Source organism: Erithacus rubecula (assembly GCF_903797595.1).
Source record: "Erithacus rubecula genome assembly, chromosome: 2".
Classification (NCBI taxonomy): domain Eukaryota; kingdom Metazoa; phylum Chordata; class Aves; order Passeriformes; family Muscicapidae; genus Erithacus; species Erithacus rubecula.
Window position 1 is genome coordinate 61,253,795 of NC_136685.1, and position 121,000 is coordinate 61,374,794.

The 121,000-nt window shown below is 40.0% G+C and overlaps 2 protein-coding genes and 1 long non-coding RNA gene across 5 annotated transcripts; 1 reads left to right on the plus strand and 2 right to left on the minus strand.

Moving 5' to 3' along the window:
- Positions 1-1,906: 1,906 nt before the first annotated feature.
- Positions 1,907-9,116, minus strand: SMIM28 (small integral membrane protein 28). Its single transcript, XM_079298451.1, has 2 exons — positions 8,916-9,116; positions 1,907-3,134 (listed from the first exon to the last, which is right to left on the minus strand). Exons 1-2 carry the CDS (start codon positions 9,024-9,026, stop codon positions 2,745-2,747), a joined length of 501 nt encoding a protein of 166 aa, XP_079154577.1. The 5' UTR covers positions 9,027-9,116; the 3' UTR covers positions 1,907-2,744.
- A 14,156-nt stretch (positions 9,117-23,272) lies between these two features.
- On the minus strand, positions 23,273-103,654 carry ARFGEF3 (ARFGEF family member 3). Its single transcript, XM_079299234.1, has 34 exons — positions 103,169-103,654; positions 102,086-102,137; positions 90,176-90,257; positions 87,007-87,138; positions 74,074-74,142; positions 69,395-69,517; positions 67,891-67,933; positions 66,834-66,912; positions 64,885-64,989; positions 61,905-62,229; positions 60,415-60,527; positions 58,778-59,688; positions 54,452-54,618; positions 52,316-52,481; positions 50,859-50,966; positions 50,403-50,618; positions 50,039-50,149; positions 48,513-48,663; positions 47,743-48,057; positions 46,038-46,171; positions 44,404-44,549; positions 43,513-43,692; positions 42,997-43,141; positions 41,917-42,039; positions 40,228-40,331; positions 38,742-38,886; positions 36,085-36,213; positions 35,386-35,562; positions 34,743-34,857; positions 33,905-34,007; positions 33,233-33,364; positions 30,934-31,064; positions 26,968-28,198; positions 23,273-26,243 (listed from the first exon to the last, which is right to left on the minus strand). Exons 1-34 carry the CDS (start codon positions 103,251-103,253, stop codon positions 26,052-26,054), a joined length of 6,540 nt encoding a protein of 2,179 aa, XP_079155360.1. The 5' UTR covers positions 103,254-103,654; the 3' UTR covers positions 23,273-26,051.
- Positions 103,655-103,896: 242 nt separating this feature from the next.
- On the plus strand, positions 103,897-116,882 carry LOC306798874. Of its 3 annotated transcripts, XR_013773490.1 has the most exons (5): positions 103,897-104,305; positions 111,913-112,004; positions 116,103-116,270; positions 116,373-116,621; positions 116,700-116,882. It is a non-coding gene; the product is annotated as an uncharacterized lncRNA (long non-coding RNA). The 3 variants fall into 3 exon arrangements; XR_013773489.1 differs by having other exon boundaries at positions 116,373-116,882; XR_013773491.1 differs by having other exon boundaries at positions 103,897-104,131; positions 116,373-116,882.
- Positions 116,883-121,000: the final 4,118 nt, after the last annotated feature.

A 121,000-nucleotide genomic window follows, 5' to 3' on the forward strand; every position in this document is an offset into this window, starting at 1 on the left:
GTCCCAATTCCAACACCTTTCTTTTAAATGAGGTGCTCTAAACCTTCACCTTTCAGATTACTGCAGCTAAAACAATGGAAAATATTCCCATTGCACTTATGGTTGCTTCTATTGCCAGGCAGGAGTTCCTTTCAGGTCATGAGCTGTCTGCTTTGATGCACAAAGTGTTTGCCCAGAGGACCTGACAGCTGCTCCACAACCAGCAGCACTAACATCAGTGGCATGGTGGCTGCTGAGATGTGTCACCACAGCCAGATGGGATCACAGGCAGCTTCTAGGCAATGGAGAGTTAATTCAGTATGTTTGCATGAGAAACATTGTCTTTCTTTTTGGTGAGTGGAGATTTAGGAGCAGAGATGCCAGTTACGTTGAAACTTACTAGGGACAATTAACATACAAGACTAGATAAATCCATTTTGGAATGAGATAAGGGATACCAGTTCCAGATGGAATAAAAAGCAGTTTACTAGAAAGAAGAATTTAAGTCATGGCAGTATTTCTGTTAACATGGATTTGAGCAAGTGTCTGTTTTTAATTGTCTTTAGCAATGCTAACAGTCAGAAGCTATTTGTCTAAAGCAGGATTTGAGAGTTGTCCAATAAATACTGCATGAAACACAATTACTCTTTGTATTCTTGCAGAGAATGACAATTCTCAACTAGTTATAGAAGTATGTCAATCTTGGTCACAAGAAATACCAATCAAAATTTTTATTAACTGTAACTAAGGTATCTGGAGAGCAGTTTAGAGCAATGAATCTGGAGTCTGAGTATCAGGGCTCCTCCCAAGTTAAGGGTAAACAAGAGGTGGTACTGAAGAACGGTACCATTCATTTAATTCATTTCAGAACACAGCAGATCCCTTAAGGCAAAATACATTCAACTTGCTATGGCAGTGTCTGAGTTTTCAAGCACATCCATACAATTCCACTGAAGTTAGCAGAATATGCAAACCAGAGCAGAAGTGGTTTATCTTTGAACCTCAAACCTTTGCACCTTTCCAAATTGTTGTTAGAGGCCCTTGTATTTTTTCAACTTTCCTTAGAAACGACTGCATGTCCCAAATATTAAGGAAGCAAAGAAAATGTGAGGAGGCAGTAGAATATGGTACTTTCAAACACATCAGAAATACTGGGAACTGTTCCCAGATATGGTCTGAAAAGAAAAATGGTTGATTGAATTTGGAGTTTTCCAAAACATCTGCTGCTTCAGTTTGATGACCCAAATGGAACATTAGAAAAAGAATGATCTCAATTTTATAGTTCAAGAAAATAACCCTTTTTTTCTAAATAAAAAAAGCATATTTTCTCCTTGTTCTAAGAGAAATGCATGAGTGGGAACATTAGTTTTGATATGGACTCTTTGGTCACTGTGATTTTGTCATTGTTGACATAACACGGAATTCAACCACCTTGCAGCTCTAAAGTGACCTTTCTTCTGGTGTATAGTGAGGATTTTTTCTACTGCTATTGTGTTGTTTTTGTTGGTTTTTTTTAAGGAATGTGCTAAGTTTGTAAAGCAGGACTGGCTGTTATTGATACCCCCTGACAGCTGCTGGAATCACCAAGGGCAAGCCTTTGGTTTTGTAAGTTACACCAAGGCTGCTATGACAGTTTCTCCCTTGCAGGTGTCAGCTATTCCACACACTGCATTTGTCAGTGGCTTGCCAACATAACTTTTGAGGCTGTCAGGTTCTGTAGTAACCACCTTCTGTAACAAGAGCATCTATCAGCTTAGTGACAATGCTATCCTGTAAGAAAGTATTAAAGATAACATACATCATTTTCTGAAGGCATATGCACATGCAAACCCTCTGAATCACTGCCACCAACACATTGGATTAGCCTCACCCTGCCCTAGTGATGAAGGGGAAGGGATTATAATGCTGTTTCGAAATAGAGTAGGGCTTTTTTGGTGCTCTTGATTTTATTATTTTTTTCTCGACTGCTTTACACACTGCACCAAGTAAGTCACATGGTTTATTATTTTAGACTTGGAAAAGAAGTCAACTGAGTAGTCTGGAATGCTGGGATCTTGCAGACCTTGGCAAGCAGCTTGTAGCAACCGAGTGAATGTGCTCTTGCATGGAGTCTTCCTCACCCAGAACAATCTGGGCTTCTCTGGTTGTTCTCATTGTTCAACTCTGAGAAAAGACAGTCTATATTCACAGTGCACATTTGAACCTTTGGGGACAGTTACTGGAAATTTTGGAGAGGTTGTATATTTATTTTCTTTCCTGAGAGCTTTTGTGATCCTTCCAGAGCACTGCAGAATTATGTGATGCAAACACACACAGACTGACTCAGCTTGTCAAAAACTCATTTAAATATAAATGCATAAAATAGAAAAAAAAAACCCAAACTGGAATATATATGTACTAAAAGCCCTTTTTGTGATTGCTGAATCTATAACGTTATTGACATTTTGTTGTGGCTGAGGGATTACAGAGGAAGTGCTTCCCAGCTTTCCTTAAACTTAATCCTTGCATGACATGTTCATTAACTAGAATCCCCATGTTACCAGTCTGGGTTGGATTTGGTGCCACACCATGTGTACGCTCGTCACAAATGGAAGGTAGAGAATCCTAGGATGAGGTGAAGAGATGCATTCCCTGTTACTTCAAGTTTCTTCCTTCAAAAATTCATTGGTTTCACGCCTCATTTGGAATATTTTCACAAATTTTAAAGGCCATAGCAGTTCCACCTTTGTGCTGCATGCTTCGGATAAGGTGCTTCCGTAGGAAGTTTATTTGGTCTGCAGCGTGCTCTCTTCGTAAGGAGGCACTGGGTCTGGAGAGAGCTCAATGTGAGCCTCTCCCATGGGAATCTTCTTGGTGGCCTCCTCGTAGGAGGGAGGCAAGCACACGGAGAGGAAGGTGGCGTCGGGGAGCAGCGTGGAGTAGTGGAAACTCTGCTCGCTGCTCCAGGGCAGCGCGGAAAGGAAACTGGAGACGTCGTGCTCGGGCAGCGCCTCGGGAAGGTCGATGCTGAAGATCTGCCCCTGCTGAGCGGGGCGCTGGCAGCGGCGGTACAGGAAGAGCAGCAGGAATGCCAGGAAGAGCATCATGGTGGCAGGCAGTATGATACACAGAAATGGCTCTATGTCATCTTTGGTTGAGCTCGTCTGCTGTCTGCTCTGTAACCAAAGCAAAGAGGAAGGTGTTGGATTCCCGCAGATCTCTTAATCAGGCAGCAAAGCCACATTCCTCATCTCCCTTATGACATAGCAGTTGCTTTTCCAACTTTCTTTCTCTCTGCACTAGTATCATTCAAGCAGTATGTTTTGCAGGCTCATGAATTCTATTTGCTGGACAATTACAGCAAATTGCAACCAGAGACAAAAAAACCCAGAGAAATTGCAAGGAGTATTGTTTTTTTAGAAAACTCTGTCTCCAAAAGGGAAAAACCCCAAAAGTCTGGAAGTATGTGCAATTTTGTATGGTATTTTGTTGCTCTTGGATTACAGCAGGACCAATCAACTTTTCAGGAGATTGGTTGATCTTTTAAAATTTGGGCACTGAATTGCAGATGAATAAGGCAATGAATGGATGGTGATCCACCATCTGCTGTTGTTTCTTTGTGTTTGGAAAACTGTTTAAAGAACAGCTATTATGATAACTAGCACTTTCAAACAGGGCCCATTGCCTACAATACCTGCTCTTTGGGTTGTTCTAACCTCACAGACCAGTTCTGAATAAAACACAGTGTTTTTATTGGTCAGGCCAGCTTGGACTGGACTTCTTGATATTCTGCCAGCTATCCAAGAATAATTTTTCCCTGTTTTGAACTATGGAAAAATAACTTCTGATGTAAGAGAAATAACAGTTTTGACCTCTGTGTCAGCTTTGTTTTCTGCAAAATGTAGCACAAAAGACCTCTGTCCCAAGGTTTTGAATTGTGATGCAATGTTAACCAGAGTCATAAGCTATAAGAAAAACCAACAAAGCCATTTGTGTTCTTGTGTTGTATCAGCTTTAGTTTTAAAACTTAGTATATCTTGTTTCTAGTCTGACTCCATCTTCTAATAATTGAGTCTCACTGAGCCTAGTCTAGAGCACAAAGAAAACCCAAACTCTTTGATGCTGTTTATCAAGTCATTCCCTTTCCAAGCTCTTGATGAATGCTATGAGGTGACTTTTCACATTTGCATGGTGAGACTAAACAGGTCAATAGACCAGATTTCCTTTATTTTGTGTGAAGGTGCCCATTCAGGCTAGGAGAACTTGAGTGATTCTTTCCCCAAGGGGTTTGGAAGCAGAGATGCAAACTGGCCATTTGTGGCAATGGCTTTGTGAAAAGGACAGTAACTCCAGTGTCTCCTTCTTAGTCTATAAATAGTTTCAGGAATCAGAGTCATTCTTCTAGCTACAAAATCTACATTCAACTGATTTATCTACCAGGCATTTGTAACCTCTTTGCTTTGTTGTCATTTTATGAAATTATTATTATGTGGTCATTCCTAAGAAAAATAAACTAAATAGGCATTGATTCCTAATGAATAATGTAGGGGTGATTACTCCTTTTCTATTTTTCCCCCTAAAATATTGTGGGTACAAAGCTAAATGCATTTAAGTAATTTTAAAATAGACTGAAACCTTTGCAGATTAGCTATAAAGCTATTTCCCCCCAATGTTCTTTTGTCCAAAAAGATGAATATTAAAGAACTAAATTATATTTATTGATAATTTTTATTAAAGAATTTCTGGCTGTACAAACTGTTGTTTTACCTGACCATTTAATGAGTGACAGGAAAGAGCAGAACTGAAAGAACTTGTTCCAGCTATTCTTCCAATGCAGATATTAAATAACTTCTTAAAAATGAGGGGATTTTTTTTCTAAGTTTGTTAATGCTTTTTTAGTGTGTCTGGTGAGGTGCATAAAACATTTCAAGAGAAAATGAGAAAAAAACCATTCAGTATTATGTTAATGCACAATGTATGTGGAGACTCGCTGATACTGATATGTTACCAATATTCTTACAGTAAATATTGAGAAGAGCTGAGCTTATAATGGACAGCATTATTCATGATCAGTGAAGAGCTTGTTTTTAAAATCCAAGTCTAAGTTTTGGGTTTAATTTGTAGGGAGCAGGCTTTCATCCAGGTTAAGTGCTGGATCTGTGAGTTGTACAGTATTCTGGTGGTTTGTGAAGACAGAGAGTGAGATTGCTAGAGTTTCCTGCATGGGATTAGTAAAAAGTATATAAAGCCCCAATTATAATTTCAACTCAGTGCAGCTTCCCTATAAATTTCACTGAATCTATATTTGTGTGTTAAATAGTGGCCAAGGACAGTGAATCCTTCATGTGCTGGTAGAAGCACAGACAAGAGTCAGGGCTGTAAGACATGGCCTCATACAAAGACTGGACTTCAGAAGGGAAGGAAAGGTGATGGAAGGAATTAACAAATGCTTGCTGAAAGGAATTAATAAATGTTCTTGGGTCTCAGGGAAATGCACTTTGCTCCAAAGCCTTGGTTGGAGCCCAGAGGTCTTGGGACTTGCAATGAAGTACTTGTTAAGAGAAATGTGCAAGATATATTATTGTTGGACAGGAAAGTTTGCATCTAATGGTAAAAAAGAATGGAAGAAGTTCAACTATATGTGGTATGAGCTAACTCAGATGGCCAAAGTCTGTGAAGCAGCTACAAAAGGACACCTTAGAGTGTCAGTGGCCTGAAAACCCTTCTTGTTTAAAGGCCCTCCAAGGGTAACCTTATTACAGAGCAGCCCATATTGTCTTGCACTCCCTAAAGTGGTTGGGTGGTTGGACCACCTGATTTTCATTGCAAGCCCCTTCCAACTGAACTACTCCTATTTTATCCTGCTCTATTTTAAAATAACCACAATAACCAATGCCTGGTGTTTATCTATTTAGTGATGTGTGCAAAAGAAGGCATAATAAATCTGTTTAGTTTGTTCTTTTGTTTCATGATGACTAGTAAAAGTCATAGTTGTCAAGTGTATGAAGTTAAGTGTGTTTTATTATGATCTGCAAATTAGTGATGTGAAGCAGATAGGATTAAGAACTAGGCAATTTTATAGAATTATAAAATGTGCTGAGTTAGAGGGGACTCATCAGGATCATTGACCCCAACTCCAGCCCTGTGCAGGAAGCCCAAGAGTCACAACATGTACCTTTGAGCATTGTCCAAATGATTTTTTAACTCTGTCAGGTTTGGTGCTGTGACCACTGTCCCGGGGAGTCTGTTCCAGTGCCAAACCGCCCTCTGATTACAAAATTTTTTCCTCATATCTAACTTAAACCTCCCCTGACTCAGCTTCTTCTGTATGCTAACAGGTGACAATAAAGACCAGGTTTTCTCAGTCTGTGTTTCAGAGTGATCATAGCTGTTTAAACATAGCTAATGTTAAAACTTTCCTATCTGGGTGAAGTAATTTGTAGGCTACTTAGTGTATTATTTGAGCTGAAATAGTTTTTTCATAGGTTAATACTGCCCCACAGATGCCCTGAACAGGGAGTTATATATCCATTTTGATGCTGCCTCCTGCCAGACATTACGTGGACTTATTTTACTCTGAGATGTAGTTCCAAAAGCTGATGGACTTCTTGTATGTATATCCATATAAATGTATCAAATCTTTTAGCAGACAATTGATCAATATTATCCCCTTTTTTTCCATTGTGGTTTTGGGCCCATTTCTGCAATGACTGCCTAAAGGGTTACTGAAGAATGTTGCAAAGATCTTGACATAATGACTTGGAAAATCTAACAGGCATTTCAAAAATTACACTAAAAATATGAATAATTTTAATACAAGGAATCAAGGGTCACTTAAAAATAATTCTGAAATTCTAAACTAAAACTAGATCTAAACTAACCTAAAACTAACTTCTGCAGCTGAAGCTCTAAAACGAGAAAAGTAATCACTGTGAATAGGTATCAGGAATAGCTGCCAGAATTGGAAAATAAAATTTTCTAGAAATCAAACTGAATCTTCATTAATTGAACGTAATACAACTGCAGAACATATTTAAGGTAAAACCCTCTACTGTTTTATGTCTGAAAGTTTCCACACCAAGCATAGGAAGTGACTGAGGGAATTATTGATTGACTGGTTTTGTTTGATGCTGCTTCATTGGAGATCAGCATGCTCTGCCTCTGTCATCACAAATATCTATTGTCAAGTTTGTAAGTGACAAAAAAAAAGATCTGGCTTCCAGCAATTAATCAGTTACAGACACAAAAATATGGGAAAATATCTTTTTTAAATTAGAGAAAAGGCAGAAAAGAGTATGGAAATAAAAGGGATTGTATTTCTAAGAAGTCCTATTTTCCCATAACTGATTCTTAGTAGGATAGTTTGGATGTTGTTTATTCTCCCCCTTTTGTTTTTACGTTTGTAGGGACTTCCCCCAGCCACTGAGCACATACTAGAAGTAGTAAAGCCTTTCATTAGTAATCTGTCTGCCTATGTTTTTTCAACATGCTGAGCATGTACAGTTGCCAGCTTACAGATTATGTGACCCATATCAGTTAAGATGAGCTTTCACTCGTGCCTGTTGGTAAAGGAATGAAATGCAGAGTGTGGCTGAGTTGTGTGGTATATCCATGATGAGTAATGGAATGGGTTTGGAGCTGAGCTATGTGTCTGGACAAATGAGGGGCAGTACCTGAGGAATGACCTCATAAGGCAAAACATGAGCTTAAGGAAAGCTTTTGTGTGAGGATAGAAAAATGAAAGTTTATTTTGCTTATTGAAATTCGCATTGAAGTGGTTGAGCTGTACTAAGATTTATTATGTTGTTAATGATTTGCTAGCATGCTTAGAACTCCATTAAAATTATTTTTGCTAATATAGCCCATATTTATACTAATACATTTTTATGTTAGAACAGGAGAACGATACTTTTGAAATGTTTTAAGTGGATTTGGAACAAAGTCTGCTTTGAAGTCATTAGGGTGTGGTCCCCCCATTGGCTCTTTTCCAAGCTCTATCCTGCTTCCTGAAGCTGATCCATTATTGCTTGTAGAAAGCAAAAACATGTAACTCTGGCACACAGAAAAACATTTTTATGTGGTTTTTTGTCCATTAGTAATGACACATAATTTAGAAGTGAGCCTGGATTTACACAGAATTTTCAAACAATTGTTGGAATGTGACTCTAGTGATGCTGTTTGTTTCTCACTGTCAGATAAAAGCAGTCTCGAGGTGTGAAGACATTGCCATTGCTACTCTGGCAATGTTAGGTCTGTGAGGCAGACGTTGTTAAAATTGTGGTGATATTTAAATACTACTTTTTGTCCTGTTTTGACACTCACACCCACTCCTACCTCCATTTATTTTGCAACAGTACACCTCATACATATCAGCTGAGTAGTGTGGCCAGTTCCCTTGCTAACGCAACGTGCTTCGGACATTTACTGAGCATGCACGAGCACCTTAAATTATTATTTGTGATCAGAGAAATTATTTTTGATCAGATTCTGCTGTATCCCAGACAAAGCCAGAAAGCAGGCTGTGTTTTCATCTCTGGGGGCTGTTCCCTCCCCCCACATGTGATCCTCTCTGGCAGAAGTAATCAGCGCTCAGCTTAGGGAACAAGAGTTCATTGCTGCCTGCTCCTGACTCACAACATCTGCAGAAAGGCTTCACGGGACCAATCCACAGCGTAAACACACGTTTAACAGCAAGGAAATCAAGGATTGCTTTGCTTAGAAGAAGTAATTAAACTTCCTTACCTGCCACCCCAGCAAAATTGTTTCATCTAATGTTTTTCTCTTCCACAAATGCGTTTAAAAAGACTTGACAGCAATAAAGAAATGCTCCGACTCTATGTAATTGAGCAGTACAGCTTTGATATGTCCCAATAGCCAGGGATTTACTCTGCACTGTACACTGAGGCACTACACAGACACACACACACATGCCACAGAGATGAGCAGGGGGTACAGACCTGAAGCTCTGTTTCCAGGAGTGGCCCGCCTGGTTCACTGTTTAGCCAGTCATAGCTTCCCCTGTCAGCGTGTCCAAAATTTTTCCAGCTGCTGCCCAAGAGCCACCTCATGCTTTCATTAACCTGGTCTTCTGTCTTCGTGCCTCCACCTTGCTCTGCTGCTGGCAGCTGGGTCTCCGCCTCCCAGCCTTGACCCAGCCGGGCTGCTGCAGCTGATGATCCTCTTCAACGAGATCCCCTCGCAGAGGAAAAGAAACAGAGAAGTTAGACACCCCCTCGGCGCCAGGAAGCCAAGCAAATAGAGCTCAGAGCCTCTCTCCACTTCCAACTCAATCTCTCTGGATTTGCTTCAGTGGCCTACATTACCAGCAAAGCTGGCATCAGGTATCTGGGAGCTGGGGCTGATAGCGCTCTGATTGGAGCACTCCCTGCATTAGGATTATTAAAAGGGGAATTTGCATGTGAATCTGAGCCCACATGGCCACGACTCCGTGTGGATAAATAACGCTCTATATTTAGTTATCTAATAAACACTATTTCCAACAAAATAAAAGAAATAACCCCCCATGCTTTTAGGTTGAGAGTGAAAGGGTAAGTGAGGTTCCCCCCTCAGTTACATAGCACAAGGTGGAGCCACAATCCAGGCAGGTTTTTGTTCCCTGTTGCTGAAACATACAGAAAAGAGAGTGGTTTCTGAGTAGAGAGGCAAGGACACAAGGCTAAATGCTGTACTGAATTATTTAGCAGTGTTAGGATGTAGATGTTAATGATAAATCCAGAGAGAGAGCTCTGCCAGGAAAGCTTTGGTCACTGTGGGCGTGTATGATTGCTTCTGGTAAGGAGGAATTGTCAGTTCAGTTAAATCAGGTTAACAGCTTTCCAGGATACTCGTTAAATGGCAATTGTTTCCAGTGAGAAGACTCTGCTTATCCACAAAAAGTAACATGAACTTATTTCACTGATGTGTGGTAACTTCTGAAGGGAGTACTTTTTAACCTGAGTTAAACTTTGATTCAACTTGCAGGTTGTGCTGAAAAGCTGGAGGTGTCTTTGGCTGCCTTGCTGTGAGCAGAGGGAAAGGCTATTGCTAAATATCCCTTTCAACTGTGGTGTGCTTTTTATGATTTCCCAAGGCTTATCTGCCCAAGCAGAAGTTGTGTTTAGGGCTGATGATAGAAACTTGGGGTTAGAATCTTAACCTCTTATTTCTTGCTTGGACTTTTTTCATCAACTCTTCTTTTAGTCCATGGCTCTCAGAAAACTGCAGGTGTAGTTGGCAGTGGCAGGCTCTACCCCTGCAGCTCCAACAGTGGCAGCCAGCAGTGCCAGCACTCACTTCTTCTAATGGGAGGACCCTGGAAGAACCTGTTCCCAAACTGGCTGTGATCCCTGGGTCTGCAGTTTGCAGGAAGGATTCACCTGCAGGTGAATCATGGCAGTGGGAGAGGCAGTAGCTTGATTAATCTATCCCATTTTGTTACTGAATTTGCCAGGTGAGCAGTGGACAGGGAACAGCAATATTGCATGAAGGGCTCGTTTTGCTGCTGAAGCAGCCGCACCATTTGTTGGAAACTGAGCTCTTGCCTCTGCTGAGGCAGTCCTGTGTGAAGCCAGAAACCTTATCTCAGCAAAGCCTTTACACGCCTGTGAGAAGACTCCTTCTTTCCTCAATGCCTCCCTTGTTGGAAAGCACTCTCAAAGCTGGTGAGTGTGTCCAAACACCAGATAGTTACACTGTGACTTACCATGTCCAGAAGCCAGGTCCCAAACATGGATTTACAGGTCACAGGTCAAAACAGTAAAATATTTCTCTTGATGTCTCAGCACCTTGTATAAAAGCAAGAACAATAATAATCTTTTCCAAACCAATGTTAAGAAAATAAATTCCTTAAGGAGCCTTGAGACTGCGTAGCTTAAATCTATAATCTCACATGCAAGCAGGAAACATTCATATACCATCTTAATTAGGGTCTTAGTGCAGCCCCTAAGATTATTAATGCTATTTTTAAAAGCTTGCTATAAATTCGCCATGGGACTGTGCATGAATAATGAGAAGTAAAAAAATACATCTCCTTACAGTATAAACACCTGTTTGGCATCCTTAGATTCTAGTTGATGAATTTTAGCCAAGAAAAATAAGGTGTGCACTTTTAAGGCTCACTGATCTGATTTGTCAAATGCTACTTTGAATATTTGACCTCTGGAAAATGTATAAGAATGATTTAACTTTGTAGAGCTGAGGCCAAATGGGAATTTGGGAAAACACAGTGCCTTTTGTCAGGCAGGAAATTAGAATATAGAATAATGATTGTCCCTCTGGCTTTTTATATCATCAGTGGACCCAGCAGCAAGATTAGTGAGAATGATTGGGATACCCTCTTTCTGCTGCCAGGGGTCAGGTGCCCATTTGCTGCACTGCCTTTGCAGAGCAGATCTTCTCTTGTGCAGAATTGAAACAGAGCCATTCAGACAGGATTTTTTGATGGCAAATCTGCTGCAGATTTCTGCCAGCCCTGTGGGGCTCACAGATATTTTCCCTTCTCACATGGAGTTCATAAATACCATTGTAGCTTGGGGCATGCTGTAATGTGAAAGCTGAGGCAAAGAGGCACATCCTTAATTCCAAACCCTTGGCCACATATCATGTTTGACACTGAAGTGTGGGCTGGGTTCAGAGATCATCGGATCTTTACATGGACAAAATGATCTGTTCTCCCACTCTACTTTGTTCTTTGCAGTAGTTGGATCTAGAAGTTGCCTGGTCAAACAATCTGGAGAAAATAGCTGATGTGGAATGGTACCACTGACTTTGATTAAAGTTTGGTAAAGGTTTGTGGAACAATGCCAACATGATGTTTTTAACTGAGGCAGTGTTGGTATTATCACTTCCAATGCCCTAGCAGAGAAGCAGGGAGAGATTTTCTGAGGAAGCCACTGCAGAAAACAGGAGCTTCCACTGTCCTGTTTGAAGCTCAAACTGCCTGTCATAAATTATTAATATCTCTCATTTGTTGAGATGTTTGAGGCTTGCAGTGTAATTCTAGGCTATATTGCCACTAATATTGGTAGGAACACAATATCCACAGTGCCTTAGACAACCTTTCAAGTTTCTTGATACTTCCTCCTTCTTTTGCTGCTGCCCACAGGTGGTGGTAAAACTTTCCTGATTGAATAACTGTGGTGCTGTGAGGGATGGTATGAGGGTTAATTTGAGTAATAAAAGCTAGAATTTTTGTGGGTGAGGTGTTCCACAGTTAGCAGTCCTGTGTTGGCAGGTGTAGATTCACCAGGAGAAATGGAGGGACATGATGACTTTTGCCTAAAACCTGTTGGCAGGTGCTTCTGTGTCCTTCAGGTGGGAGTGGTGCTGGCTCCTGTCCATTCTGGGTTGCATTAGCTTTTAGAAGTTTGCCATAAGCTTAGTGAGAAATTAAGCATTTTAAAGGATGCTTATCCTTAGTAGATAGGTATGCTTAAAGCTACTTTATAAGGATGGTATTCTAAAAAGAAAAAAATTTGGATGGTGTGGTTGCTGTCAGGTCGAGCTCCACACTCTCTCTTTTGTACACTTTCATTATCAATGTTGTTCATTTTCTTATCTCAACCCATGATCTTTGCCTTGTGTGGCTCCAATTCTCTTCTCAAATCCTCTGAGAGGGAAGGAGGGGAAAAGGGGGTGGATGAGAAAGTGGTATATAGTTTGGAGTTTCAGTGGGAAACACTAAACTAGGGAGTACCATTCCTAAGCCATGACACCAATATAGGGAAATAAACTTCTAAGGAGAAATGTGAAAGTGTGGTTAACCTTCAGGTGAGCTTTTGAAAGTAAATTTTTAAGATTTACTTTATTATATTTGATGTTGCATACCCTGGTGGTTGACCTTGTGTAGTGCTGGGCAGGCTTTAGACACGAACTCTCAACATATATTCAGTTGCGTGTTCAAGTTTTTGCTCAAACAGATGCAATTTTCTGCTAGAATATTGTGAATCCATGAATTAATTTCTTGAGACTGTATCCAAGTACACCAGTCTCTGTGTTGCTAACACAGTAGATTTTATACAAAAGAATGGTCATATCTTCATATAACTTGATTTGGTTTGTATCATCTGCTGCCAAAAATCTATTATCTCTAATTTCCAAAGGAATTATTCTTTCTGACATGGTTGCTTAGAACTAGTGTCAGGAGAGCACTGTTGGAGAAGCAATATCTCTTCTCACTTCTAAAGCTAAATTCTTCATCAGAGTGGAAAAAATGCAAAATTACTTATAGGCACTTTTTCATCCCTTTAAAGCCAGGTATGCTCCACAGCAGAACTGTAGTTATTAAGACACCCTCTTACAGGTTATTGTCTCTGATTACAGACTTAGAGAGGCCCTGATAATGCCCACCATTAACAATGAGTCTGTAACTCTTCATTTGCCATTATTTAAATGCTTGAAACATTTGAAAAATCAGGATACACTTGTTCAGTGTTGTACTCAGTTGTCAAGGAAATCTTTGTCCTTCTGGATAGGAGGCAAACTGTCTGTGTACTTCTGATTCCATATGAATGTATTATTTAACAAAACATCTACTGAGAGGCTTTGAGTAATTTTGTACTGTTTTGCTTGAAATAAAACACATTTTACATGCAGTCCTCACATCCTGAAGTTTAATCTGATTTGAATCTAAAGATTTCTACTTCAAATTTATAGAGAAGATGCACAGCCTTCTGCAACCTGTAAAGTTTGTTATGGAAATGAAATTTATTAGGAAAATCGTGTATATAAAAAAGGCCTCAAATCTGCAGATGTGACAACTTTATTTTCTCAAGTGCACTTGTTAATTGTTCAACTGAAAGTTGCAGCCAAGCCTAGGTTTTAGTGTATGAGCCTTGTTACATGAAGGCAGGTCAGTTAGCCTTAAATGATAATAAATGTTAATAAATGTTAATAAAGCAGAGCTGATGGCATGCACAGAGTGCAGTGGTACCTGAAGGGGCAGAGAAAAGGAAAAACTTCTCCCTACCACTCAGGTGGGAAGTGAGAGGTGCCCTCCTCCTTGGGGTGTCCTGTTGGTGCAGCAGGTGACTCTGCTGAGTGTGACTCTGGGAGCTGCTCAAAGTCCCCTCTGGTTCCTGCTTTATGATGGTTTGCATCATCTGTCACACCCCATGGGGTGATGCAATTGTCCTGACTGGCTGCCCTGCCCTGTGCTTGTGTGCTAGTGAGCAGTGTCTGCTGGATAAGTAAAAAAGCATTATCCTGTGGGTGCTGAAGTTACCTGCTAAAAACTGTGAGGGGAAGGCTGAAGAGCTCTGACAACGGAGCTGTAGACTGGAAAATAAAACATCAGGAGGCAGAGGGCGAAAGGGATGAGTTAAACACAACAGGCAAATGTTTCCAATGTAAAAACATTTCAGAATTGACCAGTGCAAGGCCATAAGGATAAGAACACTTGGGACAATGGGGTAAAGGCACTGCCACTCTTTCGTAGGTCTGGGGACATTAGAGCCTACACAGATGCAAGTGTAAACTATGCCATGGAATTGGAAATGAAAGGGTCTTGGTATTAGAAAAGGCAAGGTGCCATGCAATACCCTCCATAGAAAACCATGGGTACAAAGGCAAATGCTTTAAATGTGGTTTCTCAAAACAAGAGGCTTAGCCTGGCAGCAGAGATTGGCATGGCAAACCCATCATGAAAGAAATGTGTGTCTGAGAGAAGTGTGAATGTTTAGGGGGAAATAATTACACATTAGAAATACCAGGACAGTTGAGCTGCTGAGAATCACTGGTCAGCACAGTCAGCTTTATAACTAACAGGCCAGGTTTTCAGTTAGGAAATGTAAACTGCAGCCCAAGATTGATGTGCTGATGTTAAGGTGTATAGAGGTATGTGATCGTGCCTTGTGCAGTAAGCTGATGTTGAGGTGAGGAATTGTATGTCAAAACAGTAGCTAAATGTAAAGAAGGTTCTGCTCTGGGGCTTGGTGGTTGAATGGATGATTTGAACAGTTCTTCCACATGTGCAGTCCTTGATTCAGGAGACTGTATTGTCATTTGAGAGATTATTGAGAAAATATCCACTGCAGTGACCCACTTCAGGACAGGGAATGGGAAGAGGGCGTTTTTCCCATGGTGCTTTCCAGTTCAGCTGCATGGGCTGCATTGATGCTGCTGTGCAAAATTTTATTCCTGTGTGAAGCTTCAGGGTCACTCAGAATTGTACAGAGGGAAAAGCCTAAGGCCAGGCTGACCAAATATGGATTTTCTCTTTGAGGAAAAAGTTGATTTTGCTTGAGGGAGTGGTGGACAGAGGGAATCAGTTGTGAAAAGAACACTTGAGGCAGTTATTTTGTTCTGCTACAGGATGGGGATCCTCTCACCCTTTTCCAGGCATATCCTCCTCACACTCTGTGGCAAGTGCCTTGGTGTGCTAACAGCAGGAGGAACCAGGTGGCTGCTGAGGGGCAATGGGGTCTGTAGGGATGAGCATTTACAGTGTGCCCGGGTTGTAGGGGCAGCTCTAGGCCTGACTGATTAGAGGCCTTTATATTCTGATATTGCTCTGCAGGGTTTAGGGCGATTTTTAAACTTCACTTGACTCCAACCATTACTTCCTGCTATGTGCAGGGTGTAGCCTTCTTGAGAGAGTGCTTGTCCAGCCAGACTGGCTTGGTTTGATGGCTCAGGCTCTAAAAGAGACTCTCAAAGTGATGTAGTTGGGCATTTGTGCCCTGCCCCAGACTCCTCTTTCTCATCCTGTTGCTCTTCTGCAGACACTGCAGATCTGTGATGTCTAGAACAACACAGCATACCCTATCTACTCCACAATCCAACAGATCCTCAGTAGTGGTCATCCTTCTTGCCCTACTCTCAGCACAGCTCTACCTAAAAATTGAAAAAGTGTGAGAAAAAATTAGGAAACTACATTAAAATATATTCCCTTCTTTTAACCTTCGTGCCTGGCTTTGCAAACAAATCCTCTTTATTCTCTTGGGTTTGGGGCTGGTTACAAGAGCCTGCATTGAGATATTCAATTATTTAGTGTCCTTTTAAAAGGAAAGGTAATGTATGCAAGAGAGACGTTAAGATCTGCTCTGTTGACCATTCCCGCAGCTGGGATTTTAAAAGAACATTTTTGTCAGGGCCCTTTGCTCCTGGTGCCACTGTTGAAATTCTACCCAGAAACTGACTCCTCAGTTTTCTCAAGGGACAATGATTTGTTTTTGCAAACAACAAATTGTTTAAGAAAACCAGCCAAGAGCCTTGTCACCTTCCTGTCCTCGCATGAGTTACTGCAATACCTTTTCAAAACCATTTTTCACTTTCTCATTATGTTTGACATTATTGTTTCTCTAGTTTGTCTTTTTTGACCTCCTAGACAAAATTACTTAGTGGGATAGATTTCAGTATAGCATCTTACTCAGTTTTATTTTGGTCTCTTCCTCTCCCTGTAATCTCTGGCACAAAGAACCTGATTTGAAGTACAAAGCAGTCTGCTGGGAATATAATGTAACATTAAAAAAACATAGTAAATAATTTATAAATCCTATGCAGAAAAGTATTCCACATTATTTTAAGTAATTTTGTTTGACTGTGGTAGGGGGTGAAAATGATAAGGGATCAGAAGTGGTCACACTAACCACAGTGAGCAAAAATAATTCAGGTTGGGCATATTTTCTCAGAGCTGGCAAATCAAAAGTATTGTCTTTCCTTTGTGGATACAGATTTCCCAGCAATTATGGTGTAGATAAAGGCACAAATCCCTTGTAAAAACAAAACAAAAAATCAACCAAATTTATTACTATGGTTTTCTGTCAGGAGTCAGAAAATCGCACATGCAACCTGGTTAATATATTGAGGTTTAGTTTTTATTTTTCTCTCTTTTTTTTTCCTTCAGTATAAGAGTAGGACCTAGCTGACCCATGCTTACATCTAAATTGTTCTGACTTCTTTTGAATTCTGTTGAGTTTTGAAATCTGGATACTGACTGCAGTCTTCTAGGACACTGTGTCACGCATTTGGATAAAGACTTCAATTTGTGTTTGTTTACAGTGATATTAGATGCTAAGAGGTTTATCCTGATGCTAGCTTCTTTGCCAAAAGCTCCAAAATCAGAGATGACCTTGCATTTCACATAGCTCTCTGGACAGAATTCTGGCCTCATTCTACTTCTTTCAACTTCTGCCATAGGTTTGCTCAGTGAAGCAAAAAGTTTCTTCATCTGGAAAAACATCAATAGGAAATATCTGTCCTGGAGATAGCATGCTTCCAGCAGGCTTCCTGAAAATACTCTCTCATTTTTACCTGAGTGCTTGGGGATATGGATGTGATAGTGGTCTCTTATGCAACCCTACTCTGCATTAACTCTTACACCTAAAGTGTGTTTCCCTTTTGTCATGCACCTGAAGTACCCACTGGTATCTCTAGTTTGCCTTTCTCTATTCCTCCTATCAACTGTCTTTGCTATTGTTGTTTTGGTTTGGGTTTTTTTTCCCTCTCTTGCTAGATTACCTCACAGATCTACAACTTTGGGATAAGCAAGAGGCCAGAGCATGTGTTTAGAGACACTGGGTCATTTTGAGGTCAAGGACAAGTTTTTTACTTGCTCGGTTGTTCATCTCCCCTGTAAAATGGTAGTAGTGACATTGGGCATTCCTTTGGTGCCCTGCCAAAAACAACAATCAGAAAACAATTAGTCTGGCTTGGAATCAGGGAGATTTTAACATTTATTTTAACACCGATTAACACAGTGTAGCCAGTGATAAATCTACATTGTGAAAAAATGAATGAGTTTAGTGAATCCACTGAAGCAAAGCTGATGTTTGAGATTCAATGGTGTGTCTGTATAGCCCCTTTTAAAATTTTCTATATTGTTTTTTAAAGTATTTGTTGACAGCTGTTTTCTCTGGCAAGTGTTAACACTCTGCTCTTAAGTAGAAGAACAAGACCAAGAGTCTTCTAGGTAGATTCAGTGGCAGCAGAAGCCATGCTAGCCTAACCCCAGCATTAGTGGGAAGGTAACTGGGAATTTGTACATGTAAAGAATGAGTGGAATAGTGGAGCATTGCTTTCTGGTTTTGCTCTGTTGCTGTTTCACATTACTGAATGCTGTTTAGGAGGAAATGAAAATCTTTCTAATGGGATCTAGATGAGATGTGTGGAGCAGCAGAAGGTAGTTCCCTGGAATGAAATTAGATCTGATGGCTGGGATTTAACACACTCTCTTTTGCCAGAAATGTGTAAGATTATTAAAGCATCACAACCTCATTTGGTCGCTTTGTAATCTGTTCTTAACCTCCATGCTGATGAGGCTGTTATGTAACAACCAGTGAAGGCCAGACCTTATGTTGCTTCAGTGTATGGGAGCCCATGCCCAGAGACCCCAGTAAACCAGGCAGAAAGCTGGCTGCATATTCTCTCTCCAGATTATGTGGAAAACTTTCTTTAGGGCTGTGTGTAGCATCCCTGACCACAGAGGTGTATCTTAAGGTTTACTGTATGATGCTATGTCTTGTCACTGAAATATTCCTGCTTTCAGGAAGCCCACGGCAATTCTCTTGACAGGGACACTGGCAAACCCTTTGTCCTTCAGTACCTAAATTTTGGCTTCATACAGAAGCAGGGATGAGTGCTGTAAATAAGGTGTTCATTATTTTTATTAAATTAAAGGTTTGTATTCAACAGGAGCAATCTTTGGTTCAACTTTAATCAAAAGAGGGATGTAGGTGAGGGGGAGCCCTTGCTCAGAGCCCTTGCTGAGCTCTCATTTTAGGAGAATGAAACATTGCAGCATCCATGCACCTGTTTACTGGGAACACCTGAGGAGTGCTATCTAAACTCTCTGTGGTCAGGGAGTCCTTAACCCAATAAAAGTCTGGCTGTGGATGAGAGGTCTGAGACAGAGCCAATAGTATTCTCCTCATTTAAATGGAGGGAGAAATGTTTCACCTGTCTAGATGTTTCAAAATTCTCCACGTCATCTACTTGAACCTTTAACTATCTCAGTAGCTTCATCCTTCTCCACCCCACAAACACAAACTCTGGCTAGAAGTGCTGTAAGAGTCAGTGTTTAGATCTCAGTTCCCATGAGAAAGACATAGAGTTTTTTTAGAATTTCTTTTAGAGTGACTAAATTCCCAAGGTCATCCATGAAAACTGCAGTTCCTGCTAGTACATACCAAGCATTTCAGGCCCTTTCCCTGCTCTGTTCCTCTGCTTCATCAGGAACCATACAATAACTTTCATTAGACAAAACCAAAGCATAATTTATTTTGCATTTGCATCTTTATTCTACAACACAAGCAACATAAATAGTTTATACTTTTTGTTTTAAAATATTTCCATTTCAGAATTCAGTCAGAATAAAATATACACAAAATACAATTTGCAAGCCAGCTGACAGTGACTGCCCAACCACTGGACACCCAAGGACCATACAAAGCTAGCGGCACAACAGGACACGGTGGACATGGGGAAGTGTTCTTCTAAAGAAGAGCAGAAAGGTAGAGGGAGGAAACATGGATGAGACCAAGGAATTGCAGAAAGGTTTGAACTCAGCAGAAGGTAAACCCAATAAAAGCACTTGTTTGACAAGGTAATTTATAGTCTCTCTTAAGAAGTACTATTGGCTCCTCCTGAATATACAGCTAGAGAGATTAAGTCCTGGGAATAATGTTTTGTGGTAAAATGTTTCCTCTGGCAGCCATCATCATGGAAATAAAATTTGACTTTTAATATTTTTTTAAATTTTCAAACAGACAAGACTTAAATCTTTGGCGAAATGGAGTGTCCACTCCCTTTGGCTTGCTTTCAGTTCTGGTTGAAGGGCCCAAAGAAGTATGTTTGCAGTCTCACAAAAATGACTAAAGGGGTGGGGGAGGGGAAAAGAGCCAGAGAAGAGAAAGTAGGGGGAACTGAAAGAAGGCTCTTGTTGTTGTCATTGCACACCTTCAACCTCTTGCTCCTATCTGCTCTAGCAAACAGCATGTGCTACAGGGCTCTGTCACCACCATGCTCTGCCCTTCCTGGCTGGTCTCCCTTTGATATTCAGCCCTGTCTTCCCCTGCAGAGTGGGGGGCTCAGGAGTCACAGCCTGATTGTGGAGGAGATATTTGTCCCTTGTTTGAGCCTGTGCCTGTCTGCCAGCTCAGCTCTCTGGCTTCAGTTTGCTGCTTGTGGAAGTGTGACACTTCATCACAGCCCAGATGGACCAAATGCATGGACAGGGAACAGGGCCCTGATGCTCCATGGGAGTCAGACAAAATTTATCCAAGTACATAAGCTATCTTTTGAAAAGTGGGATGTTGGAGTAAAAAGATTTAATAGATCCTGTTGCCATGTTTCTTAACCAAAAATGCATTCCATAAACTCAGCCCCCTGATTCAATGTGGCAAGTGTAGATTATGCAAACCTCAACTTGTGATTTTGCCAAAAATTGGAATTTGAGGGATCTGGTTCCACAGGCAAGCTCATTATTGCATTAATCCAGGATCATACAGCGTAGCTCCACTAATATCCACAGAATTAGGGCATTTCTTCTTCCCTCTGCTTTTAGTTTTCAGCGTGGAGATTTCTGAGTACTAAGTGAAAAGACTAATGCACACTTAGGCCACCCACGTGTGTTTTTGTATTTTCTTTTAAAAAAGCCAGAACTGCATGTTTGGCCAGAACTGTTTGTTTAGTATCATATTAGTTAGTCACATATAAAATATGTATTCTGAGGGAAATTAGTGGAAATTATTTCTTCCTTGCAGTTGTACAACTTCTGGAGTCCCAGGCATGTTGCTGGTGAGGGCTGCTGAGACCCTTTGGTGATTTCCCTATAGAAACTCCACTCAAATTAGGGAGGCTCAGTGAAGAGGGATCACTAGCTGCCACATGCTTTTATCTACATTGCATAAAATCCAACATTTGTGCTTCTGTGCAATGGTAAATTGGTCCTTCACACTAAAAGAAGAGAAACTTCTTTTGGTAAATTGATGGTATCATCTTACTTCTTTAACACTTGAGGAATGATCAGCACTGAAAAAGCCCTGTTTCATGCCATATACCACAATGAGCCCTGTACACAGGTCTTCCCATACATTACTATGACTGGAGTACTGAGTAAACAGCATGCTTAGACACCTTAGACATAGTTTAGTATAAAAAGCGGGAGAGGAAGCACTTTACTTTTTTTTGTGAATTAAAAACAATTTAGCACTGAGAAATGGCATTTCTAGAATGGATTGGTGATGGTGACAATAGCCAAACCACATGCACAGTTTCCCAACAGGCTTCTATACAGATAAGCTGGTTTAAAAATAAATCACTCTGGCTTGCTGGATCTGTGCAAAATTGAGGGTTCTAGTTTTGCAGTACGGGATTGCATGGGAGTGCGTGCTGGTTCCCGTGGATTTTTCAAGCAGGAGGTGTATGGAGGGCAGCTGCAGAGAGGGTGACACAAAGAACTTCACAGGACTCCTCCTTTCCTGAGAACTTGTGAACCCATATGTAGGGGTTGAAGGATTCAAGGACTGAGTCCTGAGTATTAAAGATCTCTAGCTACTTAACTTCCATTGATTTCAACAGCTTCAGTACTTTGAGTGTGGGCCCAAGCTGTGAAAAAAGGTACAAAGGGCAGGCAGCAAATGGAGCTGGACTCTGCTTTCTAACTTGTTTGTCACTCAGTTTCATGCCAGTGCTGTGCTGGGCTCTGCAGTGTTGATACCAACACTGAGATGCTGCTATATGAAGTACAGGTGAAGATTGCACATGGTACTTTGAGGTGGGGATTTCATCTTTGGCAAGTGAGGATTTATCAATGAATTTTACATAAAGGTTTAAGTTTTAAACAAAATTTGAAGCTCAAAGTTAAAGGGAAAACACTTTACATGTGTTTGGCCTTGACCTGAGGAAGCCACAGTGCAGAGGACATAAACTTTTCATCTGTGATGAGGCAAAAGCTGTGCTGCTTGTGCTGGGAGTTGTACAAGGAAAGTATTGCCTAGGTCTGTGTAAATCTTTTTCTACTAATTATTTCTATATGGTAAATTAAAATCAGTTATTCTCAAATAAGTGTTTATCCCTAGGAAAGTATTAAAACTGTGTTTTAACCTCATAAAGACATGAAGGCATGTTAACCAAGAGATAGTGGCTGCTGAATGCTCAGAAAAGGTACCAGAACAACTGTGTTAACCATTGCTGGTGTAACACAAAACCATAACACAGCAGATAAGCATATTACTGATGTGGATAGCTCTTTGAAAATATGCTGAATGCCCAGAACATGGCAGTGATTGGAGCTACAGGTGTCTGTACATACACACGTCAATCATCTCATATGACTGCATATGTTCACAGTGCAGAATGAAGTGCAAACATATGCAATGACCTGAGACCATGTAAGCTGGGGTCAAACCCTGCTCCTGTTCTGTAGGAAAAGGATTGCTTTCCTGATGAGTGCTTTGCTTTTCTCAGCTTTACATATTTGCACAGTGATGAGCTGTTTCATGTGCTTAAAGATAGTTGATGCTGTGCAGCAGCAACTTTCTCTGTTAGCAACTGCCTACCAGATTTTAAAATAAGATGTCCTTGTCTCTGCTGACTACAGTGGCCCTGAGGAGGGCAGTGTGAATTAGGCAAAGGCAGCAGAGGTGCAGCTCTGGTACCTGAGAAGGATGTCAAGCTACCACATCTTCTTTTTTGAAGCATTTCAGTTGAGTAAAATTTACTGGGCAATTATTTTTAAAAACAACTTACCAGTTAAAAAAAAAAAAAATCAAACCCAACTCCTATAGAAATTTATGTGACAAAAAAAGTAAAGGCAAGGAAAAAGAAGAATGTGGTCATTAACTGAGGCAAAGAGCAAGCTCAGGCTGCAATGCAGACTGGTTTGCTCAAGATTTGAATGTTTGGTTCAACAGTAAAGCTGCCAATATGCTGCCATGCATGAGGCTGTAGAGCTAACAGCAAGGATTTGAACAGGATACTCGTGTCAATACACATGTGGACACAAGGACTACTACTGCTATTGACTGAGGTGCTTCCCCACTCACAGGTAGAAAGCAGAAAAGCCACTGTAGCATGGGCATGTACCTGGACACGACTAGGGTGTGCAGTGCTGGGAATTCCCCTTCTGAAGCTTAGGACAGGCTGATGCCAGTCCCCTGTTCCTGGGACTGCTCTGGCAGACTTCTCCTTTGGGTAAAAGCTTGCTTTATGAGGTCTGAAGGTATTGTGCTGGCAGCCATAGCCATGAAACAGGCCACACAGGACCTATGAAATGGTGACTTCACACATTCATTACTCTACTTCTTTGGGGCTTCCTGATGTATATAGCTAAACTAGCAGAAAAATTGCTGAGAATCTGATGAACCAACTACTAAAAATTTGTTTATGTTTTGAAGGTGCATCAGAATGCTTCAGCTTCTACATCTCATGGTTGTGGTTACTGAAGTGGCCATGGGCTGCTCCCCTCACCTGGTTAGCATTTTGTACACACAAGGAAAAGGAAGCTGAACTTTGCTCTGGAAAGTCTGCTGCTTCAAATATTCCTTCTTCCCTCCTTCTAAATTACATTTCTGGAATTACTCAAAGTTACTTATGGCCTTTAAGGGAGGGGTATGAATGAGCAGAGGCACTGAGGGTGACAATGGGCACTTAGTGCACAATTTGAAGGACAAAGTTTAAAACAGGCCAACAGCAACATAGCAAATGTACTTGTCCTTGTTTTCCAATGTGGTATTTGTAGTGTAAATAGTTAGAATGAAATTACATGTTAGGCCAAGATGGCTAACCAGGCAACACTAGGTTATATTGTGTTCATGGGCTTGAGGGAAGTGGTGGTAATGGTATTGTCACTCCTTAAGCTTTTTTTTCTGATTTACACAAGGATTTTGTATTACAGTCACAATGCAACCATGGTGTTTTCTAGATTCTCGGACCTCTTTTGTAGTCCTGAGTGTTTTCACTAGTGCTGCTATCAGTTTAATTTTCCCTACATAATTTAGGGATTTGCTTTAGTTTTAGATCAGTATAGCAAGGATCTGCATCCATTCAATACATTTATAATGAAAGCCATCAGAGCTGGCTGCTTTGAATGTAATTTATTATTCTGATTTCTGTTGTTGCCTAATTATTGTACTGCTTTAAAAGCAGTTCTGTATAGATAGATGCAAAGTAAAACTTTAATGAAAAATGTAACCACACTTTTACTCTACCTAAAGATGTATAAGAAAGACATGGCAACAGAAAACAAACTGTGCTACTACTCTCTCAGATACCAAAGCCTAATCTAACCTGTCCCTGAGGAAGTATTAAAACTGTTGGGGAAAAATTGGCAATTGATAACATTGTTAAATTACTAATTCATAAAGTCAGTTGACGTGGTAGAAAAGAGTTGTTTTTACAGAATTTTTATGTCCTTTAAACAATTTAGCAAAGGGAACTTTTTAAAGAAAGGAAAACAGCATGACTGGCACTACAGAAAGTCATGGGACAAATATTCCCTGCACAAGACCAGCAGGTGAAAAATGGGAAGAAGACAATGGAGGGAAAAGGCAGGAGGATAGTGTCAGACTCTGTAAACAAAGCAGCTTGGGAGATGGCTGATCAGTGGAGCTACTTGGCTCCCTCTGTTTTTTTCCAGGTTTAAGGTATTAAAAGCAGTTAGCTGTGCAAAATCCAGGCCTTATATAAAGAGATGACATTTTTAGGATGCTTTGGAGCAGGGACTGAAGCTGTATATTTAGTTGGCATGCACATTTTAAAAGTCTTGGGAGAACAGCATTAAGGGGTCACCCAAAATTAAAATCAACTCATTTTCTACAAGTTATCAACAAATAATATAGCATGGGAGTATGAGATGAAATGTCCCCAGAGCTGTGACATGACTTGTGCAGCAAGGTAACCCTTTGCTTTGTAGAGTGTGAAAAGCATCACATATGCATTTGACAACACAATAGTCAATCCTGCCCCTTCTCCTCCCTCTTACTAATAACAGCAAATTACAATAGTCCCAATAGAAGTGCTGCATGGAGGGGGGGTGTACCTCCATGAGGATCTGTCTTTTTCTATTTACAGCAGCACACAAGAAATGAGAGAGAAACAGGAAATATATCTCCCTTTCATACCATCATACCAACTTTCTATCTTGCTTCAGCTCCAAGTGGAGTGATAGGCTACATTTAACTAAGGTGATAAGGGTGTTCCTGGCTATAGCAGCTCCACACAAGCAAACATAAATTAATTACCAGTAGAATAATATCTGCAGTGGTGCTTAAACTGGAACACTTTGCTCTGTTGAATGCTGGGTACTGGCACATGCTGGTATTTGCTGTGGTGTGTCTTCCCCACAGCTTCACAGGATAGAGCAAAACAAACTTCCCTTTGCCCTTAGAGGGAATTAGACATGTGGCAAAATGCTCAGCTGTAGGCATAGGTGAAGAGGCAGCCAGGGTGGTGTTGCAGAGAGGGCAGTTTGACAGTGCCATTTCTCTTGGAGCAATACTCCACAAGAGCAGTGAAAAGATCAATAGTCTGTGCTTGGTTTTAGACCTGGGATTCTTTACCTACTCCAAATGTGACTTCAAAGGCTTTTCTTGGAGCAAAATAAATTTCCACTTTCTCTAGTGAGTGACACATTTAGTTTCTACAATAATCTTTAGTTGGCTATCCTCTCACATACCAATTTTTGAAGGGAAGATGTTACCCTAAAAAATGTCACCTTCTCACTAGTCCTATATTTTCACTGACTTGTATTTATTTATTTATTTTCTAAGTTAAATAGGCTTACTGACCTGGTTTGACATTCTCATGACAGCTGCACTTACAGCTAATTTCAAGTGTGGAAGTTCTGCCGCAGTTTCTGGTGGCTCCCACTGCTGTAAATTTGAATTAGAATGAAGGCTATAAATTGTATCACCTCTTTTGGTAGGAGTCTGCCTTACAGACAGGTTCTGGGGCCATGCTGGATCCTCTGAACAGACTCGTGCTTTGCCTCCTTTGCTAGTGTGAGTGAGGGACACACAGGTGAATAGACAATATAAATTTACATGCTCGTTGTTTCTTAATTTATCACCAACAAATAGGCAATTAATGAACCCCAAGTATTTCTTTGCTGTATACCTTGAATGTCTGCTGCCCTTTGCAACAGAGCAGAGGTTGGTTTAAATGATGATATCATAGACTCGGCCCACTCTTCCCAGCCATTCCCGCACTGCCTGGCGGACACGGATATCTGTCACGTGGCAAGTCAGCTGGCTGATACAGGGAAACACTGCTGGCTGCAGGGCTGTGAAAGTTTGGTCTGGCAGAGCCTGAATCTGGTTGAGAACTGTCAGCACCATGTTGGTCCATGCCTACAAAGAAATGGGATTTAAAAAAAACTCTTTAGAAGACCTTTCTAAATAGGTGAGCCCAGCGGCTGAGGCAGAAAATAAGGTATCTGGTGGTTGCAGCCTCATGAAGCAGACTGAATAATGCCAGCATATTCACTTAAATATTCACTGTGTCTTCCTAAATTCAGTACTAAGTCATTATTTGACTTTGTATTGCAGGTATCATGCTCACTCTTTCCTTTTTTCTGTGCCACAGTGAACAAAATCTATCAAGTTTGATGCTTTCACTGATTTGTTCACTTGGACATGCAAACAGCAAGCTTCTGTTTAGCAAAAGAAAAAAAATATATTCTTTTCTGGAATGAAAAAGCTCTCCATTCTTAAGTACTAAAGCCATGTGACAAGCTGCATGGCATTTACAAAAGCCTTCAGTGGGCTACAGCTCATAGCAATAGGCAATGAGTTTGCTGTAGGTCATCAGTTTTCAGGATTAAGGGCAGCTTTGGCCCCAGCCATAGAATCACTATTGAAGGCTGAACTAGTATACGCCTGATGAAACTTCCCTGAAGACTTTCTTTTAGTAGGACAGAATCAGGTTTTTATTAATTCCAGCTCCTGAAAGATTCATGAGGACTTCATTATATAATAACAATATTTAACAAAAAGATTACAGTAACATTAAAAAATGTATAGGTACCTTTTTATTTATTGCTACTATTATTAGTCTTCTACAATAATGTCCTACCTGTATCTGGGCCTCTGCATCCCTAATAGATATATTCAGGGAGCTGACTGTGGACCCTGAACGGGGTCTCTTCTCTTGTCTCAGGATCTCTGGACCAGCACTGAATGAATGCCTCATTTGACCTTGATCTAGAAGATGTTGTGGCCGCTGGAGTACAGGCGAGTCTGGCCCTCTTGAACCCAGGAGTTCTCCTTTCTTTTCCACTTTGACCTCTTTGGTGAAGGATGTCATGGCCTGTTGCTGCTTTCTCTTCTTGTATTCTGTCATAAACTTGGAGATGGTTTTGTCAGTGGCTATGGTGTAGATTTTGTTACCAGCACTTTCCCACCATTCTTTTTTCTTGGTTTGCTCTTTTTTCTCTGGTTTAGGACTCAGGGGTGGGGGTAGCAGCAGTATTTCTCCACTCCCTCCTCGAGGTGTCAAGCTGTCTCCCAGCTGGTCCCTGATTTGACTTCGGTCATCTTCTGATGGTGTGTCCTTTCCAGACAGCCCTCCAGTTGAAGGGGTGGAGGTCTCTGAGTGAAAAGATGGTAAAATGAAGAAAGAGTCACCTTTGAACACTGGAGGCTCCTCTACATTATTCTCCAGGTCCAGGTGCATTTGGATGTAGTTGTTGCACAGTTCCATGCAGAGCTTGTGAAGCCTCTTGATCAGCCATCCCCAGTCTGCATTGCTGACAGGCTGGACGCTCAAGGATGGGATTCGAGCCCTCCACTGCCTCTTCTCCTTCCCTCGTGGGGGACTGACCTGGGCAGTTTCTTCAAAAATGTCTTCATCTTCTGAAGAACACTGCTGGGATGAGTCTGTGCTTCTCTCATCATCTTCAAAGAGGATCTTTTTCACTTGCTCTGCAGTGATGTTCTCCTGGTTTGTCAGGATTGCACAAACCAAGGCATGGAAGTAGATGTTGAAGCTCATTGCTGACTGGCGATATAAGTTGGCAGCTCCACTAATGCCAGACACTTTTTTCAACAAACACTTCAGCCCAGGTCTGGTGTCAAACTCTCTGGCTGTTCTGTAGGAGTCCAGGAGTAAGTCAAAGATGACAGCCAGATTTTGCATGGAGATGTACCTGAGAAAACCAGCCAACTTGTTTTCTGGTACTTGTATCGCCATTTTCTCCTCCAAGTTAGAAGGGCCTTTCACAAATTCTTCCAGTAAGATGTCATATAAATTCTGGAGCAGTACTTGGTGGGACAGCAAGCTCACTACTATCGTCCTGAAAGGAATGCTTGGTAAACCAAGCATGGGAAGGAAAAAAAAATCATAGAATATTAAATGGTGGATTGTGCTTGCACTAGGAATAAAAGCACACTAATATTTCTACCTGCTATAGCTGAGGAATTTATTGACACACAAATTATTCCTCCACCAACATGTCAGACAACCTTTATCTTGCCATGACAAATTGAGACCAAAACTAGTTTACTACTCAGTTTCCATTTCCAGTAATGCCCAGGAGTTCTTAAAAATAAGCCATGAAGAGGTATCCAAACAATAAAGAAACACGTATAGAAACATCAGCAGTGCAATGCAGCATGCAAAGAAGCTGAAGGCACATTCCACTGCTTGCTCTTAAGACTTCAACTTGAACACTGAAAGCCTAGCATGGAAGTATTTATTCCTAACCCTGTTCCTCACATATGGTACTGAGTGATTCTTAGCTGTGCTCCTGTTAGAGAGATGCTTGTTTAGCCCTCACTGATTTTTCATTTGCACAGGGCACACAGGAATGGCAAATGCCTCCGACCAAAGTTTTCAAGTTTTTCAGCAGTAAATAACACTGAGAGGCTTACAGGCAAGCAAGGCTTGGAGGAAAGACAGGATTGTTGTTTAGTATCTCATGGACTTCAAATTATAAACCATTAAAACTATCTTAAGGTCTTTTCAAAAGGTCTTAATGTATGATTACAGGGCAATAGAGCTGATGGACATAATAACACTTGATTTGATGTGATGGATCAAATAAGGAAAAGATTTTTCAGTTTGCTTGCAATACAAGTTTTAGGTCTAAGTCAAAGCAAATCTTCCTGTAACATGAGAAGCTCAGTTGTGGACCTTTGACATTTTTTGTTGCAAAAATTATTCCGCTTTCATTAAACAACTTTCAAAAGTGTTTGGGAATATCAAGACAAAAAGCCCAATATTAATGTTGTTTTTAAGAAATTCTATCAAAATCCAATTTTGAGAATACAACATAAAAAAAAAAGTTCAGGCAAAACTATTCTTTGGTTACATTCCCCATATTAGTTTGCCTACCATGACACAACTAACAGTGCTGAAACATCAGCAAAATTTAGTACTTTTATTATTTGACAGCGACAAAATGTTGATGCTTAGCACATACAGTTGAGCTCTTTATGTTTTCTGCTGCAAAAAATCATTAGAGACTCTGACTCAGAAAAGCTCTTAAGAGCATGTATGAAGTTAAATGAGAGCTTGCAGTGATAAGCAACTAATCCTGTTCCAAAAGCAGGGTCAGGAATGAAGGAGATCTGCTTTCCTTGTAATTGCCAAAAAAGCAATTTACAAGGACAGTGTAAAGTACTGCTCAATCCCAAAAGAAACTGGTAGAGAACTACAGGTGAAAACACAGTATCAAAGCTGGTTAAGGATAGTATTTTCTTATTCTGCCCAAAGTTTCAAACTGAAATATATGATTACTTTTTAGGAAGAAGAAAAGCTCCCTTACCCCAGCTTCCTGTGAAACGATGCAGCATTAAGGAAACAAAACCAAAAGGGAGAAGTGAAACCCTGCTAAGGTTAAAGTAAAACTTTGGAAAGGCCACATTTACTATCATGCATGCTTGCCATACTACTGCACTGCTGTAGCAAATAATATGAAAACAGTGGCACAGTCAACTTGTGAGCTGCATTTTGATGAAAAAATGAGCATTGCTGGAATAACACTTGGCTATGGGTATATACACCTTTAGCAGTTGGTTGGACAAAGCACAGTGTGAGAGCATTCAGAGTTTGTATTAATTGCAAGCTTTATTTATTTGCTTAAAGATAAGCAAGACCCTTTGCTACCCTAACAAACACAGCCTGTTAGTTGGCTTGGCCTTATGTGCTGTGAGAGGTGAATATTCCTGTCTTTTGCTTTGCATCCATAGCAACAAGAAGAATGACCTGCTAGCCTTTGGAAAAAATAGGTATTTTCCCTTAAAAAGTAATGGTTTAACCTGTAATCTCAACCTTGCTTTGTCTCTGTGCAGGGCACTATCCTCTGATGGTGAGGCAACCGAGCACCTGCTCCTGGGGGAAAACTTCATTGCAGCAGTGCAAGAATAGAGACATCTTGCATGGCCTTCCTTCCTGTCCATCCAAAGAAGGACCATCACATTCTGGCTCCTTATTGCAAGCAATAGTTTAGATTTGAATGGCATAAAACCATGTTTGGCATCTTGTAAAAGACAATTTCATGCCATTAGACACCTTGCAATACAAATACAAACCCTGAATGCAGAATTCTGATTCTTGGCCCAAATGATGGTACAGCAGTTGTTTAAACAACCAAGTGCAAGCAAAAGGAAATATTCTTTCACAGGATCAGACTGTAGTGCAAATAGATGAGTTTCTCAGGTGGAAATGTAACAAAAAGACTTCCACAAAAATAATGTGCCAAGCAAAACCAATGTTCCCTAGCTCAATGTTGACAGCTTTGCAGTTTTGGATGGGGTCTCTTCAGTTTATAATGCCCCACTTTATCCATTACCTTTTTCTACCTTCTTAACCAAGTAATAGCAAATTTAAAAGACTCTTAGTGAAGCAGACATTACATATGCTAGGTATCACTAAAAACACAACAGTGTCACAAAACCTAATTTGATCAGTGTATTCATTTTTGTTGATGAGCCCTATGGAGAGGTATCATTTACCAGGCTCAGTTCACATCTCTTCCTGTCCAGCAATATTTTTATCTTACTTTTAGTGACACAGTGTCTTCCTTGGAAGACATTTTACCTTCTCTGGTTATGCCCATTTGGTTTTTTATCTGGTGGCAGGTCAATGATGAGCACACACGATTGGGCGTGTTCAAACCCTTCCTTGTTGCTAGGGGTTTTTGGGGAGCACTGAGTCTCCAGCATGAAGACCTAGAAAACAATGAGTTACATAAAGCAATCAGTTCAGCACTCACAGTGGGTCTGGGGGGGAAGGGGTTGGGAATAGGATTCCCTGCAGTGTGAGACATCTGTCATACTGAATAATTTTACAGCAATAGAGAATGCAAGGTATCCCCACAGGCAGACCTTTTCTGGAGTATGCTGCTGTGGTCAAACAGCAATGGGCTACCTCCAGACATCCAGTGGGGTGCAGGGCAAAGGACAGACATACTTTTTTCAAACCTGTATAAGGCATAACACCAAATGCCAAACCAAGCTTTCTGCTGTCTGTATGCTTTTATCTGAAAGGATCACAAACAGTGGAGACAAGGACCTGTCTGCACAGTAAGACAGTTTCACCTAGAAAGGTTGGTTGTCAGAAGAACTATTCTCAGCCATGAAGATAAAACAGACACCTAATGTGCAATCCTTTGGGGATGTGCTGTGGTTTAAGCACAGACATCAACTAAAAGTACCAAGCAGTCACGAATTTACCACACTCCACATCCCATCCCTCTCAAGGATGGGGAGGGGAATCAGGGAAAAAAGATAAACCCCATGGGTTTATATAAGAATGGTTTAATAATTTAAATAAAATACATTAATTTCAACCAACACCACAAAAAGGGAGAAAAAAAAACAAACAGAAATAAAACTTGCACAGTACATTTGCTCATCACTCAATGACTTATGTCCAGCCAGTTCCTGAGCAGCCCCTGCCAGACAACTCCCCTCATTTGCATACTGAACTCAATATTCTATGGTATGGGATATCCCTCTGGCCAGTCTCCATCAGCTGTCCTGGCCATGCTCCCCACCAGGCTTCTCATGCACCTCTTTACTGGCAGAGGATGGAGAACCAAATGGTCCTTAATATAATGTGAGCACTATTCAGCAACAACTACAACATTAGTGTGTTATCAACATTATTCCCACACCAAATTGAAACCACAGCACTGTAACAAGTACTAGAAAGAAAGTTAATTCCATCCCAACCAAAATAATTTCAGTGGGAAACAGGGAAACAGCTCTCAATTACTGTAGCTTTGTTTTGTAGCTTCATAGTTGTGGCAAATCCTCACTGAGGACGACTCAGGGAGCCACTGATTGTGGCTACAAAAAAAGTATTAATGTTACATTCCCTACTTTCTTGAGCTCTGAATCTTTAAAATTTAATTTAAAACACATTTTCTATTCAAACAATGTCTGTCACTACCACATTATTTGTGATCACCAATCCTGGTCTGTGTGTCTCAGATTTTCAAGCAGCATCAGAGTATGATTTATCAAGACACAAATTGACACCAGACATCTGCTGGCTGCTTCAATCTATCTGTTTTCCCATGCTGAAACTGTCATATGGTATTTACAGGTTTATGGTAAACCTGCAGGTCATTAAGTTCAGTCTGCTATATTTCAAAGAACTTGTTTCATACAACCACTTTCACAGAATGAATAACTTTCATTGTAGTCCTAATGACCCTCAGAAGGTTGTTTCCACATTTGCTCTGCTGATTCTGATTAGGAGTTAGTGAATCATTTGTTAAATGTCAGGATTATCCTCTAGTTTCCAGCAACCTTTTTCCTCTTCTTTGCAATCTATACCTAGGGATTTATAGAGAAAAATGCTTTGATAGTGATATGAAAATAGGAAAACAAGATTTGATTAACCTATCTCTCTTCTAGTGCAATTTTTGCCCTTTGAATTTATCATTCTCTAACAGAGTATTCAGAAACCTATGTAACATTCTTGATGAGGATTCACAATGACACTACTACTTCCCCTTCTGCATCAGAAACATCTCCATTGATGTATGCTAACCTGGCAATTTTAAAAATTACATTACACAGTAGGCTCATTGTCAGTCCTTTTTAGATACCCATGCATTTTTTCCACCCTAGACATTCCTCTTTTAGGAATATTGAGGGTTTGGGTGTTTTGTTTTGTCTTTTGTTTGGGTTTTTTAGTTTTGTTTTGGTTTTTTTTAAGTTTCTGTCAATTTTTCTGAAGACCACTACTAGACAATTGATGTTAGGCTGGTGATGAGGAAGTCTTTGTCTGTAGAGTTTGTGAGGAAAATGGTGGAAAAGTACACCTTCCTTCAGAAAAGCTCCAAGTTTAAAAGGTTTCTGATTTTCCCTGAAACATCTGTCAGTACCTGCTGTGCCATGGCTCTGATTCTCCAGTACTCAGCTTCAGCACTTGGTGAGAGGGATGGGGCTGCCACCTTCACTTCACAGGCATCTCCACTAAAGCTTTCAGCACCACTGTGGAAATAGCCCAACAGGTTCTATAGAGAGACACAACATCAGAATTTCACTGTGTGTTAAGCAAATTACTGTAGCCATGTCCAGCCTGTTTGTGTGAAATACAAGATTCAGTGACCTTTCCCATTCCCACCAGCTGGTCACCTGCCACCTAGAAATTAATATATTCAAAGTAAAGCAGGTTCTTATGTATGCTGGTCTGCAAAGACTTCACAGGATGTTTTGTTTACAAAACAGACAGTGAATTGAAAACTAGTTTCCATGGAGCATGCAGCTATAGCAAAGCAACATTGTCTGCTACCTAGATTTTGTAAATCCAGAGGAAGAAATGGATCAAAAGGTAAATTTTCACCTATTGAACTCTTCTGATTTCATACTGGCAAGGCAATTTAAAATAAGTCTGAACTGTAAGCTACTAATGCTGTCTGTATAAGTTTAGAAAAACTGATTTCAACCTCCACTGTTGATCTGACATCTTTATTTGTGAACTGACAAATTATGTCAAAAGTTAGTGCATCCACTGTGTGATTACATTTTGACTGACAGCAAAACAGCAGTTTTACCTTTACTGGCTCCAGAGTGGCAGAAAATGCATCCTGCAAGGCACAACATGCAAGTCTCCACATCTCTTCAGTAAAAACAGGCCCTGCTGTCACCAACACATACCTGTAAGGACACAGGAAAATGTTACCATGTTCAAGAAGGAACTGGACAATTCTTACTTATAAAGGGAGAAGGTTGAAAATCCCCATCTCTGGTAGTGTCCAAGGCCAAGCTGGATGGGGCTTTGAGCAACTTGGTCTAGTGGAAAGCGTCTCTGCCAATGGCAGGGGAATTGAAAGCTAAGTGATCTTAAGGTCCCTTTCAACCCAAACCATTCTATCATTCTATGGCAACAGAATAAAAGGCTTACTCAGTAGCTAGCTAATGTTATCCAATCTCCTCAGTTGTTACCCTGACCTATTTTTGTAATTACACTTCTCTTTCTCCTTTGCTTTTCCTCTATAAGTAGACATCTTTCCACAGAACCACACACTGTGTAACTGTATAATGCAGTGATTATGACTCTACTAACCTGAAGACTGTGAAAGGTGCTAAAGACCTGTGAATGCCAGGAGAAAACCTTTCTTCTTAAGGATCAATTAGTGACTAACTATATATAAGTAATGTGCAAGTGCTTTTTCAGAGAATCATACATAGTAATGACTCAAATCACAGGTTCTGAAGCACACTGAAAACAGCAAGAAAAGGTTAATAAGTCTAAAATTCGTTATTCCACTACAAAGGGTTAAGATGTATTGTAGACTTCTTTTGAGATGTTAGCCAACTTATTACTCTACAAGTTCTTCAAAGACATAGACATCTTTTTTGAATATGCTAAGAGTGAACAGATTGGGTTACCTGATACAGGAGCAGCCAACTCTGGAAATAATTTCTGTTGGTTCTGCTACACAGGCTACCAGCAACTTGAAAAGATCTTTCAACATAGTATTGATCGTATTTTCATAACCAATATCTATAAGGAAAAAACACAGACTACCTTTACTATCATTGCCTTTTCATTACAATTAGACATAAACAGTCCTGCTACACTTACTGCTATACAGAGAATTTGCAAGCAAAATTATTTTTATGCAACTATTGAAACATGTATTGCATCAAGCTGAAATGAGAACAGTCCTTTTAAAGTTAATGTAAAATTTCTGGACTGAAGTGGTACAGGAGAAATTATCTTAGATTCCGTTTCTGATATTCTAGTTCCTTACGATCAAATTTGGGAAGTATAGTAAAGATGATAATCTTTTAATTTTGAAGAGTCCTGCTCTGAGAAGGAGCCTGGTATAAATAACTTCCCTAAGTGTCTTACAATTTTTCCCCCATAATTTTAACCCTATAAAGAAAAAAAAAAAAGCCAATCAGAATTTTTTAAACTTTCCTCCGATTTTATGCCTGAGCAACCAAAAAAGCCATGAAACCACCTTCCCAAATTGCTATTCAGTAACATGTCAATGATGACAGTAGATGTGACACTACAATGACATACCTGAGTGTATGAAATTTTGAATGTGCTCCACTACAAGTTCACTGGAAAGGCCAATGGCATGCTTGAAATTAGATGATGCCACATCCCAGTAAGAATGGTCACCATGGCTGCGATGGAGCCAAAGAGACATCGTGGGAAGAAGCAGATGTACAACTGCATAAATGCCAAATCCTGGTCCTTAAAATAAACACAATAATGGTTGTATATACTTGCTTACAAAGCCTACATGCTCAGTAAATTTGCTAACTTGTTCCAAGCTGAAGCCTGAAGGAAAGAGGTTCTGAAATTTTTTAGTGGGATGAGAGAGGTAAAGCCTTCTGGATGTAGTTATGAGGTACATTTAGCAACTGTTTACTTGCAGTCTTTTCCAGCAGATCTGCAGGATTATGTAATTTTCTCATTCCATTTCCTAGACATGAAGCAAACATTTTCTGTGGCTAGGACATCGATAGAATACCACACCTCTTTATTGTGCAATTAATTTAAACATATGTACAATATACTCTTACAAGATGCCTTTTGTCAACAGAATGATGGACTAACTGGAACAACTTACCAGCTCTGAGAAAATCCCTTTCTAGTAGAGAATGTCTCTGTGCAGCTTTAATACAAGTAACATACTTTATAGAAATGGCTTAGGAGTCTAAAAGGTTTGGTTAGGACCCCACTAGCTCACATTTTATCAAGCCTTTTCATTACCAGGTGTCTTGGCAACGTCCCTCAGCAACTCAAAGAGCAGATCCAAAGTAGGAGGCTGGTGCTGACGGGGACAGTTGGATATAGCAGTTGTTAATTCTTCCAGTAGAATAATCCAGACATTGATAAGACCTACAAATAAAGAAAGAAAGATTAAAAACCATGCGTAAGATACTGCTTGACACAGGTAAAACTTGCCCTCAGAAATGATGGAAATTAATAAATTAAGTAACTTAAAGATCATGGTTCTTGCATGTTTACTGTTGTCATGTAATGATTGTGGGCAATAGCGATTTTTGAAATTATGGTTTCCTTTTCCCTCCCTTTTTATCTAGTTTGTGCTTTGTCCCATCCTTCCTCATCAATATACACCTTGGTCTGGTAATACTTTACTACTCCTACTATCTCAGTCTCTTTAACCTTGTGTAAAACATCCCATAAAAATATATATGTAAATAAAACCTCATCTCATTACCATTGCAAATGCTGCCCAGAATAGATTGTACTCCTTTAGGTTATGCTTTAAAGTAAGATTCCTAAGGAGACTAACCATAATTTAACTGGGTCTATTTGGTATTCAGAATTGGACAGTGAAAATGCCTCATGAGGTATTATCAGGCTGCCTCACATGTCATGTTTAGATCTTGAAGAGGTCACAGTGCTGGACAGCTGCCAGAACAGCAGATAAGATACAGGTGAGCTCTTGTCTACACTGGCAAACAGGTATCCCCTAAAAGACTGTGGGATATAACTAGTATTCAATACAATTTTGAAGATGGTTAGGAAGTGCTTCCCTTTAATTTTTCACAGATCCCTTAAGTATTTGCTAGTTCCCCATGATAACATGAACAACTAGAAGGATCTTGCAGATTCCACTCTTGAGTTAAGGCTGTGGGTTTATTAGGCTAAAATGGATTTTACTTTGGTTCACTAATAAATTCATGTTCTCTGCCAGTTGCAGCTATGCTGATGTAATCTGTATCTTAATGATACTTGCTGGCTAATTATGTTCTAAAAGCAATGCAAGAGGGAACTTTGTTTAAGATTCACTAATCTTAAGCTTGCTGACTGCAAGAATCTTCCTGAAAAACAAGGAAAAATCAGTGAAATCATTGCTTCTTAACTAGGTAGAGGATTTATTTATTCACACCACTTTCAGAGGGCAGTATGTGTGGTGACACTGTTTCGAGTCAGTTGACTTTAATGATATTTCTGGATAAGGAAACAGCACAAATAACTCAGAACAAAATATGGACATTTTCTAATCTCAGTATCTCTAAAACACCCTCATGAAGAGTCCAGCATGAAATCAAATACAGTATGAAAATATACTGCAAATATGGCAAAGTAGGTTAAAACATTTTGCCTCATGCTGCTACTGACTGAGCACTAGAGTGACAGGTGAAGACTGCCTTGTGTCTTTGTAAAATCAATTTGCCTAGCAATGTTCTAACACCATTGCCATGTAAATAACAAGCTGGGTGACAGCCTCAGGCCTTAGCTCTGACAAGAACCAAAATAAGGTTTATTTGCTGCAGGGTGTTTACAGCAAGAGATTGACAGCAGAGTCACTTCAGAACAGAGGCAATTGAGGTGGGGAAACCCTAGATCAAATTCCAAGTCTGATTCAAAGCAGAGGCTTCAGTGACTTGGGTCTCCTACATCCCAGGTGAATATCCTAAAATACCCTGAGAGAGAAACCAAGCCAAACCCAGCATAGAAAGAAGTAAAAGATTGCTTTGTGAAAAGCTAGGACTTGTGACTTTCTGGTTTCAGAGAACAGCTTTTCTCTCCTTTATCCAGGGCAGCAGGAGCAGGACAATACATGTGGTGGAAGAGTCTAGATAAAAGCAGGTACTAAAGGCCAGTCTGGTGAGGCACATGAATCAAATGCATTGGAGTCAGCCTGCCAGATTGCAGCTGACTCTTCACAGAGGCAGCCTGGTTGGAACAGCTCAGTAGTTCACATATTCAAAAGTGACTGTACTGCTGGGAAGGTCTCCTGAGCCCAGAAATCATAAGGCTGCCTTCCTCCACTGCTTGGCTCTAGCTCACCCAATACCTGATTAATCCACAGCCCATATAAACCACACAAATAATCAGGAGACAAATGCTGCTTGTTTTTTCTGGAGGTCATAGTGCTTTTTAAGACTTCAGAAATTCACTGTTTATTTCAACAGACCACAGGACCTAAGTTTGGAAACATTAAAACAATTATTCTTTATCTTTCTAGACTGTAACTCAATACTGGTATTTTCTTTCTGTTAAAGACAGGCTTGCCAATACCAACTTTAAAAGATTTTCACTCCTTTACTTCAGTTGTGGTCTAGAAAGTATTTTTGCATTAGCTCTCAGAAATACACAATGGTTACATTATGAATATTAGGACAATCAAAATACTTGTTAATCAAAATACTGTTATCTTGCCCTATGAGAGGGGTTGTATTTTTCTTATAGACAAACTGCATCTTTTACATAAAGAAGGTGACAGGACCTGAACTTCCAAGCTCTGTGTGCGCATGTGAGTGTGTGTAGACTCACATAAACAATAAACTACGAATTTTTCCCTCCTTTTTGCTTTCAGCAATTGATAAAATTTGCAGCAACACACAGAAGAAGTAATTGATTAGTCCTGTATTTAGTACTTTCAGTGCACTTACCAGTGTCATCATCAAAGTCAGAAAGGATGCACTCAATCCCATCCTCGCTGCTGGCTGACTGTTCCTGTGCTCTTCGGGGCAAGTTAACCAGCCGGCCACTGAGGAAGATGGGTTTCAGGGGCATTTTATAGATTTTGGCTAACAACTTGGGAGGGAAAAGCGAAGAGAGAGAAAAAAAGAGAAGATAAATATCCATTGGAAAGTTTGTAAAAGCCATCACATACAACACAGCTATGGAAAATAAAATATATGCAAACACAATTAGAGGCCAGAAGTCTTTGGTTCACTGACAAGTAAAAGTTGTGGGTAAAGAGAGGGAAAGCAGCAATTTAAGTAACACATTTCTGAGATGGGAGTGTGCTCTCTTCTCACTTGTGAAGGGCAAACATTACAACTCACTGATGGCATCCAAGACCTATGAAGCTCCTTTAGCTGTACCATTGCAGGGATACTACCAATCCAGTAGTATCTGGTCTTTATAAGAGCAAATAATGTACTTGCAAATATTTTTTTAGTTATTCTGTTCTTCTTTTACTGGCAAGTTAAAAGGTATAACAAGATATAAATGGCTGTTTCTTTTAAAGAGGAGAAAATACTTCCCCCTCCCTGTGAACTGGAGTTTCTAATGATGACAAATAGCAATGTGGTACAAATAGTGTATAGACAGAACATTAGATATATACACAGATATATACATTAGATATATACACAGATATTTACTGATATTTTTAGATTAACAAGACAGCAAGTTGAATTTGGTATGTCTGCTGTTTATTATTCTGAGTTGCCTTATTCTTCACTTCTTTTCTCAGTCTGCATACTGAATCCAACCATTATGTCTGATTTTAGACATTAAGTACTTTCAGCAATGATAGTATCCTTTGTTATGCTTTTGTACTGTACCCAGAAAAACATGGCCTGGGTGCAACAAAAAGACCAGGTGCTACAGAAATACAAACAACATTATAAAATCAGACAAAATTTGTCCAGATAATCCTGATATGATGTGTGCAAGGAGATTACAAGAAACATGCCAGCATTCTAATTACTAGAGATTTGTCCTGAGCTTCAGATATGTTTGCATGGTACAAATAAACCACTTCTGCATTTCAGAGAGTATAAGAAAATATAAGAATTCTCAATTTCTTGTTTTGATTTTTTTTCTCTCATTCCAACCCTGTTTATGGTAACTGCTTAAATAAGAATGGATTTAGTTTTGAAATATGTTACTCTCAGGTTTTGAACATTCACATTTTCCCACATGCTCCCTAGGTGTGAGTGTTTTCATCTCCTCTGCTAACTGGCCTGGAAGGTATGACATTCCCTCAGATTACCACTGTCCATTTGGCAGAGCAGGATATTGCCATCAGGTGTCACCACAGACTCTGTTGGACTCGTGCAAATCATCCAATGACTGATGCAAAGCCTGCAGGTTAGAATTGTTTCCCAGGCCAGGCTAGTGCCTGGATAGGATTGTTCATCATACCTGAGAACATCTCCTGAGGTAATCAAGTGCGGGAAGGCACAAGTCTGTAGATGCAGATCCTGATCCTGGCACACAGTCACCCATCTCCTTACAATCTACTTCCCCTGGGGACAGGAAAGGCAGCATTGGGGAGGATGAAAAGAAGAAAAATAAATAGAGCATTAGCTTTTTTTCCTCATTTAGTTACACTCTGATCTCTGAACAGAATCTAGAAAAAATCCTTTTTTTTTATCTTCTTAAATGACAACCAGGTGACTCCCACACAAACAATACAGTAATACTGGTCATAGTCTGTACACAAATTTTAATATGAACAAATGCTTTAATAAACACATGCCTATTTAATATCTCTTTAGTAGAGCTTTTGAGAGTTCTAATAATTATACATTATATTATCTGTCATACTGACTCCATTTCACTTCTTCCATGGGTGTAGGAATTACTTGCTCATATTCATTCTTTTCTCAATTACTATACTATTTTTTTGCATTCATATGCACCCCACTGCCATGGAAAAATCTTCTACCACAAGTTCCTCCCATTAATTTATTTACTGCTTAAATACATAATTTTATATTTTGTATTCTACGTTTCCTTCTGCTGTCAGCCAAATCAGCCAGTGAAGTTTGAATCCTTTAGTTCTACAAAAAAATACACATAGTATGATGCTGTATTTGCTGATGTTTCCCATAGTTCTATTACCTTTAATATAAAAAAAAGACCTTGCTTTTTTATATGTGGCCACAATGAGGTGAAAATTATCTCAAGAAAGCAAGAAACGTAAAGAAATATCAGACAGGCTTTTAAGCTCTCCAGAAGAAACATGAGTTTCCTCTAATGGTAGTGGACATGTAACTTTATTTCACTTGTGTAGTAATAACTACAATTACAATTGCATCATAAGGTGAATTCTTCCCCCATTAAAATCAGTGGTGAAGTAGCTCAAGGAGATAAGAGTAACATTAAAGAGTAAATTTCCTGCAGCTAGGTGCTTCATTTAAATCAAAAGGAGTTGCTTACAGAACTAGAAACCTCTGCGAATTAATGTTCATACAGAAACCAAAAGTCCCATTTTATGTTTACTCAAAACTTCTATAATTTACATACCCAAACCCCCTCAACATTATCACAGTTCAATGAAAAGTGTTACATTCTAATGATCAAGGCAAGCCATGGATCACCAGCATGGGGCAGAACGACCCAGCAGCATTTGCCTTTGTTCTGAAGGCTGGTGAAGCATGACAATGACTCTGCAGGGTCACCCTGACATGCTATGCCTGTTCTCTGCTGCCCACAGTCTAAAACATGTCCTGTTCTGTTGCAAATAATCCACGATGTCTCTGCACAGTGCCAGGCCGTTTCTGCAATATTCTAGCTTTGGAAGTTTTTTTGTTTTATTATTTACATGAACATAAACAAGTCCCGATGTAAACTAAGATCAAATTAAGAAGTGGACCCTTAATAGTGAGATGCATCTTTGCTGCTATAAAAACTTGAAGAAGTGATAGTATTAAAAATATTACAGAAATAATCCCTTGGTCTTGATTTTATTTTATTTTTTTAAAGCATTCCGGACTCAACATCTTCACTGCCCCTTTCTTTCCTACCATGCTATGTATTATATAATTGAATTAACCTCTTCTGTGGGATCAAGCTTGACATACCATGACTTAATAGGAAAATATTTACCCAGTCCTTTGACAAACTTCATAAGGCACATAATATAACTGGTGGCAGCGTTGGCAAAGACCTGGATGTTGTCTGTGTTTAGAAATGCTTCAAAGACATCAAAGACCGGAGCCTGTCGTTTCCCTGTGGAGATAACAAGATGAGAACTCTTCCTCACACCCCCTTAAAAATAATTTTTCAACAATTTAACTGAATCTGTAGAATCTTTTCTATTCCGGACAGAAATTATCTTAAAAGTAAAACCTCCTCTTGCTCCTGGAGCAACTCGTGTAGCCTTTCATAGGAAGTGACAGAGATTCCCTTCTTTGCTCTTTGTCTATGACAAACACCAGTTTATGCCTGCTCAAATGGTAAGAGCAAGTTTGAGCTCTTGAACTCAGGAGCTAATACTTCTGTTTGGTGCAGGTTGCTGTTTAGTTTCTGGTTTAGTTTTTGGTAACTGCCAAGATGACATCAATCATGAAGAAAACTATTCAGACCATAGAGTATCAAAACAGCCTTGCTTTTCCAAAGTAGATTATCAGTCTTCAAAAGCTGTGTACACCAGCATTCAGCCATCAACAATAACAGATTCCAATGACAAAGTTTAGGAGGAAAATCACATCACTTACATGTGACCTGTCACATTTAAACATATCTTCTAATAGGGCAAAAGAACAGAAACCTGGACAAGCACCTGCCTAGATTATCACATTAAGTTATCCTGATGTATAAGAGCAATAGATTTCATACAATAGGGAAGACAGTCCACAAGAGACATGCTGCTTGGACTTTTTTCAGCAGGACAGTGACAAATGCTCAGCCAAGCTCAGTACACTTGCACTGCTGTCTTGCTCAGAATTATTCAAGCGGGTTTGAAGCATTTCTTCTCATTCTAATAATTCGGTAGAATGCAGAGGACAAAAGGTCAGAACAGTATGTCTGCTTTCCTTCCTATCCCAACTAATAAGTCAGATACTTTGGTACAGTTCTGGAGTGTTGTAGTGCCACTGTTCAGTTTGAGCATTTAAATATATTGAGTTAGTTACTGTGTCCCCAGGGAATCAAAAACACACATGAAACAGTGCAGGAAGTCCTTACCCATAGAGTATTCTCCTACAAGGTACTCTTTGACTTCTGACTTGCTGCTGCTGTGCACTGTTTCCAGGGCACTGAACAGGGGTCTCCATCCTGACTGGATCTGGGTAGAACACATTTCCACCAACTCTCCTATAGAGGTGACCACCTACAGTCAGTGTAGGAGGGATTAAAAGAAAAAGAACCAAAAATCAGAACTGAATACAGATGGATCTTCAGAAGGAATGCACTTAAACACATTCCTAGGCCTCACTATGACAGTCTAGATTAATTGATTCTTTAATTTTTCTTCGATAGTAGAAGATCTTTATTTAATTGCTTTAAAGTCAAGTCTACTATCTCTGTGCTCTGCCACAATGCAGGATTAGGTAGGCAGAGCACTCCCAATCCCTTGATGATCATTAAGAGGCAGCATTCAAAAGGAATTTGGGAAACACCCTCAGGTGGACCAAGTGCACTCTGGAAACCACTCTTATGGGCACGGAGACCAGACACAGACGTTGATCAGAGCTGACTTGCCTGGTCTTGGACATCCTCGTCACACAGCTCCAGCTGCATGATGCGCTCAAAGGGGCGGAAAAGCGCCTCGTTGAAGTGAAAGTGAGAAGGCTCGTTCCAGTCCATCAGCACTTCGGTGAGGATGTCATGGATGAAGGACACAGCCTTCTGAGACACGTGCCTCTCCTTGTGACACGCAGCCTGCCGGGAAAGAATATTAGACTGCGGCCAAGCAAAAAATTTGCTTTTAGTCAGACACTTTCAAGAGAGGTAAGCACTACATGTTCTGAAACCTTCAAAACAGCTTCACCACTGATGTGACCAAGGACCCCACTGTAATGAAAACAGGAGACTACTGCCATGGAAAGATAACTGGAACTCTCAATTGCCTGGAGGTCCACAGATGTATGAAAGTTTGCTGACAATTAAAAACACACAGAGCTAAAAAAAAAATAAATTAAATACTAAACCAACAGAACAGAAATTGTATGAAATGTTGTCTTTATTTTGGACTGTGTGACCATTTTTCCCTTCAAAAGGTAGCAGATGAGCTGGCTTTATATGGGAAAAGAATGCATCCTTTTATGGCAAGAATTACAAAGATGCAGACCTTGACTGGGAATATAGGCAGATGGAGGAATCACTCAGACCCCCTTGGGGTGGTTCAAATTTTTTCACCAGATACAATTTGCATCATATTGCAGAAGTCAAACACCCTGCCTCTGCCCACTTCAGTCACTTAAAGCATACTCCTTGGTGGCAGTATCAAAAAATATGATACAGTGAATACAACACAGAGCAGATTTGACAATGCTGAAGGTTTTTATACATTTTAAGAGCTATCAAGCCTTCTCCATCTTTTTCAGCTTTGTCACTTCATGCACACATTCCCATTTTCATCCCCATTCCCACCTCTACAAGGTGAGGTGCCACCAGGCTCCAGCAGCGCATGAGGTGGAGCAATGGGCGGGATTTACTCCTCACAATTCTGAGCATGGCATCACCCAGCCGGAATAAGTGAAGTGCACTTCTCCTGTCCTGTGTAGATTTTACTTCACCTACAAGAACGTAAAAGAATAAATGGAAGCAAAGCATCAGCTACTTCTCCACTCCTAAGTGGAATTAGAAATTATTGATTAAGTGATTGATTATAGATAAGCTTTAGTGAGGGCAAGAATAAGGGAAAAAAAAGCCCCAAAACTGATGTAAAACAAAGTCAATGCCTGTGTAGGTTAAAGGACCGGAGATGGACCCAAGTTTAAAGGTTACTAAACATATTGTAAGTGATCATTTTTTTGGTGAACCTATGAAAGACAAAGGCTTGGAAAAGTTGTGCAGAAAAGTTAAGCAAGGAGTTAAATAATTTATATTAAGACACAAAATGGCAGTTATGAAAGGTTTTGGTGACATCTACAGGAAAGATTATAAACTGCAAATTATTTAGCTTGGGTATTTAATTTTGTATTTCATATTAAGCAAAGGATACAAAGAACAGAATCTGAGAAAATGCTTTTTTGTTCCCCAGTCACTAATACTTGTTATTTCCTGTTGAAAGGGATTAATCTTCCATTGCTCTTACAACATTTGAAAAGACAGTTCACCCTCTTATTTCAAATACAAAATACATCTCTAAAAAAAAGATGTAATCAAGGGACACATCACTTTTAAAATAAGAAATAGCACTTAATTCCTCTATCCTTATTTTAATTTCAGTATTAAAACTACTGTTGATTGACCACTACATAACATGAAAAGAGGAAGTCTATTAAAACTATAGTTATGAGTGTTGAAGTCTGGAGACAAGTAAGAACATAAAAACCAAAAACTTGTATCATACTGAGAAAATGATGAGTAGCACTTCAGGGAGAGAAGAAACCAATTCTAAAATATATAAACTGTGTCTGCCACAGGACAGAACAAAACCTGTATGACTAATGTACTTTCTACAGGCACAGTATAAATTTAAGTGAAGTTATCTTCCTTTATGTCCAATTCTTTAGCTCTATTTGAGACAGTGATGGAAACAACAATTTACAGGCTTTGTACTGTGAGGTACATGCTCTACTCTGTTGGGGAAAATCAAGCAGGACAAATCCCACTGCTTTGTTCAACATTCTTCATTTGTGTGCTTTGCTCTCTACCACACATTTCCTGAACAATTCTGAGGTTATCCTACTGTCAAATGTCAAACCTAAATCCACTGTCTTAAGTCTAGATTGATCCAAGTTTCCATACTGGGCTGGGTTCAAAAATAGAGCTGTGCTTATATATTGGCAGGCAACTAACACCTCCAAATTCCAAGAACCAAATGAATGTCCTGTGATGTGTTTCAAAGCAGGTGTAGATATGGTCCCTGTCCAAAAAAAGTGCTCAATCATTTCTAAAGACAAGAAATTGTTCATACAATTTTTATTCTACTGCATATTGTGCTTTATTTATACCTTGACATTTCAATTGGAAAAAAAAATTGCAGGAATACAAAGTAAGTCCTGTAAGCAGTACAATTGTTTATAAAACATTCTGTACAGGATCTTCCAGTGATTTACCTGGCATTGCTAGTGAGTAATCAACTGTATCTGTGACTGAATGGAAAAGCTGAGCCTGAGAAGCCTTCTTGAGCTGGTAAAGGAAGCCTGCCAATGCCGTCAAGTTTAACTTGTCAGCAGCATCTTCAAAAAGCCTGTAGGTAAAGAACAGAATCTAACTGAAAAATTCATGAGATGCAGATGTAATGTGGATGTAAGAGGAAAACTCCTATCTGTCTGTGGATTCTATGCATTGCCTTTCATGAGCACATTGAGGGCTTTTTCATTTACACAGTGCTGCTGCAAGACTTTGATCCAGAAGCTTTATTAATTGGAGGGTGAAAACTAGGTTGTTATGGGATCAACCAGAACCCTTTCAAGATTCAACTACAGTGCTAAAACAGAAAGTCATTTTTTAAAGTTACCTTAATGATATAAGCCATTCATGTACCAGCAATGAAAAAAAACAGTTGAAACATGCCCAGTCCTCACAACACAGATCATCATAGCTTCACTGACTTTAGAGTTACACCAGTTTGCTCCATCTGAAGTTACCAACCCTAACTTGAAAAAAAAAAAATTAATTTAAGTCTTAAACCTAAGGTTACAGTACCTGAATTGCTATTTTGGAATATTCTGCTGGTTTTGGCTGGGGTAGAGTTAATTTTTTAACAGTGGCTGGTATGGGGCTATGTTTTGGTTAAACAAGGACAAACACAAGCAAGAGTTGTTATTTTCAGCTGCAATGGGCTCCTAGGATTTAACAGTTAACATCTGTACACACAAACCAGTAAGTGTGGAGTGGAGCTTCACAGAGGTTATGGTAAAATTTCACAAGGTGAAGCCAGAAATTGACAAAAATATGATTTTCTGTCCTTACTTTTCATGCAAAACTTTCTATAGTTCTAAGAAACAATGGATTAAGTCCTAATAAACATTTGCACTTAAGTAAAAGGCTAGAAATGAAACCAGCATCATTAAAATTACAGTATTGTTATTCTCTAATCCTGAAAACCAATCTATATTGTAAGCTTCCTAAATAAAAGGTATTCTTATGCCCAGAGTCAAATTTCTACAAGCAGTTTATGCTTTGCTTTTGGCTCTGAATTTACACATAACACCTTCCTATGGGCAGAGATCAAGACAAAGAATGTCAGTTGGATCAAAAAAATAATTGCAAGTATGCAAACACAGGAATTTTTCAACTGTAGCCTAGGTTGTTAAAAAAACAGCAGAAATAATATCATTTGGCAGACCATGATGAAAGGACATTTAAGACAGCCATTCTATGACCATACTTGGTTCCCTTCCTCCTCTGGACACACTGGAGGAGCCTGATGAACTGTCCACACAGCCCTGAGAGAAGCAGCTGCTTTGTGAGTGACATTGGTCTTGTCAATCAGTGCCTTCCTGTCAGGACAAGACACTCCTTTACTTTTCTTAACTGAATACAACATATCAATTTACATACAATAAATAAATCCACCACTCTCCGGATGCATTTGATTTGTTTGGCACAGACATACTCAGCTCAGTACTCGCAGAGATGAAAAAACCCCAGGTCTTTTAGGAACTGCTGGTTGTGACAAACATGCAGCTCTCCTGTGAAATTCAACTGAAGCAAGTGGCTGCAACAAACAAAGATTAGACCCACTGCAGCACAAAAAGGTCCTTTTGATACTGCTTTGGGAACAAGGATTGTGGCTGCTGACAGCAGTGCTTTTACCTGTCAGCCAGTGTGGAGAGTGTGAGAACAGCCTTGGCAGCACTGGTCCCACACAGCAGACTGCCTCCACGGAAGTCAAAGGCTCTGCCCTTACTGCTGTCCTTGATGAGATCCTGGATAGAAACCGGCTGAATGACAGGATGGCTGCTGAGGGTGGTCTCCTGCTCGGGGGTCAGTGCCTGAGAAGCCTCCCCGGGCTCGGAGTCTGGGTGCAGCCCCCCGGGTGCTTGCTGTGACTGGGTGATGGTGAGGGAGGGCTGGGCAGCGCCATCACTGAAGTGCGTGTGCTCCAGTGTGCTGATGTACTCACACACCCTGGGAACACACAGGAGCAGTGAAACATCAATAAAAACATCAATAAACGCCCCAAAGCCACAACTCCCTGCACTAATCACAGGACACTGCCCTCAAACCATAAACAGGTGATTTCTAATTCTCAAGCTAAGCATAGATAACCTTTCTTCTTGGACCCTTTGGCCTTCCATGTGCCTAGACACCAAACTGTTTGGTGGAGGTGCCTGAAAAGCCCATTTAGGTTCCTGGGTCTGCCACAGTCTTCTGGTAACTTTGAAGCTTCTAAGCATTGATTTTTGTTCCTGAGTACTGGTGGAAAACAGCACCAGATTCTCTTTCAAAGATACTGGCAGTTAATTCACTCTGACACTGTTTATACAGAACACTCACAGAGTCTGCAAAGCCCTTTTTCTCAGTCCCTTACTTTCAGGCAACATGGCATGAATTCTGGCTATTTTGGGAAAGCTGGTGAGTACCTGAATACATGAGGCCAACAGTCCTGATTATGGCTTCCCATCTCCAGACCCACATTAAGGACTGCATCCATACACAAAACATGAGCAGTGTGCAGGCAGACTCCCTGCACTTTCCCCATCTGCTCCAGTTTCTGCTCCACTTTCTGTTTCACTGCAGCACAAAAAAAATTAAATTAAATTAGCTTCTTCAGCTTTTAAACAAGCACTGTTTTGTATATAGGGTGATGGCAAAGGATTACAGTCTAAAATCTATAAAAGAACATGAATTTTAGACAAAAAAACCCCAAACAAATCAGAGAAACCCATTTCTTCCCAATAAACATAAGGTAGCTTTAAAACTAAAATCCTTTCTTAACGATTCTATATGCATGAAAAAAATCAATGCTAGATTGACACCCTCCACCCCCAAATTCATATCTTGCTGCCCACAGAACAGTTGCAGATTGCCAGTGATTTTTCTCTTCAGAGATGGTCAACTGGATTTCTTTTTTACCAAAATCTTCTTTGCTATGGAAAAAAATAGCATTTGTGGATTTCACATGCATTTCCACACAAAAAGTTCCACCAAGAGCTCTTGTCAAAGCAAAACTAATTTTGATCTGAGCTACAACCATTTGGATCTATATATTTTTTCTGAGAATCCCCGAAAAGATTTGTTTTCATGCCACATTGGAATGGAAACAAGTTTTGAAGCTTTGCAAGCTTTCACAGAACAGATCTGTTGGCCTCTGGCCACTGCTGCTGCCTTCTCTTTGCTTCAGCATAGTCTGGCTAATTCATTTCGGTTATATACAGAAGAGCAGCCAAAAGCTTGTGCAAGCTCAGGCTTTTTCAGTTTTGTTTTCTCTACCAAGACAGCAAATTTAAGTACCAAACAATGTCATTTGTGCAACACTGTGTTTTGTTATTGACTTATTGCCCTTAGAAACAGACATAACCAGAGAATCTTGTGTACTACTTCAAATAGCCACTGGAGACAACAATTGACTTTGACTTCCACTGAGTTTGAAATGGTGGTATAGAGATGAAGAACATTTTATATGCTAAACAGGCACAATTTTTTCTTCCATTTTAATTTAGCATGATTCAGAAACAGTTTTAAATATGTGATGATGATGATGATGATGACAAAAGATAATCAAGGATATATAAACCAGACAGAGAAAGTGATGCAAACACAGCTTACATTACCACCTAACACACAAAAATCCCAAAAAAAGCTGTTTCTCTGATGCTCTCTGGTTGTACTAGTATCACAAGGTTTAAAAAGCACATGTTGAAAAATGCTGTTGGCTTATGCATTGTTCCACTGATTTCAGTTCCATATAGAATATAATTAGTGGGACATAATGTTAAGAACCCAGGAAAGCAGGACATGTACTGAAGACACACATCCCACATGCCTACAAGCAAGTGGTGCACAGCAGAACAACAGAGGGAAATGCCACTGTGTGTGGCAAAGTGCTTTCTGGTTGCAGCTTTGCAGGCAATATAAGATGAGGTAGATCATTAAATAATGTAGTTACCTTGAGCTATAGCATCACTGGGCTCTTGGATTTCTTTTTCCTCTTTCTCTTCTTGGACACAGGAGGCCGCAGACATTTGGGCAAGAGCAGATGCACAGTTAGCAGCAACTCCTGTAAAGCAACAACAGGAGTTACTGTATGACCAACATTTCCTCACCAATGCCATATAACCTCAACAAGAGGTAGGGTCAAGGAAAGTTGGCAAGATATGTTCATGCTGGAGGGCACTCTATATGTATTCCCACCATCCACATTCCTATGCAAAACTGGGGCAGGACGCTGCATTTCCTTCTTCCAAACTCCTTCAAGGAAAGTTACCATGCTATTTTATGAGTCTGCCATGACATCCCCCATGCAGCATTACCTAGAGCACAGCTCAGCCGTGCTGCCCTCCTTAGTCCATCCAGGCTCACGCAGATGGAGTCCTTCTCCTTCTGGTTCTGCTCTTTGGCTCCTTCTGCTCCCAAGATGAAGGCCAGCCCCTTGGAGCTGCCTGCCATGCGGCCAGTCAGTGGGGTGGACAAAGTGTCAATCAAGTTCTTCCAACAGCCAATTAAAATGTATCGGGCAAAAGCAATTCCTAGAGTGGAAAAACATTAATACTATTACTACTAGAAAATGACACAACAGAAGCTTTATCATTAGTGGTAAAAAGCCAAGTCACATTTGTTCTCTGCACACTGAACTACCAATTCAAATGTATGATGTACAGGTACACTTTCTTTTAAAATTGTTATTCCACACAATTTATCTGCATATGCTTTTGGTACATAACAACCCACTGCTAGACACACTTGTACTTATAATACAGTCTTAGTACCTGCAACAACTGAGTCATCTGTCTTCCGGTTTTGGGAAAGAGGAGACTGAGCTGAAGCAGATGCCATCAATTGGCCACCAATTGCACTGCTGCCCAAGCCGTCAATGTCTGCCAGAACATTAAAAACCATCAGATTACTGTTCAACACATAAGGAAAGCATGTCTTACTGGTTCTGTGTTCAGCTAAGTACTCGCACTCCTGCCTTCTCAGGTGTGCTTTTTTGTTACTCCTCCTGGCAACCTTCTAAAGCCTTGGTATAAACGTGAGCTGTGACATCTTAGGCTTTGGCCAGTATAACCAATGTGTTATTGAACAGGGGAGACATCCCACTCTCAGAAGCTGCTCTCCCCCTCTTCAAGTTACACAGTGAACAGAACTTCCAGTAGAGATCTCTCAAGGTATTCAAAACTTACCATATTTCAAACCTTGCTAAATCCTGTATTTACATGTTTCCAGACCTCAGTCTGAGTCCTCAAGATGCATTAGGATCCTATGCCCTAAATGTGATTTTAAGTAGACCTATGAATGCTCAACCTCAACAAAAGAAATATAATCCTTTCTCCAACAAACAAAAGGCCAATTTCTCACAGAGAGTTTAATGTTAGGGATACCAAGTTGATTTTCTTTCTAACAAGCTCCATCTTCACATCCAGGTATCGTTTTTTCCAAGTGTATCTTTCATCTTCCCAGCTCAGCAGCAAAAGTAACACTGAGCTCAATACAATCAGCAAAAACTTTCAAAGCAGTGCCCTTTGATCAGCACTTAATGGCTTAGCTGCAGCCAATGTTGTCCCTGCATACACTATTTTAATTACATACACATTAAAGCAGACAGTGCATTTTATATCAATACAGTATCATAGCCATCCTGCTGTCTTTCAGCTGATACAATTTGATTTTGCTCCCCTCAATGAAGCTAAGGATTGCTTTTAAGCACTCGTGCTCCAGCTTTTCAGCATCTCTCTAGTGCCATTTGGCATATCCCTGGCATAGCTCAAGTCTGAACCAAGGGGAGTCCAATCTGTGGAAGGCTTCCAAGATCAGATGCCACTATTTATATTTGTACTGCACTGCAGGCACGCTGAAATGGCTTTGCTATGGCATCAAGAAAACAGCAGCCTTGCTGCTTATCATTAACAAGTATCAACTCTACCAGAAATGAAGCTGACAGAATAAAGGAATGTTTTGGTTCAGTGAACAAAACTACTCTCCCTGTCTCCCAGGGACAGTTGATTTTTTTTAATCCTATGCTTCAAAACCACTCTGATGACCCAAAACAAACACTTAAGTACCTGCCACAGCTAGGTCTGGCTCCTTCTCTACTGATAATTCCTCAGGATACCACATATTGCACAATGACATGCTGTTCTGTATGTAACACAATAAAGCAGCATGTCATTATAGCTTGTTTTAGGCATGTATGGAATTAGCCTTGCCACCATAATATTGTACTGACCTGTCAGCATGCTGATAAGTGGAAGGCTGTGTTCCTCAGGGCTTCCCCAGTATCCAGCTTCCCCTAGCATGTTCCTTTCTAGTACCTGGTGGTACAGTTCTTCAACCCATGCCTGAGAAAATACCATCAACACTCCACTGGACTGGACCTGTTTCATGAACTCCTTCTGCAGAGAACAATAAAAGCCAAATGTAAGACAACAGTGTAAGCCCTACAGCATCAGCCCCCAGATCAACTTCTGAGTAAGAAGTAGAAATTAAGTTATGAAAAGAATTAATGGAGGATAGCAATCTTAGAATTGTTAAGGTTGGAAAATAGCTTGGAAAAAGATCAAGTCCAACTGTCAGCACAACACCATCACCACGTTCACCATTAAACCATGTCCTGAAGTGCCATATCTACGTTTTCTGCATACTTCCATGGGCAGTCTGTTCCTCTTCCTTACAACCCCTTCCATGAAAAGAAGTTTCCTAATATCTAATCTAAACCTTCCTGGCACAACTTGGGATCATTTCCTCTAGTCTTGTCACTTATTACCTGAGAGAAGAAGCCTACCCTCACCCTCCTTTCAGAGAGCTGTAGACAATGAGAAGTTCTCCGCCAAACCTCCTTTCCTCCAGGCTAAACAATGCCAGGTCCCTCAGCCACTCTTCATAGGACTTGGGTCTAGACCCTTGACCAGCTTTGTTGCCCTCCTCTGGAGTCTCTCCAGGACCTCAATGTTCTTCTTGTACTGGGATTCCAAGAGTGACCAAAGGATTTGAGGTGCAGCCTCACCAGTAGAGGGACAATCCCTGCCCTGGTCCTGCTGGCCACACAATTGCTGATACAGGCCCAGGATGCCATTGGTCTTCTTGGCCACCTGAGCATACATTGTTCAGTTGGCTCATCAGCACTCTCAGGTCTTTTTCTCCCAGGCAGCTTTCCAGCCACTCTGCCCCAGCCTGCATTGCCACACAGGGTTCTTGTGACCCAAGAGCTGGATCTGACACTTTACCTCATTGAGCCTCATACAATTGGCCATGCCCCATCAACCCAGCCTGTCCAGATCCTTCTGTGTCTGTCACTGCAGTGGAGAATGGCATGAACATTCATCCTTCTACTGCAGTTAATGCAGGATGCAAATCAGAATGACATTCTTGCACAGTGACAATGGAACACGCTGATCTCTCGCTATTTTCACAAGGTAGGAGTAGGATCTCAAATCTAATTAAAAGAAGTTGTGGCAGCTAATGTGGCATGCCAAACAACTAGGCCTTTCTGCCTTGAACAGTCATCACAAATGAACTGGTCTCCAATTATTTACCAGAATGATCTCTAAGAATGACTTTGAGCTTGACTTTGGTCATGCTCAGGCCTGCTGTGCACACTGAATCTTTTAGAGGATATCCTGAGTCACAGATCTGCATTTGATCTGTCGCAGAACACACCAGAACTAAGGATGATGTTAAACTCCATTTGTTTTCAGATGATCTAGACTATAAATTCTCTTACACTGGAAGTTCAGCAATAATTATACATTTTGACACCTTTTTTATTTCTTCCATACATCACTCTTTTTTTTTGTTTTTCAGAAAACTCTGAAACAATGTCTCTTAGGCAACTAAATTGAAAAACATGGATTCATGCTTTAGAGCTCACAGTTTCCAAAACTATTTTAAAAAAGCTCAAGAAGCTGAGAAATTCCAAGTGTAACAAAAATCATAATTTCACATTACTAAGATCTACTTATTTTTCACTTTAACTTCTCATATCTTCATCTATAGAAATTCAAATCGAGTACTAGGCAAAAAAACCAGTTGCAAGATGAAGGAAAGTATGTTCAGGCACATTATCAAGAGACAATACTTGCTATATCACATGATGCTAATCTATTCTGGTTTAGCCATCAAAATGACTGTGACCTTAATGACAATCAGTAAGCAGCACTCCTTCCCACCAAATCACAGTGTAATTCAGATGCACGACACATATCATGCAAGATTCATAAGCAGCTTGGAGAACGCTTCATTTGCAATTACTATTTCTCCACTTAGCAAGCAGCCTGAAGGATTTATCTGTGGGCTGGTTTATGTGAAAGGAAGCAAAATAAATTTTCATTTTTTGAAAACAATTATCCCATATTCCCCAACTCACCAACAACACAGGGGCTTGGGCAGGCTTCTTCCTGTAGTAATCTGAGTTTGCCAATTTTAGGTTGAGCAGCAAAGTGTAATGTGATACCACGTAGAGACTGTCTGCATTCATCAAAGTCTGGAAGTTGAAATTTAGGTTTCCCTCAAATCCTGGTGAGTGCATCATACCTAACAAAAACACCATGTGAGCTCTCATATTTTACACAGATTTTTCCTGGAAAAAATATCAGAAAATATCCCTAGCATTTCGGCAGCAACAGATTGCTAGAATAGTTAATGAACCATCAGTAGAAATTACTCTACTAAACATACTAGAATAGGGAATAGAAAAATAAGTAGTTCATCTACAATGCAAGGCAAATTGAACACTCCAGTCACAGCCCAGCAAAGCAACGTGCTAAATTTGAAATAAACAAGGAGCACCAGCATTCATTGGGATGACTGCCATGTATAAAGGGCAGGATACATCTGCAATGCTAACTGGAAAAGTGAGGTGGAAAGGAGCAGACCCAAAGCCTGTGCACTTAACTGAGAACACACTGCACCAAATGATGCAAGTGAGGTTAACAGTCCTTTTAATCCCAGTAAACCTGTTCTGACAAAGTCAGTTGTTGGATGGGGACTGGAGTGCTCCATTCCTTGCAAGATCAGTCTGCAATTGTTATTCTCTCCACAGTGTAGAGGTATGTGGACAAATATCTGGGGACAAGCTGGCTGGAAGTTATGACTCCAAGCCCTATTTATTTCACAGAAGGCCTACTTTCTAAATAGCTGAGCACCTGCACTTCTGTCAGACCCAGAAACCACCTGAAAAAACTCACTAGTCCTGAAAACACTATTTGTATGAAGCCTACGACCATGCTCAGTAGCACAATCCCTTCTTTCCATGGATGGCAAGTAACCAACCTACTGGTAGAAAAACATCAATCATGAGCGTGAATCCCCACGTTCTGCAGTTTGAACTGTTTAAAAAACCCCAGAAATACACAACTCACAATGTTTCATGGTTTTCACACTAACTGTGAAATCCTTTCATATAATGTCAATTAGGGAAGATTAAGAAGTCAGTTTTATCCTGAAGGAATGTCTGAAATGGAACAAAAACCAGCTTCCAAGGTTAGTTATGTGATGAAGCAAAGCTGTGTCATTTGTAAACTGATGCAGTGGTTTACTGTCAATATATTCCTCCCACCATAAAGTTCATACCTCTTCTTAGACAAAATACAACAAACCATTAACATAAAAAAAAAAAATCCACACACAGAAAAGAAGCAAATGTTTTTCTTGCCTCGTGAGGGTTTGAAAGCTCTGTGCTGCTGCCTTCTCGGACTTTCCACTGTCGTCACTTTGGGGGCGTGGATAAGGTGAGTAACTGTTTGAGGGTGATTTAGAAAGAGAGTAACTGTTCCAGGGTGGGTCGAAAAAATGAGTATCTGTTTAAGGGAGCAACCTTTGTGGAAGAAGGGTGATAGTGTTGGCCGCAAACCACACCCACACAGGCTGGAATTGCTTAGGGTAGATTTCATGGTGAATGTTAACAGAGAACCTTTACCTAGTACCAAAATTGCAACCATGTGCTTGAAAGTAGCCACTGAGCAGTTCTAGTGATTTCTTCATCACTGAAAACGAAGATGCATCTTAACACTGTGTCGGATGGAGGATCATGATATTGATGTAGATATCTCATCTCCCACTGGTTTTCTATCTTATCTCCCTTAAATATGTACCTCAGAGACTAGAACCTGCTAGAATAATAAAAACCTCAAGGCAGAGATGTATGTAAAAAAAGAAAAAAAAATCAAACAAAAAGCCCAATTTATTTTGCATAAAAATGTTTTTAAAATGTGCAACCTCCTATACAAGGTTACAATTAAAAAGAAGGCGTAGAAGTGCACAGAAAAATGGATACTCCATTGAGAGCATGTATTTGAGCATCAAAAAGTGTTGGGAAAAAATATGTTCCTTAACTTCTTCGAAAATATGGAAAAACAAACAACTGCATTTGTGAGATGCTGAGATCACAGAAACAGAAGATGATACCAGCATAAAAACCTTCCCTCTAAAAAGTGTGGAATCAAAATGGAAGATGAGCTAATTTACTCCTAACTTCAGAGTTAACCAACTTACTTGCAAATTTTAATTTCACTATAATTCTGACTTCACCCTTTCCATGCTTATCTCAGCACTGCCTTAAATTCCTACCTCCATTCATTGCCTTTCAATGCTATGAAAACATCCATTTTGTAATGCCATCTGTAGAAGGACCTGGCTCGTAGGAAAGAGTACTAAATTATATGATTCTTTCAATGTGTAGGAAAAATTGAAAAATTAAAGCAGTTAAATAAGGTCTCCCAGAAACAAAAAAATACTTCTGTACTGACTGGTCTCTGAACTGCATCCATGCCTTTTCTCAACACGAATCTCTAATCGACTCTCAAATTTCCCAATGTATTCTTCAAGAATTATACATGAATAAATGTTGTATATACAATGAATGGGATCAATCCCTCTAACTTCATCACCTAATTTGTGCCTTGAGCAGCTGGTGCTAATGAAGGACTCCTGAAGTAAGGACCTACACGTTGCTTATACCAGATCAAACTGGTGTCTCAGAACCGCCCCAGAGGGAGTTCTTACCACTGACATTTGCTTCAACTTTCACAAGTCTCTCTCTCTAAAGGTCCTCAAACCCATGGCTCTCTCACCTACACAGGAGCACAAGCTCTCACCCCAGGAGGACTGATGGACATTTGCTTAAGATCTGAGGTACAAGTTAAGGGACTGTTTCAGTTGGACTGAGTCTCATTCCAGGTGTCCAACTGAAACAGGAAGTGCCCAGATCTTACAAAAGCGTAAAAGTACAATCCTGCAACAGCCATGAAAACTCCAGGATACCTCTTCCACACTGTCTTAATACAGTGATTTGCTACTCCCCTTTTCCATGATTCCTTACTGAACGGTGTCTTTTACAAGTACTTCACCAAATCCATCTGGAAACATGGTATACATTTTTTAAGTACAGATTTAGCCACAAGAGTGGCTTTCTTAGAAAAGTGAAAGGTCTCTCTCAACAATTTAAGTCCAAGACTAGGTATCTTTTTAAGTTATGCAAACCACAAATAATGGATTTAATGCAGAAATCGAGTTATACTTTTACGGAGTTTTTTTCTGTCACAGAAAAAAGCTTCTGTGACAGAAAGGGTGCTCTTGAGTCCCTCAATTAAGAAAGCAGTTAATTAATGTATCTTTTTAGGTATTTCCTATCTGTGATCTAAAATGGCCAGTTTTTCTAAAGAATATAATTGATCATCTTTCTGAGTTAGGGTTTATTTGGGTAGCATTTAAGCAAGACATGAGGAATATCATCTTATTCACCCAGCTTCATATCTAAATTATGCTGTATGATGATGGGAAGAGTTCCTCCTTCTTACTCTGTATGAATTTAATGTGTGTGAGAGAGCACAAATGAATGAAGCAATGATTAGGAGATGAACAATAGGAAAGGCAATTGCAGTAAAGTAACTAAAAGAAACAGAGACATATTTTAGCAAACATTGTCATTTGGGCCACTGTCAGAAAAGTAAAATCCTTCTAAAATATATATTTACACACATTTTAAATATGCTATCAACTGGACAAACTAGCATTTGCATGCCTTTTTTTATTTATTTGACAGGTCAAGATCCCAAATGTTGTAATCATGAAAGAATTGAAGATGTTTTATCTCTTAGAAGGCAAGATATTAGTTTTTCACTTGGTCTGGGCTTTGAATTTCTTGTCATATTAGATAGCATCATTAAGAAAAACAGAAGAGTGGAGACAAACTCTCCTCTTTCCCTATCCTTTCTAGAGCTTAGTGCTATGGAATTGTTACTATTCTCTTTGTGAGGCTGGCAGTACTAAAAACAGTGCAGTGGTGTGCTGCTACTCATATGTCATTACGAACAGGTGATGGTACTTCCCACACCCTTCTCATGCTAAGGGGCAATCCTGACCCCTCTTTAATAACAACATGTGCACACTTCTCAACAGATCTTCACACACTTGCAAAGAGATGTTTTTTGCTGCAGCAAATTCCATTTCTTTATTGATTCAGGACATAATTCAGAACCTGTTAAGAGTCAATGGATTTACCTCCCTTTGAATCAGTGCCTGCATATTCAATTTGCTTTGCCCTAAGTGTGTTCCTGTGGAGGAATGTAAGGTGTAGAGCCCAAACCTCATCATGCTGGGTATGTTCTCTGAAGATGAAATCCTACAAGGGAATCTGTGTACAGTGCTGTCAGAGCGTGCATGCTGGTTAGACAGTAAATATTTGCTTGCAAACCTGAGCAGAATGTTGAAGAGAAGCTCTGCAGTGCTCCATCCACCTCCTCTATGCTGGGAAGAGCGATAAGCCTGGGAAGAAGCGCTTCAAGTGACTGGATAAAGAGCCGTGCACTGTGCTGGTCTGCTTCTTGGCTCTTCAGCAACTTCAGAGAGAGAGCAGCAGTGCGTAAGGACCTGTGGCCTGGGCAATCCCGTGGTGTCTGCTCCTCATCAGCCAGGGAACAATTGTCAGAGCCTATGTCTGACACATCAGATCTGCCTGAATCCTTTTCTGCTGCCATGGAATACTGATCACACGAATCAAACTCAGTCCTAGAAAGGTCCTGCTCATCTACACTGAAGTTACTCTCACTGTATCTGGATCCATAGGATCGGGTCTTGCAATCAACTGATAAAAAGTTAGTTATATCTGGATAGACTATGGTGTGGCTTCTTTGAACAACATCTGGCTGGTCAATGGTTTCTGACTCTGGTTCTCTGTAATGAATCTCTTTGCTTTCATGTCCAGCTGGAGACGGCAGGGAGTTTTTTTGATTTTCTGTATTATCCTCTGGAGTTGTTTGTCCCATATCCCCTTCCAAAGTAGTCTGACCAGTATCTGTGGTAACGCTGATGCTAATATCAGGACTCTTCTCATTTCCTGATTCCCAGGCAGGGTTTTCTGAGGACAGGATGCGTCTCTGCCACCTGAAGTCAGCATCATTGATCTCCATGGAGTCCCTGCTTGTCTCGGTCCCATCCTTCAATTCTTCTAAGCGCTGGAGCAGCAGCTGGATCTGCTCTTCACTGAGACCCCTCCCTTGGCTCAGCTCATCTAACGCTCCAAGCAGGGCAAAGACGCAGGACACTGAAGCATAACATGCTTCAATACCACCTTTGATGCACGCTTCTGTCATCCCATCCATGATACTACAATCAACACAGAGTTTATTTAAGTGATGCAACATGTATGGTGAGCACGTCACTGTCATTCAACACCATCTTTCCATAACCAGAAAAAAAAGAAGTGCACTTATCCTGTAAGACTATTCCTGAGAAAGACAATTAGTGTAAGAACAAATTATAAAGTCTCCCATGCAAACATGGTTATTCTGTAATGGGGGTGCCAATAGGGAAAAGTTGCCATGCATTTGTACCAGCATGCACAGTATGTTCTCTCTTATGCACTTAAACTAAAAAAAAAATGTCAACACCCAGCTGAACTAAATTTAAAGGCCATCTGTGTCCTGAAAATGATCTTATCTACAAGATATGATCTTTATAAGAACTGAGAACCCTTCTTGCTGAATATGACAATGTTTAAATTTTCTATGACCTCTTTTGACTTTATCTTGAAAATATACCTCTAAAGAAACACATTTATTTTACTGCAAGTTTAAGACCCATACCCGAAAATTTTAATCCGTAAACCAACATATTTGGTGTATTTGGGAATTTGGGCAAACTCAACAAAGGTAACATAACAAGGTAGTTATGTAGGTCTTTACAAACAGGCCAGACTGATGACAAACCAAGCAAAAACTTATTTATCCTGGCAGATACCCTGGCTCATACTGGGTATGCTCCTGAACTGCTCAAGTGTTTTGTGTGCACAGGTTTAAGACAGAAGAAGCTAAAGGAGGAAACAAAGCGTACAGCTTGAGAAGATCCAGATGGGACTTTCTTTTAGAAATAGACCTCTTCTTGGATTCTGACTCAGAAAAGCAGGGCCCTGCCAAATCACAAAGCTGCCGAGGACTGCCAAGTATCTGAAAGGAAAGGAAACAGCAGTAAGTAGAATATTATCCAAGCATTATTTAAATACAATAAATAAGTCATAATCTATCAAGCCCTGGAACCCAAGGTAGAACTTCTGAAATTTCTTACAGCAAAGGAAAACAGCACAGCGATGTTCAACTTATTAAAGCTATCTTTCCTCTTTTTAGAGGCAGAAAAGCAAGTGAAGGAGAATATTTAGCACAAGAATCACATTTAGAATGTCATCCAGTGCTTTACATTTTAGACTGATTTTTTTCATCTGATACTGCACATATGACATATTTTATGCCTACATAAGTATTTTTGTATTATAGTTATACCGAAACATGCATCTGTCCTCAACCACCTTGTTACGAAATTATGGAGTCATGCAAAGATAAGCAAAGTGATTCCTTTAGACATACCCTGCTAGGTGGCACCTTGTTAATGCCCACCAGGAAATACAAACAAGCATGCATTAATCAGCCCAAGGAAGCAACAGGTATGTGCTGCACAAAACAACATTAGACTAAGTTTTAGGAAAAACTTCAGTTATCATCTTGCTATCATTTCAAATTAGAGAAAGACAATGACAGTGTGACTCCTAGTTTAGACAGGAACCAAATGGGTGGCTGTGTGGTGTTGAGATTTTTCAGAAATAGCACAGCCTAGATGTGCACAAGCTAGATAAGAAATTCTCTAGGAGATACCACTGTTCCTACAAATTACATAAATTTCCTTCTGTTCCATAACATGAGAAAAAAAGTGCCCATGTGAAATGGAAAAGTCCATGATTTCAGCTAATGCTCAAAAAAGTCTCCTAGAGCTCTACTTCCAGTGCTCTCAGAGGCACTGGGCAAGAAGCTAGAATGGACTAGTCTTGAAACAACTTCTTAAGCCATTGACAGCTTTCTTGCATCTATCAAAAAAAAAAAAAAAAAAAAAAAAAAAAAAAAGCTCCAAGAAACTGGATTTCAAAAACCTGGCATGTAATCAAAGCATATATTCACCTCAATGCCTGGAAACCACACTGTGAGGATGTGTCTGGGGAAAGATGCCAAAGAAGTTGCAAACTGGATCGTTATGCTTTATCTCAACCAAAAGAGCAGTCGTGACTCAGTGATAGGATCTGCTCCATGCAGCACCACAGCATGAGCACCAACAGAGTTGCCACAGTAGCTTGCATTATGGAGACAAATACAGTTAATACAACTGCATCAAACTATTTGTCAGAGTGGTGCTGATGTACCAGCTGCGCTCAGAAAGGACAATTACAACATCCCTAGGTGGGAAGGTTGAAATGCATTGGTATGTACGTATCAGCAACACTCACTGTTAAATAAACATTTTATTTTACATGCCTGGATTCACACATGTGATCACCCTACCTCTTTCATAATTTTGATGGCTTCTACTCGGTGTTGAGGTGGTGGGTAAAGCAATATCCGGTGATACAGAGACTGCAGCACAGGCTTCATGGATTCCACTGACCCCACCAGTCGAACCAGTTCTGCTGCAATGTAATATATGGTCCGTGCAACGGGCCCACTAAGGGCAGGGGCTGTGGAAGAACAACCTGAACCCCGGCCATGGTCAGAGATCCCTGAGGAAGGTGAATCAGTCTCAAGGCAGATGCTGCTGTGGGCAGAGGTGATAGTTTTATCATGGATTGGATTTCCCAGGATTACTATTAGGGCAGGACACAGTTGCTTCCTGGAAACAAGAAAAGCAGCAGATGGTAACTGGAAAAAAAATGCTCTTGCAAGAACAGATTGAAAATAGCCCATGGTTAAATGAGAAACACACTCTTGTTTTAATGATCAGTCAAACAGCAGTGGTTAGATAGAAAAACAAATTATGCCAGGCTTTTTTCATCTCCCAAGCATCAGCATGGTAGTCCATATGGAAATACCTCTGTGTGCTGTAGAAACATGGTACTGATTTTGCAAGTTCATGTTGCTGCACAGTGCTGTCCCTTTACAGGATAGCATGCCTGCCTCTTTCACTAACTGCAGCCTAGCACAAGGTAGAAATTCTAGGCTTCCACTGCTCAGTGTCTCTTTTTCAGTTCACCTTGGGAGCTTTAAAAAACCTGGCTAAACAAGAACTGATCTATGTTAACTAGAAGCCTGAATGTTCTATCACTGAACTGCATATGCATTATTTTAGTAAGCACCCTTAGTTGTGAGCCCGTTTGGATGTCTTTTGAGAACACAATGAAATCGCTCCACAATAACTCAGTGTGCACTATACTACTCATACACCACTATATAGTAATTACCCATCCTTCCTTCAACTGTCTAACACTCATTTTAAGTGATTCAGCACCAAATGATCACCCTTCTGTGGAACCAAAGCCAGCTCAGCACTTTGCTCCATTAGCTGCTATTTCAGCTTTGCTCTCATGCACTTGACATTTTACATCAGTCTGCAAGACCTTAATTTAAGAAGCCAAGTGCTGCTTGAGAATGAGTCCCAAATCTGGTTTTCACCCACGTCTCAGAGGCTGAAGCAAGTACCTAGAGCAAACCCCCACTTACAAGTAAAAATTCATAAAATACATTCTCACAGGTAACTACATTTTATTTTCTCAAGGTTTTATGCAGTCCAGAATTTTCATTGGTTTGCTTAACAAGATTTCTGAAGCAGCTCAGCTTCCCCAAGTCACAGAAAGAAAACTAGCTTCTAATAGGACATCAGATAATGACTCCGAATCTGCTTATTCCACTTATTCCTCCAATCAAGTGCATTTCAAAACATAACAATTCACTGCTTAAGAAACATGCCTATCTCAAAGCATGCATAATCATGGGTTGCAACAACAATTTATTCCGCACACATCTTAGTTCTATCAAAGTATTTCTATATCAAACTATGGAGAATGCTGTCAGCACACAGAGCTAAATCTCTCTCTGCTCCCTTCATCTTCTTTGGGAACTGACTACAAAGTGCCTGTCAGAGTAAAAGCTGTGTGCATGTAGGCAACAGCTCCTTGAAGAAAAATGACAGCAGGATCACAACCTCACCAGACAGGTAATGTATTAGTGTGCACAAAACGTTCAAAATTATGTTAGCAGTTTAAACTGTTTCATATCTTCCTAGTGTTTTGGGGTATTTTCCCCCACTTAAGCAGGTAGCTGAAGCATGCATGTTCATTCCTTGGCAGCAGTGCAGGTTAAGAAGTCCCACCCCTGATGGCTTGCCCTCATGGTGCACAGTTACACCTGTAAACACCTGTAGACTTGCAGCATTGTCAAAAGGATGTAAAATGAAAATAAAACAGGAAGGGTTTTCTTTCAACTGCGATAATTTCAGTGACCTTGCTTATAGGATTGCCCCACAGTTTGCCACATAGGCATAAACAAAGGGTTGTGTGAAATTTAAAGGCAGAAACTTCTGAAGTGAATCTGCCATGAGAGAAGCAGTTCTGCTCTTATGTTATGTTAGATCTCCAAGCACCAGGTCCTTGTGAAACCCTGCCAAGTGTTACCAGTCAACCTCCCAGTCTTGCAGGCACAGATGTTCCTGGGACAGCAGGGGGAGTTATTGGGTGCCTCTACGTGTTCCATCCTCAGAACTGGGCCCAAATCAAACACTTCCAATTACAGGGTAAAAGCACAAGAAACACATTTGCCATTAAGAGTCACATATATCTTTCCTTAATACAATCACTTGACAAGGTCAAAAGATGGGCACAGGCTGCAAAGAACTGCATATTAGTTACATTCTTGCTTTATTACTATGACTCAATTATCCATAGGCTATAAAAACCCCATTATTTCAATCATAAGGAAAGAAGGATTATTTCAGGTGCTGGTGATGGTATCAAACAATTTAGAGGTAGATATGAACACTGAAGATACCAAGCCTTCCTGGTGAAGTGTATTAAAAGGAGAAATTCCTGATAAAATAGAAGCACCATTAAGACTATTTAGCCTTAGACAACAAGCAGGTCACAATAAGCATTTCTGGTAACCAGCACATATTTGACATTGATTTTGTTTAGATTCCTGTATTTTTGTATCAGAACATTAAGAATCCCAACAGTATCCTCCTACAAGCAGAGCATCTCTGTGTTTAATGCCACACACAAATCCAAACTACTGCAGAAAGCATAAGAGATTTTCTATTCTGGCTAAATCCATTAGACCTCATTACGGTGATAATTCACTACTGGGATTTAATGTGGTAGCTGAGCAGGCAGTCCTAACCAATTTTATACCAGGCACAGGAAGAACTGACAGTAGGTTAACAGCCAGTTCTGCTCACACCTGGAGACTTTTTACAGGCTTTTTTGCAAGGCTGGGGGGAGCAGGTCCTTTAATATTTACAAACTGAGTATTTGCATTAGGCTTCAGGTGTACTCACCATATGAGATCAGTGAATCCTTTGTGCTGGTGCATGCTGGGGGAGGAGCTGTTTAGCATGGAGAGGATACACTCCAAGTACAGAAGCTGAAGTTGACGATTGTCACTGGCAAAGAAAAGATGCCACTCATGTAATATTAAAACAAAGATTACTTAATTTTCTAAAACAACCACATTAGTTCACTTTAAAATATACCATAATTTGCAGTAGTGATTTATTTTGCTTCTTTCTACCAATTTACAAAGGTGTGATCACCTGTATCACTCCATTTATTTTGTACTGACCACATGCAGTGATCTACTACTTAAAAAAAATAAGTGAAGAAAGAGTAAGAATAAAACCCAAATAATTACTCAAATTCAATCTAAAATCTTGGGAAGGAAGCCTTAAACACAGGAAAAAACACAACAGAAGATTTTGAATTATTGGATAGTTTCTTCAGGCAATCTGAAGCATGTTTAGGCTACTGTCTTCTGGTTTGTTTTTTTTTTTTTTTCTTGGTGATGGCCACAATGGTCAAAAGTCAATGCCTATAGGCAGAAAGTCACACAATAACAGGGTTATTCAGGGCCTTACCAGTTACTCTGTCAGAACCACAAACTCAAAGAAAGCCTCATCAGAAAGAATATTAAAGAAACTGTGAGCACCTAGAACTGATACACTTGTGACATGCACTGTGCCTGTGCCTACTCTTAATGTTAAATGTGGGATCCAGGGCACATGCAAGGCTGAGCTCTGCCTTAGGAAAGGAGCACTCTATGGCAAGTGCACCCATAGTTTGATTTTCACTCCTAAGAAAACCAGGATTTAATAACTTTCTTTTGGTCAGAGATGAGAGCTGGAGGAATGCACTTTCTGATATATGATTGTACATCAAGGAAGCTGTAAAGAATGGATTTATCTGAATTGAAATTGAGGAGTGAGAAATATCTGTTTTTCTGTCACTGCCTGAGTTTCTTTTGTTCACATATATGAATTTGCATCCAAGTACAACAATACCCATTTCACGTGTCATGCAGAAAACACTGAACCCTGAGGCTCAAGGCTAGATTTCTAACTCTGTGCTATGGAGGGTTAAAAACTGCTGGCTTCTTAAATATTTTAAAGGTCTTTCATCACAACAGTCCACACCTGTCTGGAAAGATACATGCATTCCAGGCACAGATACCTTCTTTCTCAACAGCTTTTCTTACAATGTGTCTTAATGCAGATAATCATCACCTTGCAGTTGACACTTGCATGGGCATGCACAGGGCATCCCTGCACTCTTGATTTTCTTTTCCCAGATGCTGACACTGATTAAATAATGCTAAGGCACTCCTCTGAAATCTTGCTGTTATTAGAGGCACTCATGGGAAGAAGGTTTGCAGAAGAACTGCACATAGATGTCTACACTGTCTTTGCCTCTGGTAGTTTCTGAAAATTGCACAGCACATAACACACTCACTGTCCATAACAACCCATTTTAAAAGGTAAAATCATGTGTTTTCAAGGAGGTAGAGTGTATGATATTCCTAAATTGGAGGAATTCTTTGATAGTTCAATTGGATAATGTTCTTCAATTGGAAAAATGCTGCCTAAGAAGGACAGATTTATTCATTCTGAATATGGTATCTGTTAGGTCTTTCCATGGCTTTTGCAATTGTTATTCTCTCTATGATGGTTCTTCCAGCCAGAAAAGATAACTTCTCCTTGGATTAGTATTTTGATGTATGGAAGTTATCTACATATTAGATTTACTGAAACCTCTTTAAAGCTGAACAGTGCACAAAGAAGGAAAATTAGCTCCTCATTTCAAGCAAGGATTAAATTAATGCATCATGAACAATACTCTAGTAAACATTTAATTTTGCTCCATAATTCCAGGACTACAACAGTACAATCACAGGCATCAGTGAAACTCTCAATCTCCAGGTAATAAATTGAAATTATAAACTTAAACAACTCACTTTATGACAGCCTGGAGCTTCTCACAGAGCACAGTGAGGACAGATACAACATCATCACAAAGAGACTCAGCTGAAGTACCTCCAAAAAGGATAAAGATCAGAGGCATTACATGTGAGCAGCTGGATTACAATGTCATTTAACTGCAAGGGATTTCAGAGCTGGTCAGAGCTTCTAAACAAGGAGCAGGACTACCAAAATTCATAGAGAAGATGAAGTAGGAAAAGTCCTAGACTGGAAAGTGATCACCACAAAATGCAAAAGCAGCAGTATTAAACCCAGAGGGAGCACTAATTGCTTACATGCATTTACAGAAGGTTAGTTGAAATCAAATTCAGATAATAAAATAAGTATACAATTAAATAATAAAAAAGACTGGCCCCAGTATTTCTACATGGCAGCTGATTTCTGTATCTCTCCCTGCAGTTTCTCTCTTTTACACATTTTCTGATGTCTGACCAAGTTCTGATCTTATAAAAGAATGCTTGGGCTCTTCAAAGATTTTACTCTCTATTCAAACAAGTTCTTCTACAGAAATCCTGTGTGAAGGTCAGAACCAGGGACTACTTTTTCCTCCTAGAAGATGTTGAAAGTTAAGCCACAATGGGAATAGAAAAACTCCTGTAAAATAATCACCTGGAAAGTAGTCATTATATAAACAATGTCTTTGGCCTGAAATACAGTAACAAACATTTTCAGATTCCATATTCTACTCTGTGAATCTATTTCATTTCAGGAATTAAAGACTTACTAATTTTTTTTCCAGACCAATGAAACTCCTTAATTACAGAAGTTAGCACCTTGAAACAATAATTTATTGCTATGTTGAGTGCAATATTTTTAACATGGTCCAAATGAAGACAAACTGGAAATATCAGGAGCTAAAATGGCTGTCTCAGTTTTTACCACAGGTAACCAAGAGAGCACCAAACTACAGAGAAATGATGAAATCCTGTGGGTACATCTCCTATAACATCAAACAGCACTGTGGTGATGAAAATAAAGCTAAGAATAAAAAGGCTGGATTGGAAGGAATCACTAAAGAAGTATTACAAATACCTTGACTCTTGAATTTCTGCAAGGTGTCAGGGTTTTCAATTATCTGTTGAGGAAAGACAAAGGTGGTGTAATTGGTGCAATGGGCATAGGAACATCATAGAAGCAATACTTCAACAGCAAAACTTTCTTAAATTCATGTCCTCTATCTGTTTTGGGTTTTGTATTAGGGTTTTTAAGTGAACTTCTTGCAAAACATTCTTTTAAATCCTTAAGATTTGTTTTAACAGTCATTTAAATTTAAGAAACTTGCATGTTGTTTAGGTGAAGGCTTTTTTAATCCTTAAGGGATTTCCTACGCCTAAAACAACTCAGTAATAATTAGGCATGTAAATTGCATTTAAAAGAACTGAGAGAAAAGCATAGTTGAGACTCCATAAACTACTTAGAAACCAAAATCAATTGAGTATTAGAGAGTTTAGAACATTGACAATGTTAATATTACAGTACCAACAGAATTAATGGCAGTCAGGAAATGGAAATGACCTCTTGCATTGCTTGGTTCAGCTGTGATAGAGGATTCTTCCTATTGTGCTCAACAGGGTCAAGACAAATGCTCACAAGTATCAATAACAAACTGCCAGGAACTAAATGCAGTTCTCATGTGCTTTTACCTACTCCTTAGCTAAGAAAAGAACTAACCAGACCCAAAATGTTTCTGTTTGTTTGTTGTGGGTTTTTTTGGTAAATGCTTTGGCTACTAAAATTAACCTACTTAGCACCAACAGAAGACAAGTTTACTTAAACTGATTAATTCTTTTTGCAGTTGCTCAGCAGGATAAAAGCAATCTAGTCTACTAATCCAAAACAGAATTGGTCATTTTAACCCAAAACAGATATAAGGAAAACAATCTGTGCAACTACAGTCCTTGAAATTTCCTAATAAATAGAAACCAACTTTTACAAATTGTACTTCTTTGACAATACGGTATTACATAAAACAGTACAAGCAAATTTAAGAAGCCAATAGAATTCCACATGTACCCAGAACATTTACAGTTGAAAATGTGCTGGAATTTCATTCAAACAGCTCTCATGGATTTTAATAATAAAATTATATTTATTTTTTGCTAACAAGAAAAAAATAATTAACTTTAAATTATCTTCTATAAAAATTGGGAGAAAAACCTCAACTACAGTTTCCTTAGTTGAGAATCTGCTTTCATGACATAAATATTTAAATTTACATAAATATGTCATGCAAAAAGTTTTGGCAGAAAGATTTCAATAAACCTTAAAAAAAAACCCAAGCAAACAAAATAAAAGAATGGAAAAGGCTGAGGCAGCCTGACATCAGAACAAAGTCTCTTTTGTTTAATGGAAGGAAAAAAAAAACCAAACCAACTAGAGTTGACAATGTGAGAGCTCTGAGGCAGGCATAGCCAGAGAAAAGCTTTCTAACAGGACTAATTGAGGAAGTGTCAAATAAAAGCCACAAGGCATTCAGATGAACAAAACAGTACGAAGCCATGGACATGGAACCATTTGTTGACGCCAGAAGGCTCACCATGTTCTCTTGCTTCTGCCGTAACTGTAAAGTCAAGTCACTCAACATTTGGCTGAGGGTTGCCCGCACAGCGGTGTTAATGCTCCGCTGGTGACAGCTAGATACATATGTCTCAATGCAAACCTGATGAGGAAACAAGACAGCAGCACAAAGAGATCAACTCCCACTTACCAGGAACACATTTCAGGAGGATATCAAGGTCTCTCACATGCAGACAGTCAGCCTTCCTTACTATTTCTTATCACTTTATTAGCACTTAGAAGTTTTTAGCAGTCTTGGCTGGAAAACCAAGTAAGCAGCATCTAGAAGCAGCCTGCAATTCATCAATCTCACAGCTGCAGGAATGGTAGGGCTAAACTGGCACAGTGTCCTGTCAAACCCAAGTGATTCTGGCACTTGTCTCACTTTGTACAAAAACTCATTGAATGCTGCTTTGATTGTTAATCTCTTATTTGTAACAGCCTTTCTGTAAATCTATGTCAGCAATGCAAATACCGTCCAATTCTTCAAGCTGGTTGCTTCTGTACAAGTATTTTCCACTTATTCTGTGATAATGATTACATATTGTAACACATCTGAAAGCCTTTAAGGCCTTTCTTAACAAGAAAATACAATAACACTTTACCATAAATAAGATAAACAATTGCCTTTTAATAACTGGCAGTCCAGCAAAGCATTCCTCTGCTCAGAGATCAGAGATGGGAGCCAAGGTAGCAACAGAAGAACACTGATGGATCATCCAGCTCCTAACTCCATGCCCAGCTGCTGGCAGTTTTCTGACAATATGCTGTGCCCAGAGTCATGCGTGACTTTTTCCCCAGGTGGTGTTGCACAAAAGGCTGCCAAAGTGTCACACAGCTGGGATCCTGGGGACAGCACACTGCAAAGTGCAGTTTCCATCCTTCATCAGGTATTCTGTGGGAGGTGCTGGGTCTCTGTAAGACCTGCTGCAGCTGAAGCAAGCAATGTAAGCACACTGCCCAGTAACTACTAAGTAGACAAAAGTCTTGATGGAGCTGAGCAGGTTTGTGACAGAACTGTACAACACGGTTGTCTTAAAGAAGCAGTTTTGGTCCTTTGTCCTATACTAAGTTTTATCATTCACAATGACCACAAGAATCCCCCAAATCCAAGCAACCAAATTATAAAATAAATAAATAAATGACTGTTCACATACTTTTATATTTTTCAGTTTTAGTGGTTTTATTCTGTCATTGTTTAGATATATAACAAGTAAGAACTGTTAATTATAAATTGAAATAGCTGTGAAAATTATTAAAATTATCAATTATTAAAAATATAAATATGCAGTATAAATTATGTGCATAAGGAGTATACATAAATGCATCTGGTATACATTTTTGAATGAGAAGTATATTATATGATGTAAAATCATTTTTATAGCTCCCTAATGAGGATGAGTTTTTAAGAGGGGGAAAATGAAAGTGATCTGATTACACAGTCTGATCAGTATTGACACAGGCACACAAACAAGACTCTTCATTATTTCTAATGCGCATTGAAATGAAACCAAGCTGTCAATAGGTCAGAGATGAAGATGTTCTTACAAGTTGGCCTGGACCAATTCTGCCCATCATTCAGCTATCACTTGAACCCCAGTGGACAAAATAACCTGAAAAGCCTGTTAGCCACATAAAGCCCTTCACAGAGGCCAAACCATTCCAGTGCTGTTGAGATCATTCTTTTTGAGCTGTAAGCCTTTTTCTAGAGTAACTGAATTAATTAATGAAATACTATTCTTAGAGGTAGGCTGACTTTCTGGAAAGAGCATGGTTGATATCTCCTGCTTCTCTCCCCTACCCATGTAAGCTAATAAGCAAACAATACTGTCCACTAGAGTTGCAATCTTACAGAAGGCCTGTGTTCTAAATGGCTGGGCGAGGTACCTTTTGAAAAGCCACTGATGAAGAAGCAGCAGTAAAAATGCGAGAGCTCAGGGCTCCAAAGAGGTGTGCAATGGACATTTTGATCATTTCATGCACTCGGGGACTTCCAGCTCTATGGCATGCAAAACACAACTAAGAGCAAAACACAGAATGGTTAGCTACTGAAACACAACAGTTACACAAAACAAACCTCTAGAAGGCACACAGGAGCAACAAACACACATAAAAACAAGCAACAGAATCAACTAAATTTTCTTGCAGGTGTCTAGGCAAGCATGGAAAGGTGCACAGGACAAGATTTAATCTATTTTTAATACTACTTATCTATTTTCTATGCTGTTAATACTTAGACACAAATTATAGCATTCTTCATTTTGGATGTTTCCTTAATTTGAAGCTGATATGGTTCAGAAAGATTTCAAGTGCCACTGTTCTGCACACACGAATTGCAAACGATCAGGCAGAGCAAAATGGCCACACTGGAGCTTTGTTTGTCAGAGACAGTCCTCAGGGAGTTGCATCAGTAATGAAATCAGCACCTTCATATCCTGCAGTGGCTCTACTTGCTACAGTGTGCAGGCCAGAAAAACTAAGGGAGTGACTTGAAAAGAAATAAATAGCATGGGCACTGGAACATGGGCTCCTCCCTTCCACCTTTCCCTTAGAGCAAGTCAGAAGTTAAGCAAATGCTGAACTGAGAAATGATTTTCTGTTTCCTACTGCTTATACACTGGAAAATTCAGATACAAAGGCATAGTGATGCCACCTGTTAAAGCCTTTGCCTTACCTAAAGCCTGGGCAGGAGGAACCTGGGGAAGCATGAATGCACCTGGTAACATTTGCTATTTAGAAAGACCTAGGTTATTTAGAAAAACCTGTGGCAGTATTTTCTGAAGAAGTGTGAAGAAAATAACTGTACCCCCAAACACTCCAAAGAGAAGCAAGCACATGCTGCATTACTGTTTTTTCCAATTCATTGAAGGAAATGAGTTTTGCTTGCTTTGTTGGCACATCTCAGAGTCTTGTTGACCATAAAAGAAAAGAACTTGAATTGTCCTCATTTGTATCAGGATACTAGCAAAACATTTTAAAAACCAGGTTGGCCTTCTGAGAATAAAAGTGAAGTGCAACTACCAAAACCATCAGTTTCACATTAATCTGTGAAAGACAACTGTGAATTTTCAGAATGTTTTTGATGAATAAGAACCCTGTTGTTTAAAGAGAAGGTAGAGAAAATATTATTTCTGATTATTTCTACAGTTTATAGCACACAGACCATGACTGATTGACCATATCCCCCCAGTCTCAGATAATGCTTTTAAAGACTGAGAGCTGAAGGGTTCAGAGTCATTAAATGCTTTTGCAAGCAAGCACTTTGTTTAATCTCAAGCTCTTTACTGACAGTAAAGGGATGCACTAAGCTGAATTCATCAGCTTTTGCCTCAAGCATTATGAAGTCTGTGAGAAATGTGAGAAAAACTGCAATAAGGGAAATTATTTGGTTTTTTTTTTTTAGTGTGTGACACTGACATAAAGAGGGTTTAGTAGAAATTTAAAAATTGCGGCTTGCTTTAAGTAGCAATTCAGCTCATCCCTGCTGCAGTGTCTACAGATGGGGCTTACAAAGACCTTCAAAAATAGCCACACCTTATGGTCTCACCTAACACAAGAGAAATTAAAATCTAAGCTGTGCTAATCTAGAATGATTACTACCTTTTTTGAAAATCTGGTATATGTTATATACATAAACTATTTATGTTGTATACTTGCCTTTTAAAGCTCTTTTTGCTTTTATAAAGTGGAAATAATTTTCTTTGGTTCCCTGTTATCCCTACAACTCCTTTCTCAAATTCCAATAAGATAAGGCAAGGTCAGTTTTATTCTTAAACTCAGAAAATACTGTAACTTGCAGCTAAAGTAAGCTATTTTCATATGGGATTTCTGTTTTTTACAAAAAACTCCACCCCAAATACCAAAAACTGAGAAGGAACATGTCTCTAAATGTCTACAGACACTTGAGAGTGTAGGACATGTAAATAACATTTACATTGTCCATGGACACTAGTGCTGTCCATATCATGTTAACAATGTAATTTTATAATAAATTCTACACAGAGCAGTGTGTGTTGCACAGGAGGATTAAGTGTTCCTGTGCATCTTCTCTGAGCTGAACAAACAGCCCATGGCTTGCAACACACTGTACTAAAAATATCACCCACCTACAAAGGCTCACTTACTATGCCTGCAGGTATGTTTTTCTACAACCAAAGTTCTTTTACAATCTAATTCAGACCAAAATCTAATGGAATAAAAGGAGTATAGTGACTAACAATGGATCTAGAGGCATTATAGTGTTTTACTTGGATGTGTCAGGAAAGAGATACACACAAGGAACATTGAGGCATTTGTGCTAACATGGCACATTATGGCTTATACACTTCTCTTGTGAAAACTTCATTAGTGTTAGAGTTGCAGCCAGTAAGAAATCAGCACAGTGCTGGTTTATTAAGAACTCAATAAATTTTTTCTATTGCAAAAATCAAAATAAAGTAAATTTGAGAACTAGTAAATGTGCAAGACTGCCTTCCCATGCAAGCCCAAACCTGCCCCAACTTGCAACTATTTCTTCACACTAGACACAAGGTAATACCAGTCCTAAAGATGGCAGACGTGCATTAGACTGGTTCAGTTTCAGGTTACATATGGAAGATGCACTCTGTTTAGTGGGGAAAGGTTAAGTGACACATGCTATGGTATAACAGAGGCACTTACCTCGGCAATCTTCAACACCGAACTCCCATTCAGCTCAAAGGTGGAGGTATATGTTATACAGAGCAAGACCTTGCATCAAAAGAGAGGAAATGAAAAAAATTAGGTTTCAGCAATTATTGACTCACTTTCTCACCCACGTGCTTCTATCCACAATTCTTTCCAATTTTGGGAACAGCACCAGAAGTTTCTTAGCACCGCATGTTACCAGGAGAGAGGAGATCCTCATGAGAAGCTGCATCTGTTGGCCCCAGAGGCACCACAGAGGATTACTGATTGCTGTCTCCTACATATGACCACCAAAAGGAAGACAATCCAGTGATCAACTCTGTCCTTGGATCCCTATTCATATTTTAACCATAAGCTTTGCATGATTTATAATCCACCCTTCCATTCATTTCTATCAATATAACAAAAGAGGAAGGAAAAATGCATACAATGCACATTATTACTTAAGTGGCACAGATATATAAACCAGCCATTAATTACTGCCTGAGGATTTCCCAGCACAGTTTATTTCTATTAAGTGTATTATAATCATTTGGTAATGAGTAGCTAAAAAACAATCCATATGCCCCAGTTCATGAAGGGAGGCTTGTCCTGTCCTGAATTCAGCAGGAGGAATAATTCAACATCTTACTTTGAAGAGAAGAGGAGTTAGAATGTGATGTGAACCACTAGGGTAAATGAGTGAGTGAGGCAATGTGGTGTGATGCCTTTTGCATCTGGAGATGTCCTCCCTCCCTCCTGTCTTCCTTTCCAATCTCTTCTGCCTCACAGAAGACAGAGTCTGAGCTACTGTTCTCTCTGCTTCAAAGCATAAAATACCTCCAGTACCAGAATTTATGTTTGGCTTGGTCTGAAATAGTGAGTTTCTTGGGATAAGTGTACCAGCAAATATCAATCACATTAAAACCAATGTATTGGTCCCTACAACTTCTCAGCCCTACACAGAACTACTGTTCTCTGCTTCGCAAGGAAGTTTGGGTCCTCAGATAAGTCAACATTATTGGCTGTTAACTAGAAGAAAAGTACAGAAGAGTCTGTCCACAGGTGAATGTGACATTTTCCTAAAGGAGGACATACTGTTGTGCATTTTGAGAGTCATACTGAAAAGTTTCTATACACTGAAATGCACTGCACCTTTACAAATTATTTTCTTAGCAGAAAACTTGTATTTCACTACAGGATGTCACACCTTACCCCAGGATTGCAGGGTTTTCTGTTTCTTTGTTTACACTTTTGTTTTGCAAATAAAACACCAATAAGGAGCTTGATCCTGTTCTTACAGAAGATGATTTTACTACAAAAAGTACTTCAAGTAAAGCACTGTGTAACAGCAATTTTACAGTTTTCTGTATATGTTATTTTGACTTTACTCTTGGTCCTTCATAAACAGAAGCTGAATAATGTAGATAAAGACTAGAGGTAGTGACAAAAAAGGGCATGCTACTCTTATGAATTACAGTAGTCCTGCACTAGAAACTCTTTTTTAGATATTTAGCATTTATCTTTGGAGCAAAGCAAAGTTTCTGAGCCAAATTCCTTCTTCATGGTTTCTCTTTTCTTTGAAATGGACAAAATAGATTTTCTTAGGAGTGCTATACAGCCCACCTCAATATTACAAGGAGAGGTACAAGCTACAGAGAACTTGGCAGAGAAAGTAATCTAATTCTAACCACAAGCAATTAAGAATGCTGTACTTTGTATTTCTTGATAGGAACTCCACATATTTTTCTGCAATCTACAACACTTACTGCTACATGCACAAGTGCCAGTGAAAAGGAACTGTGGTATCTTTTTTCCTGTCCCTAGAGCAAATTCTATAGAATAACAGAAAAGCAGATGGTCAATTTCAAAAACTCTCAATAATTTCATTTGGCTAATAAATACGTAAGTTATAAGGGCTGTTATTTCCATCTGCTATTCAGTCCATATGTGCAAAATTTTAAACTTTGAAGCCAAACAATTTTGTTTAGCACTAACTGGATTCTTAACTACTGGTCAGCCTCATGGTCAGCTGTGGGGCCTCATTTACTCAACCATTAATTACCCTGAAATTTTATTGACATTTCTAACAGCTGTGAGAGCTCAGCAGCTGCCTAAAAATGTATATTCAGTACTTTAGGAAAAACTGATTTCTACCCTCCAGACACTGCTGCGTAAAACACAGGTGTAGAACACAATTCCTAAATCCAGAGACAGGCAACTGTTACCTCCCACTAACAAATCTCTTCTTATCACACTAAGAACTGCGATGGACATCCATGACTAATCCTATTCAGTGGTTTGTATGTCCTTATTTTCCCTGCTTGTAAAACCTTATTTACTTCATGTGATTTTCTGCTCTCTTGTCCCATCTTGACTTCGTAGGATGTGTTACTATCTAATGCTTTCCACAGATCAAAACCTGGATGCCAATACACTACAATTCATGGATGGACACACCAGTTCAGGAATTCTTTTAAGCCTTTGCTCTTCACAATCTCTTTCTTCCCTCCTTAAAAAAAAAAAAAAAAAATCCACCTTTCATGGTGCTGAAAAGTGGTGCTTTCATGGTGGTGAAAAGTTAGTGCATTGTATATATAGAAGCACAAGCTACCAGCCAGTATACTCTTGGCTTGCTCCACTGCTACTGCTTTCCCTCATAAATCATTTGTAAGTTCTGAACCACCCTCTCTGACCAATACACAAGACTGCTCTCAGCTATGATTTCCATCAGTGCTGCTGCAGGGCTCATTTACAGTCTTGGCACAGATCCAAACACTTAACTTGCATGTTTTCCCATTTATGTGGAACAAACAGGAAGACAGCAGGGTCCTCTTTTAAATTACTGGATGAAAAATGTGACTAAAATCAACCAAACAAAACCAAACTTAATCATTCAGATCCACTGAAAACACTGAGTCTCCAGACAGGATATCCCCATAGACTGCCTAACTACTCATGACACTAATTCTAACAATCTGTATTTTAAAAAATTAAAGAAAAGAAAGATAGAGCCTTTCTTGGGCAATGAGACATTGTTTTTGCAGCCACTGGTATGGAAGGCAAAAACAAAACTACAAAGCAGCTCCTAATAACTAGAAAGCAATTCCTGAAAAAGACAAAATTGAAAACCAGCTTTTAGCGATTGGTATGGACTCTAAAACACTTTTTTTTTTCCCTTTTTTTTAAAGAAGAAACTTATATGACTGTAGAGATAGTTTAAGTCACACAACTTCCAGGATGTTTTAACTCACATGCATTATCTTGCAAATGCCCAATGAAATCACATTTCCATAAACTGTTTATTCATAATGAAAGTATTTATTTTAACTACTGTTGAAGCTCTGACTGTCATGGAACAAGAAATATAATTCCTAGTCCCTGGAGTCCCAGGATACAATCCCAAATGTAGTATAAGAGCATGCACATGGGTAGTTTTCACAATAAGTAGAAACAAAACCAAAAAACCCTGCTTCTGATGCCACAATGAAGGTCAATTGAAACAAAATGTACAGGATTTGAAGTGGAATGTAATTAAAGTGACATCATGATGCCTATCCATCCTGTGCCATGTGCTCTAGGGTGACCCTGCTTGAGCAGGGATATTGGACCAGATGACCACTGTGGTCCCTTACAACCTTACCCTTTCTTTGATTCTGTGTGATTCCACACTTAAAGAGAGAGTATTCAAGGCCAGGCTGGATTGGGCTTTGAACAACCTGGTCTAGTGGAAAGTGTCCCTGTCCATGGCAGGAACATTGGAACTAGATGAACTTTAAAATCCTTTTCAACCATTCTTGTGACCTCTTGAAGAAAAAAGAGGGAATGCTTTTGGATTGTAAGGCTGCCTAGCATAGCTAGCCAAGTTCTTTAAGTGCTTAGTATGTGTCTGCAGCACAAAGCAAATCCCACATTGAAGAGCTTATGGTGGAGGCACATGAAATAAACAGTGTATAAGAAAGCAAGCAGTATCTCCACAAAAGAGAGAAGAGGTTCAAAACTTTACAATTGACAAAGAAAACTATTTTGCAACCACCTCTAATCCTTTAGTGGGATTTGTAAAAAAGCCTTTCCTGACTTACTTCACTTGCAGGATTGTAAACTTGGATGCAATGTGTGTCAGATGAATCTCATATCCTGCCCCTTGGAGGAAAACCCTGACAGGAAGGACAACCCTTTGACTCATTCAGTAGCTTGACATTTAAAGTCATCCAGTATTTCTGCAAAATACTTTGGACAGGAGGTGCACTCCTATTTGTCAGAATTACTGCTAACCTGCTCATGTCGCACTCTTTGGCCTTGAAGGAAAACAAGGGCGAGAGGAACAAAGAGCATTAATGAAGTCATGTACACTGTGTCACCATGTGCCACTGTACCAAACAACAGATTTTAATTATGGAGAGAGAGGAGAGTGTGTCTGCTATGAATTAGTAAACACATAAATGCTGCTCAGCATTATGAATGCACCAGGGCTTCAGACATAAGGACTGGATCTGGTACAGGAGAACCTCACACATCATCAGTAATGACATGATGAGTGCTCTGAGAAGACAATGCCCATTTAGTTCACTGGATTAAAACAGAACTGCTGCTGAATACTATTCATGGTGTATGAAAACAAGTGAAACTTCTGCTTATGTAGTACAGTTGTAGGAGGGAAAGAAATTATTCAAAGCTAAATAGATATTTAACAGTTTTTGTCAACACTCTGACAGGGGGCTTTATCTTTAGAACTTTAACAATTAAAGGCAGGGAAAGAAAAAGGCTGAATAACAGTACTAGGATGACATTTTCCCCTTTACAGGTTATATCCTATTTAGGTATTGCATTACATTACAAATTATAATATATAAAACTGAGTAAAACAAAAGTGAAAAAGGGCAAATACCAAACTGGAAAACACCAATTAAGAGTTTAAAGAGTTTTCAAATCAAAATGAAGTTTCATGCATCAATTTCCAAAATGATTCAAAAGGATGTCAATCCATGGATATAAGTAGAGCCAGAGCTGTCAAGATAAAAAAGAATTGGTGTCTCCCCTGGGTGGAAAATTCTGACATTTATTCTTGACAACAAGAGATTTTTTTGGGGCAGGGAAAATAACTCCCTTACTCTCAGATAATGCAGAACTGTAACAGGAAAATTATCTGTGTGAGTGGCAATGTACTTTACAACAGCTGATTTTAAATTGCTGTTTCAAGTCACCAATAACTGGGGTAAGAAGTTAGCCTGAAGACAACCTAAGTGGTAGCTCACAGGCTGTCTGGCCTGCCAGAGGATTTTACCCTATCCCAGACCATAACCTGAACTGCATCCAGAAAAATGATACTTAAAATCCAACTGAACTGGTTTTGTGGTTGCATCACCAACCACCATGTCACATACATGTGTATCTTTTCTGTATCTTTTTCCTCTCTTGTAAGAGATGCGAGGAGCTCCACGGTAGAGGATCCAAAGAGCTGGTTGGTAGTGTCAGAACAGCTTATTGGAACACAAATTCTCTCCTCAGCTGCCCCCAGGACCAGATGGTGCTATCAGCTGTGGTAGCAGTGGCCCTAATCATGGGATGCTCACAAGCAGAGGAGGTTCAAACTGGGTGTATCTAAGCTGTGGCACAGCTGCAGGATGGATATAGTTGCATGGAAAAGCTACGGCAAGTGACCCTTTCATGCCACTGTTATGTAGATCTTGTAAGCTGACCAACCCTCTGCTTAGGTTTTTGGAATTACACATCTGACCAAACCCACTGGGGTTGTTCAGGGATAGAATTCAAGCACAGAAAGGCAGTGAGGAATAGCCATGGATCTTGGAAAGATGTTTCATTATAGAGATACTGCATTTACTACTGACTGGTTTAGGCAGCTCTCATCCAGCATCCATTTGCCCACACTCAGGCCATTACCACCATCATTCTTTTTGGAATCCTTAAGGAGAAAGCTCTGCTATTTAATTCAAGACTGGTTTTGGCTACAATCACCAGGCACTTAAGAACCAGGGGAGCTCTTTAATCACAGTACTAGGCATTTACTATAGTTCTAATTAACTCAGGAAATGATAAGCTTATCTTGAAGCACACAAGGTAGGTCATTCAATTCATTGGAATTAACCTGGTTATTTATAACTGAGCACATGAATAAAATTACTTTTAAAAATAACCAGAAAGAGGTAAAATGAGACAAGCAAACCCAAGGGGGTCTGGATTTTTTGGCTGGCCTAAATTGCAAAAATTTAACTTATGAAAAGGCTAAGCACTAAGAACTCTATATAGCATTTCTCAGTAGGAATAATCTTATAAAAAAAAATCTTATTTGCATGATACTGCAAATAGATGTGTAAGTCTTTAAAGACTGTGCAAGCATTTACAGAATCCCCTCTTTAACAGATCAGATGCTAACACACCTCTGAATTATGGATTGGAAAAAAAGTGAATTGTTGCTTATGAGAGCTCATACCAGGCACAACTATTACAAGAACTAATGCACATTCAGGCAAAAGATTTTTCTACAAATTTTCAGCATTTAAATTTTTTTTATTCTTAATATACATTTTAAGCCAATTCTGAATTAAAGCATGCAACTGAAGTTGAGTAATTGCTTTTATTTTTACCTTATTCAAAGCACAGTCTGTCTCTGCTCAGAAGATGACTGGACTGCAATTTATATTGCAAGGGATATTGAAAATGTTTGCAACAATACAATGCATAAAATACACTCAGAGGAAAAAACAGTCTCTGTTCCCAATTCTGTATTAATTAAAATGCATAGATAAACAGCAAATATCACCAAGTGTGTTGCTATTTCCCATCCTGATAATGACAGTCTCTTCTCTCCATCACCACTGAGTGGTATTTTTACTGTTGCACCAATGAATTTTTCTTTTTAATAGGCACTGAAATCACAGTCTTTATTTCTACTTACAACAATTACATATACTGTGCTTCAAAGAGGCAGGGAATAACATAGTTCACATATACCTTTAAATCCATGTTCTTTTAGTCCTCCATTTGATTTTACAGTTCAAGACAAAACAGAACAGTTGTAAATTATATTCTACTAAGCATAATCCCAGCTCAATTATGGAGAGAGAGGAGAGTGTGTCTGCTATGAATTAGTAAACCCATAAATGCTGCTCAGCATTATGAGTGCACCAGGACTTGTACATGGTACTTTATACATTGAAAAAAAGGCATTCACAGAGACAGGGATTATACAGTTGTGTTAAGCCAACATTTTGGATCAAACACTTTGGAGTCACTTTTCAAATACATAAGCTGTTCTCTGTCTTGGAGGGCCAAAGACCCACTCAGCAGCAACAAAGTTCCTGACAAGTTTTCTGAAATAATTAGCCATAAGTTTTGCTTGCTTGGTCAAGCACAGTCCAGCTTCATTCAATATTTGCACCAGATCAGACCTGAACCTGTAACAACATGGTTGTACAGACCCTGAAACAGGTCAACTATAATTATTACAAAAACTAAGACAAAAAAACCCAAATTGTCATTAAACTTTCTCTGACTCCCTGTGGACTTTCAAGAGTGACCTTCTCAAGTGACTAATTTGACACCATAACTATCAATTTAATTAGTTACTATAGAATATAAATTAATAAAAACTAGGAGATGACTCTTAGCACTCAAAGAATCACTTTGCACATTTAAAACATTATGGCAGCATTCTTGGAAAGAACAGTTGCTAATACCCAACCTAAAGACAGTCTGTCCTTATACAAACTAAGTTTGACCACAGAACTCTTAAGTCAGATTTCAGTTCCAAATATATCCAAAAGGAAAACTAAAATCACAAAAAGAGCTGTCTACTGTTATTACTGGAGAGCTCCCAAACGCTCGGTTAATGGATCAGTGAAAATACAAAGAGAAAAGATGGCCTTGACACAGCAGATTTAGCAAGGGTTGATTAAACCTCATTCACAGATGGAAAAGACTTCTGGCTGACTCCTCACTGAAAGCCTACAGAAGAAAAATCATAAAAAATTTGCCCATCACCAAGAAATACACCTAATCCACAAACAAATGCAAGTTGCAGTCACTGGGAATAAACTAATCTTTCCTAAATTAAACTGCTGTTTGCCATAGATAAATAATAAAATAAAATAAAAAATAAAATAAAATAAAATAAAATAGATACATAATGGGAACTTGAAGAGTCTTCCCTCTAAAGCCACTTTGGAAGATTATTTTTTGGTTTCAAAGCAGTCCTCAAGTCTATTCAAAACCACCACAGGTAAGGCATCTGCAACTTAACTGTGCAAAGTCTTCTCAGATGTAATAAGAAATAAAGCTTGGAATCTTTGCTGACAGAAACACAGTATATATTCATAACATATCCAGCATATCACCATTCATTAGAACAGTGAAATAAAGAACCAGTATTTGGAAAAACATAAAATCTGAAAACTGAGTTTCTTTCACAGGGGGTCATTATCCTCTTTCTTGTTTGAAAATTTCTGTCCTTCAAGCTCTGAATTTCCCAGGAAATCTGGACACAGACTGAACTGAAATGCTCTGCATTTTATGACAAGACTGTCTCTGTGAATGAAGAAAACAAAGAGACGCAGTAGGAAGGGAAATTTCACCTGATCAACACACCTTTGTCCTAAGAGCAACTTTCTTACTTCAGCACCCATTATATTACAGTGTGTCTGGTTTACCTGGAGAACTTGTTTCTGTGTATCAGGTTTGTCTGGAGAACTTGTTTCTATGTGAGAACTCATCTAGTAATTTGCCATTCTTCATAAAATATTTTTTGTTCTTATCTGAGAATAATGTTATCACAGTCAACAATAAGTACTGTATTATTAAAAAGGTGGTCAACTCATAAATGGAGTTGAATGAAGGAAAAATAAAAAAAGCGAAAAAAAAAATCCAAGTATTTCTGCTGTTTAGGATGCCTTCCTTACTTCCAACTTCCTCAATGTTTGGTTTCAGCTGCTTGGGTTACAAGAACATAACTGGCCACAGTTACATTCAAAGCCTAATTCTAGTTCTTTCAAGAGCCTATCCTAGAGGAATAGTGGTTTAGGGTCGGGACTAGTAAGGAAAAATGACTAAAAACTCAAAGAGGGAAAGTAAAAATCACAGAATTGCTGAGGTTTGAAGGGACTGCAATCCAGAGGTTCAGCTATAGATTAGATTAGTTTCCTTTTCCACTGCTGATCAGACAATATTTGACAGTGCTTTTGTCAATACTATATGTATTCCTCCAAGCAAAGGTCTAATTGCACAAAGTAGAAGTACTTGAGCCATTTTAAAAACATCTGAAGCCAGAATTTAAAAGCATCAAGCCAGGAGGAAAAAAAAAATCAGGATCCCCTGACTCCACAACTGAACTCAAAAGTGAGTATTAATCTTCAGTCCAGAACGTGTCCCCTTTCTGCTGCAGAGTATCTACAGCTTGTTAGTCTAGTGCTTAACCTCAACAAAATGTCCCCATCCCTCAATGTGAGATACACCCTTGCATTTCACTCAATTGTAACATGGCATTACATCACACAACAAAATTCTTCCCACTTCTGAGCCAGCCCCACTGCATGATCATGTTCATCCAAGGAAAGTGCTAAATTACTGTCCCCTTGACTTTTTCTCTGCACCTGCAGCTGTAGAAGTAAAGCAGTGAGTCACTCTGGTATCTCTGATAAACCATTACATTTGATTAGACATCAATATATCTCTTCCTTCCTACATGAATATTCTAAAGAAAATATAAAAGTATAAATATTTAATTATTCCATTTGAAACTGAAGTTATTGATGTATAATAAAATCATTATCAAGGTACTGTATGATTGTATGATTTTTCCTTTCCACTGATTCAAGCCAGTTGAGCACAGTAAAACACAAACTAGTAACATACATATTAGAAGGCTTTTCAGTCTTACAGCAACAAAGATGACAACAGCAAAGATAAATACTAAAGTGGCCTTGTGTCAGATACATTATTCCCTCTAGTCACACTTGCTGAATTATCTGGTTTCTCAGTATATTTTAATATAAATTAAAGCACCTAAATAACCTCACTTTAGTCCCTGGTGTGAAAATACTAATAAATCTCTACCATAAAATACATCAGAGATACAGAGAATACACAGAGTGGGTAGTAATTGAGATATTCTAAAGAAATATTTGGCTTTGCAGTTAAATAACATGCAAGTCTGAATGCAAAATTTATACATCCAGACAGCTTGCTTTGATGTGTGGGAAATCAAATCCAGTTACTAAACCTGTGTTGTTATTTGTGCCCATTCATGTCAAAGAGAAACCACAGCCTCTCCCCCTTCCTCACTGAAAAGATCACTGCCTTTTTTGGGCATAAAAGTGCTGTTGGCATAAGAATTACCCAGTGCTTAGCAATTATAAGGGTGTCCTGTAAGAAAAATAAACAAGGACTTCAGAAAATTTCTGAATGTTCTGGAAATTCAAGGAGGAATTTCCCCATATAATGACTCTACATGAAAAACCCTTCTAAAGAGAAAGGCACAATCCCCAACAGGTATTCAGAAGAAGCAAAGAGTCAAGCTAAGTTAGTGCAAAGCACAGGAGAGAGAGAAGATGTGAGAGGGGAAGGCTTTGAGTTTATCTTGATAGTTGCATTTGGGCAGTTTTCATCTTCCCTGGTTGCCCAGAATCTACTCTTGCACAGTCCCCAGCCCTGGCATATAAGTCTGAATGCTATCAGGGTGCTGGTTTTGTGGCAATCTGCAGAGCAATCTATGATGCTCACCCTTAAAAATCAGGAGGATTTGGTACGTAGCCATATATTAGTCAATACCCTTCCATTTTTACAACAGAGGCCCCAACTGTTTGCTTTTTTCAGGTCCAGAAGAGACCAGCTAGCACTCCTCTCCATTTTTTTACAGCAACCATTACAGCTACTCATACCAGTCCTGTCTAAGGATGGCTCTTCACAATACTTGACATGTTCCAAAAGTGTGGGAAACAAGGCCACTGCCAGTGCACTCTTTTCCTGTTCTTCCTTTCACTGCCAATTCCAATGTGCAGTCATCTGAATGTAAAAAGCATCTTTACAGAATGCTCTCCTCAGTTAATCAGATCCCTTCACACTTCCATCTATAGTACAGGTGGGTCATAAAAAACAGCTAACATAAATATCCAAGACTTTTTTTTTTTTTTTTTTTTTTAGTATGTGAAGTGTGAATTTCTAGTATACTCTTATTTGGAACAGCTGGAGATATTTTGGATAGGATTTAAAAAAAAAAACAACCAAACACATTTGAGTGACTTAGGAGCTTACACACCAGCAACTTACAGTGAATTCTATAGTCCTGCATGTCTACTTTCACACTGATTTTGCATGACTAAAAGATTTTGTGTAATCTTTAATGGTTGCATTCTTAATACCTGCAAGACTGGTGAAACTGTGCAGAGTCACAAAGAACCAGGTTGGCACCACACCTGACAGAGTTTCACAAAAGCCTACTCACACTCAGGACTGCCTAATATCTATCTGCACTAGATAAAGACATATTTTATCTCCTCCAGATGGAATACCACAGTCTAATGTACAACCATAAGCTGTCTTGAGGACACATTTTAGCAGCTCCAGGGACATAAACACATTGCTGAGACCAGCTGTTAGAAATCTCCCTCCTTCCCCCTCAAAGGCTCTAGCCGCTCATCAGCCCTGGGTTAGCTAACAACATTTTCAAGAGTTGCAATGGCATTTGTAACCTTCAGGTTACAATCTGAAGAGATGTCTGCTTGATTACAATATGTTTTGGCCCTCTGGTCTCTTGAAATACTTAAATCAGAATAGAATTTTGCTTTGTTCTCAGCATGTAAAGTTGGAGTTGTAGCCTGATCTTTACCATACACACATTTTGCTCAGAAAGGGATTTGCACATCAAATTTTCACTCAGTGAAATTAAGACACTTTCTTCTCTCTTTTGCACTTAAACTGGAACTGAACTTGTTTTTCTAATTAAAAAAAAAAAAAGAAAAAAAAAAAAAAAGAAAAAAAAAGCATACATAAATACAAGGTTTTGGGTTGGGTTTTCTGTGGTTTGATGTTTTGAAATTATTTTTGCTTCTCACATGTCAAGACAACTTGAGAAGATATTTACTCAGAACTGTAGCAAAATACAGTGTTCACATTCTTCTCATTGTGGGGGCTTTGCCTTGCAGATGTACATTAACGCCTTCAAAGAAACTGTGCATGCAGATTCTGAATCTATAACACTCAAGAATGCAAAAAAAGCAACTTGCAAAAAATGACTGCATTCCAAGAGGGACCTGTTGGTTCAGTACAAATAATGCAGGCATTGCCAATACTGATAGAGAAAAGTGATTTCTAAGTCATACAATCAACACAATCAGGGCAAGGAATTTTGGTATTGCCTCCCTGCCAAAACAGTATATCCTGGCAGCTGAGCTTCCTAGCATGCACACAGGAGAATGCCAGACTATTCCTAGAAATGCAAGTTCTGACAGAGCATACAAAACAATAATTTCCCTAATGCCCTGGTCCAGGGACGCTTTGATGCCTAAACAAATCATGTCTCATTATTAGCATTTTACAAACAGAAAATACAGCTACCAAATTACACAGCACCTACGCACACATGATACAAAATTACGAGTGTGCACAGCCCACCTCATGAGCACTAAAGCCCAATAAGAAACTTCAAGATCTACAAGTTGTTTAGCTGTGCCCTCCCATGGAGGAAATTGATTGTCCTGGTTAAGTTTCCCAAAACTGAACCACCAGTATTCTCAAGCTTAATGTTAACTATCTTTAATCCAAAGAAACACAAAATAGAAGTGAAAACAACTGACATCTGCAATGATGAAGGAATGAAAGGGAATGAAATATTGTCCTAAAATGAAGGTTTTCAAGGCAACAGCTAATTTATTTGCAAACTCCAGTATTCAGTCATGCAGCCTCTGTTGCAAGCACCTACGTGTCTGAAACACTAACCTTCATCACTTCAACTTGCAGGTCTTCATTGAGCGAAGGAGTCACTTTGACAGCATTCAGCATCTGATTAAGCAACTGTTTCTCATCTGAGTCTGTTTCCACGGATACAAACCTCTCATCAGACAGCAGCTTCTGCAGAGAGAAAATGGCAATGCATATGTTGAGACAAAAAGTGCCTCTGCAAAGTACTGCACCTAAACCTATCAGCACTTGGCACTAGGGCAGTTGGTTAGGCTTTCTGTGTAAAATTTTAATCCAGTAACATAAAATATAAGAGAAATAGCAAAACTTGGAGATCCATGTCATATCAGCTGCTATTCCAGTATCATCTTTGCCCATCCCACTTCCCCAGTGCCTAAAAGAAAGCAGACATAAGTAACTGATAAATTACCTCAAATAATATCCTCAGCAAAACCCCTTAGTATTTTAGAAGTGAGAGACTGGAACCTTTGCAGCCTCTCTCCCCCTAGACCATCAAAACAACAACAAAAATTAAAAAAAAAAAAAAATTCAATGTCATGAAAAAAATAAAAAAAAATTAAAAAAAAGAAAACACTTAGGCTAGTATCCTGGCATTAAACTACTGCTATCTGATCTCCTGCCCAACAGGAGACAGTCACCTACTGTCCCAATTACTCCAATAGTGGACAAAGCACAAATGTTGTGGAGGTGGCACTTCTGATCCCTGGCAAGATGTGTTTGGTGTCATACAGAAGTTGACCATTAATGGATACAATCAAGACCTCAGATGAAGAGTGCAGTTAACAAATGACTAAAACAAGCACACATAGAAAACAACCCAAGCTGAGGTGATATGAAAATTACTTGTCCTGGCATTGGGTTGGACTGAACTTCAGACTGAATGCTTTAGACTGATCAGGTTTACTTTGCCCAGTATCACAGATACTATCTCCTGACATTGTCAATGACACTATTTCCTTGAAGTTCTACTGGAAATGCCTCTTCCACATAGCCTGTAACCATCTTCATGTGTGTCTCTTATTAGTGGCAGGCATCCTGCACAAGATGTATCCACACAAGTCTTTTCCCAGCTTCTATCTTCTCAGAAGATCCCACAACAGAACAAAACCAGCTAGTCTTAGATCCCAGGAACACAATCATGCTCTGTCCTAGCAGCCCACTTCCCTCTCTACATTCTCCATCACTTTTGTACTGATGCTATCCTCAGCTTCAACCTTACAGCACATTTCATCGGTTCACTTCTACTTCTTATTTTCTGTGCTTGTACTGGTTTTGGCTGGGATAGTAGTAATTTTCTTCATAAGAGCTCAAAGAGTGCTGTGTTTTGGATATGTGTCCAAAACAGCACTGATAACACACCCCCACGTTTTGCTATTGCTTATCAGAGCTTAGGCAGCAATAGGCTGCCTGTTTCTCAGACTGGGGGTGCAGAAGAGTTTGGCAGGGGACACATCTGGGACAGCAGACCCTAATGGGACCAATGGGATATCCCAAACTATATGACACTGTGCTCAGCAACAACAGCTGGGCAAAGGAGGAGGAAGTGGAGGGTACACAGACATTCAGAGTTAAGCCATTTGTCTTCCAACACAACTGTTACACATGATGGAGCCCTGTTTTCCTAGAGATGGCTGAACACTTGCTGCTCCATGGGAAGTGGTGAATAATTTCAGATATTCTTTTATTTGTATACGCAGCTTTGCTTTTGCTATTAAACTTTGTCTTAGCCCACAATTTTTCTCACTTTCACCCTCTTGATTCTCTCTCCCATAACTCTGAGAGGGAAGGAGTGAGTGGGCAAAGCTGAACTGCCAGCTACGGTTTAACTCACAATGTTTTAAAGCATTTCCCACATAACAGAATATCAAGTGTTTTAGCACTGAACAGCCTGAGGAGATTTAACTCAATCTGCAATGAGAATAATGGGGGTTTCTATATAAAAAAGAATGTTTAGTTCAGGATGGGAGATATGGAGCTGTTGAAGAGAGTCCATGGAAGGCCTGCTAAGATGACAAAGGGACAGGAGCATCTCTCTTATGAGGAAAGGCTAAGGGCTGGCACTGTTTAGACTGGAGAAGAGAAGGATCAGGGAGGATCTCACCACCACATATAAATATCTGAAGAGTGGTTGCAAAGAGAACAGATAGGAACTTTGCAGTGGTGCCCAGTGGCAGGACAAGAAGCTCTGGGCACAAACAAATACAGAAGGTTTCCTCTGAACACCAGGAAAAAATTAACTGTAAGGGTGATCAAGTATAGGTTGTCCAGAGAGGCTGTGGTATCTCCAGCCCTGGAGGCACCTCTTTTCCAGTCTAAACAGCCCCAGCTGTCAGCCCTTGCTCATAGGGGAGATGCTCCAGTCCCTTTGATACCTTAGCAGCCCTTCCCTTCTGGAACCACACCATGCCCCAATATGGGGAACTCTCTAACCAATTGTCTGACACCTTATATGCTGGATTAAGTCAATTTGAACGATCCACTTATAGCCCAGAACAACTTCATTCTGGCCCTCCAAGGGAAAAAATTCTTTTTGGAAAATAGATTTTATGCCCCAGCAGTGTGCCAGCCTTTTCCACAACCAGCATCCCCTACTGATAAGTATTTACTGACTTGTACTCATTTGTCCAATTAAAAGAACAGTAAACTACTTTAGTTTTTATACTGTCAAACCCAGGAAAAGTCTTTCTGTTGTTTGTGTTGCACTGTTGTTTTCTCTCGCAATTTCACAGACTTCCAAATCAGATGATGTTTCTACTGTTTTCAGTGTACAAAAAACCCAGAAAAGTGCTCTCACATAAGGAACGCAGCCTCCAGATACTCTATTAACCTCCCCGTCTTCCAAGCACTGCTGACCTCTTTTCTAATCAAAGAAAACAGCAAGTTTCAGCCTAATTTCTGAGATGCTTAGCAGTGGCAAACTTTTTCTGGGAGTAGCACAGGGCCCACAGGGAAGAACACATCTACATTTCAATGTTAAAATCCAGGGATCTTCCATCTATCTGCACAACATTTTTAGTTTCTACAAAATCACCAGCCTTTACTTGCATCCTGACATCTGAACAGAAACATGACCATTATTGTTAGGTTCACCCGAGGACAGGCACTTTTTCTGTAGTATTTTTCAAAAGAAAAGCCTGGATTTTTGACACCCACTGCCTGCCAGCACACTCCCACTCTAAAGCCATACCTGCATCCCTGCTAGAGCCTGTTGGGCCAGCTTCATGCTCTTCGATTCCAGAGCCAGTTGAAGAGGAAGGAGACACTTCTCCCTAGGAAAAATATTTTAAAAAGTGAGAGAGGGGAAAATGTAACTAAAATTGGTATTCAAGTGACATTTCAGAGGGCCTGTATCACTTTCAGAAAGATCATGCTTGCATACAGCAGCCAAGGAGAATTTCACAATTCACTTTTACCCTCTAAAAAAAGCTAGCATATTTCTTCAACACTTCACACATCTCTAATCCAGAAAGCACCTTTAAATGCTTTTACAGTGTGACTTTGTTATACTCCTCTGTTAAAGTGAGGTGAACTCGCATTTGGAATCAGCAAATCAACAGGTGGAAAAATAAGGAACCTCTGCATTAACTGATACCCCATCAGCCAGACACAGACAGGAAAAAAAAGAAGGAAAAAAGATTACTACAGTGTATAGTACTAACTGAAGGATGATAGAAATTTGGACCTGCATCTCTTCAGGGCAGAACATCACAATATTTTAGACTTTCTACAGATTTTTACAGCTGCATATAAACATTTTGGGCATTATTAATACAGAATGAATTTATTCTCACATTAAAGTGGATGAAGAGTGGGAGGAGAGGGGAAAATGAAGAAAGTCATAAGCCACTGGAGTGGATCCAGTTCAGTTTCATGATAATGAAGACAGGTGGGAGCTCCTATGGCTTATGTGTAGCTACCCCACACATCAGCATGTTGCCTGCCATCTGTCATCACATACTGCAATGAGCACAGAACAATGAGAGCTTTGATAAATGTCCCAAAAAGAAGAGCAAAAAATGACAAACAGGAGGATGGAAATTAGAACAGATTCAATTAGCTGAACATCCCATCCTTGCTAAAAATGTTTAACTGAAAATCTAATTAAGGTTGCTGCAGACTGTATTCCCACTGTATTCTTGGAGAAAATGAATTGCCATTGTGTCATTTCCTGTTCTTGTTACACCCTCAGTCAATTAAGTCTTTAGCATTTCCATGCTACAGCTAAGAAACACCTGCAGAGATATCTTACAATGTTTGATTAGCTTGAGCACCTTTCACACTTCACTTCAACCTGCCATTTAAATGCATCATCTGATAGCATGAGAACATGAAGGACACAACAGATAATCCTCAGGCAGAACAGGAGAATGATGTAAATTAACACAGTCCCTTCTAATGCCTTAAGAATTCAGTTCAATAAGGCTGCAAAATAGGGAATGCAAATTGGAATTACCTCAACTGATTTCAGTGCAGTGAAGTAAGAGAATGAGGTTTCCTCTCATACCTTGCAGCCCTTTCATAATTCCACTCTGTTTGGAGCAGCCACCACCACAGGATTTCATTGCTTACTGCACTGTCTGCAGTTCTGTATGGTTCAGTGACAATTCCAGCAGGTTTTGTAGTACTACCCATGTAAGACATTTTACACAAGTGAAGTTCTCAGAATAACTTGATGCACAACAATATACTTCAAAACACGTTTAAGAATACTCTCCCTTTACATAATGCACAGAAAGTAGTTTCACACTGTAACTCTTAAGCATCCATACTGTTACTTGTTGTTGTGGCCATATATACACATACAGTTTGAGGCACAAATATCAACTTAACCCTGATTGAAACACATCAATTACAACACAGAGGGAGAATGAAAGGAAGGGAACACCCTTGACTTGGAAGAGAGGAAGCCACCAGCGACAGAGTGCATAATGCAGGGCCAGTCCCTCCCAGAGCACAGGTTGTCCCCCTTGAGCTACCCCACTCCATGGCTGTCAACTTTGCTAACTGTAGAATGAGTGATGAGAACACACACAGCCTTTATATTCAGCACACTAGGTTATAATGACCTTTCAGTTGTCCAAGCTTTCTGTGGCTCACCAACCTAACAACCTACCTCTATCCCTGCAGGACTGGAATAGGGGATGCTATGGCAGGCCATCAAAACAGACTGCTATAGAAAGGTCAGAGCAAGACAAATTACTATTGCAAGTAGAGAGATCATAAAAATCTTTCTATTCTCATTGTAATGACAAAAAAAAAAGCCTTTAGAGAGAAATGAATAATGGCTCATTAATTCACTCTCATGATAAAAACTCTAATGAAGATAGGAAATTGCCTAATCTTAACTCCTTGTTGTTAGTGCCTGAAACACAGTCTCACAGTCCAGCTTCCACTCCTTGACTTAGGGAAAGGGGCATGATAAATGAAGAATTTTTCCCTCCATGCAAATGGTGATAATCACATTATTTTTAATCCCATTTCTGAAAATTAAAGATTAAAAATAAGACAGGTCTCTACATTATCTTCCTGCTGAAAATTACATAGGAGGAGCAAAATTCAGAACCTCAAGGCCTTATCAGCATGCAGTTTGCATTCCACAGAATAATTCACAGCCCCGTCAAAGAACAGATAAGAATTTGATTCACCACTGTTGCCATTTTCTGATACACTGTTTATTAGACAGGATAACAGTCATGGCCAAAGTCTGACATTTTTTAGTCAGAGTAACCAATGACTGAAAATATTTTCTCTGTTTTGGCTGCTTAAAAAGAACAGAGTAGCATAATGTAGTATTATTAGCATCACTTATTCAAGCAGAAGAGTTGGCCCATGATGAGAAAATAATTGGTAGAGATGAATTCTCAGAATTCTGCAAGTACCCACAGCTGCTACCCTTAAGTAAACCAAACAGAAGCAAACACTGCTCTTGCACAAAAAGGAATGATTTAATTTATATAAAACAAATTCTAGTGTTGTATACTTGAACAGATGTACACATAAAAGTAGAAAAATAGAAAAAATAAGTAGAAAAAGCAGTAAAGCTTTTTTCCTATACTAGTTTAGAGAACGTTGATAAAAGATTCCACAAATAAGTTTAGGTGTAATGGAAGTATTTAAAACCTGCAAGGAACATGGAATAAATGCATCATTTTTCAAGTAACAACTCCTCAAGAAGAAGGAAGATTTAAGTTCTTGCTCACGTTCTAGGGAAATGATTAATGCAGAAATATGATAATCTCATTTACAAAGAGAATTACAGTCAAGCTCAGGTTGGAGAGAGGTTTGGAATCCATGGTATATAAATACAGGGCACATTCTCCCACCTCGAAAATGCAGGAAGTCAAACCAGATGATTACAATAGACCCCTCCAGCACTAAAGTTTACACCTCTATGCAAGTACAAGTTTGTCAATAGTATTTAGAGACACAGTAGAGCCATAAGATAAAAGATAAAATCTGAAGCCTTCCAGCTAGAATCCTTCTTTTCAAGAAAAAACAAACCAACAAATAATAATCTTTATGGCACTGTGCCATAAAATAGGCATGATAACTTTGGTGCTACCATGCTACATTAAGAATGAACAAGCACTCAGTGTTGCAATTTATAGATCCTGGAAAAAAAACAGTTGGGAGACTGCTGCCAAACTACATAGACATAAACGCTGGCTTGCATCAACAGGGACAGGATTTTACTCCAGCTACTCACAAGCATAGATACACTTGTGGGCATGTTTCCCATATCACAAGATTTGCCTCATATACTTGCATATATCAGGTGAGCTATGACCTTTACTAATAACTAAAGAAATTGCAGTTTCTGGCTGAAGGTCTTTTCACATTTTTTTTCACCACTTGCATCTTATTTTTTTTTTAAATCTAATTCTTTCCCTTCCTATAGAGCACAAAACTCTTTGCTTTTATCTAGTTACAATGGAAAGGCTTGCTCTCCTCTGAGTTAAGGTTAATGCTCCTTTTCTTTCCATATCCAATTTTCTCACCTCAGCTGCTGATATCAGCTCTCTCTCAGAGTTCCATCCAACTCAAGATTTTATTTTTCCTTCCTCTTTTTTTCATGTATTCCCTCTTCCCTTCCATCCTTTTGCTTTCAAATCCAGACACAAAGTCTTCATCCAACAGTTAAATAAGACTGCCTTTGCAGGGAAATATGAGTTGCTTATCAGAGGATGTTTAATGACACAGGGGAAAAAAAGTGCAGAACAATGCCTAAATGTAATTTCACCCAGTTTGCTAGCTAGAACTTTAATAATTCTTTTTTCAATCTGGAATCTTGAATGAGATCACAATTTAAAACTGCTTGGTATTAAAGAAGTGACATAATGGTATTTATAATCTTTGTTATTTACATCCTTTCTCAGATAAATGAATTTGCCACTACAGAAGCAGCATAGCTCTACTCATGGGAAAGGCAAACGTGAGCAATTTAATCTTCCAGCCAACCCAGTGCAGCCAAGACCACAGAATTCATACAATCGTAATTAAGCAGCTCAGCACAGTCACTCAGCTGGAGAGCACTTCTGAGGTCATTTGCCTCCTTGCTACACAAGCTAGTAACATCTTGATTTTAACAGAAACACAAAGTTCCTAGATAAGAACTTGTTGTCAAGATGAAAACAAAACAGAACAAAAAAAACCCAAAAGCACAAGGCGTACCTTACCTCAAGAGGAGAGGAAGAGAGACAGCAAAAGATTCTACACAGTATTAATGTAAGGTGGTCAAGGCCAAAATAATAATCAGATACTTCCAGCCTCCAAAGCTCTAGTGTAATCTCTCTCTGATACATCTCTCTAGAATACTCAACCCCACAGATATTTGCCCTTTGTGCACAAGGTATCATAGTCACTTATAAGCTCTGCTCTTAAGGAACTTGATGACACATGTAAACCTCACCAGGTCTTAATCATAAAACAATCTGTAGCCTTTAGGTGATTTTGTTGATTATGATTTGAATTAGAGTATGGAGATGAGGTGACAAGCTGGACTTGCTCAGCCTACAATTTTGAAAGCTATTCCATGAAATCTCTCTTCATGGTACGTCTGGAAGTGAAGCTAGAGATTTGTCTAGTGAAAGCATTCTTGTTTTAAATTTTAAGTACAAAATAACAAATCAAGTGCTTTATGAGAGTTAAACTTCCATGGGGAGAAGCTTTACAATGCTGGGAGAAGGCAGAGCTGAGGGAATGGAAAAAGAGACAGAGGGACTATCATACAGACATCCTACAAATTACCTTATTTTCACCATTGCAGCTGTGAGTTACAGAAATCAGAGGAAGAAATGGGAGAATGAAGTATATTTCTGGCTGTTACTAGTTACACTTTGAAGGTCAGTGCTGTAATCTGCAATGCCATTCAACTTTCACAGCAGTTCAGTGCTAAATCTCCACAGACCTAAGGGATGGCTGCTAAAAATATCCCCATGTTTGCAATGCATTACGTAATTTTATACTCACTACACTTCAGCATATTCAGCTTCTTAAGCAAACGAACATTGAAGGAAAGGAAAGGTAGTGAATTTCCTGCAGCTTTGTTACTTTTCATGGAATGTAAATAACGGAAATGTGAGAAAAGACTGTCATTATTCCCACTCACCCCTTCATTTTCAAAACAAAGAAAAGTCATAACTTGCACAGCATCACACAGAGACCAGAGCAGAGTAAAGCACAATTTAGCAGGAAAACAGCCCTCTCAGTTTCAGTGCCACTCCTCTTCCCGCCCCCAACCATATTTCATTCTCTTAACTGACAATTATCAAAAGCCTCATGATGTTCCCATTTTCTTTTCTTCTTCAACCACTGAAAGTGATCAAATGTTTAAAACAAACACACACACACTTCTATCCCATTATCATCCTGAGACCCTTAGGTCAGTATTTCAGTTGCATTTGTTGTTAGAAGTTAGATAAACAGTTAAAGCCCTGGCTGTTCTCATCCTCAGCCCCACACATCTCCTCATCTGCCACTCTACCAGCTCCCATGAAGAAAACTAACTTCAGCCCAGTCAAGACCAGTTCACTGTGGGCTTTTGTCACAAAAGTAGAATGAATTTTAGAAGTCTATAAAAAGACCCAAGGCAGTGGTGATTATTATGGCTCACTAATACAAAGAACATCAGGAAAGGCAGAAAGTTAGCTTCAGAAAGAGCAAGCACTGCTTTTTAAAAAAACACCACTTAAAGCAAAGAAAAAACCCTCACTCAAACTCACAAGTAAGAAGAACAGAAACCATGTGTCTTTTATTCATAACAATGCTAAACTTTGCTCCATACATTCAAGAGCCACAACTCCAGCTAGCAGGTTTTCAAGGACTCCTGAGGCTGACCATACACATCCTTTTCCCTTCCCTCTCCAACATTTCTGTCTTTTGGGGTCCTAGAACAGATGCAAAGTTTTGTTGAGATAAAAATACATGCCCATTAGACAAGAAACAGGGCCACTTACATATCCCAGATTAAACATGCAGATTCATCCAAATACTGTATTAGTGGCACATTGCCTTTCTAAACACTAATTTCCTTCCCTCATCTACTCCTCAACATTTGAAATGAGTATGCAAAATTTTAAATCAAGACCAGTGCATATACATCATCCAAAATACCAAATGGACTACATAAGTGCCCCCAAAAGTCTGGATCCAGGCTGTGAACTGCCAACATGGGAGATGCAGGCACACTGGCATTCGAATCTCTTCTTGCCAGCTGCCTGCCAGGGAACTCATAATTCATTTGCTGAATGGCAGATAGTGACCATGTAATGGTTGAGCAGCATGAGTCACATCCAGCTGTCACATCCAGGAAGAAAGCACAGGAGCACCTAATGCCAGGTGGTTGTGGCAGCAAGAGCAGGAAACAAATTGTTTTTAAAATAGAGAAAGAGTAAAATAGAGAGAGCTGCTAAAACCATCTCCCAGAAAAAACCCTCAGAGGCAACCATTTCTCCCTCCCCACTCCTTACTTCTGTTCAGGGGATTTGCTATGTATGTATCAGCTTTCCTAGCCACTCTCTCCCAGTAGAAAGAAACTAACAGAAAACACGAACAAAATTAAGAGATGGGAGAAGACAAAAAAGATGAAATCACAAGTATTTCTTCACAATAAAGAAGGTAAAGTGCATCCCAAGACTCAAGACTCTGTAAGTGGATGAATTACCTGCAAACTAAGAGGACTAAAAGTCTCTATAGCATTTTTCATTTGTGATGATCACACCACAATTACTGCTTTTATTATCTGTTAATCACATGTAAGGTAAAATGAGTAAGATCACTTTCATCCTCAAATGTCCTGCTCCCCAAATGCCAACAACTATAGAAGAAGTTCACAAACTGCCCTCAAAAGCTAGCACCAACATGATTAGTACTGGAACACAAGGAGGAAGAGACAGAACTGGACATGAGCTGGTTATTAGACAGAACCCTGCTCCTCACTGACTTCTGACTTTCCAACTGTAATCTCCAGAAATACTGATCACTTTTAAAAGGCCAAATATAAGAGGGAATTTAGTGCGTTGACCCTGACTGGATGCCAGGTTCCCACCAAAGCGACTCTTTCACTCCCCTCCACAACTGGACAGGGGAGAAATAATGAAGGGTTCATGGTTTGAGATATGGACAGAGAGGGATCACTCTCCAGATACTGCCACAGGCAAAACTAACTCAGATTAGAGATACTGTTTCGATTTATTATTTCCAAAACCAGAGCAGGATAATGAGAAATAAAATAAGACCTAAACACCTTCCCCCAACTCCTCCCTCCTCCTGCCCAGTGACACAGGGAGGCAGGGAATGTGGGTTATGGTCAGTTCATCACATGTTGCTCCTACCACTGCTTAGGGAAAGGAATCATAGCCTGCTTCAAAGTGAGTCCTCCACAAGGATGCAAGTCCTACCAGGAAACCTGCTCCAACACAGGCCTCCCACAGGCTCACAGCCTCCTCCCAGGCATCCACCTGCTCCAGTGTGGGTCTCTCCCATAGGCTGCAGGTGGATCTCTGCTCCACCATGGATCTCCATGGGCTGCAGGGGCACAGCTGCTTCTCCATGGGCTGCACCACGGGCTGAAGGGGGATCTGTGCTCAGGCACCTGGAACACCACCTCCTTCTCCTTCTTCACTGGCCTTGGTGTCTGCATAGCTGTTCTCACCACACTCTTCTCTAGAAGCAACTACATTTGCCAAACAACCCTTTTTCTTCTTCCTAAACTTTTAATCACAGAGGGGTTGCCATCATTTCTGACTGGCCCAGAGTTGGCTGGGGCACTTCTGTCTTGAAGCCAGCTGGCATTGGCTCTGCTGGACATGGGGAAAACTTCTGGCAGCTTCTCACAGAAGCCACTCCTGCTAACAAAACCTGGCCATGTAAACCCAACTGACATTTCTTCCAAAAAGAAAGCCCCTTCAGAAGTCCCAACCAACCTCTTCTATCCAGCAGAGTCTGTGCTGATAGCAAGCCACTGAGTTTTACATAGCCTATAAGGCATGACTTAATGACATAATGCATTCCAAGAAACTCTGGCAATCCCAAGCTTTTTCAAAGCAGTATGTGACTGGCAACTGCTATCTAGCCTCTTATTTTATTCTCTGATATGTAGATAATCCTCTTGAGTATTAAACTGCTCCAATCAAACATTCTTTTTCAAAGCTCATTTTCTTGTGTCTGTTCAGTTACCTTTTATAGCTCATATTTCAGCCTCTACAATCACAGCAAGCCAAGAAGAGAGCCTCCTTCAGTGTATAGTGCTGGCCTTAGGGGAGAATTTGCCATCCTGAAAATACTGAAGTGAATATAACCCAGCTGAATAGCAAACAACTGTTTGCTGGTGGACAACATTAAGGTCTCTTAAGCTATTTTCTATTTCAATTTACCAATTAAAACACAAGCACATCAATTTCTCTTATCTAATTCATTATTTATAAGTTAGCCACCTAGCCTCCTTAAGCACTTAGTATATATCCAACCTTCACAACTCATGTTCAGAGACAAATATCATCCTACTAGACAGATAACAAGAGACCAGTTACCAACAGGTTATGTGACTATCCCTTCTCAAGATTTCATGGAACATTTACACCAAAGCCTTGAACTGACTTAAGGCCACTTCTACCTGATCCACTTTAATCTTTGTTACTATCTCACACCCTTGCCCATTACTCTGATTCAGTTAAAAGCACTGAATAATCACACACATGTTCCTATCTCAAGGCAGAGCTGACAAGACTCCGTGGGAAACTCTGTATTTGTTGGAGATTTGTATTTCTTTTGGAAGTGAGACATTAAAATAATGCCCCTCACTAGAATCAATATGTAAGGTCATTAACAGGGATTTGAATTCATGAGTCCAATTAACATCAAAGGAAGTTGAACAGCAAAATAGTCTCATCTAGCTCCCTGAAGATATACCCAACTGATCTCTATCAAACTAATTAAAGAATTACATTCCAGCCTGGATGGTCAGTCACTGGGACTCCCTTGGTACAAAAGGTGCCCCCAAACATAGCAGGCATGTCTACTACCAGACAACTGCTGGAAACAGCTCCCATGCAAATGCTACAGCTGAAGCCCCCAGTTAATTACATGGACATCAGGGAACTGTATTGTGGTCTGCCTCATGTTCAGAAACAAAAGTCCAACACAAGATGAAACTATGGATGGGTCAGGAACACGAGAGAACACAGAAGTCATCTACCCCCATACTACAGTGGAGGTAAGTATGCAGGTGATATAATACATGCCAAAACCCCCTTGAACTCAAATTGTCATAGTCTGAGGAAAAGCAGAGATACCTTGTCCTCACAATTTTCACACTAGGACCACAGTTTTACAAAAGACAACTTTACGAAGAGTCTCTACTCATCTAGAACTGGGGTGTCAGAAGCAGAAAATGGCTTTTGGTTTTGTAGGTAAAGAAGGAGTACACAGCTTACACATTCTCATTCTTGTGAGCAGCCCTCATTCTTCAGTTCTAGAAAGAAAAGAACCTAAGTGTGAAGTATAGATTAAGTTCCAACTGGATGAGCAGCCAGTGGCTGATCTGTGTTACAGCAGCTGATACAACCTGCACCTGATGTAAGATGAAAGCAGAAAAGAGGCACGGCCAGGACATCTCCATCCTGTATCCTAGCTGTATTTCTGGTCACAGCCACTGCTCTACTTTCTAGGCTGTGCTTTTCCAGGGCTAGGAAATGAGCCATCACAGTGCTGCTTCTTAGCAAATACCAAGCAAAGAACTTTTGTCCAATTCACATTTGTACAGGCAAACTCCAGCCCAAGACATGGCCCAGTGTGCTGATCTGAAGCTTGGCAAGCAGCTTGTTATCAGAGAGTGAAGTGTAAGTTTAGCAACATCTCCCACACTATCTAATGCTGTGTGGCTGAGCCTTACCAAGGACCCCACAACAAAAGCTTTTGTCCAAATCCTCTTATGTACCTTTCGTTTTCCAAAACACCCAGTAATAACGAGTGCATTGCTACTGACAAGTCTAACATTAAGAGCTTATTTAATCATAGCTACACCTGAAAAGGTATTAGCTTTATTTTAAAAGATTTGGATTTACAGTGGAAAAAACACCCCAACTAAACAAATACATCATTAAGAAAACTGGAGGAAGAAGAGAAAAAGGCCTCTCTGTAAAGAGGTAGCAGGCAAGTGAAAAAGGAAGAAATGTGGTATAGCTAGCTAACTAATTCATAGGAAATGACAATAGCACTTAAAGGCAGAGACCACACAGCATATCAGAGACTGATAAATGGGAAGGTGAAGAGCCAAGTTTTCTCCAGCCACAGTGTCAAGGAAACATAATTCTAATGGAGCTATTGAGAATTAGTCATCCAGCTGTTTCCATCCTGGGCTGAAAATGCATTGTGTCTGGTACTGGTCATGTCAGACCTGTGCTACATCCATCCCCCAACTGATTTGAGGTCTCTTGTGGGCTGCAGCTGACAGGATTTTAGAGTGGCAAAAGAACTACTCTTTCCTTGTTTGATGACTGCTCTGGAATAACAAGCTCTTCAATCCCTAACTTTCCTTGCAAAGCATATATGAAAGGAGCATCAAGGAAAAATAAGATGATAAAAACACCCCCAGGAGAGTAATACTGCAGCAAAAAAAATGTCCCCTCTGTCAGCAGCTCCCAGTGGTTATCTAAAAGGACCACAGGACAGACCAAACATACAGCAACATTCCAACATATTCCTTTATGAACTTGATCACCTCTGACTAAAGTACTTCTGAATAAGAATGGTCCTTGTGCATCTGATAGATTTCAATCAATTTCTTCCATGGATTTGCTGAGGTGGTTTTTGCATGCATGCAACCTTTCAGCATCCATTACATTCTCTAATAAGGCAAGCCTAAGCATTTCACATCTTAGTAGTTAAGCTGTGTGAAAGAACATGCTTCTGTTTTAAACAGTGCACTTGCCAGTTTCTTTTGATGATTCCTAATGGTTCTGTCAGAAAGCACAGTGAATAATTTTGCCTATTTACCTACTCCATAACAATGACAATTTCCAGAGCAAGATTTTAAATAACTAGACAAATGAGAGCCATGCCACCTCTCCCAATTTATATGTGTAAATGGAGGTGGAAAGAAGGAAGAAGGCTCACTCAAGATAATCTAGCATGCTAAAGGAAGAAGTAGGCATAGAATTTTAGTTTCTAGTCAGTGTCCTAGCTACATGATGATATAACTTTTCAGTTTCTAGAATATTTATTTTCAGTAACAAATCCTGATTTAGATTTAAAAGAACACAAGCACACTTAGAAGAACTAAGAAGCATCATTGCTTACACAGAAAGATGGAATTTAGCAGGGAAACTCTTTAGACCATGAGCAAATCCTCCTTTCTAACCTATGCCACCTCTATACATACTCATGCCCATTTTAGCACATTTCCTTACATTTCACTAAGGGCCAAAGGACAAGGGCTCATCAGAAAACTACCTACTACTACCAGCCTAGATATGTACATCTACAAACTCCAAAAATCACATAGCTGTGGCCCACTCCTCTATCTCACTTTTAATTCAAAATTTGTTTCAATTTTCCAAATACTCACAAGCTCTATAGAACTCAAGTTCAATGTTCTTACCTCAGCTGATACGGAGGTATCTTGATAGCAGCATCAGGAGAATCCAAGGTTTCTGTATAATCAGAGGAAACAACAGGGCTTTTAAAACAAACTTCTGAGTTCAACCACAGTTAATACACTTGGCTACAGTCTCCAAGCCAATGATCCTAAAACTTACACCTGACAGAACAATAACCACTGCTGATCTGAGCTGCCAAAACTTTTAATAAATCTGTCAGGACATTGCATGATCAATGAGAAGGCATCAAATACCACCTTTTCCCTTTCACTTATCACCCCTTCGGCAGCACATCCACTGAAACTGGGACAGCACAGAAGATACTCGCATGGCTGCTGTGCAAGACTAACACCCAGTTAATGAAGCATCCATGCAACATCAAACTGAAAGGCCAGTAATGAGACAGCAACAGGTCTGATCTACCACAGAATGTTGCACCTATGTATGAATGAAAAACAAAAATTCAAAGCATTTTTGGAAGTATGTTATGCTGATTTAAGTTAAAGGTCTTGATGATCAGTGTTCTCGGCTGTTAGTGTCAAAAACATTTCAAGCCACAAACAATCTCTGAAAATGGGTGGATACTGAAATGTACCTAAGCTTGTACTCCCTTGAAAGTGAACTCGTTATACTGATCATCATATTGCAAGGATAAAAGAGCTCATGTAATCCAATAAAACAAAACTTCTAGTTTTTAAAAAAGATTACCTAACCTAAGCCAGCGTAAAATCTGTATTGCATGGATTTTTTATGACTATTTAAGTGAGGGAGGGGGCCTTTAAAGGAAAATACAGCACCTCTGAAACATACACGGAAACTGACAGGTGCCGATGGCCGAGTGTGCCTCGCAAGAGCCGCGCAGCAGACGCGGGCGGCGGGGAGGCGGGGGCGCGGGTGCTCTGCGGGACCGGCAGCAGGTGCCGCGGCCCCTTCCAGCGGCGCGGAGCTCCCGGGCATTTTAAACGGCTCGGGTGCTCCGCTGAGCTCAGCGGCGGGCGCGGAACAAGTTTGTTGAGGTGTCCCTGCCCCCTCCGTTACAAAACCTCTCCATTCCATCCTGCCCCGCTCCGCTCGGCGCCCCTTACCGATGGCCCAGGTGCAGCTCTCCTTGATGGCCCTGTGCTTGCTCCCCGACGCCTCCTTCTGCAGCTTTCGCAGGATTTCTTCCATCTTGCCTCCCCCGGGATTCTCGCCTAGCCGCGGGGGAAGCGGAGAGGCGGCGAGGAAGAGGAGGAGGAGGAGGGCAGAGCGGTGCCGGGGCTGTCCCCGCCGCGGCAGTGCCTACGCGGGAGCGGAGCGCGGCACCCCGCTGCCGCCCCGCTGCCGCTGATGAATCACGCCGAGCTCCATGGCGGGGACACGTCAGTTGTTGCCGCTGCGGAGTCCCTCCTCCTCCTCCTCCTCCTCCGCTCCCACCGCGGGCAGGCCCCGCTGGCGCAGCGGGGCTGGGGCGGGCCTGGCCCTGCCCGCGGCGGCGCAGGGACCCCCTTCCCGGCGCTGGGGCTGGCGGAGCAGAGCGGGGCCGGCGCCGGCGGAGCCGGAGCCTGCGGCGGCAGCGGCCCCGCGGGAGGCGGGCGGGCGGGTCGCCATGGCGACCGGCGGGCGGGGGGCGCCGGCAGCCCGGCCTGCCCGCCCCGGGCGGCGGGAGGCGGCGCTGGGTGTGCGCTCGGGCCCCGCGGCTGCGGCCGGGCCGCTGCTGCTGTCGCTGGGGGCAGCCCGGGCCCGCGGGGCTGGTTCCCGTGCCCGGCGCTCCGCTCCGCTCCCGGCGGCGCTGCCGCAGCGCAGTCCCGCTCCCGCACCGGGCCGCGCGCTGGGCATTCCCTAAACCGGTGGGGTCCGATAAGGGGCTGTGAGATCTGTGCCTTTCTCCTTAGCTGGCAGGTGCCGAAGGTCACGGCTTCAGCTACCTGTCCGTGCCTTCACAGGCACGCACACAGTAATGTCCCCACCACAGCAGCCTCCAGGAGAGAGCAGCCACTCCACTAGCTCAGACCTTCCTCCTCGCACCCGGGACGCTTCCTGCCCCCCAAAACCTCCTGCCTTCTTCGGTCTGCTGTTTCCCTGCCTTATCTCTAGTTTATACGCTACTTGCCCTTTTGTGGCTGCATCGCTTAATTGAGTGTTACAACATCCTCATCTTCTTGCGGAATCTCTCTTAAAAGAGACAAGAAGACAAGCAGACAATGAAAAGGAAAAGACAGCAGATAAGAAAGGCATTTCAGGTAGCAGCTGGCAGTATTAGCGGTTATGTCTCCTACTGCTAATTGGAAGAGTACCAATAGTGAATTACCAGGCAGGATATTGGCACCTGGTGAATCAGCCATAGCATTTCCCATAGGATACTGGGCTTTCAAAGGGCTGTCCCTTGTCCAAATACTTACAAGGGCTCATCCTGTGTTCAGGCGTATAATGAATGCATAATCCATAGCTGCCTTTTGAGGCCAGAATGTAAAAGTCTTGTCAGAAAAGAAAAGGATTTAGAATAATGTCAGAAAGGTCTAGAGGTTCATAGATTATTGCTGGAGGTGAAGAGGTGTAGCCTATTGCTACAATACTAAGAATTTAAAAAACCAATCAAACAAACAAAAAGCCCAACAGCAACTAACCAACAAACAACACCAACAACAAACCCTAATGAAAAACCCCATCCTTTCACAGAAATATTTTTTTTCAGGCCATAAACCAACATCTAAGAAACTGAAAATAGTTTCCCAAAGTTTCTTATCTCTGACTGTGCTCTGCCACCTCCCTTGGAATGAAAAATTTGGTGATAGTGGCTGGGATTGCCAGGGCACTATCGTGCTATTAGTCAAGGCTCAAGTTGAAGTGATGATGAATTGTTTTCCACCCATGTGCATCCTCTTGTATTCTGTGTTGTACTTTGGGAAAACGAGCATGAGGATCAGTTTCTGTTTTTCCGAGACTTTGTTTTTGTTTTTCCTGGGGGAGAAACATCAAAAAGAACTCTGATGGTGATTTAGGTATTTTTAATGTAGAAATTACATATCAGAGTTCATTTAGACCTCTGGAACACTAAAAAAATAAATTTGTATCTATAAGTAGTAAATAATTAATTGCTCATTTATATGAAACCACTGATGAAACAGAATTAATTTTTAATTTCAGATTATTTCTAGCTATATGCACCATGAACTTACTGGTTAATTTCTCTGTAGTCTCTACGGGAAGGCCTTTGCAGCTGGCATCTTCAGCAGAGCTACAGTGTTTTTCCTAGGTACTCGATGTCACCGAACCAAGATTTGTATTCATTTGTGTTTCACTTGCTGTCCAACGTGTTCAAGCAAAATGTATTCTGTGCTGCTAAACACTTTATCTCAGTAGTAATGTCATCAGCTTGTGATAAAGCAAAGGTCATGTTCAGGTTCCTTAGAGCATCTTGAGGCCTGCCAGTAAGATTATGCAGAAGGAGAAACAAGTAAGCCATGATGACTCCTCCCGAGCGGGTATGTCAGAACACCATGAGTCAGCTTGCTGAAACTTTTCAATTGAGGCTCTCCATTTCCATATGAACAGGAGTGCATCAGTCCTTGACTGTCTATCACATAAATACACAGTAGCCACGTCCTGCTGGAAGTCACTCCAAGAATAAGCTTTGCTTCAGGAGGAGGTCATATTTAATTGTGTGCTCTGGATGCTGTTTCAAGGAAAGTGTCCTAAAATGTCACAATATCTGGAAGTCCAGCTACAGAGTAGGGATGAAAGTGATGACGGCTCCTCTCTTCTGCTGTGAAGAGAAAATTAAGCTTTCTGTGGTCATCCTTACAGCTCATAAATGTTCCTTTCTTTGTCCTACAAAGCAGCCTTCTACAGCAGTAGAGGCTACCTAGGAGTCTGTGCTCTCAATCCCCCTCACAGCTGAAGCCTGCTCCAACTGGAAGTCAGAAGGCTCCTAAGCAGATCTGGTATGTGCACGATGCAGTGGTCATATATCACCGAGATGCAGTGGCAGATGTGCAGTGTGCTTTTGTGCCTCTTACCTGGCAGTGCCAGTACTGATCTTTTGCATTAAGTGAATACTGATTATATCCCAGGATGCATTCACAGCTCTGAGCATAGCCAAGGAGTGTGTAAGAACTACTCAAGAAACCTGGAGTAATAGAACTGTGTTAGTTCTATTCTCTGTCCAGGCTAGTAAGCTTTGCTTGACTTCAAAGATCTCCATGCTACTATGTCTCTGTGCCTTCTATAGCCAAGGAAGGCAATGTGGTCCTATTCTAAATCTGTTCTGGTAGCATAAGCCATACTGTCCATGCACACACCTGCCCTGTAATTCTAGTCTTTGGGGACATAAGGAAGAATTAAAAGGTACAGTGGGAAAGTGTGAGACAAAGGCATGTTAGACTGCAAGATAATCACATCTGTTTTCACATATTAGTCATTATCACTTGTATTACCTGTACTTTGGCCATTTTAGCAATATTCTTGGTCATGATCTCATTGTATACTGCAGATGCTGGAAAGTGTGGACCAAAGAAATGGGCTGTGTCTCTGAGAACTTGTTACAAATTTAAATTACAAAATGCTAAGAAATTCCTTTTAATGACAGGAAAACCACTTGGTTCCATGGTTCAAAAATTATGCCTAGCCAGATTTATTCTGTTAAGAACAGTTGAAATAGATGTAAAATCTTCAGATCCATGCCAGGATAGAAACATGAGAGAAGACTTTCTGACTTCATTGAAGATATATTTTCTTCAAAGACAGACAAAAAACAAAAATCACCATAACTATCTTCAATTTACCATAAGCTTTTCATCCCTGTAGAGTTGCCAAGGCAGTTGAAGAAGGCATCAGGAACACAGAACAGTTATTCTGGGCCACATCAAGGTCGTTTTTACCCAGTGGTTATATTTGTGACAGAAGTTAGTTGGACATTCTTAAAGAAAGGGCAGAAAAAATACAGTGCCCTTCACTATGCTAAACTCTCCCAGTTTCTGTTAAATTGCAGACTGGGCACTTCCTGAGACAGTGGTTTTATCTTCATAAATAATGCCTGACAGATTTTTCTTCTGGGAATGTACTGAATTCCTTTTGAAACATTTTTATGCTTTTGACCTGCACAACCACTTTCTGGCAGTGAATTCCACAACCAAGTTGTGTGCAAACAAAAGAAAATTCTTTTTTGACCAGCTTTATCTTCTTTTTGCTTAGGTCTTTGAAGCTACCTACCTTTTGTGCCTTGAGAAGCACTGCATAAGCATCCCGTATTTTCTCCTCATCATTCATGATTCTTTATGCATTGAACAGGTTCTCCCTCAGCTGTTTTTATTCCAGTCGACAGTGAACTATTCTATTTAATTTTTCTCCTTAAATGATCTTTGGCCATTCTGACTTCACTTCTCTGTACTAATTCTACTTCTTTTCTACCCTGAAATACAAAAGTTCTGTGAAGAAGAGTGAGTACATGGGAAAAGGCGGTGTGAAGATTTGAACTATAAAAGCTCTCATTTACATCAGACTCCACTGAAAAGGCTTCAAGAGGCAAGAAAATTACAAGTAACTGTGGAGTTAACCTTAATATCTCAAGACTTTCAAGTCAGCCAGAAAACGAAACTTCAGAGTGCTCCTTGTGTCCCACTTTTCTCCCCTAATCCGTAGAAAGAAAGCTTAAAAGTGCAGTCCATTCAAAAGCTGAATGCAAAAGAATTGTATCATCTGGCCATCATATATTTGGAATATGTAAAATGGACAAACCCAAACTCTCTGAAGCTGTCTCTGAAAAGTGACCGAGCTGGTAACTTGTCACGTAGCTGTATGAAATGTAGGTCACTGAAAGTTACAAATGCATTATGCATATTTGTGTCCATAACCTGCTTTGAAATCTGTTGTGGCCTTTCCTCATAATGAGGAAACAAGGACATCATCACATCTGCAGCTGTCAGAGGCTTGTGTTAGAAAGTCAAGAAAGGTCAGCAAGGTCTAACTGAATACATCTCTATTGGCCAGGAAATGGATTGTGATTTGCACTGCCTGTTTAGTGTTAAGCATATAGATACATCAGTTGAAGTACTAGAAATTCTCCTAGAAAAGCTAGATATTATACAAGTTTTAAACCTGCTGTGCTCTTTTTGAAATAGATAAATAGATTTTCTTGCCAGTATTATAAATTTTAAGGTAGGACCATTCCCTGACAAATCCCTGAATTTGGTAAATATGGTGGAAAGTAAAGAGAAACACAAGGTTAAATAGATGTTTAATAGTGTTAATATGTAGGTTCTGTTCTGCCACAGATAGATCAATCTGAAATTAATTCCCTGGTTTCAGAGCAATGCTCTCCAGTTTACAATGCAATAGTGGCAAAATTCAATTCAGACCCTTCTTTTTATGCAGTCATATAATACCCAATATAAACACATGAAAAAAATCTCCTTTTCCGTGCTGCTCCCAAACACTCTGAGACATAGTTTAACTCTGTTAGTCAATGGTTCTTATTTTTCCCAGCTTTAAAGACCAACATAAAATATTTTAAAATAAAATGTTCTGAATTAAGAGATACTTAACTTCAGATCATAGTTTAGTTCCTATTTATTATGCCTTTTCCTCATAATGATAAGTGGGAACTTCTTTCAAGGGAAGTAAGTCCCAGTTTCCAAAAGCTCTTCCAAAGGGTGTAAGGATCTCTTACACCTCATTTGCTCTTATCCCTGCAGACACTAGTTTTCATCTCAAAAGTATCACAGAATCATGGAATCAATTAGGTTGGAAAAGATTAACAATTGCTTAGACATCTCCCTCTGTCATCTGACTGGGCACAGGACAGGTTTTCTGTATTTGACACTTAAATTGCATATTAGCAGTAATACAGGCATATTGGCCTGTAAGTGGACCTGTGGTATAGTCACACACTGGGAAGATTTCTTGGAATGTTTTTCAAGAGACCAGTTTTCTATGAACTGACTGATGAACTTGTATGTTGAGTGATGTCCTTTTATATTTCACTATTAGTATTAATCAACATGAAATCAATGCTCAGATTGTTATTGGCATGTACTTTCTAGAGATATAATCAGAGGGAGTAGAGCATTCAGCTTCCACCTTGCTGGTAGTAGACAGTAATTGCCTCTAAGTCATGATCTGAAAATCCAATGCTAAGTGATATTGAACCACACAAAAGCTCTTATTGCAGCAATAATCACAAGCACCCAGCCCAGCCTTGTGGACCTGAGGGAGAGTACCACTACCCACATGTGTAATTTTTGAAAACTTCTCTTGCATTAAATGAAAAATACAGTGTTTCCCAGCATGTATTTTGAAAAAGTTATTTCAAGGTATGGTATTCCAGAGTTGTGTTTTTACATTTCAGTAGTTTCCAGACAAAATATATTCAGTCTATAAATGAAAGATCTTGGGGGAAAACAGATCTACTAGCCAAGGCTACAGGTTCATCTGGTTTCTTGTAGTCAAACTGGACTGCTTGCTATCTTCAGTGTACTATAGGGCAAGCAGGAGAAAAAAGAAAAAGAAAGATTAAATTTTCTTTGAGATTATTAAAATTATGGTCCTTTAAAGAACAAAGACTATTTTTAGGGATAAAACACAAGTGGATTTTGATGGTTTGAGCTTAAATATGCCTACCAGTACTCTTGCTTTCTGTATACTGTAAGTCTCACTGATTTCATTAGTACATGATTAGTCCTGTGCAACTCTTTTCCCTCATGTTTTATTGAAACAGTTTCTACCAGCAGAACTGTGTGATTTTGGGTCTTGCTGATATGAAGAGAGAGCAGCTTTTCTACCATAGCCCTTTACTTTTGCAATGTGGTCTCTCACATTTCATCTGTAAGAACTGATAAAACTTAAACTGATAAAACCTTACTGAACAGTGTAAGCTGATCTGCTGAAATTTGTATACATTTGGACAAGTTTTTGACATGCAGCAAAAAGCATAACACAGATAGATAAGCCAATCTTACATTTTGTTTTAATTCTTCATGACAACAAAGAGGGACATCATCTCAAATAAAGGTTATTGGATTGTATTAAGATTGGCAAAATATTATCTGCTGTCTTTTGTCTAGAAATGATGAAACTAACCTGATTGAAATGCAAAGCAATCACCCCTGCCCCTATCCAGATGGAAGATTTCAGCCCTAGTTAGTATTTGATAAAGTGAGTGAGAATGAGATTGTGCTGTGGCAGTTGCCAGGTAACCTTGAGGTAGTGCCACCTATAATGTCAGCCAACTTTATAAATGACATATGTATTACAGATACAATATTGATTTATGTAGTTACATGTAATTAGTAATGAGAAAATTGTTCATTTCATTTATTGTGCCTTTTTTGATATTTGTGGAAGTTGAAAACCTTATTTTTTAAATACCAAGGGTCTACTTTGAATAATTTCTTCATTTGGGAACAAATTAACCCAATTGTTTCCCAGGCCAAGGGTAAGCTGATCTTTGTGGTGCAGAAGAACAGAGCACCATTGACCCATTAATGAACGCTGATGTAAATATCTGAATAAGAGGATTTAGTCATGTTGCTTTAGCCGTGATTTATAAGTATATGAAATAAAAATAATTTTTTAAAAATTTAATGCTGAAGTTCCATTTGTTTGCTTTCAGCCTTATGCAAGATATTTTAAGCTAATTTACTGTTACTGGCCATGAAATAAAGACACATCTTCCTACTAGGACTATACTAGGTAGTTCTGAAGGGAAAACCTTCAGAACTGGAAGCAAATCTTGTAGCTACCATAACCCTTCCCAATACACAAGTTAACATACCTCACATATTCCATGCAGCTGTTGGATGCTTCAGAGTTTGTACATATACTCAACTTTATGAGGAGGGCAGCTGCAATTCCTGTATTCTTTTCCTTCCTTGCTTGCTTCTTAAAGGCTGTTCCTGTAAATTGCAGTTAGCCACTATAGTATTTACAAGGCTGTGAGCACACCTCATTATATCTTACTGCCTGAGATACCAATGATATAAAAAGTTATTAAGGACACTATATAAAACTCACATAATTTCATATAAATACATTTGAAAAATCTAGTGGAGTCAGGTCTGTTTTAAGAAAATTCCAGCTCAGCAGAAAACTTACTGTGTTGTGTGTGAATTGTTTTCCTTGTGATTTGTGTCGGAAACATGAGCAAGAACATCTTCATTGCAAGCTGCATTGTTGGTGGAGCATATACAGGCAGTTAAATCACTTTTATCTCCTTAATGTTCTTGTGATTTGTTCTTTTCGTTTGGTTGGTGTGGGATTTTTGCATTTACAATTGGTGGCAGAGCAGATGGCAAAGGTTTGGTGTAATATGTCCATAAAATAAGCAAAGCTGTCAGTGAACTTTGTCTCCAGCAGGCCTATTCCACTTTGAGAAGGATTTTTCTTCCACTGAAATCAACCTCAAAAATATGATTTTAAGAAGAAACAAGTAGCTCTACTAGGAGCAAAAATTAACAGTTCTGAGATTCTCTCTAAGTTCATTGTAGAACTTCTCCTTTAGGGGTGAAAGGCAATTACTTTGGGATTCTCTCCTCCACATGGCAGTGATTCTCAGTGAAACTAGTAGAAATTCTTCAGTTTTGCTGTTTTTCTTTTCTGTCATTAAAAGGTGTTTTGAGGAAGTAGGGAGTGGCAGGAAGCTGGCAAAATCATAGAGACATCAGTCCTGCATGGGTTCCTGACATGATTGAGCAAGTCACATGATTAAGTGCAGTCTCAAGTTCTCTTCAAATTAAAAAAAAAAAAAAAAAAGCAACACCATAGATTTTTGCACCCATTGGATTTGAGATAATTCCTAAATACCTTCTGAAGCGGTAACTTCAGAAGTTATTTCTGCTGTTATTTCTGCTGCCAGGTGTTCCTGGTGTGTGCCAACCCAGACAACCTTGCACAGATAGGCAGCAAAGACAGGATCTACCCAAAACAATATTTGAATGGGAAACACAGGTAAAACAAACTTTAATGTTGCTTATTTCTTAGCTAAAGAAATTATGAAATAGCCTGTTTAAAAGATTTGCCAAAGGCCACACACCAGGTCAGAGGAAGAGCTGTGAGCAGCAAACTTCTGAGCCACAGAATGCACAGTTTAGTGCATTCACCATGCTCAGTGCATTCATAACAGTTCATCCTTCCTTTCCAGAGGACTACCATGTAGCAGCATACTATTCAAAGCTGCTGACAAGTCTGACTAGCTGTTTTTCTAACAAATGAAGGAGTGGCAGTTGGCAAAAGGTGAAAATAGCACGGGGCAGCAAAGACTGTAACCGCCTATGCCATACACGGTATTGTACATTTTATCTTTAAATGCTTCCTTAGAGAAGCACAAACAAGAATACAAAGGAAGTGGAAATCTGACACCTGCTTATAATTTATAATACTCATTATATTTTTGGGACAGCCATCCTTGGCAAGGTACATTATTTTATTTATAGGCAGGAGCTGCTCATGATTTGCATGGTAATGCGTTCACATCTGCAAAGCCTATAAATTAGCCTCCAGCTCATTACAGCAATGCCATTGTCCTACTTGCCAGTATGTAATCTGATCCCAAATGTTTCTGATGTCCACAAAATAAAACAAGCCTCAGGGAAGAGCTTCACTGTTGCAATATTAGCACACCAAAAAAACTTCCTCCCCCACAAAAAAAAAAAAAAAAAAAAAAAAAAAAAAAAAAAAAAAAAAAAAAAAAAAAAAAAAAAAAAAAAGAAGCACAAAATTACTGGATGGGAGGAAACTGCTAAATATCTCAAAAATATGATCCCCAAAGCCTAACACTCAAGAAAAGAGAAAGCTGTTGCCATGTTTTAAGGTGCTTATACCAGTTCAGCCAAAAGAATGAATTTATTGCATTTTTTTAAAGCATTCCAAATAAAAGCATCTTTGTAGAAGATTAAGTAATTTACTTGGCTGTGCATCCTGATTTTATCCAAATGTGTCATACTTGAGCACTTGTATTATTATTACTATTTCAAGTCTGGCTGTGCACAGCTATCTGAAACAAATTCTGATGTCCTTTATTTTGGTGAACCTTATAAAGACAGTTCCTACTCCAAGTAGTCAAGAGTTTACAATTATGTCAAGATTTTGTCCCTTCATTAAGCCAGCAAAAAGATGAAATGTAACATACACAAAACAGGTTCATAGAGCACGTATTCCCTCCCATCCAGGTATGCAGATGCCTCCTATATTAATTCACTTTGTTAAAGGTCACTAGATGTTAAAAGATTGCTGGTACCCCAAGTTCAGCTTCTGAAACATCTCAGCCTCAGCTTTACTGTGGTGGGTATGAAGAAGAGGGCTCTCCACCAAACTTGGATAGATGCTGGTTTACTCTTGTAACTTTCATCTGGCACAGGAACACAAAACATCCTTAAAAAAAAGAAAACTGAAACCCTTACAATCACAATCCCTACCTACATCATTGGAATGGTCTTTAACAGGGTGATAAAGCTCTCAGCAAGCTCTCACCCTCTGCCCCAACTTGCTTCTGTGTTACTCTACTGCTTACTTCCTCTGGCTTTCTCATCTCCTCCTTCCAACCTCTCCACCTACTCTTCCTTCACTGCAGAGTCCTCAAAAACCTCTCTTCTTTGCTGGCCTACTCTTACTGGTAAATTACTGCAAATGACAAAAAGGCCTGAAATAAGAGAGCTTCAACTGAAGCTTTGGAGTGGGAGAGGACAAGGTACAAGTCATTGCACAAGTGTGATCTTGGATTCAGGATCCTGGTGTGCCTGCATGCAGGATGTGTACCAGTATATTACATTTCTTTATTGAGTTCTGGTTGATAATAATGGTTATTTATTTATTTATTTATTTATTTATTTATTTATTTACTGCAGCTCTCCTGTTTGTCTCAGTAGGTAGGAGAGCAGCAGAAAAACAGGGCTCTGCATGAGTCATAACCCAGAAAAAGCTCTGCTGAGAATACAGCTCATACTCTTCTGCAGTGTAGCTCAGGTGATAAGCATCAGTGTTGCTGTTCTCTCCATGTTGTCAGTCTCATATTACCATGAATGATAATATTCATTGTGGTATAGTCTAATATTCACTGTGATGTACTCAAATGGAGTTGTAGGGACAGATAGTTAGGAATGTCTCCATTTCATTTTCTTCTTTTCCATACTATCTTGAGAAAAAGGAAATGCTGCACAAGGCAAAAGAAATACTTGTTTAGAACAAACATAGAAATGTAAAAATAAAAGGTGTTACTTCTAAATCTAAGATTTTTGACCTCACTTCTGCTGAACTTTTGATCTTGCAGAGTATTGCACAAGGCTGTGGGTCCAGAGAGAATTTATACATCTCTGCTGCATATCCCACTGTGTGAGTGGTCAGTGCCCATGTAGGAGCCACAGCCTTGTCACCCCTGCAACTGGCAGCTAGCTGGCAGGTCTTTCTTTTAAATATAGGACTGTCCTAGTGAGCTCTGTGGGACCTTCCCAGCAAAGAGCTGGGCACAGGCTGAAGGAACAAGAAGGCCTGGTGTTCTTCCTGAAATCTGCAGTTCCAGACAGGTTTAAAGGCAGCCTTACTCCTGACAGTGGGAGTCAGGCTGCTCAGTGCTGAGTCTGGAATGTACTTCTCACAAAGGATCTCTAGAGTGGTTGCTGCTGGATGTGGACACATCCAGGGTGCTCTGAATGTGCCAAGCTGGGGATGGCAGCAAGCCCTGATCTGGGTACCTCTGCTACTCACATCTGCCACCCAGAAACTGAAGACCATTTGGGGCTGCTGAAGTGCCAGCCACATGCAGCCCTGCATGTCCCACAGAGAGCAAGTAAGCTCTGGGTGTCCTTGGAGCTGCCCTTTGAGGCTGAATTTCTGCACTGGTCCTTCATTTCACATGCTGGCCTCCTCCTGGCATTCATCAGACTGTACAAACAGAAAGAGATTCCAGTATTTGGGTAGTTTATCAATGCTTCCCATGTTTAAAGTGCTTCTGTTCCTAGGAGAATGGAGTACAGGATACACTGGGTATTGCTGTTTAGATACCACACTAAAAAGTAGTGTCTATGGCTGCACAGAGCTGATTTCTGTCCCATTTCTAATGACATTCACTATTTAAACATGGCATAATCTCCTTTACAATAGTATGTGTGGGGAAAAAATAATTTTGTTCACCTGCAATAAAGACTCCTTTTATTTTTCTCTGCCTATTGTGCTTTAAACTTTTACTAAACCTGTATTTTGTACCTAGTGTCTTCATGCTTTGTACTACTGATATCCAAGGAATTATTTATTCACAAACAGTAGCAAAAAGCATGCAAAGACTAGGAACAGGCATGCTGTAAAGAGAGTTTAAAAACATACATTTTCCTCTGTGTGTATTTAGCAGTTTCCATCTTTGCCATATGTTCTTTTCCTCATCATTTTGCCTTTTAGATTGTTCTTTAACACTTGCCTGTTTTCTTGCTTCTACAACAGAAGGGGAATTGATCTTTCATTTGTTCCACAAATATTCCTTATTGTCCCAGGTTTTATTACCCCATCTGTTATTGAGTGATCAATTAAAGTCTCTTGTGGTCTCACTTTTGCAACTGATCACACTATACCACAGACTATATTTCAATGTAATTGCTATCTATTGTATGATGTGTAAACGAGAGAGAGAGGAGCAAAAAGAGGAGGGTATTTTTCCCCTGCCTGCCATTCCTCTCTTTCTGTGTAAGCACATTATCTTCAGTGCTTGCTTTTATCAATGACAACATTTAAACTAAATCCCTCATCTCCACTCCTTTGTACATGGATCCAGTGCTTATACCTCAGTGTTTGGTACTGCAAAGCACAAAAGTACATACAAAAAAAGCTCGCCAACACTTGAGGGAAACAGGTAGATACTGTCACGTTTCATGAGCTAAAACATTTCCCTGCAGCCCTCCCCAAAACAGAAACTTCTCCCCCCCAAGCAGTTCTCTCTCTCCCGCCCTGTTCTCTCTCTTCTGTCTCCCATTTCTTTCTTACTGCTCTCAATACTTACTCTTGGTCATGTATGTGTTAACTCTGTGTGTAGTTGTAAAATTACTTCTTCTCCCATATTTTTAGGCAACATCATGTTCTGCACAATCCTGCACAATTTCATCTTCCTGCACTCAACTCTGTCTGTCACAGCAAGGAGTTCAAGAAATAGATGCTTTTAAAATTAGAGGTACAGCATGATTTCTGCAAGGGGAAGCTAAACCCCACAAATGTGATCAAACTGGTGTGAAGAAGGTGAGTTTTCTGCAGCAGGATAAATAGGAATTCCTGTCCAGCACAATGGGAGAGAAAACTCTGAATTATAACTATTTAAACTGTCGCTTTTCTTAATAATAGAACAAAGTGGGTCATTGCCAGGGAGAAACACAGAAGCAGCTCTTGGTGGAACAAGGCTTGGGAGAGATTGCGTCAGAAGCAGCACCCCTGAAAATAATGACTCAAAGTATTGACGTTCATGCATGCTGTGTTAATCCAGCAGCATATCCACATGTCCTGCTAATTTAAAGCTGTGATCCCTCATCTGAGTGTACACTTGAAGACCAGACTGTCTCTCAGAAATCAGACCTCAGTGAACTGAGCTATTGAGTGAGTCATTTATAAAAGCTAAACAGAGATTTTAATGTGGAGCAATCAAATGTACTCTGTCTTCTTCTGGATGTGCAGGTGATGATTACGTGTATCCCAAAAGCTGCTGATGTCACTCCTGGGAACCAAGATGCTGTTTCATAAGAGCTAACTGTGCTGAGGCTGGAAAGCACAAAAACAGTGATTCTACAATGCTGTGTGGGCAGCTCTGAGTGGCTTTTACATGGAAGGATGAATGGAGACAAGAAATACAGATTGGTGCAAGCAAAAACTGTCTATCTGTCACACCAGTTTTTCAATGAGATTTTTGGAATAAAGAACTCTTGGAAATATTGAGTTAAATACACGTATATATACATATATACATACATATATATATACATATACATATAAACATAAATGTAAAATCTGAGTGCTAAAAATGGACAGCAGTACAGGAGCTTCTATCTCCCAAAATGAACTCAAACCCATGGATGGAAGGCAGTGCTACACTCCCACTGGAAGGCATACAGGGGCCAGGCTCTGCCTTGCACACACCTGTGGTGCAGGGTGTCTGGGTGGAAACCAACTCTATGGCCTGGGTGACCCTCCATTAAGACCCTCCATTGGTAAGACAATCAGACACTTTTCTCCAGTCTAAAACATCTGAGTGAGAGGAATTCCACTTTAGGTCCTTGGCCTGCAGTTTCAGGGGACATAAGCACCTAAATTCCAGAGAGTCATAGAATCATTTAGGTTGGAAAAGAGGTGTATGAACATTAAGTCCAGCCGTTAATCCAGCACTGCCAAATCCACCAATAAACCATTTCCCCAAGTGCCATATCTACATTTCTTTTAAATACTTCCAGGGTTGGTGACTCAACCACTTTCCTGGGCATTGTGTTCTAATGATTGACAACCCTTTCCATGAAGAATTTTTTCCTAATATCCAATCTAAACCTTCTTGATGCAACTTAAGGGCTTTTCCTCTTGTCTGGTCACTTCATACCTGGGAGAAGAGGCTGACCCCCACCTGGCTACACTCTTCTTACAGGAACTTGTGAAAAGCAATAAGGTCATCCCTGAGTCTCCCTTTCTCCAGACTAAACAATCCCAGCTCCCTCAGCTGCCCCTCATATGACTTGTGCTCCAGACCCTTCACCAACCTCATTGCCCTTCTCTGAACTCGCTCCAGCAGTTCAGTGTCCTTCTTGTAATGAGGGGCCCAGAACTCAACACAGGATTTGAGGTGTGGCCTCCCCAGTGCCAAGTACAAGGGGACAATCCCTGCCCTGGTCCTATTGGCCACATTATTCCTGATGCAGGCCAGGATGCCATTTGCCTTCTTGCCCAGCTGTCTTGTTGCCAGAGGAGCAGAAATAAGGATGGCTGAAAACCCCACTGAGCGTGGCCAAGCTGCTCAGGAGACTCCAGGGTGCAGGCAGAGGGTCCCAGGACACAATAAGTCTTTCTGTGGGCAAGGGATTTTGGCAGGAGGCTGTCTCCTGTATCACATCCTTTTCCCAGTTTCCCTAGGTGTCTCTGCCCCAGGATCCCATTCCCTATCCCAGTTTCCCCAGGCGTCTCTGCCCCAGGATCCCATTCCCTATCCCAGTTTCCCCAGGTGTCTCTGCCCCAGGATCCCATTCCCTATCCCAGTTTCCCCAGGTGTCTCTGCCCCAGGATCCCATTCCCTATCCCAGTTTCCCCAGGTGTCTCTGCCCCAGGATCCCATTCCCTATCCCATTTTTCCCCAGGTGTCTCCTGCCCCCTGGTGGCAGAGGCTCCGGCCCCGCCCCGCTGTCCCCCGACTCCCGCGGCGCCGCGTTTAAATAAAACTGTGCCAGCGCAGGAGGAATCTCAGATCTCGAGAAGAGTTTAAGTGAAAAAAGACTTCCAGCTTTGCATCTGATATTGCACAGCTGTGATAATTTTCCAAGACACATCTTCTCTTGATTGATCAGATGTGAATACAAAAGTCAGAACAAACACAAGGATACTGCTCTGCTAGAATTAATAAATCTTTCCTGTTCTTGAATAAACCAAAGTTTATCTTAAAAGAAAACAAAGTTAAAAGCCAGTGAAACTTTCTGGCCCCTAAAGCATAAGTACACACTGTACCTTGGGTTTTCTTGGAAGGGTTGTTTAAGTAGTAACAACTTTAGGAGAAATTGTTCACACGCTGCACCAAACTTCTATTCCTACAGGAATAGTTCCAATGTCAGCCAGGCAATCACTAGGATTTTGTAACATCACACATGAAGATGGCTGGTTTTTATTCTTGGAAAAGGGCTTACAAACAAAATCAAAATCAATAAAGAGGTCAAGGATGACACAGTTCTTTATTTGATGCTTTCTTTTCTTGCATTTTGGAAATGCAAACGAGAGAATGAGGCAAAGGAGGAAAAGTTGCAGCAACAAGTCATGGAACTTTGTTGTCTGAAGACCCTCATTATGTAATATCTAAGTGTATCTAAGTGAGCCTGAGGCCTTTAGAGAGCTTTGGGGTAAAATCCTGCCACGTGGGATTCTGCTATTTCCTTTACTAGAAGCAGAATTTCACCCAGCACAACTTCAGGACAATAGAGAGACCTTTGCCCAACCTAAGTGTAGAAAACTGGGGTTAGCAAGCACAGGTGCACCTTTATGACTGTATGGCAACCATAGTCAGCACAGAAGGAGAATTATTTATTACCCTTTTATTTCTAAGATTTTAGGCCATCGCAGGCTGATGGAGTCACACAAGTTGTCCCTTGCAGGAATGAGAAAGGGTTAGTCACACCTCTGCAGGCCAAACTGTTGCCCTGGTATTTCCACAAGGCTTTTGAAGTAGGTTCCACAGCACATCAATTGCAGAGAGCCAGCTTAATTCATCTATGCCAGCCCCAGAGGAGTCTGCAATGTAAACCAAGTTCATTTAAGGGCTACCTACAAGAACTAGTCAGAAAAATTGATTTCTTATGAATTCACATAATGGCAGCTTTTGAGCACACATGAGGAAATTGAAGCTAGATCTGGAAACACTGATGGAGTGGTTGTTGTGGGTTATACAAAGTACATGCCATGCCTACCCTATTTTATGGTTTGAATGACTACCCTGTTTAGGTGATGTTAATTAGGTGGCTGTGATGCCTGAAGAGAGATTAATTAGAATTGGGGCACTTGAACATGGAGGAAAGTGAGCATAAGACGCTGCTGAAGACAACACCCATGAATTACAAAAGAATTGTATTTACAACAGACACTCTCTGTGAACTTTTTTTTCTTTTTTTTTTTTTTTTTTTAAATCTGAGAGGTAAACAGGCTGGTAAAACCAGCCAGGTAAAATGGATAAAGGAAAGGTACCTCATCCCTAAGGGGACTCTGTGGGGCAGAGGGATGAGGGATGCCCTTGGCATGGTGCTACCCACTATGCATCCCACTCCCCTCACTCCAAATGCTCTCTTGGCAGCCAGCCTGCAGCAGATTCCTACTGGCATATTTCAAAGCCCATGAGAGCCCAGCCATACCTGTCTGGGCTGGAGCTGATCCCTGACCTTCCCTCAGTGCTGCTTGGTTTTCTCTGATAGCTGGGTGAATGATTGCCAGCACCAGTAAATGATTTACTCGATGTAGTGCACTGCCTGCGAGAGAGGCATATCCCTTGTTACACTCCAGAAGAAAAAATATTTCTATAGGGCCACAGATACTATGAAATCAATATATTATTTGCATAATAAACAAATAAAGGTAAGGGTAGTGGTGGTGAAAGAAGCTTATGATTCTTTTTAACAAGGCCAAAGATAAAACTGGGGAAAGTGTTCTTATTTTCATAACTACAGAACACGCAGCTGTGTTCACATCTGAAGATAATGTATGTTTGGCAATGCAGCTTGATCCAGAATGCCCAGCTTCATTCAGGCAGATTTGGTGTTTAGGAAAGCAAACCTTCTGTGTGTTTTGTTATGTATTAGGGCATCTTTTCTTCATAATCAAAGCACTACTTGTTTTTCATGTATGTATCATTGCAGCCCCACAGAGCTGACTCCTACCATCTGGTCTCTGGAAGATGTGGGTTATAGAGCCCAGAGGTGAGAAAAGCTGCATATGTTGCTGGAGCTGCCTGTTTTGCTGCAGGAGGCACTGGTTTATTAGTTAGCTAGATCTCTTTTCTAATAAATCCAAGTATTTGGTCTGAAGGCAGACAATTTCATAGACGATGTTACAGGCCCTCACTCATACAGAATGGAATCTTTAGTGTATTATTTTTTAAATTCAGCTGGATTTCCTAGTTGTTAAAAAGAAAAAGAGAAGTTTTTAAAAAGAAAAGAGAAGATGCATTTCTGTCTTCATGGGACAAGGAGGGCTGGGAGAAGGAGGATAGGCCATAGGCAACACAGGCCACTAATGCCAGAGGGGGG

Bases quoted from the DNA above. Each gene is read 5' to 3' on its own strand.
- SMIM28 (XM_079298451.1), bottom strand. From the start codon at position 9,026: ATGAGGTGGCTCTTGGGCAGCAGCTGGAAAAATTTTGGACACGCTGAC. The intron at 3,135-8,915 runs GTCTGTACCCCC...CTTTGGTTACAG, and splicing joins TCCTGGAAACAGAGCTTCAG to AGCAGACAGCAGACGAGCTC.
- ARFGEF3 (XM_079299234.1), bottom strand. From the start codon at position 103,253: ATGGAAGAAATCCTGCGAAAGCTGCAGAAGGAGGCGTCGGGGAGCAAG. The intron at 50,150-50,402 runs GTAATGCTGCAT...GTTGCTTTACAG, and splicing joins ACGGCTGAGCTGTGCTCTAG to GAGTTGCTGCTAACTGTGCA. The intron at 48,664-50,038 runs GTAACTACATTA...TTTGTGCTGCAG, and splicing joins CAGTGATGCTATAGCTCAAG to TGAAACAGAAAGTGGAGCAG.